Source organism: Tamandua tetradactyla, chromosome 17 (assembly GCF_023851605.1).
Source record: "Tamandua tetradactyla isolate mTamTet1 chromosome 17, mTamTet1.pri, whole genome shotgun sequence".
Taxonomy (NCBI): domain Eukaryota; kingdom Metazoa; phylum Chordata; class Mammalia; order Pilosa; family Myrmecophagidae; genus Tamandua; species Tamandua tetradactyla.
The window spans coordinates 43,205,688-43,307,094 of NC_135343.1; the positions used below are offsets into that span (position 1 = coordinate 43,205,688).

Sequence of the window (101,407 nt, forward strand, 5' to 3'; positions counted from 1 at the left end):
TTTAAATCTGTTGTGTGCCCCAGAAAAGCCATGTCATTTAATGCTCATTCAATATTTCTGGGTGGGATCTTTTTTATTGTCTCCATGGAGACATGACTTACCTGAATGTAGGTGGCAACTTTTGATTAGATGGTTTCCATGGAGATGTGTCTCCACCCATTCAAGGTGGGGTTGCTTACTGGAGCCCTTTAAGAGGGAACTGTTTTGGAAAGAGCAACCAGAACTGACAGAGCCGTGGAGATAAAGTTGAGGAAGCCTGGAGAGAAAGCTAGCAGACATCACCATGTGCCCTACCATCTGAGAGAGAAACCTTGAACTTCATTAGTCTTCTTGAACCAAGGTATCTTTTCCTGGATGCCTTAATTTGGACATTTTCACAGCCTTAGAACTGTAAACTTGAAACTTAATAAATTCCCCTTTTTAAAAGCTGTTCCATTTCTGGTATATCTCATTCCAATGGCTTACAAACTAGTACACCATGTATGGACCGTATGTGTGTGAAGACTTGTCAATAAAAACATATATATATATGTATATATAAAGAGTGGCACTAATCTCTGCAATCCCTCCAAGAATACGGTATTGCTTCTGATTCATTATTTTGCTAGGTAGGGGCAGTTCTAGGGACTTCTACTTCGCCATTCCTGCCATAATAGCCCTCACTCCATGAGTCAGAGAAACAATGTGGGGATTCTGCTGGTTGCTGAGTATGTGAATTCCAATTATGAATTCTGGAACTAGGGAAATGACCTCAGAATGGGACTGGGGACCCAGTGGACCCACTGTGAGATGAACCTGAGCTAAAACTCCATCAATCACATGACCTCCATAAACCCCTACTCTGACTGGTGAATGAGAGTGATTTTTTTTTTTTTCACATGGGTAGGCACTGGGAAGTGAATGTGGGTCTCCGGCATGGCAGGTGAGAACTCTGCCTGCTGAGCTACCAATGTCGTTCCAAGAGTGACGTTTTAAGTCTTCTGGAATTAGTGTCACTTCTGAGCCAATGTCTAATAATTCCTGAAATATCTGATCATGTCCTTTTCCCCAATGCACAGTCTCCCTGGTAAAAGGCCGTAGGTCTCCTTGGAAGGCTGGGGGGAAGGTTAACTATAAATTTTGGGGTGGGGTTAAAGGGTCCTTCTGCAAGGGTAACAAGCCCTTCCCTCATTCAAGGGGCTCTGGGTCTGTAGACTTTCCAAGTCTGGAAATTGATTAAGGGCCCATGACTCTCTGTTTTTTGTAACTCATGTTGGACTTCTATTTACTTGACCTAGAATTCTTCTGCTTATACAGCTCAAACAAGAATTTAGTAGAACCTATCTGTTTTACTTCTAGGTACCCCATGATCTACTAGTCAATGCCACAAGTCTCTGTGGGTCAGATTATTTTGACCCCTGTTTTGAGTCTGCTGTCCATTATGGTGGCCACCCCCACCTTGTATGTGGTGATTAACTGTCACCACATGGCTTCTGCTAACTTGGGATCCAATCATTCCCATTGTATTTAAGGATTCCAGCTCAGTGACAACAGTTCCCAGAGTAATATCTGATCTATAGAGAAAAGCGAGTACAAGAACTCTTCAGGGATGATGTAGCTGGTCTCATGAATTTATTTCTCAAGGTCCTGGTGAAAGATGTGTCCTCTGGACATTCCTGAGGTCTTCCATGATAAGCCCACTCTAGCATTCCAATCTTTCTAAGCCTCTGGATCGCCTCATCTACATTACACCAAAGCAGTTCTGGCATTTTGACCTCAGGTAATGTTGACCACCTTTGAATCCGTGTTTCAGCCAACCATCCAAACAAACTGTTAATGCCCTTTCTAACCCCTCAAGCTACAACACTGAATGCAGGGTTATCTTACTGATAGGAAACATGCCTTAGTTGATCATAGATGCAATCAACTGACTGATGATTTAATACATCAACCTTCTGGTTTATCAACCAGCCATGAAATATCCTTGCAGCAATGGTCGGGCCAGTGCTTGCCTGACCAGACAACTGGACATCATCACCTGGCCAAGCTAACACCAGAACCTAACAATTACAGTAGCAAAAGCACAAGAGTGACATATCAAAAGATTATTATATGCAGATATTTTGAAAACAGAAAATGATATCAATTTCCCAAGTCTATAGGATGTCTAAATGAGAAGGAACCTATAAAGATCTCAACACAAATTGAAATCTGTCATGTGTCTTCTTAGCTGCTTTGCAAGCCTTATTATTTTGCTAGTGAGTGAACCTACCTTCTGCCCAGCATTCATAACTACTAATGGTATTAGAGAATTGGGGAATTCTCAAAGAGCTATAAACTGTTCACTGATAGTATAAAGGATCTGCACAATTAATACTTTTTTTCATTGAGTTCTAAGAGGAGAGAAGGGGAGGGACGAGGATAGTAGATTTCATAATGACTCTGAGGTATCTACAGTCCTAGAGAAAATTGTGAATAGACTAGGGGTCTGTAAGAAGTTCCCTGACCCATGCCCTTCTCTTCTTTGGAATTTCTTGTTCCCCGTGACTTCTTCCCCAAAAGCCTTCTGTCAGCACTAGGTGCCCTGGGCCCCTTATTTTACTCTGGACTGGTATCTCATCCTCTCTGCAATGCCTACACTCTGGATCTGCCCAGATCCCTATAACACATGCCCTTGGAGCTTGACTTTCTACCAGGTGACAAGCACGCTGAGAAAATCACACAATCTTTGTCCCTCTCCCTGATCTGCGGGGTCAAGTCCTAAGCACATGAAACCGATTCTGAATGGGATGAAATCACCTTCTCAGGAAAGTGATCCAGCTAGGATGCTTTCAGAGAGGTCTTCTAGGGAAGAAGGCTGAATTTTAAAGTTTTGTTAATGGTGGGAAGTCTGGTCTTGTGTAGCTCAGCATGTTCTGCATTTCATTGCAGATGTTCGGTTTGGAAAGTCCCTGGGCTACTTCCTTTCCGGAGTTCTCTCTCACCATGGGGGTCCTCAGTGGGAGGACAGAACTCATCAATCACATTATCCAAATGTCAAGCTCCTGCTGTGTGACCCAAGGAGAACCTTGCTTGCATCTACATAACAGAAGCTAGGATCCCACATTTTCTGGATAAATTGGGCCAAGGTCATCCCTGCTCCTCAGAGTTCCAAAAGAAGGCTGCTGTTGAAGGTAAATTGCAATATAAATATCACTGCCAGCCCTCCATCTTCTGCATATTCATCATCTACCCTTCCTTCTTCTCTTCCCTGCACTCAGAGATTCTCGGGAGATGTAATTCACAGCCAGGAGCTAAATTATACTTAGCCTTCTCAGATGGTATTTCAGTTATGTCTGGGAAATACTAACCCAGAATTTGAGGTCACTAGGAAGGGTCATAGGATCAGTCAGGTCCGGACTGGCAGAATCATTTGCATGTCTCAGAATCTGCCATGCTTTTTAGCTTTGACTCCAAGGCTTTACACCTGCTGCTTCCCTTGTCTGGAACGCTAGGACACACAGACACGTGTGAATGTGTACATACACACAGCTAAGTGGCTTCTGCTTGTCCTTCAGGACTCAAGTTAGGTATCATCTCCTTTGTAAAGCTTTCCCTGATATTCCAAGTCTGAGCTAGCTCTCCTTCTCCCTGTGTTAGTTACAGACTGTCTTCTAATCATCGATTAATTTTCCAGTTTTTACCAATTGGCATAAGGCTCCTGATTGTTATTATAGTCCCAATGTATCAGGCATATAGTAGGTGATCCATACATATGGTGATTAGGAATCACCAAGGTGATTAGGAATTCATTCAAGGAATGGATGAATTGGCGGTGCTGTTATGGTGTGCTGACTCTCATTCTGCTTAGTAAATGGGCCCCCTCCCAAAATAACCAAGCAGATTGCAGAATATTTCCTGAGAAGGTGATTTCATCCCATTCAGAATTGGTTTCATGTGCTTAAGACTTGACCCTGCAAGTCAGGGAGAGGGACACAAGCAAGACAATTGCCATCCCTGCCTCCAAGGAACTTTCCATTGTTTTGAGGATGATGCTAGTATTGGTAACTTCCCTGGCTGCTTCCTTTCAGCTCCACCTCTCACTGCAGCACTGCCTGGGGGACTACTTTCAGGCAGGCTACTCCAACCTCATGGTTTCCAAGCCTCCTGGCTGAAAGAGGACAGTGCATCGTCCTTGGAACTTCAGGAAGTTCAGGGCAGCTGATGCAAGGTACATTCAGGGTGGAGAGGAGCAGAGGCAGCCAAAGAAAGAAATAAGGCTGGAAGGCTCAGCAGAGGCCAGATCATGAAGGCCCTCCCAGCAGGCAAAGTAACAGATCCTGACGGCAAGGAGGAGCCACAGAAGGAATTTAAACAGGGGAATGACTTGAACAGATGTAATGTTCTTAAAAGAGCCTCTTGCTGCAGTATGGGAAATTAACCAGAGAAGCAATAACATGATCACGTTTGTGAGACTGGAAGGTCACTGTGGTGGACTGAACAGTGTACCTGAGTTAGGACATGCTCTTGGTCTTAGCCTGTATTTAGGCTACACATCTTCATGATGTCACTTCAGCTAAGGCGTGGCCCAACTAAATCAGGTTGGGCTTTGATCTGGGTCACGGGCATCCTTTATAAGCAGGGTGAAAGTCACGTGGAAAGGGAAGCCAGGGGGAGCAGCCAAAGCCAGAAGTCAAAGGAACTGGAAAAGAAAGAAGACATTGCTACCTGCATTGTAATATGACACAAGAGCCAAGGAACCAAACGCTGTCGACCAGCTAGAATCAATTGACCCTGGGAGGAAGCAAGCCTTCTGAACTCTGAAACCCTGAGCCAGCTCCTCTTGTTAAGCCAACCCAGTGTCTGGCATCTGTTTTAGCGGCTAGGAGACTAAAGCAATCACTCTTCAGTGTTTAAATCCTAAATGCAGGAATGTTTCACTAGACAATGAGGACGGATCGAGATCCCTTGGCTTTTTCCAGCTCTTTTACAGAAAAGACCGTATCATATTCCTGTAATCAATTTTTGGTAAGAATGGATACTTTTCACCAGTGATTTGCCAGACATAGTAAGAGAAACAGCAAGATAGGATGGAAATAGAATAGAAATGAAAAAAATCTGAATTCAAATACTAAATGACTTTGGCACTGATCCCTTTGAGTTCTCTGTAAATGGAAATAATAACATTAGACTTTTCTACATGCCTCACAGAAAAAGATATTATAAAGATATATTTTGAAAAATTATATGATAAATGCTTTATAAACTAATTCATAGATGTAAAGTATCATGCTCAATATTCATTCATTTACCAAATTCACATCTTTTCCATCTAAATATGTGGCCTGGGGCAAGCTTGGGGATATAAATATGAAAGTGACAAGCCCCAGGGGTCTATGTTTTACTGGAAATACCAGTGTCGTCAAGAAGTAATTATAATAAAATGGGATAAGTGCCTAGAAAGACACTCAAAGTGCTATGAAGAAACTAGATGTAGATGGAAATAGGAGAAAGCTTCACCAAAGACAAGCTTTTTGAACTGCAAACTCGGGAGATGACAGTAAGGGTTTTCCGGGGCATGGAGGTGGTGGTGGGGATTGCCAGGCAGAGGGACTCTTGTTCTAGTCACCTTTGAACCTGCCGCTTAGCCCACTGTCTCAACCCAGGTGCTTAAGAAATGTTTGCTAAATGAATAAACATCCTCGCTGACTTTCTTCTATGTTCTTTCCTTTGTCCATGGATTTTAAAGTGTGACAAAGCACTGTAGTGTTATTTTCCTAAGGACACTACATTAGAAGCTCTCAACCTTTTCTCCATTTCATCTGAAATGACGCTGTCAACACCAAGCCTGAATAGAAAACTAAAATTGATAATGCCTGTTGAAAAGCACACTGAAATTCAGGCGCAACAGTGGCTGCCCAAGGATTTTAAGGATACATCTGGGGGTGGGATGTGCCCTTCTAGTGCCTCATCTCCCCCAACAAGTCACTTTTTAGGAATTGGTGTTTGCTATGGGCATTTGAAGGCCAGGAGAAGGCTCTGTTTCTGCATCAGGGTTGCAATATATGGTTGTCCAGGATAACCACTGCGTAAGTGCTCCTGGCTGGGGCGGGTAGGGGGTAGGGGTAGGAGGGGGTAGGGCTGAAATTCAGCCTGTTTCCACTCACCAAGCCATGCACCCAGCTGCAAGGTGCCTATCCTAATTGGCACTAATGCATCAGTGCATATGGGCTATGTCCTCAGCTGTCACTATCATTGCTGCACTGGGGATGGGGATGGGGAGGAGAGGTCAGAGCCTGAGAGGCACCCGACTGTCCTTTGGAAAGAGCTCTTCCCTTCTCTTCAACTTTAAAGCTTATTTTCAGAGCTCTTACAAGCCCTTAATTTTGATGGGTCACTAACCCACCCGTGGCAATCCATAGGTGGGGAATTGTCTTCCTCCAAGATCTGCATTCTCTTTGAACTTTCCTGCCACTAGATGGCAACCTCACCCAGCTACTGGAAAGAGACTTCCCTGGGGCCCCAACTGGGCGAAGGGGGAGAGCTGGGAGCTGCCTGTGTGGCACGGAGTTTCCTTTGATCCCAGCTTCTTTATTTTGCAACTTGAAATTATTGTCCTTGCACGCAATTTTACTAAATGGAATAATTAACAGTTTCACAACAGTTGTTAAGCTCACAAACAGCCTCTCTTTTGTTGTTGTTCAATCTCCAGATGTTTAAACCCAAGAGGCACAGGTTGAGTGACAAAATATTTAGCTCCCTGACACACCTCTGGGAAATACTAGGAGTCCTTATTTATAATAGAATAGATTCTGACTCCAGGTAGTCTAAAGCTATTAATAATTTTCGTGTTCTGTTTTTTTAACTGGTGCATAATTTACATACAACTAAAGACAGATTTTAAAGTGCCCAGTTCAGTGAGTATGACATCAGTGTAACTCCAACCTCAATTAGGACATAGAACATTTCCATTAAACTGATAAATTCTCTTGTTCATCTTCAAAGTCAGCTTCCCGTAACCCAAAGAAAATGAAAGACCCAAAGGAGTGCAAACAGTGGGAGAAGCAGGGAGTATGTGCCCTAGAAAAGGCTAAATTCGTCTCTTAATTAATCACAGCCCTCTGTTTTTGTACTTTTCTGGTAAAACCAAGCAATCATTTATTTTAAAGGAAGAAACAGTATTTGAAGTACCTGTTAATTTTACCTATCATTTTACTAATATAATTTTCTCTCAAGTGTTGTAAATGCATGAAATTCTTTAAAATATGTTTAGTCTTTGCTTCACAGCTTGGTTCTCCTGAAGTCCTTTCACTATGCAGTTGTTAGGCTGCAGCCGAGACAATTATCAAAACCCTTCAGTGACATGGATTATTTGTTTTGAAAATAATTTTTTCCAAAGAACCAATCAAATCATTCTTCGGCCCAGGAGTTCAATTGTTAGCCTGCACTGGCTGTGTCTTTATTACCACGTTAGAGAAATGCAATCATTTCTCCTGAGAGATGATTTGTTTAATGAAAACTTTTTAGGGAAGCATAACATACATACAACTCAGTGAATTTTCACAAAAGGAACACACCCATGATGCCAGCACTCAGATCAAGCAGCAGAGTATTACAAGAACCCCAGGAGCCCCCTTTCAAGGATAACTATTATCCTGACTTCTAAGAATATAGATAATTTTACTGCCTTTGAGCGTCACTTAAATAGCATCGTATAATAGATACTCTTTCGTGTCTGGCTTGTATTACTCAATGTTGTATTTAAGAAACAGCCACATTGTACATACTTGTGATTTGTTCTTTCTCTGGCTGCATAGTATTCCATCATATGAATATACCACAATTTAACGATCCATTCCACTATTGATGAACATCTAAATTGATTCAAGTTACCGGCTATTACATATAATGCTGCTATAAAATTGAAAATTGGAATTGAGTTGTACCAATTTATACTCCCACCAGCAGTGTATGGAGTGGCAATTGCTCCAAAATACCAACATTTGATAGAGCTTGTCTTTTCCATTTTAGACATTCTGCTGCATGCAGTGTTATCTCACCAGGGTTTTGATTTGCATTTCTCTGATGACTAATAAAGCTGGGCACTTTTCACATGCTCTGGTGGCCATTGGGATATGCTCTTTTGTAAAGTGTATGCTCAAGTTTTGTTTTTTGTTGTTGTTGTTGACAAGGTAGATAAAAGGAGCATCAGACACAAGGTTTTCACAATCACACAGTCACGTTGTGACAGCTAAATCATTATTCAATCATCCTCAAGAAACATGACTCTCGGAACACAGCTCTACATTTTCAGGCAGTTCCCTCCAGCCTCTCCATTACATCTTGAATAACAAGGTGATATCTACTTAACGCGTAAGAATAACCTCCGGGATTAACGCGTAAGAATAACCTCCGGGATAACCTCTCAACTCTGTTTGGACTGTTTCAGCCATTGCCACTTTGCCTCATTTCACTCTTCCCCCTTTTGGTCGAGAAGGTTTTCTCAATCCCTTGGTGCATAGTCTCAGCTCATTCTAGGGTTTTTCTCAATCCCTTGATGCTGAGTCTCAGCTCATTCTAGGATTTCTGTCCCACGTAGACAGGGGGAGGGTGGTGAGATTGCTTGTCATGTTGGCTGGAGAGAGAGGCCCCATCTGAGCAACAAAAGAGGCTCTCTTGGGGGTGACTCTTAGGCCTAAATTTTAAGTAGACTTGACCTATCCTTTGCGGGGTTAAGTTTCATATGAACAAACCCCAAGACTGGGGGCTCTGCCTATAGCTTTGGTTGTCCACACTGTTTGTGAGAATATCAAGAATTCAACTTGGGAAGTTGAATTTCTCCCCGTTCTCACCACTCCCCAAAGGGGGCTTTGCAGATACTTTTCCACTCACTGATCGAATCACTCTGGGATTCATCGGGGCATCACTCTGGACAAACCAACAAAATCTCATGTCCTACCTGAGATTCCAAGTACTTATGGTGTTCAATCAAACTATCTACATAAGTTATATTAGGAAATGCACTCGTCAAAATATAAATTTTGTACCACACAAACATTTTTTGCTTTAGTCTCATACATAAGGTGACATTTTAAAATATTAATTGCCAGCTATTTTCAGCACCCTGTAATAATGACAAATAAAGTTTTTGCTAATTTTTCTTTAAAAATCCTTGAAAAGGCACATCACAAAAATATTTCATTTTACTTTGTCTTTGCATATTTTCATTTTGAAATAATTTCAGATATTTGTAAAAATAGTACCAAAAAGTCCCATATTTCCTTCACCCAGTTGGATATCTTAATATCTTCCATAACTATAGTCAAATTATCAAAATCAAAAAGTTAACATGACTACTAATCCATAGACTTCATTATATTTTCATCAGTTGTCTCACTAATGTTTTTTTCTGGTCTAGGATTCAATGCAGGGTTTCCCATTGTACTTAGTTGAAATGTCTGTCACTACTCTAAGACAGTCCCTCAGTCTTTTTTTTAAGAATACTGGCTGGCAAAGGAGTAGAACATATGAAATAAAAATAAATAATAGGGAGAACAAATGCTAAAATAAATTTAGTTTGAAATGCTAGTGATCAATGAAAGCGAGGGGTAAGGGGTATGGTAGGTATAATCTTTTTTTTTTTCTTTCCTGTGTTCGTTTTATTTCTTTTTCTATTGCCTTTTTATTTCTTTTTCTGAATTAATGCAAAGTTCTAAGAAATGACGAATATGCAACTAAGTGATGATATTGTGAATTACTGATTATATATGTGGATGTTTTATTTGGCTTCTTCATTTTTTTAATTAATAAATAAATTTTTAAAAATTCCTGTTTTGTATTTTTGCAAGAAATGATGTTGCATTCTTCTAAGTGCATCCATCAGGAGACATTTGATGTCACTATCTTATTAGTACGCCTTCCAGGTGTCTCCCCTCAAAGTTACAATTTTCTCCTTTATTGTTGATAAATTTCTAGTAAGACAATACTTTGAGACCATGAAATATCTTTTTCTCATGATCTTTTGCTCTACAATTTTGCATGATTATAATTTGTTTTATAGGATGCTTTGTATATGATTGTTATTAATTCTTTCTTTGATCCATGTATTGTAAATATCCTACTCTAAGACTTGCTTTTTTTTCACTCTCTTAATGATGTGTTTTGTTGTCTAGAAGTTCTTAAGTTTAATATAATTTGATTTATCATTTTTTCACTCTCTTGTTAGTGCTTTTTGTGTTCTGTTTTAGAAATCTTTATTTAGCCCAAGGTCACAAAGCTGTGCACCTATGTTTTCTTCTAAAAACTTTGTTTTTCCTTTCACGTTTATATCTACAGTCCATCAATAATGATTATCATGCACTTATTATCAAGATTATTTTCTTTAATACATGGTTTCTTAGGTTCAATGTCCCTAAGCTTGACATAGCCTCTGTGTGCCCAGTATTTACCTGGCCCTCCTCTGCATAGCCCCCAGGAGACCTGGGCATAACGGGACCCATGCAAATGTGAAGCTTATGTTGCCTACCATGCAGTGAGCAAGAAACTGTCTAAATTCATTTGGGCTTGCTGTCTTCTTACTGGCAGACTTTATAGAAGTGTGGCCAGCCTAGCAGCTGCAGCAGTGCCCACTGCTTAGGGATTATTTGATGATGACCGTTAGCAATGCCTAAAACGCAGGAAAGGAAGCAGGCACCACTGTCGTAGGTTTTCTTTCCCTATCCTGTAGTGATAATGAGAAAGTGTAGTTGGGTGAGGCAAAATTGGAACCCATTAAGGGCTTCCAAGAGCTGCCTTTCAGGTAGATGGGCTTGAGATGGCATTCAGGGGAGCCAATACCACGATGTCACTGTCTATATTCAAATTCCTGACAGCTGTAGTCGTCAGTAGGCCTGCCTGTGTCCACCAGGATGCAGAGGTCAACTGCATGAGGCTGGGCTCGATGCCACTCTAGACTGTACATCTGTTTCCTGGAGACTGGGTTCTCGTCCTGTTTTGGAGTCTTGATCTCCCTGCAATGACTGCGTCTTTGTTAATTAAGTTCTTCATACCTGGCTCCTTCTATCTTGCATGAAGCTTCTCAGATCTCAGGTGAACTTTTCCCACCACCTTGCCAGACCTTTCCAGAAAGGCCTGAATCGAACAGTGGCCATGATCTCAGCTTAAATCTTCAAATTCTTCAAATATGGAGATATATATATATCCATATTAATATATATATTAAAAAGATGGGTTGTCATGCTGTGCTATTTGCAGCCACTATGTTTTTGTGATCGTTAACTGAACTGCAGTCCCATCAGGGCCCTTCCCACCCACCTGGAGCATTTGTGAATACAAATGAGGCCATGCTCACGCCTATGATCCGAGCTACTTTTCACAATGACGGTTTGATTTGATGAGTTTCGTATGTGAGCTGCAGCAGCAGGAAAGGTACAAGCTAGAGGAGCAGATGGTAAAAAGTAAAGTCAATAATATTGAAGGAAAATATAAAAATAAAGAAAATAATATTGAAGAGCACAGCTCTGACACTAGCTGCTGTGCTGCTAGGTGAGATGAGGGACGGAGGTGGGGCACATCCCTGGAAGTGATGATCTGCAAATGCATTGATATTTGATTATCAAATGATCCTGAGGTTTATACTGATATAATGCAAATGATTAACCTCCCCATGGTCAAATAAAGTTCGCAGCATCTCAAAGTAATTGAAACAGGTTTGGAGGAAGAAAAAAAGGTTGTTCCTCTTCTGGGGCATGGAAAAACAAAAATAGCAAATGTCACTGCTTTTTCTTAGCTGCATATGAGACTACATCCTGATGGGAAATGAGTGGGGGATTCATCTTCTTTGCTTACCATGCCTGTCTTTTAGGCAAACATGAAGTTCTGAGACCCTAATGTCTAGAAGTGAGAAAAACTGGAAATATCTAGAAGTGAGAAAAATTAGACAACTTCTTTCCAAACACCGGTGAAGTTCAGGGAATAAAGATTAGCACAGTACCAAAAGAGGACGCTAATCAAACGGTTGTACAAATCTCAGGCATTTTGCTTATGCTGTGGCTTAAATTCCCTCGGAGACCAGGCCAGGCGGGAAGCAAGCTGCGGTGTCGCCTCCCCCATGGAGGGGATTCGTTGGCCCATGTTTGCAGAGGACCAAGGTTGGGGGAAGAGGATGACGAATGCTGGTCATCGAAGGCAGTGCTGTCATCAACGCTGGCCTGGCTCCTTCTGGTCTAGCCTTTTCTCACCGCTCTTTCCCTAGGGCCTAAAGCAGTGTTAGTCACCTGGCAAAGAGAGAGGCAAACAGGGAAGATGGAAGGCTGCTTTTTCCTTTTTGCAATAAACCCTGTAGAAGGTTTTTAAGACTATGCCTTTTAAGATTATGTCCATGTGTCACTTTGATGAAAATAGAAGGTATATTTTTAAGAATTCGATAGATGGACTGAGCAGCATGGATACAACTGAAAATGAATTTAATGAGCTTCTAAGAGCAAACCTAAGAATTCTCTCCAAACTCAAAGCTAAAAGACAAAAGGAAGGAAGGAAGGAAGGTTAAGTGACATGATGGAGCCAAAAGATGCCAAAGCATCAAATAGAAATTCCAGAATGAAGGGATGGAGATAATGGAAGAGGAAATTAATCAGTAACATAATAGAAGTTTCTGAGTGCAGGAAAGTTTCAAGTCTTTAGACCGAACAGACCTAAGACTGTCAATAGGTATTAATGAAGTGTACTGACTCCTGTGAGGGGAAAGAGTGCCTCTTAAATTTTCTAATGAGAAAAGCTATATTACCTACAAAGGAACAAGAATCAGTTTGGCATCACGTTTTAAATTTTCATCAGTGGATTCTAGGAGACAATGGAAGAATATCTTGCAGGATGGTATCAAAGTTAACTTCCTTTCAAGCCCCCTGATATGGCATTTGTATTATTAGGTGGTAGCAAACGCTGTTGATTGGGGAAGGGAGTAGTTGGTTAAAAGTTTTATTATTGATTTTTCATTTTATTTAGCTGTGGTCAGAAAAAGAGTCAACATTAACATAGGAGCTACAATGGACCAAGCACTCTTCAAAAAGTCTTACTCGTATTAAATCACTTAATCCTCATACTATAGTACCTATGAAGTAGGTCCTATCATTATCCCCAATCTATAGACGAGGAAACTGAGGCACAAAGAAGGTAAGTGGCTTTCTTAAGATCACTGGACAATAAATGGTGGAGCTGGGATTCAAATCGCCATTCTTATTTTGAAAGTTAAGGAGGTTTCTTTGCAAATAAATATTTCATTAGTTTTAGTAAATATCCAGTGGATGACCAAAAAAAAGGTGCTTTCTCTGTTGGTATGAAGTTCAATCCATAACTATTCATTCTACCAACACATAATATTACTCAGATTACTTCTATATTTTTGGATCTGTTTCATCTATCAAAAACTAAGATAGTAGAGGCAATGCAAAATTTACTTCTGTCTCATATTATAAAACTCTAAAAAATTTCTTCCTTTGCCTCTTTGGTGCTATGTTTTCTCTTCTAACCTTCCAGAATTTTTTCATAGTTCTATATATTTTTAATGCTTATTCATCCTTGAAAGATTTGAAAGTTTTATCCATGCTTTGCATTTGTCCCCAAACAGGATGAGCTAATTCTTTTTGGCATCTGGGCTATTTGGATGTCGTTAGCATCCTTCTCTCATAACTTACGCTGGAAGGTTGGTTACCTTCCAAAGCCTAAAAGGATGGTGGAAAGAGCCGTCTGCCAAGGAATGTCACCCTTGCAAGAATCCTGCTTAATTCTTTATAGAGCCACTGTCCTAAGAGGCGGAAGGTGGTATTAAAAAAACTACCCCCCAAATTTGTGTTATTATCTGTCGTGATTCTGGTGATTGACTGGGCTCAGCGAGGTGGTTCTCCCTGGAGGGTCTCGCTGGTGGCTACAGTGACAGTGGATGAGGATGGAATCACCTCATTCACGATTCTGTCGCCTGGACCTGGGGCTGGAGTAACTGGGATTCCGTGGGATGCCTCTTTACCTTCCTGTAGTTTCTCCACGTGTCCTCTGGAGTATGGTGGCTTCAGGGTGGTGGTAGTTCTTACATGTCAGCTTAGGGCTCTAAAGGCCCTGAGAGAGGAAACTAGATGGAAGCTGTGTCACCTTGTATAACCAGACTTGAGGGTTACATAACATCCCTTTTGTTGTGTGGTTACAGAAGTCCACCTTGGTTCAGGGGTAGGGAATGTAAATGCCATTTCTTGATGGGGTAGTGGTAGGGTTTTGGGGAGAGCATGTGGGATGAGATACACTGTTGCAGCCATTTTTGGAAAAGACAATCATCTGCCACAGGAAATTGAATTGAATTAATAAATGATTATCAATGGTAACACTTACTGACATCTGCCATAACTCATAGAGCTGTTGTGAGAATTAATTGGTTCATGTTATTTATATAAAGCACTTAGAATAGTGACCGGCACAAAGCGTTTGTATAAATGTTTTCCATACTTTGCAATTAAGGAAAATTAAAAATCAATAATTATAGTGCTAATTAACCATCCCTCCTCACTATTAAATTTTCATTGTTCATTTTGCTATTGTTTTTTTAAAATTAAATTTGCTTGATTTCCTGCATTATTTTGGTGGAACACACCACCTGAAACCTTCTTGACAAAAGATACATGGGGAATAATTTTTTTTTATCTTTCATATCTGAAAATATCTTTATTTTACTCCCACACCTGACTGATAGGTCTTATGTTGGAAATCATTTTCCCTCAGAATTGTAAAGGCATGATTCCATTGCCTTCCAGTTACAACTGTTGCTGTTCAGAATTTAATGGCATTTTGATTTTTAATCGTTTGTATGGAACTTCATTTTTCTTTCTAGAGGCTTGCAGGGTCTCCTCTTTGTCTGCAGTTTTCTGAGATTGCATCATGATGTGCTTTGGTGTGGCTCTGCTTTTGTCCACAGTGCTAAGCTCAGTGAACACTTTCAACATGGAACTTAAGTGTCTTAGTGCTAAGAAATAAAAATGAATTCTACAATTGATTTCTTCCCCTTTGTTTCCCAGAACTCCTGGGTTGGCTTTCTAATTGTGTTTATCCTTTCTTACCTTGTTCACTTCTATTTGACTTTAATTTTTGGGGTGCTTCCTCAACTTTATCTTCCTACTACTCTGCTGAATTTTTCATTTTTGCTATCACATGTTGATTCTAAAAGACCTCTGTGGAGGGCGGGCCACAGTGGCTCAGCAGGCAAGAATGCTTGCCTGCCATGCCAGAGGACCCGGGTTTGATTCCCGGTGCCTGCCCATGTTAAAAAAAAAAAAAAAAAAGAAAGGATGCTAAAAGACCTCTGTGGGTTTTCTGAGTGTTCATTTTTTTCAAGTATCTTATTCCATTTTTAAGGCTGTAATAATTCATTTCTCAGTGGAGATAAATGACAGATTGTTTTGGGTTATTTGTTCATGCTGGATCCTCCCCTTAAATCCTGATGATTTTTAACTATTTGCTCTTAAGGGTGAGCAGGGTCAAAAGTTATAGTTCTGCAGCTCTGAAAGTCAGCATTGCTATATACAACTATAAAAGAAACCCAAACAAGAAATCAGCCTTCAACTAGAGAAAAGAGCAAAGCTGATCTGTTCAGGACTACAGTAAATCAGAATACAGGGGTAAAGATGACATTGTCATATTTTAGCACTTCACCTACTCTGTGAGACCAGAGGAAGAGAGGTATATTTTTCCTAAAACCTAGATTTTCTGTAGCACATAATCTAACTCAACCTGTTTGGATAGCTCATTGAAACCACCCAAACATATGAAGTCCAGAATGGGAAAGAGGGCTTGTAACACTGCACAGCTTAATGTCATACCTGGATACATCCCAGAGTACGCTGAGCAGACAATTTTTAAGTATTGACAAAGTCCTTTGAGGGACTGGAGAAAAAATATGGAACTATTAAACTTTAACACTGAGGAAATGCCTGATACTGTCTTGAACATTAGGGACTCCCAAGTCAATAGGCCAAGTCCTTGATCTTGAGGTTTGCTCTTGTGAAGCTTATGTATGTAGCGGAGAAGCTAAGCCTACCTATAGGTATGGATAAGAGTTACTTCCAGAGAACCTCTTCTGTTGCTCAGATGTGGCCTCTCTCTCTCTCTCTCAGCTCAACACTGCAAGTAAAATCATTACCTTCCCCCACTCCGTGGGACATGACATCCAGGGGTGAAAGTCTCCCTGGCAGCGTGGGAGATGACTCCCAGGGAGGAGTCTGGCCCTGGCACCAAGATATCAACAATTCCATCCTGACCAATAGGGAAAAAGAAGTATAACAAATAAGGTATCAGTGGCTAAGAGAGTTCAAATAGAGTCGAGAGGCTATTCTGGAGACTAGTTTTATGCAAGCTTCAGCTAGACATTGCTATTTACCATGGTTTGTCAAACTCCAACCAAAACCATTCCTGTTAACCCTAAAGAACACCTAGGGCTCTATCGGAAAGTCTACAAAAGTTCATACACTAAGATTACTTTTCAGAAACCTACATCCTTCAGATGGTTCTTAGGCCAGATAAGTCCCGAAACCCAGAGGGGCCAGCCTCTCCAAGTACATCAGCTAATTCTATTCCTCTATCCTGTTTCCAACATGAAAAAGTTAGAAAGGGTATAGCCGAAATACTAAAGATTAGGAGAAGGATCAAAGGAGAAGGAGAAATTATAACAGAGAAGTTAGGATTTAACAAAAGAGTATGACTGCTGAATAATTATATTGATATTTCTTTTAGTCTCCAGTGTCTTGGAGCATATAGGAGGAAAAATTTGAAATTGTGGAACTGTAATTCATACCAAAGTCTGAAATCTGTTCTATAACCACTTGCTACAATGTACTTTGAAATTCATTGTTTTTTTGTATTTATGTTATATTCCATTGTGCTGGTTGGAAAGGAAGTATGCCCCCTAAGAAAAGCCATGTTTTAATATAAATCCCATTTCATAAAGGTAGAATAATCTCTATTCAATACTGTATGTTTGAAACTGTAAAGAGATCATTTCCCTGGAGATGTGATTTAGTCAAGAATGGTTGTTAAACTGGATTAGGGGATGACATGTCTCCACCCATTTGAGTGGGTCTTGATTGGTTTACTGGAGTCCTATAAAAGAGGAAATATTTTGGAGAATGAGAGATTCAGAGAGAGCAGAGAATGCTGCAGCACCATGAAGCAGAGAGTCCACCAGCCAGCAACCTTTGGAGATGAAGAAGGAAAACGCCTCCCGGGGAGCTTCATGAAACCGGAAGCCAGGAGAGTAAGCTAGTACATGACGCCGTATTCACCATGTGCCCTTTCAGCTGAGAGAGAAGCCCTGACTGTGTTCCCATGTGCCTTCTCACTTGAGAAAGAGAGACCCTGAACTTCATCAGCCTTCTTGAACCAAGGTATCTTTCCCTGGATGCCTTTGATTGGACATTTCTATAGACTTGTTTTAATTGGGACATTTTCTTGGCCTTAGAACTGTAAACTAGCAACTCATTAAATTTCCCCTTTTAAAAGCCATTCCGTTTCTGGTATATTGCATTCCAGCCGCTGGCAAACTAGAACATCCATAATAAAAAATGCTTTTTTTAAAAAAAGTGAGTAGGGTTGACAAATAGAGCAAAGCAAATAAAACTAAACCTAAATATATCCAAATTTTACACAAATAACCATTTTTAATATAAACATGTCCTGTAAAATATTTAGGGCATACTTACAGTATGTAAGTACCTTAAAAATACTTTTCTTTTTCTGAAGTTCAAATTTAACCGAGTGTCGCGTGTTTTGCCTGGCAATCCAAATCTGAAATGCCTGCTGGGGCTCAACCACCGTGAGGTCGCTAAAGGGTGGGAGCTGGACTCTTTTGTCGAGTAACTGATGACAGTATAGTTAGGCTTTTTCTCTTAGATTCCTGAGCATTTAAAACTCTCTATCCTAGAGAATATAAACCTGCCAGAATATAAACTCTCTATCCTAGAGAATATAAACTTAGGGAGTAAAGAATACTGAGTAGCTCAAAATTCATCATATTAAGCTTCATATGGATCTTTGAATTCCTCCAGGCCTCATGTGGTAGATTAAATATGGATGCAAATTCCACACTACTTTCCCCATTCAGGGATGGAGACTAACGCCCCTTCCTTTAAACCTGGCCTAGCCTGAGTGACTTGGTACAGAATGCTGAAGGAGTAATATTCAGGGGCTTCCCAGCCCAGATCATAGGAAGCCTTGTAGCTTCTGCCTGGGCCCCTTGTAATATTTTATCTAGAATAAAATATTCCACATAGTTCCTGGGCCTGGAACTCTAACCACCCCGAGAGTGCCACGCTGGAGAAGGCATGTATTGGTGCTCTGGTTGATGGTGCCAGCTGAGACCAGCCTTCCAGCCATCCCAGCCAGGTGCCACACCTGTGAGTGCATCTCAGACCAGCCTGACTGCCAGCGCAACACCACCACGTGACCTTGCCAATGTCACATGGAACAGAAGAATTATCCAGCTTAACCCTGCCCAAATTCAGACCTACAAAATCATGAAATAAAATAAAACGGTGGTTAAGTCACTAAGTTTTGCGGTAGTTTTTCAGGTGGCCTTAGATACCCAGAATACCTTGACTATACCTGGAGTCCCCCATTTCCAGAGATCCTCTGGAACACTTATAAAAATGTTCTTTCATGAATTGTAACAAAATACCACATTACTGCAAGGTATTAATAATAAGGGAGTATATGGGAATTCTGTATGTTATGCACAACTTTCTGTACACCTACAACTTCTCTAATAAAGAAAATCTATTGTTTTAGTTGAATTTCATGAGGGAACTGAAGTAAATGCTTGTGCTGGTTCTGCTCTCTTTAATTTAAATGCTCCTTTGAGTCTTGAATGTAAACAATTATACTAATTTGTTATATTATATTAATTTCTCTCGAAGCAGAGCCTGAACCAATGCAAGTGCTTTTAGTTAGTTTTGTTTCATCAAGATTATTTCACAGCTGAAACTCAGAAAATTTTAAGTTATTTGCCCAAGATCAAGCAAATAAAGGAACAGAACCAGGTCTTGAATCCAAATAGGTGTGATCCTAAAACCCATGTTCTGAACCACGTTAGACCATCTTCTTCAGCTACATCTTAATGAAATAATTTAACGTTACCTCTCCAGCTATAAGGATGCTAACAGCGACATGGATTTTTGTTAGAGAGCAGATTTCCAAAAATTACTTATCCTCAGTTAAAATCCCATGGAGCGCCTATTATGTACCAGAAACTGTACACTGGGCAGGGTGCAAAGAGATTCGACCAAGTCTTTGGCTTCAAGGAACTTGTGTCATGTAGGGGAGCAGATAGGAACACAAAAATCTATTACAAGGGGGTGCAAAGGCAGTTCAGTGGTAGAATTCTCGTCTGCCATGTGGGAGACCCGGGTTTGATTCCCAGTCCATGCATGTCCCAAAAAACAAGCAAACAAACAAAAATTCAGCAAATGGTGCTGCAATACCGGGATACTCACATGGAAAAATAATGAAATGTGACCTGCCATACAGCGTGCAAAAAAAAAAAAAAAAAAAGAAAACTGTTGGAAAGTGGGAACCCACGAGCCAAAGTAAAAAGGTGGCTCTACTGACAAGAGTACTAAACAACAGTCATTTACATCTTGAAAAGAAAGAGATCTGGTGCTCCTAATTCCTATTCCCAACCAAAGGTTTTTCCCGGGCTGCTGGACACACAAGGAAAGGAAACTCAGTTTTCCTCAATGGAGAGGTGGAGCTGCAGGGAACTTTTTGGAATGCATAAGAGGGAAATGAAATGTGCTATTCTGACTTGACTATTTCCTTTTCCAGCGGAGAGAAACTGCAGTTTCCCAGCAAGGCAACTTTTGATTCGCGGCAAGACTCGGGAGGCCGGCGCGGAGCTCCACCCGCCCGAAAGGGAGCGCGAGGGGCCGCGAGGCCTCGGACCTCAGAGGGTGAGGGGACGCCCGGGGAACTAGAGTCTCGCAAAGACACTTTCGTCGTTGCGGGGGAGGAGCGGGGCCGGGCGGGGCCCGGCGGGCTGTGCGCTCGGGCAAGGAGAACCCGGCCAGGGAGCCCCCAGGGCGGCCTGGGACGGGGGCACCTGCCCCGCGCAGCCCTCGCGCCGAGAGGCGAGCCCAGGCCCTTCCCAGACCGCGCCAGAGCGCCAGGTGCGCTCCGGCCGGGAGAGGATTTTCCGGTCCCGTGGGCAGAGGGACAACCAGGAACTCAGGCTCTGTCTCCACCCCGCACAGGGGCGGGTCTAGCCCGGGATAAGACCCGCGGCCCGGCCCCGGCGAGGGTGTGACCTCGGCAGCCGCGGAGGACGAGCGCAGCCCCACCCAGGCTCCGAGCGGTAAGGGAGCCCCTGGCCCGCCTTGGGGTTCCTGGGCAGGGAGGAGGGGGCGCGGCGGCCCGAGAGCGCCCCGCGGGGCTGCCGGGGCCTGGGAAGGTGCCCGCGGCTGCCGGCTCGTCCTAGGGCCTGTGGGCGGGGCCGGGGCTCGCTCCGGGTGGCGAGAGGGAGGCACACACGGCCCTCACCCAGCGGCCCATCCAGAAGCACGTCCCGAGTGGTTTACCCGGCTCAGGATGCCAGGCAGAGACCGCGGCGCTTATTTCCTGAGAAACCGTGGGGCACACGCTGTGCTGGGCTCGGACATCAAAAAGGAAGGATTGAATTCGCGTTCTCTGGATCTAACTCGGTGTAACGCCGAAGTTTTACTTTTTTAATTCTTTCCTCCATCTTAAGATGCTTACTTACTCCTTTCTCTTGGTTCCTTTCCCCTTTCTCTCCTTGGGTGTCTAATGCCTTCAGCACACTGCCTGGCACATGGGAATCTGTTATCACTATGAGGTCCATGACTGTGTCTGCCAGTGACACACTCTCATTCTCTGGTCTGGAGACACTGGGCCCAAAGAAGCTATTGCTTTTCAACACCCTGCATTTTTTAATGGTCTCGAGTTTGAGGCAGACCTCCTGTGACCTGTTTTGAGCATCGTGGGTCCTGAGAACCTTTCATGGACAATGGAGAACCGGACAGGCACCTGCCCTCCTGAGCTGACAGTAGAAAGAATGCATAAGATCCCTCCAAATTATTCATACCGCTGCCCAACAACTCCAGGACCCCTCACATGTCCCTAATAGTGCAAGTAACTCTATTAATAATTATTAATAACTATTAATAATTAATCCGAACCAGGGAATTCTCAGACTATGGAGAGGTGGAAGAGCAAGCAGGAGGGAAAGGGGACAATAAGGAAAAAATGGGTAATTACAACCCACTCAAGACCTGCATCCTTCCCAGAGCCCTGTCCCTCCAAGGCCAGATCCCTTGCATTCAGCTCAGGTCAGATTTGTATTGATTCAGGGACAAGCACTAACACACACACACACACACACACACACACACACACACACACACACACACCACGACAGCTGAATCAAGAGCATCTATGGATTTTCCTCCTTTGCACTTGGTTAGGGATCAAGTTTCTCTGAAACAGTCAAGTTGAGTCACACCAGCCCTCAGCATTTTGAGGGTTGAGACTCTTGGGCGTCCCTAGACTCATGTGGCCTGTTTCTTTATTCATGTCTTGCCACTCATTTGGTTTCTGGTCTTTTTCATCTGCTTGTAGACTAACCCTTCTCTTCTCCAACAGAGACAGAGGTGGGTAGCAGGCTCTGAGGTTGGTAGGTGGTATGCCAAGCAGTGACTGAAGCCACAGAATAAACAAAGGGCATTTTCTTTGAGTGTTAATTTTACCCAAATATTTGAGAATGGAACAATTTAATATTAAAATAATCACAGATATATTTTGGAGTTGTATACAAAATTTGTATGCCTTTTTAATATAAAATGAAAAACTGCAGATAAATTTTGCTCGGACTTGGGGCTGCAATTGGTTCAAACCTAGCCCTTTAGGGTTGGCTTTTCTCGCATTTAGGGCTGCTTGTGGAGGTCATTTGGATAAGTACTGCCATGTCCTCCTTGGAATGATTTAATAACAGTCATCTCCAGCAATCTCATTTAATCTTGACCCTAAGGTGCAGTTATTAGCCTTGTTTGATTGTGGAGTTGTAGTCATTTGTCAGTCAGGCCACTTGTAAGTTGAGGTTTAAATCCAGCAGTGAAATTCTGATGCTTGCTCTCTTATCCTCTCTGCTCTACTGTAGCTCCGTCAGTGCTTTAGAATTGGGATCTGTGGTTTCCTAATTTATAAACTAAATCTTGATCAAATGTTTTTCTTATCTTCAACTTTTTTTTCTTGTCAAGCCTCAGTTGAAGCAGACAGATAAAAAACTGGCATGTGAGATATGGTTGAAGGAACTGGAGCTATTTAGACTGGAAAGGGAAGACTCTTGTGGGTGTGGGGGCACATGAAATTCCTGAGGGGCTTGACATGGCATGGTGACAAGGGAGTAATTTCCCTCTGTGTGACTTTGGCAGGCAAAGCCAGATACATTAGGTAGGAGCTTTATGGATGGTGGGCTCTGGTTAGATTTAAGGGTTTGTCTTTTAAAACCCATAGACTGCCGTGGAGACAGTGAGAGCTCTCTTATTAGAGGTACCCACCCAAAGACTGGCCAGCCTCTTTGTGATGGGGCTCATAAAGGATAGAAGATTAACTAAGTGGACTTCTAAGTCAGTAGTTCCTAAACTTCAGGGTGCATTAAAGTCACCTGGGAGCTTGTGCAATATGGAGATTCATGCCCCACCTCCCAAAATTCTGAGATTGTATGACTGGGGTGGGATCCAAGAATCTGCATATTTAAAAGATGATTGTAATGCAAATGCTTCTGGGGTCTCACTTTGGAAACTGCTTTAGAAACACATATGAGTAGGTGCGTGCTCGATCAGTTGAATAAAGCCTTAGTGAGAACATATGGGCCTTCCTAAGGGAATTTAGGCCTGTCCTTATGCTGCAGATTCAAGGTAAGGTGGTAAATGGAAAGCACCTTTCCATGGGAAGGTGCTTGTATCCATAGTATCACATCTCCTTTGTGACCTGAGTAACAACAGGGTTTCTTCTCGGTATGTGCCCTGTAGTCTTACAGTGCTTACTTAACACCTGGAGACCTATTTGAAGGCTGCCAAAGTTTTTGCTTTTTTCTTTTTTTAAACAAACTTTAGTTTATAAAGCAGATGTAGGTTTACAAAAAAATTCTGCAGAAAGCGCAGAGTTCCCATATCTTACCCCTCCACACACAGAGTTTTCCCTTTTAATAACATTTTCCACAAGTGTGGTACATTTGTTACAATTAACACTACTCTTGGTTTTTAATTTAACTGAAACTGAGATGGATTCCTACATGAAGATTCATTTCCGTAGGAGTTTAAACTTTCTATCTAAGTCCCGTTGTTGGTTTTATTTGGAGGAACTTGTTAGTGTTCCTTGTATTTGAAATGAACTGAGAGCTTTCGCAGTTGGAACCTGAACTGCCATTTTGAATGTGTTCAAGTTGTTTGAGGTCTATAAATTGCTGTACTCCTTCTTGGTCGGGACTGTTGCTGTAAAAACCTGTATATTCCATATTATTTTACAATGTGGCTACCAGCTGCAATTTATGCTGTATATTCACCATCAGTGGCAGCATAAATTGCAGCTGGTAGCCACATTGTAAAATAATGTGGAAAAAATTTCCATTTCTTCCCCAACATCATTAACCCATTAAGCCAAGAGAAAACACAGACCTTGAGCAGCCTAATTTAAAACAGAATAAAATAAACAAAAACAGACTAGGAGGCCCCTTGAGTAGGCTTTTCTCAAGCGTCAGGAAGAACTCCCTGCCTAGCCACTGTGGATTCATTTCTCTGGGTTAAGGCACTCACTTCCCTGAAGAGGTAACATATTAAATTAATACCAGAAGCTAGCTGCAGAGAACTGTGGTTTCAGGGAACAAGCTCTCCTGGTTTATGTGTAATTGAACCATCTACCCTGGAGGAGATTATATATGTAAGCCTGGTGGGCATCCTCCCTCTCACACATGTCCAGGGGACTCAGGAAAGCATTTTTGCGGTCCTGCTTTGCTTTAACTTCTGCTACAGCTGTTGTTTGATGCTGTAAAAGGACAGCATCAGTGCATCTCACCCTTGTTAGAGTAAAAGACCCCTTTGAGTGTCTGATTAAAGCCATGGATCCTTTCTTGAGAAAAAAACTCACGTTTTAACATTTCTCATACACCTTCAGGGGGTTCACAGACACCCCTCTAAATCCAATCATAAATACCTAGAAGGTACATAGACATCATGTTAAGATTTGCTCTGAAATTTGGCAATATTTATCACAGTTTAAAAATGCACTTGCCTTTGTTCCAGGAAATTCAATTCTAGGAATTATTTTATCAATATACCTGGACATTTTGTAGTAGCAAAAGATGAAAGCAGTCCATCTATCAGTAAGGGATTGGTTAAAAATGGTACATCTATGTTGTCCAGTACTAAGTAGCTATTAAAAAGCGATGCAAAATACAGTTGTAGAATTCTCGCTTGCAGTGCAGGAGACCTGGGTTTGATGTTTGGCTTGTGCACTCCAAAAATAAATAAATAATAAATAAAGTGATGCAGATAGATTTGTACTGATATAGGAATGATATCAAAGATGTACTGTCCAAGAAAAAAAGTAAAGTGCAGCTTTGCATAGTATGCTACCATTTCTGTATATAAATTGATGTAGACTATATATATTATTATATTCTTAGTTTATGCATTAAATATTCCTGGAAGGATACACAGAAAAATTACAGTAGTAATTGTCTCTGGGGAGGTGACGATCTTACGGATTTATCATTAGACACCTCTTTGTACTATTTGAATAGTTTTTATGTTCATGTATTATCATTATTTTTTAAAATAGGGAGTTACAGAAATCCACATACCCACTTAACATTGTTTGTAAAGAGAGAGAATGAGACAGCGATGAGGAATGTATAATTAGCAAATTTGCCTTCCTTAAAATTAACATATGAGCACATATTTTAAAAATTTATGCAGAAAGGTAACTGATGCAATTACGCTTCAGTTTCCAATGAGATGAAATAACAACCATTCATTCTTGTGCTCATTCTTGCCACGTGTATCCATTGGGTTATTTATGCGTTTGCGTATACCTGTTTGTTCCAAAAAGAATGTAAGGTGCCCTGAATTGGATGGTGAGGGGCATTCTGTTTTGAAATGATCTGATCCTGGGCAATGTGTCTTCAGCTTCAGAAGCAGAGAGAGGAGGTAGATGGGGTAAGTGAGGACCTGTGGAATAGATAGATCTGCTGCAGCAGGGCCAGTTGTCAGGAAAAGTCCTAGCAGTGATCTCAGGTCATGGGCACTGTGGGTAGTGACCTTGGGTTTAGAGCCTGGACCCCACTTTTCAGCCAGGCTGTGTCTTACTCTGTGTGGGTTCTGCCTCTCAACAGGCTGGAACTTCCATACCACAGGTATCAACTGCTAAACATTTACTGTATGTTTTCTCCTAGCCTGGTTGGTCCTGTACCAAACACCTGGCATGTTATTTTATTAAATTTTTACCTGTAAGAGGTGGGTGCTATTATTGTCAACCCATGGTACAGCTGAAGAAACAAAGGGGTTGAGTACTTTGCCCAAGGACGCATCCTAGCACGTGGTTTGATTTGAACCTGGCAGCTGATTCTATATTCCATACTCTGCCACTCTGTTTTACTGTAAAATGGGTTAAAAGTGAGGAATCAGCCGGGAACAGGCAGGTCTGGGAGGTTAGGCTGACTGTGAAACTATACTGTTTCATAGAGGAAGACGTAGAGTCTGTGTTAAAACCACTTGTCCATGCTGAACTTGATGTTGGTTGAACCTGGGTCATTCTAGGTGTCCAGCTGATAGGTGAGAGCGGAAACTGGTAGGTGCGATTGAACTGGAACTATGTGCTGCATCATGACTCCGGTAGCCCTGTGGCAGCAGCATTTAGGACAGCATCTGAAGGCAGCGTACCGCTGAGCACCTTGGAGAAGGGTCTTCAGGAGCTAGGCAGGTACTCAGTGGCCTCTGCCAAATGGACAAGTGTTCATTTCTTTAATATTCAGTGTGACAGGTACTAGGGATTCGTGGGTGAAACGTAACAGACCATATCCTTACAACGATTGAAAAATCATGGGGCCATGTAATAAATGATTTGAAACATTATGCATAGACTGCCATGGAATCACAGAGGAAGTTGTTATTACCGTATTATCACTCCATCATGGGAGGTTGGAGGCTTCTGGGCGGGGGAACTTTTGAATAGAGAATGAGATAGGAGAAGAAGGGCTTATATGTAGGTCCGGCGATGGGAAAGCAAGACCGTGGCACACTGGATCAGAGCAGGGCTAGTCCCAGAGGGCAGAGGAGGAGCTCCCTGAGGAACTAAGACCATTCCGTAGCCCTGTTGGAGGCAGGGCAGGATTGGGGGACAGGTCCAGGGATCCCATATTAAGACCTGCTGGGGTTGTAAATCCCTATTTTCTTTTGCGTGTACTCCAGGCCTTAGCACAGTTAATTTATATATATGTGTGTGTGTGTGTGTGTATGTGTATATATATATATATATACGTACACACACACACACACATACATATATATATATTTTAATAAATTGAAAGAGACCTGGGTCTCTTTGATTTTCGAAGGAAAATCAAATCAGAGATTCAGTCTTAGAGAAACAAGACTCCATGCTTCCCTGCCCTAAACCTGGCCAATGCATAAGTGTATCTTCAAGGTTTAGCTTGGACAGAGCTGACCCACTTTATTTTGGTTAGGTCCCCTCCTATGGACTTCTGTCTCTCTCTGTGATTTCCCCATCACTGGCATGCTCATACCTTATTATGTCTGATTACGCGTCTATCTCCTGTGCTCTGCTTTGTGCTCCTCTGATGACTGAGACCATTAGCCCCGTCTTAGCTCGGTGCTAAGTGCATGGTGGGTGCTCAGTAAAGGTTTGCTGAATGAATGTACAGTTTCCCAAATTTTAATCCAGTCTACAAGCCCGACCTGCCACAAAATAACCCATTTTGTGAAAAACTGCCTTTCTAGCTTTAAGGTATTTAAGGGTACCTTCAAGGTATCCTTAAGCTCCAGCCCAACTCCAAAAAAAAGACTCCTTTCCAAGTAACTCTTCCCATTGTAACCATGGCTGAAACTTCATTTTTAGTGTCCTGTCTAGGTTAACTCCCATCTGTCACTCGAAACCTAAGTCAGATGCGACTTTTTGAATCTTTTGGCTGTCTTTGTTCTCTCCTTCCACTCTGCAGCCCCAGTACTTACCAGATGCTGCTTTCTCACTGGATCAGTTATATGCCCGTTTTGTTTCCTTTCTAGGTTACATGCACCATGAGATTCTCATCATGTCTCCTCTACCTCTTTTTCCCCCACAATGCCTAGTACATGATAGGGCAAATAAATTTAAATATGATGAGTATATATACACACCCAGAGCAGCATTTGGACCTGTGGCCTGGAGACCACCTCTGCTAGAATCAAGGAGGTAGCTAGGGAGTGATGAGGATAACCAAGGATGTTTGTTGCAACCAGAGTCTCTGGGGCCTGCCCAAAGCCTGCTGAGTCCATTGGTCTCCAAATTTTTATTTCTTAAACTGACCAGGTGATTTGGTGCACACCAAGTTTGAGAACTTTTCCATAGACCATGGTAAGTGCTCTACAGTCTTTATTAAGATCAAGCCACAGATTCAGGCACATGTGCTAACAACCAGCAAGGCCAGAATTAAGGAGCTGTTGGCCAGATAACCCTCTCTTACCCCAGAGGTAGATTCTTTCCCAAAGCCACCTAGCAGGATTGCCTTTATTTCTCCTTGACCACTCTTAACCCAACCGGGGATTTCCTTGGATCTATCATTATTCCCCGCTGGGGCTAGCCCCACATTCCTAGTTTATGTGGCCCAATCCCTAAATGGAAAGGAGGTTCTCTTACACAAAGGACAGTGTAGTGGGGGTAGCTGTTAAAATCATTGCTATTCCTGCCAGAAATCCTGTAAAACAGCCTCTACCATCCATATTTTAAGCCAGAAGAAACCTGTACTCCTTGAGGGGGTTAAATAGGAAGGGTAGGGGATGACTCACCGTGTGTTCAGGATTTTTTTTTTACATGGGCAGTTCAGGGTTTCTTTTTTCACATGGGCATGCTCCTGGAATCGAACCTGGGTCTCTGGCAAAGCAGGTGAGAATTCTGCCAGAGCCACCAGTGCACCACCCTCGTGTTCAGGATTTTCAACCTGCTGCCTCCAGCATTGAAGGATCTCTGTGTACAGCCTACACAGCCATGTGTGGAAAGAGAATTTAATTTGGAGTTTCTCAGATATCATAAAATAACATAGATATTATATGTATAATATATAGTATAATAACTGCCAGGAGCAATGCATATTTGTAGTGCAAGTTTCTGCAAACTCATCCATTTTATAAATCTTTGGCAAATGCCTTTTTGTTTCTCCTTTTTTAAAAATTCTTTTATACTTGAAGTAAAACCATAAACAAAATCTACACTTATGAAATGTCCACAGTGTGGTTTTTGGGGACCTTCTCTCAACACACCATTTAAAAAATTTTAATGGTGATCGTATACTGTTCTAGTTTGCTGGCTGCTGGAATGCAATATACCAGAAACAGAACGGTTTTTAAAAAGGGGAATTTAATAAGTTGCTAGTTTACAGCCCTAAGGCTGAGAAAATGTCTCAATTAAACAAGTCTATAGAAATGTCCGACTTGGTTCAAGAAGGTCAGTGAAGTTCAGGGTCTCTCTCTCAAGTGAGAAGGCACATGGCAAACACAGTCAGGCTTCTCTCTCGGCTGGAAGGGCACATGGCGAACAGGGTGTCATCTGTTAGCTTTCTCTCCTGGCTTCCGGTTTCATGAAGCTCCTTGGGAGGCGTCTTCCTTCTTCATCTCCAAAGGTCTCTGGTTGGTGGACTTTCTGCTATGTGGTGCTGTAGCATTCTCTGCTCTCTCTGAATCTCTCATTCTCCAAAATATTTCCTCTTTTATAGGACTCCAATAAACCAATCAAGACCCACCCAAGTGGGTGGAGACATGCCATCCCTTAATCCAGTTTAACAACCATTCTTGACTAAATCACATCATCCAGGGAGATGATCTGATTACAGTTTCAAACATACAGTATTGAATAGAGATTATTATACCTTTACAAAATGATATTTTGATTAAAACATGGCTTTTCTAGGGGGCATACTTTCTTTCAAACCAGCACATATACATATGCCATAAAATTTGCCATTTTAATCGTTTTTAACTGTATGGTTCAGTGGCATTAATTATATTTACAGTGCTGTCTACCATCACCACTATCCATTATCAACACTTTTTCGTCACCCCAAACTCTGTATTCAGTAAGCAATAACTCCACCTTTCTCCCCTCTCCAGCACCTGACAACTTCTAATCTACTTTCTATCTCTATGAATTTGTATATTCTAACCATTTCATATAAGTGGAATTAGACAATATTTATCCTTTCATGTCTGACTTATTTCACTTACCATAATGTTTCAAGATTCATTTATGTTTTAGCATATATCAGAACTTCATTCCTTTTTACAGCTGAATAATATTCCATTGTATATTTATACCACAATGTGTTGATCCGTTCATCTGTTGAAGGACACTTGGGTTGCTTCCACCTTTAGGCTATTGTAAAATATGCTGCTATGAAAGTTGGTACACATATATATGCCAAGACCCTGTTTTCAATTCTTTTAGATGTATACCTAGGAATGGAGTTGCTGGGTCATATGGTAATTCTATGTTTAACTTTATGAGCAATTGCCAGACTGTTTTCCACAGTGGATGTACTATTTTATATTCTGAGCAGCAATGTGGGAGGGTTTCATTTTCTCCATACACCTGGCAATGCTTGTTTTTCTTTTTTTAAGAGCCACCCTAGTACATATGAAGAGGTATTTTATTGTGGTTTTGGGTTTGTATTTCCCTAATGGCTAATGATGTTGAACATCTTATCATGTGCTTATTGGTCACTTCTATATCTTCTTTGAAGAAATGCTTATTCAAGTCCTTTGCCCATTTTAAAATTGGGTTGTTTGTCATTTTGTGGTTGAGTTGTAGAAGTTCTTTATGTATTCTGGAAATTAAACCTCTACCAGATATGATTTCCAAATATTTTCTCCCATTCTGTAGGTCGTCTTTTCACTTTTTAAATAATGTCCTCTGACGCACAACAGTTTTAAATTTTGACAAAGTCCATTTTATTTTTTCTTGTATAACTCATGCTTTGGGTGTCATGTCTAAGAATCTATTGCCATATATATATAAAGTAATGAATATTTTCCCTTATGTTTTATGGTTTTAGCGCTAAATATATGAAATTTGAGTTAATTTTTGTATATGGTGTGAGGTGAAGGTCCGATATAATTTTTTTGCATGTGGTTATCTGGCTGTGCAACACCATTTGTTGAATAGACCATTCTTTCCCATTCTTTGCCAAGAGTGGATTTGGCACTCTTGTTGAAAATCAATTGGCCCTAAATATGTGGGCTTATTTCCAGACTCTCAATTCTATTCCATTGGTCTTTATGTTTATCCTTATGCCAGTACCACAGTGTTTTGATTTTTCTAGCTTTGAAGTAAGTTTTGAAATTGGGAAGTGCAAGCCTACTAATTTTTTTTTTTCTTTTTTTTTTCTTTTTCCCATCATTTACCTCTGCTGTTGCTGTGATAGTGCTGAAGCCTACTAATTTTGTTCTTTTTCAAGAGCACTTTGTCTTTGGGGGAGTTGGGGAACTTTTTAGGCCTTCAGATTTTCAAATTTACAATAAATGAGTTAGAACTTAAACATCTAGTTTTATAAATACAGTCTGATACAAAATAGAAAATGATCCTTTTATTAGAAAGATACTAGGCGTTCATGCATAACCAGAAGATTTCAAGAAGTCAAATTCATATAAAGCCAAAATATTTTTCACTTCCAATTGTGTGCTCTTTTTTTGTAAAAGAAGGAAATAAGCTGGCATGTATATTTATGAGTGCAAAAAGGAAAGCATTTTACTAGGAAATGTTTATTTTTTTGACAGTATCTATCTATATAGCAGACTGAAATTTGTTTAATTTGAAATTTAACCCATTAGTTAATAGATATTCAGAGTATTAGACTTCAAAACTACCATTTTACAGAGACCCGAAGTAGTCACTTACTGATAGTTACTGGGACATTCATACCTCTGGTCAAACCCCCCATGAACTTTGTCACCCTCAGGGAAAAGGAGAATCAAAAAGGAATAATAATTTTGGGAAATATTTCTGGGAGTTTGCAAAGAGCAGCCATTTCCCTAACCTGAGACATATCCATGCAGAGGGGAACTGCTAATAAGTCTTGCCCAACCCTTCCAGGGCCTTGCCAGCTGCCAGCCCTCAGGAACTGCTTAGGCCCACGGTAAACCTCAGGGTTCGGGGTGCAGCAGTGTTCCATTGCGCACTGTCCCCCTAAACCTAGTCCCATGTCTTCTTTCCACTAAGATTTATTTTTGGCTTCTGATTTTCCATCTATCAAATCTCCAAATCCCAGTTTTTCCAGTTGTTCTTGTGCCATTAGCTGCCTCTCCATTCCGCATTGTGTTATTTTGATTCATTTCTGCACAGAGCAATTTTGAAATTAATGTCACAGAGACATTTCATGAATTTCTGTTTGAAGTCTTTACATTCACTAAGTGATCCGGTGGGAAGCTGCCCTTGTCTAGGGGCTGCGGCTGGAAGCTCTTGTTCCCAAAGTTCATGGATAGCTGCAGCCGCGGAAATGACCCACAGTGACCGGTTTTCATCATGCACAAGGCAGGCACGTTCTACCCTTTGCAGGTTCTTTTATGCCTCCTATAAAAACCACGACCTTACCTGGGTCTGTGCACTGCTCTTTCCCAGGTTTCCAAGTCTGGGTGTGTCTGCTGTGGCGAATAGGATTCCCCAGGCCATCTGCACTGGGAGAAATCGGCCTGGGCTCGTTCCTTGGAAGTGAGAAGGGGAGTGATGGGCCCCCCATGGCCCACAAATCCTGCAGCCAGCCGTGGTTATCTGAGCACTAAAGTCAGCACTAAATATTGGTCTTTCAGTTCTGCTTTCATTGCTATTCATCTCCTAGTGTGTACTGGAGCCTGCTTGGATGGGCTTGTGAGAACTATTAAAGTTTTAGGGATTCAACCTGATTGTTAAATACAGCATTAGTTAAAGTTAACATATAAACTTACAGTTGAATAAATCATATTCAAATATAAATATTTATGATTATATTAAAAACAATTCCACTTCCTAATTATTTTACTATTATCTATGCTCTTGAGGTTATTTATGTTTATTATACATTTATGATGGAAATTCCACAAAATGGTGTGCTCCTGCCCATCTATTCTCAACTCCCAAGTTCAGGGATATCCGTTGGTAGCTTGAAATTACTCATGAAGGACGTATTTACACTGGAGAAATGGTTACAAAACAGGGCTTTCTTTCCTTGGGGCACTGGTTGATAAAGTTACCAGCACACCACTGCTCATACTGTCTTAGTGGGGATTGGTGTTTAATTTGTAGGAATAAAGTGTAGTCACTTGGAGTTTACAAGCCCCGCTTCTTCAATGGATTTCAGCCCTTTCCAGATAGCTCTGCTTTTAGATGTGTTGCCGTGCCCAAAAAAGTAGAGGTTCTGGCTAAGTTTAGTGTGGGGAAAACAAGTGAGTCACATCTTAAACAAGTCACTTCATCTTCGTGGGCAAGAGTTTCCTTGACTGTTAAATGACAGGGATGGGAGAAAAACTGGTCTAAATTAAATAAAGTAATTAATCTAGCAATGGGGAAGAGAAACTTTTTTTTTTTAAGTTTTTGTTATGACATGTTCCTATAGACAACAAAGAAACAGAATAGCAAAAATAACCACATACTCATCACCCAGCTCAACAATTTTCAACATTTCACCTAAAGACAGACTTTTCTAATTACTGAAATAATAAGAGGCATACAGAGGAAAAGATAGGTATGTTTTAAATTTTCCTTGCACATTTTGTCTATACAGAACTAAAAAAAGAATATTAAATTGGAAAAATGTTTTAGGTTTAAAATTTAGAATATATGCACCATTTATATAATTATGTGAATAAAGCACCAAAACCCCAATAATGGGCAAAGGATGCTATTAATTCTCAAAGAAGATGCAAGATAAAATTCCCACCACTAATTTAAAAAAGTCAAGTTAACTGGAGACCAGGGTTCAATTTCCAGTGCCTACTCAAGCCAAAAAAAAAAAAAAAAAGTCAAGTTAAACCAATAATAAGACTCAATTTTACACCTAAATATTAAATGACAAAGAAATAAAGGAAGGACAGAAGGAAAAAAGGAAGGGAGCCAGGAAACCTAAAGCTGGACTTTGAATATCCTTGTAAATTTGGAGGACAATTCAAGTATTCATAATTATCAGATATCACAGTAATAGGTCAAAATAAAAAGAGAAACCTCTACAAAGATAATTATAAAGACTTTAGTCATGATATAAAAAACCTGAACAACCAATACTAGGGAAATTGAATAAATTATAATATATGAATATGATAGAAGAGTATAAATTCATAAAAATGATAAATATAGTTATTGTGTTGAATTTAGAAAATTAAATGGAAAAAGTAGAACACAATTTTATATGTATATACATATCTTCTGATTACAACTGTGCTAAAGGACTAGAGCAAATTGAAAGTAGATGGTAGTTTACATTTTTTAAAATGTCCTTTTCAATGTTTAAATTTAATATATAAGATTAAATAGTGAAACGAGTAATTGCTAAAGGGTTTACAGTCTCTAAAATACTATGAAATTTAATCTTTTCCATTCGTAGGCAGTGGAAAGCTCTGTGATTTTGAGGATTGCAATGGAAAATTTTCCTTCACCCACTTTCTGCTGAGTTTGGGAAACAGGTTGATCAGATCAGGATGGCAACTTAGATAATAATAGTTGAAGGGAAGGAGGAAATTAATAGTGACAATGACTGTCTAGGATCTATACTTTATTGCTGCTACCATAAAATCCTAAGGTCCTAAAACAGAAATAAAAAACAAATGATAAATTTTCTGGCACATACATTTATCTTTCTTTTTTAGCAGTTTTATTCACATACCATACAATCCATCCTAAGTGTACAGCCAATGGCTCATGGTATAATCACATAGTTATTCATTTACCACTACAGTTAATATGAGAATATTCTCATTTTTTCTAAAGAAAAAAATCTCATACCTCTTTTATCTCCCTGTTATTGACATTTTGCTTTCGTCTAGTGCCTTTATTACAATGGATGCAATAATATTTTGTTACTGTTAATTATAGATTTTAGTTTACATTAATTGTATTTTTCCCAGATACCACCTTATTATTAAAACCTTGTAATAGTTACATAAGTTTGTTTCAGTTCATGTAAGAACTTTCTTATATTTACGGAATTAACCACCATCATCATCTACTCTAGATTTCACTTACATTTATCTTTAGAATAAAAAATAAATAAAAGTTATTTTAAAATAATAATTAGGCTTTTTTGATTTACCTTTTCTCTGGTTTCTTGGGAGTTAGTATTAAATTCTTAATGGTCTCTGCAAATAGATTCCTTTTAGAATCCTGCTGAAGGATTTTTTTTATGAAAATACAGTTTAGTTGAAATCAAACAGTATTGAAAGGAACGATGTTTGGGTATGAATTGGTAAGTCCTTTTAAATTTTTACATTTTAGAAATCTGAAATCTAGAAGTTTCTTATCTCTTGATTGAGTATAGAGAAGGGGGAAAGGATAATCATAGAAAATTAATCTTGGCCTTGATGAGCTGACTAGGGAATATATAGGCCAACACTTTTAGTCTCAGAGAACTTATTGATATTACTATAGTGGTCACTTTTCCAATCCTGTTTAAAATGTTGGGTTGTTGTATGAAATACTGAAGGATCCAGATAGTCTGCTGCATGTCACTTCTGAATAATTAAATGGATTATTTTTAGGGATAGGCACCTCCTTAGAGTATTCTGAACTTGTGTTCCATTTTCTTGTTCTCCAGCATTTTGTCATAGATCCACACTGTGCTTTTCTTTCTCTTTTTTATGACAAGTGGGTTAATGAAGGCCCTAAAGAAGATAAATGAAAGGGTTTTAAAATAAATAATCTGATCATTATAATTATTAAACAATGGGAGATATGTTTAGGGAATTAATATTTATTACAGATATAATGTGGGCCACATATATACATCTGCAATATCTAGTAGTCACGTTAAAAAAACAGATAAATGAAATTAATTGTAATAATATAGATTGTTTTACTCAGTACACCCAAAATATTATCATTTCAACATGTAATCAATATAAAAATTGTTAATGAGATATTTTACTATCTTCTTTTCATACCAAGTCTTAGAAATCTGGCGTGTATTTTAACTGACAGCACATTTAAATTTAAATACTAAATTTACATTGGAAATACTTGACCTGTATTTAGAGTTTGTAAAATTTACAGTTGAACAAGTAGATTCACATATCCAAATTATTCTGAACATTTTTCCAGTAGCTCAATTGAGTACTAAAAAAAATTCTTTTCCATTAATATTCACAACCACAGTGAATAAACTGAGTCATCTTTTTAGAATTGATTTGACTCTGAAACAAAAAGCCTGCCACTTTTAAGACTATGTCCGTCCAAGTTAAGGGAATGTGCTAACTCACGTCAGTTCAGCCTCTTTTTCTTTATTATTCCAGCCTTAGTGCTTCTGCCTTCCACTGGAGTCTATAGCAAGAGTGTCCCTGTGTTTTACATTTAAAAATTTGTCCATACCTGTTTTTTCGAAACTAGAAAAATTTAGCTATGTTAGCATTAAAATAATAACTATTTCAATTTAGTTACAAATCATAATTTATGAAGATATTATTGTAGCTTGTGCTGTCAGTAAAAATGATCCAAATAAACACATTAAGATGTTACATCAGTATGTAAAAGAAAAAACTTCTAAGTGAATAAATCTGTTGACACCAATGAGATGAGTGATGGGATTATGTGTGATATCAGAAAAGATGCAACATGCTTGATAGATGCATTACGCAATGCATTATGCAGTGGTTAAAGTGAAATGAAGCCTTACCAAAACAATAAAGTCGGTGTAATGGAAAAATATTTTACATGTCATTTTTTAATTTAAATTTTAATTAGATACAATTGAACAAAATTGGATATTAGTTCCTCGTTTGCACAGCCACATTTGTACCACATGGGTATTCTACTGCATGGGTACAGAGATTGTTTGTCAAAAGACAGGGCGAACAAAATGTACTGCGAGCTGACAAATGATTATAGTTTACTGCATCATTATATAGATGCTGTCCTCCTTTCCAGCATATTGTAGACTGGCCAAAAGTAAATCCCTGAAAGTACTGAAACTCACTGAACTGCAGTCCAGGTGCCTTGATCCTTGATGATGATGCTTGATTGTGTAACTATATAATCTTTACCTTGTAACTGTAAAGTCTCATGATAACTCATGACTGGTCCCACTTACACCCCCCTTATCTTATTTTACAACTTTGAAGTCTTATGATCACACAGCCTCTTTGTGTTTATTAATGAAAGACCTTGAGGCAGCTCAGAGCTGACCTCCCCAACTCCTAGGCTCCTTGCTGGACACTTGGATATGCCCGGAATGGGCCCACCTGACGTGCAGTAACATAAACCTTAACCTATAGGTGACCTAGACCTCCTTATAAAAAAATCACACCCATCATTGTATTACGTCCTGTGACTAAGCATATCATCAATCTGCGCATGCTCAATAATGAGACTATCTCTCATGTCACCATTTCAGGCCATTATATTCATTATCCTAAACTTGCCTGTCTTTGAACACTATAAAATCCCCAGAGTTACTGCAGTTTGGGAGACAGATCTGAAGCCCATGAGCCTCCTGTCCTCCTTGCTTTGTGCATTGCGATAAAACCTTTTTCTTTTTTTTTTTGAAACTCCAGTGTCATAGATTGGCTGTCATGCACATTGGCTTCGAGCCCCATCCAGAAACAGGAATGCCCCTCGTTCTACCTTCTGCACCTTTGTGTCTTGGAATCTGCTTTAAAGCCAGAGAGAGGGTCGTTTGCACTGTGCCTGTGCTAATTCCCAGTTTCTAGCTGATTTTCTGTTCATTCCCTGCTGCCTCTCTGAGGTTGCTTTTTTTTTTTCTACCCCCAATACCTGGGTCTCTAAACTAAAGTAGTATTTGCAAAAATATACTGGCCGGGGAGCATTTCTGCTGGAGGGCAGCGGCACCTTTCCATTATGGTTTTGACACGATCACCTGGCAGGCTTGGAGTTGAGCTGAGTCAGTAGTTGGCGCACCTCCCAGCCCCTCACCTCGTGGGGACTGCGGTGGGTGCACGTCGGCGCCTGGCAGCTGGCGGGAGCTATCTCCTTACTGTCTTTCCTCCCCCTGCGCCCACGCCCCATCCAGCCCCATCTGCTTTCAATTAATTTCAGTTCCTCTCAGTCTCCGATGTTATTTCATGTCAGCCCTAGTTTCCTCCTTTTCCTCCTCTTGCCTTCATGAGGTTTTTTTTTTTTTACATGGGCAGGCACCGGGAATCGAACCCAAGTCCTTGGGCATGGCAGGCAAGCACTCTTACCTGCTGAGCCACCGTGGCCTGCCCCCTTCATGAGGTTTTAAATGAGAAATTGGGAGAGGCTGCAACAGAAATAGCAAGCTTCTAATTTGAATCAGAAATCTGCTGTGGAAGAATTTCAACAGTTCGGCTTTTATGTCCTTCTGCCAGACTCTGCTTGAATTCTGGACAGACTTGGGAATGGAACCACGTCCCCACCCAGTGAGGGAGTGGCTGATCCGGGGTGGGAAGGAGTTGCCCACAAAGCTAGAACGAGTGTATTTGTAGGGCATGGGAGGCGTCAGAATGAAAGGAGACATTTAAGAGAGGAATGTATCTTCTCTGCTCACTTCCAGATGGCCTAGGTTGGACCAGTGTAAATCTGCAGAGAATTCCGCTGCTTTTCTGGTTCATCTGGAAGAAGCGTTTTCCCTCCTCGTGGGCAGGCGGAAGTGGTGGTGGTGTGCCTTTACAGCCGCGCGGGAAGGGCTGGGCTGACTGGTACCTGCATTCCGTCCTATAGGCACATAAAACAGGACAAATATTGCACGATTCCACTTACATAAAATGTCTAGAATAAGCAAATTCAGAGAGACAGGAAGCAGATTAGAGGTTACCAGGGGCACTGGGGTTGGAGGTGGAGATGGGGAGTTATTACTTAATGGGTCCAGAGTTTCTGTTTGGGTAATGAAGATGTTTTGGTAATAGGGTGATGGTAGCACAACACTGTAAATATAATTAATGCCACTGAATTGTACACTTAAAAATTGTTAAAATGGAAAATATTAGGTTAAAAAAAAACAAGTAAAAATTATCAGGAGGACAACAGAAAGCCTAGCTTCATGTCTGCTCTATCACTGACTCACTGCAAATCTCTTCCTTCCTATACTTGACTCTCTCGTGTGCGTTCAGTCTGAATCATTCCTTCATCACAGAGAATCTGGAAAGATAGATGGACTGAATTTTAAACTCTCTGGGAAAGATTATAAGAGGAAGACCAGATATTAAGCTGATGGCTCTCACTCTTTTCTAATAAGGAACTCCTTTTGTTTTACCCTTACAATTTTGGATTACTGAAACAAGAGAAGATACCAGGAGTCCTGGTCAACCTTGGAGGTTGGATCTTGGGTACTGAGGCCCTTGGCATGTGATCCACAAGGAGAGGCAAGGCATGGCCCCAGTACAGATGGGCAGAGAGTAAACTCTGTGGTAGAGCAGATAAGAACTGGACATCAGTGCCAGTATCTTGTCACCAACTTGTTGGGGTACCTGTGTTAGATTTTTGTTTTCTGATGGTGTTTCTCAAGAAGGAACATGAAGTTAAGTCCCTTTTCTCATTTCCTGGAGGGGCTTTGATTCTAAAATAACAGATCATGACCTTTTCATTCTGAGAATGGACCAGGAAACACAACGTAATCCTGTGACAAAGCCTAATGGTGCTAGACTTCTTTTCTCTTCAAACTGATGTGTGTGAGGAGATGTGGTTATATACACAATGCTGTGCAATAGGCATATTGATCTTTGGGTTCCACTGAGTTGGATTTTGCCTAGAGTGTGGGTAGAATGCTTCTTCTGAAAGGCTGCTGTTAGTCTGTATGTCTGGGACCTTGGCCTCTTAGACTGTCTATGTTTTTTTTTTTATTGAGGTGTAATTTACATACAATAAAAAGAGATCTTAGGTATTTTGTTCCGTGAGTTTTTTTTCCTTTTTTTTACATGGGCAGGCACCAGGAATAAAACCCAGGTCTCCGGCTTGGCCGGCGGGAATCCTGCCTGCGGAGCCACGCTGGCCGGCCCTTTTCCATGAGTTTTGGCACCACTATCCCCTTAAGTTCCCCTCTGCAGCCACAATTCCTGCAGTCAGTATCCCCTCCATCCCACAACACCACCTCCTTGGCCCCAAGCAACCACTTCTGTACTTTCTAGGACTACATATTTGCTTTACTTATTCTAAAACTTCTTATACATTTTTGTTTGGCTTTTTTCGCTCAGAACGTTTTTATGAATCATACTTGTTATCAGTGAATCAGTAGTTTGTTCCTTTGTATTGCCGAATAGTGTTCCGGTGTATGAATATACTAAAATTTGTTCACCCATTTATCTGTTGATGTGTTGTCCCACTTTATGACTGTTATTTTATTTTATTTTTTTTGCATTCTAATGGTCCTTTTATTTTATGAAAAAGCTAATTTAAATTGACATGAATCTGTGTTGCATACAAAGTCTGAGTGAAAATCTGGTGGTCCTGTTTACAAAAACATTGCCAGGTCTTTTGTGGCTTTAGAATTTCAGGAAGGGTACTTCAAAGGGCTTAGTGTTCGCATGTTTCAGTGCCAGCGCATAGGAGTAGACTCTGGCATCCACTGTGAGATGTCCATCAGCTACCAGAGCCTCAATTCTCTTCAGCAGGTCATTCTTTGGTAAAGAAATTACTTCCACAAATTCTCCGTCTCCTGGCTTTGGCTTGGGCCTGACATTCTCTGCATTGTTTCTATTAATGGTCACTGTCACAACATGGGTAGTGCAACTAGACAGACCAGGATCCATACACACAACTGGAGAGCATTCAGCAATGTCACCTGTATAGCCAGTTTCTTTCTCAAGCTCCCAAAGAACAGCTGCTTCTGGACTTTCATTATCATCAATGAGACCAGCAGGGAATTCTAGGCAGTAGCCTCCCATTGGGGGCCGGAACTGTTTGACCAGAATAACACACTCATAATGGAGCTGCTGTGAACATTCTTTTTGGGGGGGGGGGGGGGGGGCAGTGCATGTGAACATTCTTGACCAAGTCTTTTTGTGGACATTGGTTTTCATTTATCTTGGGTAAATACCTAGAACTAGAATTGCTGGGTCAAAGGGTAGATGGATGTTTAACTTTATTGGAAGCTGCCAAATAGTTTTCTAAAGTTGTTAGAATATTTTAAACTCCTAGAAGCAATGTTTGAAAGTTCCAGTTGTTCTCCATACTCCCCAGCATCTACTGGTGTCAGTTTTTATTTACATTTTTAACTATTTTAGGGGACATGATATGATATCTCATTATGTTCTAAATTTGCATGTCCTGGATAACCAATGTAGAACACCTTTTTATGTGCTTTTTGGCTATTCTTTTATCTTTTTTTCTGGAAGTGTCTGTCTTTTGCCCATTTAAGAATTTGTGTTTATCCTTTTATTGTGATTTTTAGTTCTTATATTCTAGATTCCAAGATACATTTTAGATTCAAGTCCTTTGTCAGATACATTTGCTGTGAATATTTTTTCCTGACATATGGCTATTCTGTTCATTTTCATTTTAAATTTTGTTGAAATTTAATTTATCCTTTTATGGTTAGTGCTTTTTTGTATCCTGTTTAAGAAATCCTCACTTATCTCATGGTAGAGAATACATTCTCTCACATTTTCTTCTAGGAACTTTATGGTTCTAGATTTTACTTTTAGGTCTATGAACCATTTCAAATCAGTGCTCTTGTCTACAGAATGGGGAAAGGGTATTTTTTGTTGATACGAATATTCAGTTATTTCAGCATTTTTGTTACAAATATTCAGCTATTCCAGCAACATTTAATAAAAAAAGAACTTTCTTATCTTCATTGGACTGACTTGGTTAAAAACAATTGACCACATATGTTTGGGTCTATTTCTGGACATTTTATTCTTTTCCATTGATCTGGTTGTCTATATTCACCCCAAATCCTCTAGATTATTTTACAGTCAGTCTAGAAATCAGATGATGTATATCTCCCAATGTTATTCTTTTCCCACATTGTTTTGGCTCTTCCAAAAATGGGCTGCCTCTTAAAGGAAAGGCTGCTCAGAGCAGTGCTGTGGGATTCCCTGAAGGAACCTATGTCCCCTGGAGGACGAAGCCCAGAGGGGGTCCTGGGCGTTTGTGCCCTGTCTGGCTTTGGCCCACTTTCCACCAGGCCTGTGTTGAGGCTGTGGGTGTCAGCTGTCCATAGTGCGCCTTTGCGCATGTGTCTGCTTGCGAGGCTGGTGATAAAAACAAAACTCTAGTCCAAAATCATATTTGGATGGAAAATAAAGCCCAGTGTGACTGGAGTAAATCAAAGCTATGCAAATGGCTGTTTAGAGAGAACCAAGGCTCAGAAATAAGGTGAAAAGAAGAGACCCACAGGGCGGGCTGCAGGGTACCCTGCCTGGAGACCAGGCCTGCAGGAAGTCCAAGGAGCCAAGGTGATTAATGTCTGCCCTGCAGCAGCTGCGGGAGCAGCAAGTTCAGTGAAAGTCAGCAGGCCCTTCTTGCAGTCCTACCATGTACGTATCACAGCCAAGAACGAGAAGCAGGAAAGTAGGACCCAGGATGGGAATTTGGTGAGCAGAGGTAGAGAAGGTGCTGCCTTAGAATTCAGACAATTGAGAGGACAATGATGATGCCAGAGGAGACACACGGAAGACGTCATTGACTTAGTGACCCAAAGAACCACAGAGGAAATTTGGTTTGGTGTACTGGTTAATGTGAGAGCCTGACCTCTGCACACCGCAGATGCTTTGAACATCGATGGAGCTGGTAACCCACACTTTAAACAGCTCACTAAGCAAGTAGCTAGTATATGCAGACGTGATAGATAAGGGTGACTTGGAAAGAATAGCTAACATTTCTTTAGTACTCTGTGCACCACATTAAGTGATGTAATAACTTGATTAATCTTTGCAACAACCCTATAAAGTAGCTACTATTATTAACTTCATGCTACCAGTGAGGAAACTGAGGCACAAGCAGATTATTAACTTGTCCCAAATTGCACAACTAAGAAATGGGGGTGGGGGGAGGTAGGGGGTTGTGGTCGAAATATAAACCCAAGTGGATGGGCTCCAAGTTTTTTAGCCACTTTGTTATGGTGGAAGAATGGGCTGGTCTTCAGAGGAGAATTTCTGCTTGTCTGAGTGGCTGTCATACGCATTTAGCCCCAAGGCCACGAAGTTGGCTGCACCACACTCAGAAATGTTCCTTCCCTTTGCTGTTTCTCATCAGAAAGGTTGCCTGGATTCTCCTATCTTGGTGAAACCTGTGTGGCCCTCGATGCCAGCACCTTCCAGGCTTTGGACTGGCAGAGAGAACCAGCCCATGGTTACCCTGCGCCTCCGCAGAAGTGGACCTGCTGGCCTATCGATAGGGCTTTTGACCCTCTGCCAAATGAAGGGGTGGGCTGGTGCCCTCAAAGTCTTCTCTGCCCTTGCATTCTAATGCTGGCAGAAATAAGCTCTTTTGGGGGCTCATGTGCCACTCCTGCTTTTTTTGTGTACTTCCATCTCCACTTTGCAATTGCTCTCTTTCCTGTGGTTTGCTTGAAATTTAGCCTGAGATAGGAGCATTGCCTCAAATAGCATAACTGCCATGTGGGGCTTGAAAAATGCATAGCCATGGCTGTGCTGAGCCCATTGTAGGTTTTGAATGGAAGCGTGTGATGTTTTCAGTTCTTAGTAAAAGCTAAAAGGGCTATTTTCTGGCATTCCTTCTTTTTCTATGTATTGGTATATACTGGATAATCTTAATATTGCTAGGGCCAGGAAAAACATAACCAAATGGGGTCATTGTTTATAATCCCCTTTGATTCTGGACTCTAACCACCCCAGAAGGCATGATGGTCAGTTTCTGAGAAGGTCAGACTCTGGAGCAGCCTGTATTTCCGGCGCTTTAAATTGAAGTTGGATGAGCCGGGACCTCCTCCACCTGCACCAGGTAAGCTCAGTGCAGGATGCTGGGCCCTCTTAAGGGGGAGGCACAGGGTGTGTCTGGGTGAAATCCTCATGTCCCTCTCAGCTGGAGACGGCATGACTCTGACCACGCATCTACTCAAAGACATTATTGCAGAGTCAGTTGTGTTGTTCTCTTGCCAGAAAAGCCATAGCCTGACGTTGGGCAGGGACATGTGGGTGTAGAAATGTGCTTCTCGCTTCACATAGCCACCAGCTTGGTATTACACACTTTTGACTGGGAGCTTTCTTGTCTGCAGGTCCAAGTGTGGTATAGCTCCTACCAGATAAATCTGGGAGAGGAGCAATTTTGTTTTGTTTTTCTTTCTTTTTTTTTGTACCCCAGTTTTTAGGGATATGAAGAACAAAGAAAGCATTTGGTTCAGCAAGAAATGTGACCATTTAAAGATTTCTTTCCATTATTATTCAAAAATCTTAGAATTGGCACTTGTCTATATCCATAATTATATACACGTGTTCATATGTGTATGTGCATTTGCTATGGCATAAAATAAAGGTCGCCAGAGACAGACAGACCTGAGAAAACAGCCTTCACCACCTGCTACATGTGTGCCCCTGGACACTGTGCTTAACTTCTCTGAAACTTAAATTATTATGCTCAATTCACTGGAAAGAGGGCACAATGATACAATACCGACAAAGCTCCTAGACACGTTTAAGTGTCAGAAAATATTTTTTAAAAAGATGTCTCTTGTTGCAGAGGCCAAAACTGGGACTATAAGGCCAGTTTTCCTGATGCTTAGAGCTGCTGTGCAGTGGCAAGGCCTGCCCCATGGAAGAGGGAGCCCACGGCCAGAAGAGGATGGCTAGGAGTTGGGGGTGGCCATTCAGAAAGGTTGTAGAGGCCTTCGAGGGGCAGGAAGTTCAACCGAGTTATCGCCACAGCCTCTCGGAATTTTTTTAATCATTGGCTACTCTTGAACAGACAATGTATAGGGATAATTTTCTGTATGAAAGGTATATAGAGAGAAATTAAAATGTGTAAACTGCTTGTTTTAAAATTATCTGTTGATTGAAATTAGTCTCCCACAATGCTATGAACAAATGGCTAAAACTTGGACAAGAGACTGTCAATTAATTATCACCAGGTGCTGAATTGGAATAGATTCTCACCTAAAGTTACATAACAGTTAGGTTTCTAAATTTATCTGCGTTCATTTAGCTTACACACTTTGCATTGACTAAATCTTTGAAAATGTTTATTTCTCCTGCCTCAGACCCTGCCACCGAAACAAAACTTCCTTTACCTTCAGAAAGATTTAAGTTCCAAAAAGAAAGAGTTGCTTTCCTTTTCCTATTTCATAGACTGTTTTGAAAGCCTTTATTGCTGGGGTGGGGCCCAGTGACACCCTCCACAAATCCACAGAGCGGTTTAAATTTGTCATCCTTGTGGGATGTAAAATGAAACCACGTACCAGAAAAAAATGGTGAGTGACTCACTCACATGTGATCCTCCAGGGAAGAGAGAGGCAGTGAGAATGGGCCACAAGGAGAGCAAGTCCCTACCTGTAATGATCATTCGGGACGCATGTCCTGGAGTGTGATCCAGACAGTGTTACAACTCTGAGTGGAGGTTGCCCAGTGAAGGCTCAAGGACAGCGGATGTTACCAGCTGAGCTCATTGTAGGGCAACTTCCAGCATTCCTGGAAAAGTCTTATCAGCACCCCAAGGAGGGGCTCACCTCTCATGGATAGGTTCACAGCTACCAAGCTCTCTCCACACACACACACACACACACACACACACACGTATGCACACACATACAGACACTGTGAATTTATTTATTTACGTTGAGAAATACAATTGTTACTTAGAAATGTTCCTCCTCCTAGGCTTTATAGAGAGGTTCATGGAGGAAGACAAATTCTAGTCCAAAGGTGCTTGGCAACCATGGAACCAGAATAAAGGGTATTAAATGGATAAAATTCATCTTCATAAAAGTGAGATTTATGGCCACTGGACCATTGGATCCTGGGACCAAGTGCCCCTTTCCTTAGGATAGGATTTCAATGAATATTTCAAGCTAAGCCTCTCTGACTGTTTTGCTAATGGACCCAATTTTTTTTCTAAAAATGCTAATACTTTCCAACAAGCCTGCTTTAGCCCAGAGGGGATTCCTGTTCTCCTTGAGGTGACTTTGCATATCTTTATTTTGATGGATATTTGCTGATTTTACCACTCAGGGAATAATTTCCCTGCTTCCTAAATTCTGGGTGAGTGGGGAGGGATGTACCACACATCGTAGCCTCCAGATCTGCCTGTTGAACTGTGTTACTTGAACTCAGGTCAATCTTTCGCCTACCTACAGTCTATCGTAAAGACATAAGAAGCTTTATATTTGATTCAGCGTCCGGCCCTGGTACTTCTAGTAGTGATATCATAAGGCAATTTGTGGGATAGTGTAATAATTATTCTTCTGGATGTCCAACCAGGAAATGTTAGGGACATGTTCTCAGCATTCCTAATGTTTCTTTATTAATCCCTTGTAAATTATTTCCACAATTTTATCTAATCTAATTTTATCTAATCAAATGAGTTAACCCTTATCTGCAACTTATTTTCCTCTTAAGAAATTGATTTTGGCATGAGTCTCATGCCTTTGGTTCCCAGCTGTTTTCCATTTGCTCTAAAACTCTGTTTTAAAAACTTCAAGGGCCCTAGTTGTAGAGTTCTGATATTAAAAAGTTGCAGTCTCCCATTCACATACCATATACCAATATGGTTTTATTTTTTTTTTACTTCCTAACGTATGATCCCTTCAACCTTCATCTTTCCATATTGATGAATGTGATGCTTTTGGATCATTTGAACCACCCCAAAGCTGAGTGCTTTTGCATTTTACAAATGTGAAAACTGAGGCACAGGTGCTAATTACTGTGCCCCACCGAAGAGCACCAAAGGAGCTTGTATAACCCCAAGGCAAAGTCTGAGTCATTGTGAACTTGGTCATAGTGGCTTGCAAGATAGTTTGTGGAATTGCAGGATGGCCTTCAGAGAAAAAGAACAAATGACTCTTGGAAGCTGAGGCAAGAAAAGGATTTGCAGAGGATCGGCAAAGAGACAGATAGAACATGTGGGAAGGCCCTACAGGCAGCACTTTGGGAGAAGGGCCTTCCATCCCTTTGACGTTGATCATTTTTGTGTGACCTGCCCTGCAGCAGTTCTGAAGGGGGTGGTGGGTTTCCCTCCTTTCTGCCCCTCACCCCTTGCTGAGTTACTGAGATCTTGCTAGGTGCCCTACTGTGCTACTAAGAATTTGAGTAGATTAACTTTACATGCATTGTCTGATATCTATTGAAAGAATCAAGGAATACCATTTTCTGCATTCATTTTTGTAATCGATCTAGAAACTCATTTGGTACTAGTAAAACCTTAATAAATATACAACAGCTGTCTCTGTAGTCATGGTCTAATGCTGTGACCTCCCCAAGTTTCAAAATAGTTTGCCTGGGTGAAAGAACCCAGTGTTGAGTATACTGCATTTTTTCCCATTGGTAAAATTTTCTAGCTTATTGAATCACGACTCTCAATATTTCCAGAAGGTTTTGCTTAAGCAGTCTTTCCACTTCTTGATGTGGTAAAAAGGGAGGGGAAATGTTCCTATTAAAAAGTTGGCTTTTTGGGTGGGCAACAGTGGCTCAGTGGCAGAGTTCTTGCCTGCGGTGCTGGAGACCCGCGTCCAATTCCCCGAGCCTGCACAATAGAAAAAAATAAAGTTGGCTATTTTTAGGGAGCTGTCCCCTTTCCCCACCTCCTGACTAGTCATTTATTCTAAAACCACATGGAAGCAAAGGAAAGACCCTTGCTCCTAAAAGGCCTATCTGCCAGGATTGTCACCTAGTTGACAACAACTCAATTCAATTCACTTATAAAGTATACCTCAAGGGAGATCTGGTGTATTTTTTTTTTCATGGACAGGCACCAGAAATCGAACCCAGGTCTCCAGCATGGCAGGCAAGAATTCTACCATTGAGCACCATCACATCGCCCCATCTGGTGTATTTTGATAATTCATGTGCTATGGAACAGGGCACCAGGTGAAAGAGTGCCTAAGGTCACCAAAAGTCTCAACAAGCCCTGCTGTCCGCCTCCCAGCACATTCTGGGCAAATGAGAATGCAGCACGCCTCCCACCTCCCCATCTCCTCAGAGGTTCCGAGCCCTACTTGAGCTTCTTCTCATGCTACCCTCACCCTTGTCATGATGCGTTTGTCCATCTCTCAGACACAGTAAGCTCGTTCCTGCCTCAGGGCCTTTGAACTAACTGTGCCCTTGTTCTGAAACAGTTCTCCACACCTGTGAATGGTTGGCCCCTTCTCATTCAGGTCTTAGCTCAGACATCACCTCCTTGGAGAGGCCTTCCATGACCACCCTGTCCAGACCTCCTCCTGCCTAGTAGCCCCATCACGTCACCCTCTGTACCAGGGGACAGCAAACTTTTCCTGTCAGGGGCCAAGCAGTAAATATTTTCAGCTTTGTGGTCCATATGATCTTTGTTGCAACTACTCAACTCTGCCATCATAGCATGAAAGCAACCCAAGACAATATCTTAACAAAATGGGTGCAGCTGTATGCCAATAAAACTTCATTTATGGGCTTTGACGTTTGAATTTCCTACAATTTTCATGTGTCATGAAATAGTCTTCTTTCAGTTATTTTATTAACCATTTGAAAATGAAAAACCATTCTTAGCTCACAGGCTGTACAAAAATAAGCTTTGGTCCATGTGCTATACTTTGTTGACCCCTGTCTCTACCATTATCCTGTTGTATTTTCATCTTTTCTCTGAAGTCTTCCTAACCCCTTGTCTAGTCTACCCTATAATATAGTACATTGCTAAAGCACTTCTTTTATTAAATCGTTTCTCTGCAAAAACAATGTTCCCACTGTTTTCCAATTACCTACAGGGTGCACTCAGACGCCTCTGGTGGGTATCCGAGGCCCTTACCAATTCCCCACTTGCCTTCACACCTTATCTCTGGCTCTTTTCTGGAATGAGCCCTGTGCTCCAGCAGCCTCATCTCATTGTCCTGGAACTTCTGCCCCTTTGCTAGGGCTGTGCCCCCGACCCACTGACATTCCCCTTAGGAAGGGACAAATCCCTCTGTAATAGGAGGTGATTCTGCTGTGAGTGATGGGAAGCAAAGGAAGGATGGAGCTAGGCCTCAGGAAAGCTGGACGATGAAAAGTGATTGCAACCAAACACAGCTTACATGTTAATGAAGTGAGTTAAAAAAGATTTTGTCATTTCAGAGGAATAGTTGAAAAGAGCTATGTAGTACACTTGTCTAGATCTGTGTTTTTCAGACTCGATGCAGACAGATCTTCTGAGAATCCTGTTCAAATTCAGATTCTGGCAATAGGTCTGGGATGGCGCCTGAGAGTCTGCATTACTGATGGGTTCCCAGGTGAAGCTCATGTTAGGAAAGGAACCTTGCCCAGACATATGGGAACAGGAAGGCGATTGCCATGCCCCTCAGGGCCTACCTACATATCACGGAATGCCCAAGAGTCCTGCATTCTGAGTGTCTGAATAAATAAGTGATGATTCAAGTCTTCTTGATGAAGAGAACTGAGGACAAAGTTGAGTGTGTGAGCTACAGCTTTAAGGGAAGATGCACTATTCAGTCCTGAGATGGTGGCAGTGAAAGTGGCCGTTGGAAAAGGAAGACTCTATGTTGGTTGGGTGCACACACACAGAGGCACATACACATGCTAACACACACTTGCTGAGAGTGTATGTGGGGTGCAGTACTTTTCCTTGATGTAAGTTGGACCATCCTTTCTCTCCAAGTAGGCACCTCTTCTGATCAACTGTCTTACATGATTTAGAATCTATGTTTGGCTTCAGTACAAGTAATGCTACTTCACCCTAATAAAACAATAGGATTCATTTCTGTATGGTGTGTTTCCAAGCAGAAGAACAGATAGGAAAGTATGGTACAATACTTGCTGGTACAATAAACTTGCCCACTCTGTAACAGTTTCTCTTTAATTATTAGCCTGGCTCTCTTTGACTCATTAATAGCTGAGCTTTTGATGAAATGGGGTGTCACTTCCCTATAGTTTAACTTCTTGCAAACTACTAGTTCTCCTGATTAATGATTTAAGTGGCATCATTCTCATCCTAGTCATTTCCCTCTGCTTTTATCACAGAAGAACTTCGGTTTGGGTGACTGAACTCTGACCTTGGCATAGAGTCCCGGCCATGGTAAGTTGGGGAGTGCCTCGCCCTACCTGGTGCCAGTCCCAGGCAGGTACAGGATGTGTACCAGGGGCCTGTGGCTTAAACAAAGAGTTGTTTGCTCAACTGGGTGGGGGGGGCGGAGGAAGAAATGAAAAGGCAGTGTTGATTGTTTGTTTGTTCTGAACACCGCTTTAATTTCTTTCAAAGGCTGTGAATAATTTGAATCTGAAAGTTAATTCAAAGAGAAAATGCTTTGACTCCTCCTAACATCCTGAACATGTTAGAATGACGTTTTAGGTTTTTTTCTCTGCAAAAACACTACATGTTTATCATAAAAGAATTAGGTAAAACTCAAAGAAAAGCTAAAATTCTTGCCGATTCTACCGCAAAGATGATGGCTGTGGAAATTCTGGTGTAGCCTCATCCTCTCGGACTCATCAAGAGAGTGTTCCTTAGCAAGGCGGGCTTGTCGCCTGCCTCCTGCCTTCTGCTGTGATCCGACTCCTTGAGATTGGTTATCTGATCTTTGGGACAGGCGAGGAACTGGATCCCTTTGAGAGTTCTGTAAAGATCAGTGCTGCGGTGGAAGCTGAGCCTCTAAACTGCAAACGTGGTTCTATGTGAGGCTCACCATCTGCTCTCCTCCCATCCTAGGACGGTTTCTGAACAGGCCAGTAATTCTGACTCCTGGTCTTCTGGGAAGGAACATTAGAAGTAGAATCTTATACCCGGAAAGGAACTGGACATCCCACCAGCTCCAGATGCCTTCTTTTACGAAGATGTGTGCAGAGTGGTAAAAAGTTAGTGAAACTAAAAAAAAAAAAAAAAGTAGTGAACCTGATCATCTGCAAATGAAGACTAAAAACATCAACAAGAAAAACAGGTTAGCAACCTGTAGGAACCCGGAGAGTTGGATTATGAGATCATTTACTGATTAAGATCAAGTTGCCCACATGTTTCTAACAAATTTACTGATTTATTAATATGTTACATGCAACAGTGTAGAGAAATACATATAACTCAATATAAAACATAAATAGATAGGGAAATTCAGTGACAGGGAACAAAAACACAGAATACCAAGGTAAATCCAGAGAATGGGAAGGAAACCAAATTGCAGTAACGATCTGCATATTAGTGGTGAGCCACAGATTTCTCTGCAAGTTCCTAGAGGCCACAACACGGAGGAATTGTATGAGACTGGCTGTGTCCACAAGCAAAAAAGAGACTGGCTGCTTGAGAGAGCACTACTTTTCTCTGCACTGAATTTAGAGGGTCTGTCTGCATCTGTGGACCTCTTCTGGGCAACCTGATCAAGCAGTAGAGTGTAGAATCAAATTAGATTTGGTTTTTAAATATATTTTCCCCTCTGTACTGGACAATAAACATTTTTATATCCCTTTAACAAACTGCATCTTGATATTCTGAATCCTGCTTTCTTGTCCTTAAAACCGGCCTAATTGGAAATAACCAGAACTCTCTTAAATTGTTCTGCCTTTCCCTTAATTTATTTGTCAAGTGTATGTCCTTAGGGTGTGCATTTGATCTACTAAGGCTGCACATTGGGGAGGATTTGATGCCAAGATGTCAGTAAAGTACATAAGCTGGTGTTCTTTCTTTTTATTTTTTTTAATTGCTTATTTTTTATTGATATATATTATATATTTACATATAATGTAATCATCCAAAGGGTGCAGTCAGTGGTTCACAATATCATCATATAGCTGTGCATTTATCATCACAATTGACTTTTTTTTTCTTTTTTGTGAAAAATAACATAGATACAAAAAAGCAATAAATTTCAAAGCACATCACAACTGGATGTAGAACAGATTTCTGAGTTTGGTATGGGTTACAATTCTGCAATTTTGGGTTTTTACTTCTAGCTGCTCTAAGATACCGGAGACTAAACATCAATATAATGATTGCATAGGCTGGTGTTTTAAGAGGCAAAGAACACACAAGCTGAGGTTAAGAAAAGACTGCCAAGGCTGATCTCAGGGCTGAGGTTGCATCGGCAGGCCTGTTTCTCCTGGATTTTCTGATAATACCTCTTTTAGTTGTCACAAGTAGAGGGATGTTACAGTGATGGGAAGGCTGAACAGGGAGAAGACTGCAACTTCTGCAGAGGGAGATGGTTTTACAGCTTACATAAGCCTTGACCGAAATGTGCCCCATAACCTGGAGCCCATGTCACCAGTAAAATCTCCTAAGACTCGTGGTGATATTCAGCTCAGTTTCCTTTGCGTTCCCGGGGGGACCATGAACACTACGAAGGGGATCCTGGCTCTTAGGGAAATTTCACCTATGGATAGTCATGCAAGAGACATGTTTAGCTATAGTGAGGTGGTCTAGCTTAGTGGAAGGAGCACAGGTATTGGAGTGGTCTAAGACCCGGGTTTGTCTCTTGGCTTCAAACTTTCTGGCTGTGTGGCCTAGGGAAAGTTTCATTTTTCTCACCTGTACACTGGAAATCGTATTAACCCATAGTGTTATAACAATGAAGTAGGATAATGTATGTAATACATTTAGCACAGAGCCTAACAAACAGTAAACAAACTTGGTTATCATCATCGTCATCATTTACTAAATGTGACTTCAACAACATCTCCACAATAAATATAATAGTGAGATTCTTATATCTCCGTCTCATAACAGCCTCAATGCAAGCCTATTGGGCGAGGACAAAACAAAATGCAGACTAGGGCATTTGTAACAAGTTTGCAAAAATGATGTAGTATCTAAAGCTTTCTGAGATTTAACATTACCCAAGGAGGTGATGTGGGTCATCGAAAGGAATGGAGGATTCTTATACTTTAAGGGCAGTTCTCTATTAAGCCATCTTTGAGCTTTGTGAGCCAGTCCGGCTAGGCCTGGACCTCTCATCATGCCCACCCAAAGGCCACAGCTACCAGAGGGCATGGGCTGTGTGCACTGAATGAACAGGTTTTCATGTCCTGGACACACTCAGCATCCAGCACCCACATCACACAGTCCCTTCACACACCTGACAGAGGAAGTACAAGTCTAGGAAGCAACTTTCTTAGGTACTTCTTTTCTTGTACAATCTGTTTCCCCAACCTAAGCATTGGGGATTTGCTGCTGAAATTCCGACATGACCTAACTCACCCCTTGGCTTTTCTACCCGAGACAGCTTTCTGAATCAAACAGCTCAGAAGGCTCTCCTGGAACGCAAGTATTGAAAAATTTTGGGGTGGTTCTCAAATGCTGAATTGGATTTTAAAAGCAAATTGCATTGCTGAGGGCACTACGCCAGGATTAAAATTAATATCTAACAAGATGAATCAATAGAGAGATTTACAAGAGTGATTTGGTTTATAGTTAACAATCTTAGTAATGCTTTTTCCAGGAGAAAGATAAGCTCAAGAAATTTGCCCCCTTTTAGCACTTAAGAATCTGTATCGATTGAATTTCAGGGCAAAATGTGCCATTATCTGTTCAGGGAAGGCAGCAGAGTCCATCTCAGGAAGAATGAGCACAGAATGGGCACAGAAAAAAGAGGGAAGATATGGGGAAGAATGATAAAAAAGAATAGCTGTAAATAGGGGCTACATCACAGTTGATAAATTATTATTCAGTCATTAAAATAAGATAAAAAAATTAGATGCAATACAATGGGATACTAATCAGCAATAAAAAGAAGGGACAGACTGCTGATATATATATATATAGCATCTTGGATGAATTATTAAAAATATAATACACAACAAAAGAAGCCACACACCAAAGAGTACATACTGTATGTCTTCATTCTAGGACTCTCCAGAACAGGTACAAATAACTATACTGATAATATATCAGAAGAGTGTTGTGTTTTTGGGGTGGGGAGGGGGGCAGGACAGAAATTGGCCAGGAAGGGGCATGATAGAACTTTCTAGTATAATAAAATGCTCTGTCTTGATAGGAGAGTATATGCATTCATCAAAACTCACCTAAAAGTAAATTTAAGAGCTATGTGTTTCACTATACTTCCTTAAAAATTTAAATACTCAGGTACAATGACTTTTAAAATAATTTTTCTTTAGAAATGTATCACTTATCAGATGCTCAATGTTGAGAATTTGAAACTTAGAAAAAAAAAGAATTAAGAAAGTTAAAACTCCCATAAGTCCTCCATCTAGAATAATTTAATGATATAAAATTTAATATAAACATATTGCATAGTTAAGATGAGAGCAAATATATACTTTTGTATCCTGCTTCTTTCATTTCTCATTCTATTCCAAGCATTTTCCTATATTAAATGAAAAAAAAGCAGAAAACAGAATTGTTACTTAAGCTGTTATTGCTACTATTTAAAAATCATCACACAAATGAGTAAAGCCTAAAATAAAATGATGGAAAACAGTTGGAAATTACAATATTGTGATAGTATTACGTGGTTTTCCTTCCCTTAAGATATGTCCTATATCTTTCCAATAAATAATCGACATGATGGAAAAACTGTTCTAAGAAGAAAGATGAAAGCAACTGAGGAATTTTCCTGGAGTAGAATGAACACTAAGGGTGATATGGTTAGAGCTTCTGGAAGACAAGAGGCATGTCCATTAATTTTTGAGTCCCCAGAGCTTAATACCTCATCTGTCACAATGTAAAGGCACCATAAATATTTCTGAATAAATGTTCTTCATGTTTGGGGAGAATCAGTCAAGAAGAAATGGATTTTAAATTAAAGCATAAGAGATTTGGGGCAAACATGAGTAATCTTTGACTGTTAAGAATCCTGAACTATTCTCAAACAAACTCTACAACTCCAAGTCTGATGTTTGGGCCTTGGGATGGTGTGTCTGTGAAAAGGCCACCCTGAAGCATGCTTTCAGTGCAAAAAGCATGAATTATTTAGTTACCGGGTCATTGAAGTGAAGATAAGCTGCAGCCCTCCGCAAAAGATTACAGCCCAGAGCTGGTAGAAGTACTCAGAGCCATGCTGAGCAAAAAGCCTGAAGAAAGACCCTCTTGAGGAGCGTATGGAAGCAGCCATACATAAAGCGCCAGATCTCCTTGTTTTCTGAAGATTGCAAAGGCAAAATAATATTTAAAGATTATTATTAAAATATAGTAGGTTGAAATGCTAGTGATCAATGAAAGGGAGGGGTAAGGGGTATGGTATGTATGAATTTTTTTCTCTTTTTCTTTTTCTGAATTGATGCAGATGTTCTAAGAAATGATCATGATGATGAATATGCAACTATGTGATGACATTGTGAATTACTGATTATATATGTAGAACGGAATGATCATATGTTAAGAATGTTTTTGTTTGTTGTTATATTTTTTTTTAATTAAAAAAAAGATTATTATTAAAAAAGAGTGATTGTCTCTCTAAGTCAACTCAGCAGGTGAACTCACTGCCCTCCCCCTCTACGTGGGACATGACTCCCAAGGGTGTAAATCTCCCTGGCAATGTGGGACCTGACTCTTAGGGATGAGCTGGGACCCAGCATCATGGAAATGAGAAAGACTTCTTGACCAAAAGGGGGAAGAGGGAAATGAGAAAAAATAAAGTCTCAGTGGCTGAGAGATTTCAAACAGAGTTGAGAGGTTATCCTGGAGGTTATTCTTATGCATTACGTAGATATCCCTTTTTAGTTTATGGTATATTGGAGTGGCTGGAGGGAAGTAGCTGATACTGTTGAGCACTGTTCCAGTAGCCTTGATTCTTGAAGACAGTTGTATAACTATATAGCTTTTACAATGTGGCTGTGTGATTGTGAAAAAAAATTTATATTGATTAAATGTTGGAATGACATTGGATTAAATTAGATATGTTATTAACATTTTAAAAAAGGGGGGAAGCAGGGGTGACTGTAAATCCAAGCCTGTTACTATAAGGGTTTCTGGGAAGACTCAATCAAATAATGATGTAATCCTGCGCCAACCACATTCCTTTGAGGGCTCCCAGACATACATACTGGCTGAAAGCAAACATTTGCCCCAGGAGAAACCTGTGGTCATCGGCCCCGTGAAGATATCTGCCAGTCAGGAAGGCCAGCCCTGCAAAGCGGGCAAGAGCTGTCCCATAGAGTAGCGAGCCACCCCCAACATCATATCTGCAGAAAGGAGCAATTCAATGAAATTTAGTTCAGGAGAATCAACCAAGACACTTCGATTCCTCTAATGAGCTAGAAGGTAAATGCACTATTTCTCCAGTGAAGGAGAAGAGAATACAGGATAACGCGAAGTCCAGCGCTCAGTCTGAACACCCGATTCCCACATGGTGCTCTGATGGTGCCGCCAGGGAGGGAAGGATGTGGTGAAGGCTCTGCAGCCTCTAAGCAAAGACCAACAGCCAAAGGACCAGGACCATTTGGATTCCATGGAGAAGCTCATTAAGCTCTTTGCTCCTATCAGTCTTGATTGAGTGGCTGGTGAACATATTATAGAAAACCAGGACAGAATCCACGCAGGCTTACAGCTGCACAGCCCTGGATCTGAACACTCCCTGATTTGGCAGTGCTGGCAGAAGAGATGGTTCCAGGACATTCTTTCTTGACTTTTGCCTTCTCTTTCCACTGTTGGAAAGCAAATTTGACATCAACGCCAAGGAATAAGGGCACATCATCGATGGTTCAACCTTTATCGGGAGAGAGAGGAGATGACTAAAGCAGTCCCAAGCAGAGATTTTTCCTGCAGTCTCTTCAGTGAGGAGAGCCTCTTGGAGTGTGGCAGGACCAGAAAAGTTACAGAACGAGGGTCAGCCCATCCCTGCCCAGTGGTTCTCTTCTGACTACAGTGCTGCTTAGGAAAAGGTGCGGAACCGTTGTCTAAGGTTGAGTTAAGTTCTTCTGCACGTTCAACAGATAAGTCCAATGGGGATTCCAGGAAGAAAAGGTCATACAAATGAAATGAGTAACTTGGTACAATTTATGACTCAGACCCCAAAACTGGACCCTAAAGAGAGCTGTGAAGATCTCCCAGTACCAAATCCAGTGTCAGAGTTCAGATTTTACTGGAAATATCGCAACACACTGATACCTCATGGAAAAGTTGCAAAAGAGACAGAAGAACTTCATTTTAAAGAGCCACATTTAGCTGTTGTGCTAGGTTCTGAAAAAATCAGAAGAGTAGTTGAAATCTTGGAAGCTGATGCAATCTGTGGTCTGGAGGTTCAACTTTTAATGCTGGTATATGGTCTTTTGGAAATGGAGAATGAATTGGAGAGAAATACGTTTGGGGAAATACATGGGTTTAAAGTATATGACTCACAATGTGGAAGCTCACCAGTTAAAATTTTTTGAAGAAAATGTGAATTTTTGAGACCTTATTTTTATCTGTTATCAGAACTAAAGACCTATTTTCAAATGTTTTTGCCTTAAAAATCAAACAAACCCATCACAATAGCTTGGAGGCCATTCAGGATACTTATACCTCTCTTTGGGTTTTTTTTTTACCTGAAAAAAAATTCGGACTGAACAGTATATTATGAAGCAAGCTTAGAAAAGAAAAAAAAAGAAAGAAAAAACCCTCTATCATATTTTTATTGTAAAATATAACATATATATAAAGCATTTCTTTATAAAAATTTTTTTAAAAAGCAATAATTTTCAAAGCACACTTCAACAAGTAGTTACCAAACAAATCCCAGAGTTTTCCATGTGCTACCATTCCACTATTTCAGATTTTTCCTTCTATCTGCTCCAAAACACGGAGGCTGGAAGGAATATTAATATTCAGCAGCCATACTCGTTTGTCAAATTCTATTTTCTCTGTTATACCTCCTCCTTCTCCTCTTATCCCTCTCCCAATCTGTATGGATCTTTAGGCGATAAAGGTAATGTCTGTTCTGACTTTTTTATGTTGAGAAGGGGTGTTGACACTAAAGGTTAGGGGGTTGTAATCAATCCATAATCTTGGAGAGGCTCATCCCTGTGGGCCCCAGGATTTATCTGACTGAGGAACCATTATACATTCCCACCAATGTGACTAAGTGTTCCAACTTCTCCACATCCCTTCCAACATTTGTAGTTTTCTATTTGTTTAATAGCAGCCATTCTTATAGGTGTGAGTTCGTATCTCATTGTAGTCTTGATCTGCATTTCCCTTATATCTAATGAAAATGAGCATCTCTTCATGTGCTTTTTAGCCATCTGTATTTGCTCTTCAGAAAAGTGTCTATTCATATCCTCTGCCCATTTTATAATTGGGTTGTTTGCTCTTTTGTTGTTGAGCTGTATAATTTCTTTATGTACACAGAATATCAAGCCTTTATCCAATATGTGGTTTCCTAATGTTTTCTCCCATTAATTTGACTGCCTCTTCATCTTTTTAACAATGTCCTTTGAGGCATAGAAGCTCTTGATCTTAAGGAGTTCCCATTTGACTATTTTTTCTTTTGTTGCTTATGCTGCATGTAGGTTTAAAGTTTAAGAAGCCAACTCCTATTGCTAGATCTTGAAGCTGTTTCTCTGCATTTTCTTCTAGGAGTTTTATGGTTTGGGTTCCTACATTTAGGTCTTTAATACATTTTGAATTAATTTTCATATAAGGTGTAAGGTAGGGGGTCCTCTTTCATTCTTTTGGTCATTGATACCCAATTCTCCCATGTCCCAGTTCAGTGGATTTGGGGGCCTTATCAAAGATCAATTGTCTGTAAATTTGGTGGTCTATCTCTGCACTCTTGGTTTGATTCCATTGGTCAATGCTTCTATCTTTGTGCCAATACCATGCTGTTTTGACCAATGTGGCTTTATAGTAAGCTTTAAAGTCAGGAAGTGGTAGTCTCCTACTTTGCTTTTCTTTTTTATGATATCTTTAGTTATTTGGGGTCTCTTTCTCTTCCAACTAAACTCGATAACTAGCTTTTCCAAGTCTTCAAAGTAGGTTGTTGGGATTTTGATTGGTACTTACAATTAGGGTAAAATCAATATCTTAATGACATTCAGCCTTCCTATCCATGAGCAAGGAATGTCTTTACATATATTTAGGTCATTTTAAATTTCTTTTAGCAGTGTTTTTTGTTTTGTATGTACAAATCCTTCACATCCCTGGTTAGGCTTATTCTTAGATATCTGATTCTCTTGGTCGCTATTTGAATGGAATTTTTCCTTAATTGCTCCTCAGATAGGTCATTGTTTGTGTATAGAAACATTACTGATTTTTATACATTAATCTTGCATCCCACCACTTTTCTAAATTTACTTATTGGCGCAAGAGCTTTGTGAAAGATTTCTCAGGGTTTTCTAAGTATAAGATCATGTCATCTTCAAATAATGAAATTTTACTTCTTCCTATCCTATTTGGATGACTTTTATTTCTTTCTCCTGTCTAATCACTCCAGCTAGGACTTCCAGTACAATGTTGAATAATAGTAGTGACAATGGGCATCCTTGTCTCATTTCCAATCTTAGGGGGAATGCTTATGGTCTCTCATCATTAAGTATGATGCTGGCTAAGGTTTTTTATATATGCCCTTTATGATATTGAAGAAATTCCCTTCGATTTCTACCTTTTGAAGTGTTTTTATCAGGAAAGGAGCTGAATTTTGTTGAATGCTTTTTCAGCATCAGTCGATATGATCTCCTAATTTTTCCTTCCTATGTGTTAATGTGCTGTATTACCTTGATTGATTTTCTTTTGTTGAACCACCCTTGCATTCCTGGTTTGGTCATGATGCATAATCCTTTTACTGTGTTGTTGGATTCAATTTGCTAGTATTTTGTTGAGCATTTTTTCATCTATGTTCATTAGGAAGATTAATCTGTAGTTTTCCTTTCTTGTAGCACCTTCATCCAGTTTTGGTATTAGAGTGATGTTAGCTTCATAAAATGTTAGGTAGCGGGTGGGCCACAGTGGGTCAGCAGGCAAGAATGCTCGCCTGCCATGCCAGAGGACCCAGGTTCTATTCCCGGTGCCTGCCCATGTTAAAAAAAAAAAAAAAGTTAGGTAGCATTCCTTTTCCCTCAATTTTTTTGAAGAGTTTGAGCAGGATTCTTGTTAGTCCTTTTTGGAATGTTTAATAAAATTCCCCTGTGAAGCCATCTGATCCTGGGCTTTTCTTTGTGGAAGATTTTTAGTGACTAATTGAATCTCTTTACTTGTAATTGGTTTGTTGAGATCTTCTATTTCTTCATGAATCAGTAGAGGTAGTCCATGTGCTTCTAGGAATTTGTGCATTTCATCTAAGTTGTCTAGTTTGTAAGTATATAGTTGTTGGTAGTATTCTGTTGTGATTTTTAAAAATTTTTTCAGGATCCTTGGTAACAACCACTCTCATTTACGATTTTGTTTACTTATGTCCTATCTCTTTTTTTCTTTGTTAGTCTAGCTAGGGCGCCATCAATTTTATTGATTTTCTCGAAGAACCAACTTTTGGTTTTGTTGATTCTTTCTGTTGTTTTCCAGTTTGTTTATTTCTGCTTCACTCTTTGTGATTTCTCAGCTTTTATTGGCTCTGGGGTTAGTTTGCTGTTCTTTCTCTAAATTCTCCAGGTGAGCAGGTAAGTCCTCAATTTTTGTTCATTCTTATATTTTAATATAGACGTTTAGGGCTATAAATTTCCATCTCACCGCTGTCCTTGCCACATCCCATAAGTTCTGATATGTTGTATTCTCATTATTATCCACCTCCAGATATTTACTGATTTCTCTAGCAATTTCTTCTTTGACCCACTGACTATTTAAGAGTGTGTTGTTTAATCTCCATGTATTTGTGAAAGCTCTGGTTCTTTGGTGATTATTAATTTCCAGCTTCATTCCATTGTGGCCAGAGAAAATGTTTTGGATAATTTCAATTTTATTAAATTCTCAAAGACTCATTTTGTATCCCAGTATATGATCTATCCTGGAGAATGTTCCATGTGCACTAGAGAACAACATATATGCTGGTGTTTTGGTAGGTAATAATTGATATATATCTATTAAGTCTAATTCGTTTATCCTATTGTTTAGATTCTCTGTTTCTTTGTTGATCCTCTGTCTGGTTGTTCTATGGTGGAGATTGGTGTATTGAAGCCTCCCATTATTATTACTGAAACATTTACAGCTCCCCCCAGTTTTGCCAGTGTTTGCCTCATGTACTTTGAGGCTCCATGATTGAGAGCATACACATTTATGATTGTTATTTCTTCATGGTGAATTGTCCATTTTATTTATATATAGTGTTCTTCTTTGTTTCTTATGATGTCTTTACATTTGAAGTCTGTTTTGTCTGCTATTAGTATAGCTGCTTTCTTTTGGCTACAGCTTGCATAGAAGATCTTTTTCCATTCTTTCACTTTCAATCTAATTGTGTCTTTGAGTCTAAGATGTGTCTCTTGTAAACAGCATATAGATGGATTATATGTTTTGATCCATTTTGCCAATTTGTATCTTTTATCTGCTGAGTTTAGTCCATTAATGTTCAAAGTTATTACTGTACAAGCAGTTCTTGAATCTACCATCTTATCTCTTAGTTTTTATTTGGTAGACTATTATTCTTTTCCCTCTCTCTCTTTTTATCTTTCAAATTACTGGTACTCATCAATTCTGTGCCCTCATCCAGATCTCCCTCTCCTGTCTTTTATTTTTTAGCTAAGAGGACTCCCTTTAGTATTTCTTGTAGGGCAGGTCTCTTGTTGATGAGTTCTCTCAGTCTTTTCTTGTCTTTGAGGATTTTAATTTCTCCCTCAGTTTTGAGGGACAACTTGACTGGATAAAGAATTCTTGGCTAGAAGTCTTTCTCATTCAGGATCTTAAATATATCATACAACTGCCTTCTGCTTCCATGGTGCCTGTTGAGTAGTCTGAAGTTAGTCTTAAGTGTTTTCCCTTGTGTGTAGCAGATCTCTTTTCTCATGCTGCTTTCAGGACTTTCTGTTTTTCTTCAACATTTGACAGTTTGATTAGTATGTGTCTTGGAGTAGGCCTATTTGGATTTACTCTATTTGGACTTCTTTGGGCCTCTTTGAGTTGTTTATTTATGTCTTCTATAAGGATTGGGAAGTTTTCCTCAATCATGTCTTCAACTAACTTTCCCAGTCCTTTTCTCTTCTCCTTCTGGGAAACCCATGATTCTTATATTTACATGCCTGTTGTATTCCATCATTTCCCATTTCCCTAAGATCAAGTCCCATTTTTTCCATCTTGCCTTTTATTCTTTTGTGCACGCTACTTCAATTTTTCTGTCTTCTAGCTCACTTATTCTTCCTTCTTCTTCTTCAAATCTGCTATCATCTGTCTCTAGTATTGTTCTAGTTTGCTATCTGCCAGGATGCAAAATACCAGAAACAGAATGGCTTTTAAATAGGGGAATTTAATAAGTTGCTTGTTTACAGTTCTAAGAGCGAGAAAATGTCCCAATTAAAGCAAGTCTTTAGAAATGTCCAATCTAAGGCATCCAGGGAAAGATACCTTGGTTCAAGAGGGCTGATGAAGTTCAGGGTTTCTCTCTCAAGTGAGAAGCCTCATGGCAAATACAGTCAGAGTTTCTCTCTCATCTGGAAAGGTCAGGGTTCCTCTCTCATTTGAAGGACATATGGCAAACACAACATCATCTGCTAGCTTCTTCTCCTGGCTTCCTGTTTCATGAAGCTCCCCAGGAGACATTTTCCTTCTTCATCTCTGAAGGTCATTGGCTTCTGAAGTCCTCTGAAGGACTCTGCTTCTCATGGCTATGTCGTTCTGCTCTGCTTTCTCTGAATCTCCTCCTTTCTCCAAAATGTTTCCTCTTTCGTAGGACTTCAGAAACTTATCAAGACCCACACAAATGAGTGGAGACATGTCATCACCTAATCCAGTTTAACAACCGCTCTTGATCAGCTCCAGGGAGATGATCTGATTACAGTTTCAAACATACAGTATTGGATAGGGATTATTCTGCCTTTACGAAATGGGATTTTGATTAAAACATGGCTTTTCTAGGGGACATACATCCTTTCAAACCAGCACAAGTATATTTTTAATTTGGTCTACTTTCATCTCTGTGAGATCTGTCATTTTTCTATTTAATCTTTTGAATTCTTCTTTATGCTCATTTAGTGTCTTTCCAATATCCTTTAATTTTTTATAAATATTCTTGAGTAGTTGTTCCATATTCTGTGTCCCCTCAGCATTATGATTTGGTCAATTGGCTGGGCCGGTTATGCTTGGATTTGCACGTGCTTTTTGATTTTCTATTGTGCTTGGGGCATTTGATTATCTTAGTAAGGTTATTTTGCAAGTTGGTTTCCTTCATTAATCTAAAGCTTTGTATTTACTTGGTTTTGTGTTGAAGGTTTCCTTTTGCACTTTGTCAGTATTTCCCTGCCACACCAAGGCCCAGACCTCATGTAGGGGTACAGTTCTACTGAAGGTCTATTAAAGGCTATGCAGGGGTACACGGGTGTTTCTGTAGTAGAATGGCTACCTGGCCACATGGAAGACACAGGCTCGATTCCTGACCCATGCACCCCTCCAAAATAAATAAATAGGATGAAATAAAAATATGAAAAAAAGCACACCTCAACAGTTGTAGGGCCCAAAGTCAGAAGCAGACAGCCCAAGATTTAATGGGAGTGAACTCAGACTGGTGACCAGAGAAGGGAGAGGAGAAGCAAGTAAAATAAAAAATGAATAAAGATATAAATAGATAAAAATACATATAAATAACAATAAAAATAAAAACCAACAATAATACTACTAATAAAAATATATCATGAAAAATATATTTTAAAAATAGAAAAAAGAAAAAACAAAACCTAGGCAGATAGGGCATTTGCCAGCCTGTGTATACCACTTCTCGCCAGCAGTTGGCGCTCCGGAGGTACTTCCTGCCATCAGGCCTGCCCCTTGCTGACGACAGCAGCCAGCTGGGAAGCCGGCCTGTGCAGTTCCAGGCGCAGCAGCTCCAGGCCTGTGTGCTCCAGGCCCACGGTGATGGGGTGGCTGGTCCTGGTGCAGAATTGGGGAGTGGACAGAAGCACCCAGGGGGAGCAGCTGGCCCTCGGTGCCTTGTTGAATCCACATACTGTGCCCAACCGGCCAGCTATTTTTAACACCTGGCTGGGTGACCACTCCCTGTGCCCAGAGGCCGGCTCTTCACCATGGATGGAAAGCCCTGCATTGGGGCTCCCCATGGGTGCAGCTGGCTGCAGAGCCACCCAGGGAGGTTTCCCCAGCCGGCAGCTGTGGCAGACTGGAGCAGAGGGAGGCCAGTTCCTCCCATCCTCACCTCCCTGCACGGCACCATCTGTCCCTGGTGATTTTGCCCGGATCCCCCTGCCTCTCTTCTCCCCAAGAATCACTGAAGACCCTCATGATCACTCACACGCATACACACCCGCCCCCCCCCCCCCGGGGCCATAGTCCGGGTCATTCTCTCCCCTTCCCCTATCTTGTACCACTATCATATTCTTTATAAGGAAAAATCTTCTTTAAGACCTTTATTTGGTCACTATTTAATGAGCCATAAACCACCAACTTCATAGCTAGAATTATTTTTTAAGTATTATTTAGATTGAAACCAGGGCCATAAAATATTGGATTTGAAGTTTTATATTGTACTGTAGTGATAAAAGCAATAGTAGAAAAAAATGGCATCATATGTCCAGTGATAACACTTATCATTTTAATGACATTTAGTAGTAGTTGATAATTTTTTTTTTAAAGTCAATTTATGATTCTGAGTGTAGATTTGAAGAATGTCAAGTTGTATTCTAGTACTTCAGCAATTGATTTCCTTTTTTATACATTGAGGGATGTTCAACATTTATTTTCATTTAATATGAACTTCATTTAGGGTATACAATAATTGAAACTAAAATATATTTTGGCTTTGTAAATCCAATGTGTTATTACATAAATTTTGCTTACACTTCTTTTTTTAGATTTATTTTTCCATCAGCTAAAACACTTAAGTACTAAGTCCTTTTGGAATTAAGCAATTTATAAGTAAATCTCAGATTCTTTTAGTTATGTTGGATATTTTTAATATTTGTCTACTGAAATTTGTCTTTATGTGCAGCAAGATATTGATTATCTTCCCATGTTTTAAATGTATCATGTGCATCTCATATATATTTTTTTCATTAATTTATTTATTAATTTAAAAAATAACAAATGAAATAAAAATTAACATAGATAATCAGTAATTCACAATATCATCACTTAGTTGCATATTCATAATTTCTTAGAACATTTGCATCCATTCAGAAAAAGAAATAAAAAAACATTAGAAAAAGAAATAAAATGAAAACAGAGAAAAAAAACTTTTACCTACCATACCCCTTACCCCTCACTTTCACTGATCACTAGCATTTCAAACCAAATTTATTTTAACATTTCTTCCCCCTATTATTCATTTTTATTCCATATATTCTACTCATCTGTTGACAAGGTAGATCAAAGGAGCATCAGACACAAGGTTTTCACAATCACACAGTCACATTGTGAAAGCTATATCATTATTCAGTCATCTTCAAGAAACATGGCTATTGGAACACAGCTCTACATTTTCAGGCAGTTCCCTCCAGCCTCTCCATTACATCTTTTTTTTTTTAATTAAAAAAAGAAACAAAACAACATACATAATCAGTAATTCACAATATCATCACCTAGTTGCATATTCATCATTTCTTAGAACATTTGCATTAATTCAGAAAAAGAAACAAAAAGACAATAGAAAAAGAAATAAAACGAACACAGGAAAGAAAAAAAAAAAAAGATTATCCCTATCATACCCCTTACCCCTTGCCTTCATTGATCGCCAGCATTTCAAACTAAATTTATTTTAACATTTGTTCCCCCTATTATTTATTTTTATTCCATATGTTCTACTCATCTGTTGACAAGGCAGATAAAAGGAGCATCAGACACAAGGTTTTCACAATCACACAGTCACACCGTTACAGCTGTATCATTATTCAGTCATCCTCAAGAAACATGGCTACTGGAACACAGCTCCACATTTTCAGGCAGTTCCCTCCAGCCTCTCCATTACATCTTGAATAACAAGATGATATCTACTTGATGCATAAGAATAACCTCCAGGATAACTTCTCGACTCTGTTTGGAATCTCTCAGCCATTGACACTTTGTCTCATTCCCCTCTTCCCCCTTTTGGTCGAGAAGGTTTTCTCAATCCCTTGATGCTAAGTCTCAGCTCATTCCAAGATCTCTGTCCCATGTTGCCAGGAAGGTCCACACCTCTGGGAGTCATGTTCCACATAGAGAGGGGTAGGGTGGTGAGACTGCTCACTGTGTTGGCTGGAGAGAGGGGCCACATCTGAGCAACAAAAGAGGCTCTCTTGGGGGTGACTCTTAGGCCTAAATTTTAAGTAGACTTGACCTACCCTTTGCGGGGTTAAGTTTCATATGAACAAACCCCAAGACTGGGGGCTCTGCCTATAGCTTTGGTTGTCCACACTGTTTGTGAGAATATCAAGAATTCAACTTGGGGAAGTTGAATTTCTCCCCGTTCTCACCACTCCCCAAAGGGGGCTTTGCAGATACTTTTCCACTCACTGATCGAATCACTCTGGGATTCATCAGGGCATCACTCTGGGCAAACCAACAAAATCTCATTTCCTACCTGAGATTCCAAGTACTTATGGCGTTCAATCAAACTATCTACATAAGTTATATTAGGAAATACACTAGTCAAAATATAAATTTTGTAACAAGCATTTTTTGCTTTAGTCTCACAAAGAAGGTGACATTTTAAAATATTAATTACCATCTATTTTCAGTACCCTGCAATAATGACATTCCTTTGTTATTCCTCATGCAAAAACATTTTTAAAATTGTACCTTGTACGTTTCACTATTATTATACACTCTAGAGATTCCTAGATTATACCATCTCAATCTTTAACATTGATCTTTCTTTCTGATTTCATTTATGTCCCCAGCCCTCCTCCCTCTATCATTCTCACATGCAGCTTCATTCAGTGTTTTAACATAATTATATTACAGTTAGATAGTATTGTGCTGTCCATTTCTGAGTTTTTGTATCCAGTCCTGTTGCACAGTCTGTATCCCTTCAGCTCTGCATCTCATATATTTTTTAGTTGTTTTATAAAGGGTAAGATACATCTAGGAATAGTTTTATATAATAAAAATTTAATTTAAAACTAATTTAAAATTGTCTCATAAATGTCATTAAAATTATTTTTTCACTGTTTGACTTGGGAATCAAATAAGGTTTACACAGTGATTATTGATATGCCTTTTTAATCTCTCTTAAACTGTAGTTCTCCTCATTCAATCTCTCTTTCTACCCCTTACAATTTATTGTTGAAGACAAAACAGAAAATGTGTCTGGTAGTATTTCTCAGTCTGAACCTTGCTGATTGCGACCCTGTGGTATGCTTGAACATTTTCCTCTATCCTCTGTTTCCATAGTATCTGGCTCTAAAGGCTTGATCCATGAGGATCAGTTTTTCTCTTTTTTCAGGGGACAAGAGTTTTCCTTATCCCTCTACGCCCTTCCTTGCCCACCAGACTTAAGCCACACTGGCCTTCCTACCCAGCCTCAGTAGCTGTTTCCTCTTCTTGAAGCGCTTTCCGGTGATCTTAGCATGGCCAGCTCTTTCGTCGCATTCAGAGCTCAGCCCCAACATCACTCTTCACAGCAGCCCCTCCAGGGCCCCGTCCTAGAATATTTATTTGTTGGCTTGTTGACTTTCCCCAAACAGAACACCAGCCCTCTGGGAGCAGGAGCCTCGTCTTTTATGTTCACTGCCGCATTCCCCTAGAACATGGCAGTAGGTGCTCAGAGGATGTTTGCTGAACAAATGAATGACACCTCCGAGTTACTCAGGTGCTGTTCTCAGTCCCGGCACCTCTGTGTTCTCAGGCAGCCAAGGGAGGCACCGTCAAGGCTGCGTCTGGATTCAGTGCCGCCCAAGATGCCCAGAGCCTGCGGAAGGCCATGAAAGGGCTTGGTAAGTGTCCCCCGGGCAGGGGGGGGGTCCTCCCTTGGGCCTCCTACAGCAGAGACTCACATGGGTTCATGATGGGGACGCTTCCCCGGACTCAGTGACTTACGACGGATTCTGTGTCCACCAGCAACTGTGAGTAGCTCTGACTTGAAGCAAATGCAGTGGGAAACAAGTTAGTTTTTCGAGACAGGTGGATGAGAGGGCATTAACTAGGCACTTTACTAAAGAATTTTATATTGAAAGCACTCATTCTGGGTTCCCCCATTGATTTCAATCTGTTTTGAATTTGAAAATATGAATTTAGAAAAAACTTCAGAGAGGTATTAGTTTTACAATTAGTGCTGTTATGTGTGTGGTGCCAGAGGATTTACAAAGCACTTTCACAGACATGATCTCATTGGTTATAGGCAACAGCCCTCAGTGATTTAGTGAAAGCAGCTATTGTTTAACCCCATTTTACAGATGTAGAGACTGAGACCAGAGAAGTTCAGTAACTCACACAAAGTCACACAGTAAATGAGATAGCGCCATTGGTCAAATGGCACAGGGTCTGGTCTCAAGGTCAGGCTTGCCAGCTCCAAGAGCACATTCTTTCCCTTATGTCCTTCTGCCTGCTGCTGTGATAGACACGGCTGCGATGGTATTGACATGCCATATGTGGGAGTTCATGTGAGAAGGCTGTGTGTACATGACCAGGAGGGCTTGTCTTCCATGCCCCGCCCTCCAGTGAGCTCCCAGAGGACCAAACGCCACACGCTGGTGGGCTCTGAAGGCCACCCACACCTAGATCCTGCATCTGAAAGAGCCTCTAAGACCTTCCCCAGGAGGAGTTTTGACCAAAGAAGTGCCTCCTGGTTTGGAGAATTTATTTAGAATCATCTTGAGATTTGGGTAAAAATACTTGACCATAAGACCTTATTTCCCTGTCTTTCTATCCAAAAAAGAGTTCATTTTATTTAGTACTGATGCTACCAATAGCCATGACATTAACAAGAACAGCAGCGATTCATTCAGCACTACTCCTTGTCAGACACAAGGCTAGAAGCTTTACATGGATTCTTTCTTTTAATGATTGCAACAGCCTCTTATTACTGATGAGAGAGTTGCAGGCTGGGGAGGTGAGAGTACTTGCCCAAGGGCACAGAACTAGTGTTAGATTCAGGATTCAATGCCAGGCAGGCTGACTCCAGAGCTGGTGTTTGAGTCCCCGTGCTCTCCTACTGCCCACCTCTTGAACTGAACAGAATATTGTCCTGAATCTCTATCTTTCCTTCATTTTTCCTTTCTCATAAGTAAAATGGAAACGGTGCTGGACCCATCTTTTTTTTTTTTTAGGTTTATCTTCATTCTCTGGGAAATAGCAAGAACGTCATAATTCAGAAAGTGGACCACGTGGCATTCAGAATTCTTAAAATAAGAGCCGAGTGGTATTCAGCTTTCAGTGCCTTTTCTGTGTGGACCCTTGCGAGACAGACTGTGGGAGGAGAAAAGGACTATCCAACACAGCCCTATAGTCAGTTACCCCATGGGCTGAAAGCATAGCCAGGGCGTGCCCAGAAATAACCTGATCTGTTCATAATATGATCGTGATGGATCCCACAAACAGGAACCCATTGGGGTTTAAAGAGAGGGGATCATATTTTATTTGGGGACATCAGGCAAGGATTCATGGAGGATGTTGAAGTTGAGGTGGGCCTTGGGACATGAATGGGTCGAGTTTGAATAGATGGACATAAGAGAGAATGTGTTTCAGGTGATTGGAATCGCTTTAACACAGGCCTGGGGTGAGTGTGGACATCATCCTGTTCTCGGGTGTAGCTGAAGCCTGGGGAAGCTGAAGGAAATACCTGAGAGGTGGCTGCAGCAGGAGTACCTGCATAGCAGTGGGCTGGGTGGCACTTATTTTTTCTTCTTTGTTAGAAAAGTTGTGGGTTTACAGAACAATCATGCATATGATACAGGATTCCCATATCCTGCCGTATTATTGACACCTTGCTTTGGTGTGGAGCAAAAGGACAGGCACCAAGGGGAGGTCTGGATGTGCTACTGAGAAGGCCACCTATTGAATATGAGGGGAGGGGGAACAGGAAGCAGGGAAAAAATGCCAGAATCATTTAGGGAGAGGTATAAGCCAACAGGCTGGTAATGGAGGAAGTCAGGAGAAAGGAGTGCAGCACAGTTGCTCGAGTATAATAATTCAATAGCCACACCTGTGAATTTGGCTGCCTAGTATATGGATACTTTATGTGGCCATATACAATATCATATTACAAGAGGGAATGAGATATTGTCAACAGCCTCAAACGTCAGACTGCAGCATCCATAGTAAGTCCCATGGATGGTGGGGAGCCATTGTTAGTGCCTCACTAGAGGAGGGACATTATGAGAGTTTTTCATTTTAGGAAAAATAATTTGGCAAGACTCTGGGAAGACTAATTAGGAGTTGAAAATACTGGCTAGCAGATTTTTGCATTCATCAAGGAAGAAATCCTGAACTCCTAAGATGGAGTGTTAGTGGTAGGAATTAAAAGAAGAGAAAGATGCAAAAAGAGGTTGTAGAGCCATATTTCGCATGACTTGGCAGAAAATTTGAATGTGGAGGAAGGGAGAGGGTAACAGAAAATCAAAGCTATTTTGAGAATTCAGACCTGATTGACTGGAAGAAGGGTGGTGCCTTTCACAGAAACAGGAGGTGAGCAAAAGGGACAGGTAGTAAACCTCCCTTCCCTTCACTCCCCACCAACTGAGAATACTAAAGGAGGAAAGGATGGTTGTGTCTGTGGGGTAAAAAGGAGACGCTATCGAACTTTATGTTAACATATTTAGGGACCTACTTTCTGTTCCCTTAAAAAACTGGTAGGATGGTGAGACGGTGGCTCAGTTTCAGAATTCTCGCTTGTCTTGCTGAAGACCTGGGTTCAATTCCTGGTGCCTGCCCAAGCCAACAGACAAAAAAACTGGGGTAATAGATAATCGGGATAATTTTTTCTTTTCCTCTTTTAATTCAATTCATTCTTCTCATCAGTTGAATCCATTCATTAGTGAATGGACTAAACTTGCTTATTAAAACATGAAGATTGTTGATGTAATAGAGATAAAAGAAAATATCTGTAAAATGAAAGTATATAGTTTAAACATAATGGGATAGACAGATATTACAGGCATGCTGAAACCAAAAGAAAATAAGGTAGCAGTGTAAATATTTGAACAAATAAAATTTAAGACAAACTGCATTTAGAAGAATAAAATGATATAATCTATTGTAAAGCTCAAATATAGACTTCTGTATACCAAGTAAGATAGCATTGAAATATATAGTAAAAATTACAATAAAGAAATTTGAAAAAACATAAACATAATCATACTGGGAGACTGACATATCTCTCTCAGTATTTGTTTTAGGCATCAAAAATAATAATAAAATTAATAAGGTTAATTTAGTAGATAGGGTTAATTTCACTGAGTCTTGGACTCTATTGTAAAATACCATTAGCTTATGTTCCATTAAGAAAGAAAAACAGTTGAAAATTAACGATAAGATGCTACCATTATAACATGTATCCTGTCTGTAGAGATTTTAATATGTGGAATAATATAGGCATCATGAAATTGATTAAATACAATATCTAACTTTTTCACCTATAAGCAGAGAACACGTCTTCTCTAATATATGTGACTATTTTACCAAAATTGATTACCTATTATACAGACCATGTTCTCAGAACAAAATCCAGTAATCACTGACAGAAATATGAAAATGATTGAAAAGAAAAGGAAAAAGGAGGGAAGGAGGGAGGGAGAGAGAAAGGAAAGGAAAGAAGGAAGGAAAGGGAAACTGAGGCACAGAGAAGTTAAGTGGAAGGAAGGGTGGGAGGGGAAACCGAGGCCCAGAGAAGTTGTTACTTGACCAAAGTCACCCAGCTAACAAAAAAGGGAGAATTTGAAAAGCAAAAACAGAACTTAAAAGACTTGGAAAACAAACACACAAAAGGTAAAGGCAAACCTGAATAAAATAGACAAACCCTCTGAACAGTGATGCTTTTTTCTCACAACGCTCTCCCTGCGTGTTTGTAAGTTGGATGACCGGGCGGCCCTGCGGCCCCGCTCACCGGCCTCTCCCTCCGCCCAGGCACGGACGAGGATGGCATCATCGCGGTCCTCGCGAACCGCAGCACCGCCCAGCGCCAGGAGATCAAGACCGCCTACAAGTCCACCATCGGCAGGGTAGGTCCCCGTCGCTCCTGCGACCTGTCCGTTCTCCTTACCCAGACGGGATAAGGACGCTCCTGTCCGCAGGCCTCACCACCTATTTAGGGTCACTTCCCACTCGCCCTCATAAGCCCATTTTCAGCACATATTCCTTTGATGACCATCAACTAAAGGCATCCCCTCTCATTCTAGAATGGGATTTTAGATGTGGGTATATTTTAGTGTTTGTGCATTCAGAGGTTGTTGGGACCCTTTTGGTTTAAATCCCACGTCTCCCAAGAGCCTCTCTTAGTCCCCACTGTAAACGACTCACTCACCAGTGTCGTTCCACCCAGTCCTTCCACATCACTGAAAGCCAACCCGTATGATCACAATCACCCTTGTACTGGGGAAACCCTACGAGTGGGCGTCTCGAGGTGGCAGAGCACAGTAAGTCCGTGTGTCTGTTCTGAGGCTGCTTCCCCCGCTGGGCACTGACTGCTGGGCAGGAGAGGAATGGTTGAGCCATCACCCAGCACACCTTGACTGGACTCCAGAGCAGAAGTGCTCTGTGTCTGCTGGGCGTTTTAACTCTTCTCCTTCCTCAAAGAAGTGGGATGAGCACCCGTGGGCAGGCACGTGCGTGTGCTGTGTGAACTAGAGACCAGGCTGGTATTGGCACACACGTTTGGGGTTGATATTTGGCTCCAGAACTAAGCTAATCTGATGGTAGTTTGTGAAAGGGCCCAGCATTAACTGAGCACTATTTTGTTTATTCATTCATTCAATATATACACGGATGTAACGTAAAAATATTACATTTGGGGGGTGCAAGGGTAAAACTCAGTGGTAGAATTCTCGCCTGCCATGCGGGAGACCTAGGTTCAATTCCCAGCCCATGCACTTCCCCAAAACAAGCAAAGAAAGAAAGAAAAAATTAACAAACAAAAAAATTCAACAAATGGTGCTGCAGTAATGGGATACTCACATGGAAAAAGAATGAAATGTGATCCCCACCATTCAGCATACAAAAAAAAAATTACATTTTTGATTGAAGTGCAGTATTGTGGAATCAAGTTCGTGAGAATCAGATATCTGGATTTGAAATATCAACTCTGTGTCTTATTAGTTGGTTGATCTTGAACAGGTCCTTAAAATTTCTGGCCTATAAAATAAAGATAATGTTAATAGGTTTATAATGCTGTTAGGAGGATTGGGAATAACTGCAAAGCAGTTGTCCCAGTGCCTGGGACATCGTAGGTGCTAAACAAAAGATGGCTATTAACATTGAAGTTATTTCATCCCATGGTTTGTAATAAACCTGGGACAGATATTAGAACTGGCTGTGAATGAGAAAGCTGGTCATACAGATATTACCGGCAGAGGCAATAATGAAATATAAAATGTTATAGAATATGTGGTGGTTTTACAGAATTACTTGCCTTCCTACAGCAGTCCAGTTATGTAGTTCTAGAAGGAAATATGAATTAATATCTTTAGAATTTGGTCCTTTTTCCAAGTAATCACATTTCTTTCTAGAAATTGAGGCTTAAGGAATAATCATGAATGATTATAAAGATACAACTAAATGCCTTGTGTATCTAATAGTAGGAAAATAGAAATATGGGACTGGTTAAAGAAAATATTGCATTTATCTAAAGAAATAATATGCAGCTGTTAATAATGAGTATTCAATTGGAAATATATTCTGGATATATTGTTAAGTGCAACAAAGTATTTACAAACTTTTTGATCCTGGAACCTGTTGCACTCTGAAATTATTGAAGACCCAAAACAGTTTTTGTTTTTGTGGCTTATATCTATTGATATTTTTCAGACGTCAAAACTGAGAACACTTAAAAATAAGTATTTTAAAAATTTATTTAAAGTAACAACAATGAGCTTTTCACATGCTAAGGTAAAAAAACATTTTTATGGAAAATAACTATATATTCAAAAACATTTAGTAAGAAGGGTGGTATTGTTTTTCATTTTTGCAACTCTCTTTAATGTCTGCCATAATAGAAAATAGCGGGATTCTCGTATCGGCTTCCACATTCACTTTGTTGTGATGTGTTGTCTTAGTCGAGGTAAATGAAGCGCATCTGGCCTTGCACAGACATGTAGTTGGAAAAGGGGAGCATTTCTTTCTTTTCTTTTTTTTTTTTTTTTGCATGGGCAGGCGCCAGGAAATGAACCCGGGTCTCTGGCATGGCAGGTGAGAACTCTGCCAGCTGAGGCACCGTGGCCCGCCCAAGAGGGAGCATTTTAACAATTTTTTCAGATAATTGTAGCTGTATCGAGTAGTTTTTGGAAAGCCCAACCATACACCCATGAGAGAATGACTGTGAAAAGGTAGATAAAGTTTTAGTATTTTTATAAAAGCAGTTTTGACCTCCTGGGTGCCCTGACAGTGTCTGGGAGAGCCCCGGTATCCCTGGGCCACACTTCAGGGTGGCTGATTTAAGTTCCCGTGTTAGGTAAGTGGAGTGGTGTCCTCCTCTGCATTGCAGGACCTGGTGGATGACCTGAAGTCGGAACTGAGCGGCAACTTAGAGCGGGTGATCGTGGGGCTGACGATGCCCACCGTGCTGTACGACGTGGAGGAGCTGCGGCGGGCCATGAAAGTCTGTGCCTCCCTCACCAGCTCAACCCCGGGGCGAGAGGGAGGAACGGGGCATCGGAAAGGGGGTTCCTTCATTTACAGCACTTGAGAACAGGACATTACATTATATAGCATTATAGTATAGCAACTGTACTTTAAAGTTGTTTTCCAAAAGTTATGAAATCATTTGCTCTTGTCTGAAGCTGAACAAGGAGTGAGTATAGTAGTGCTTTGGGTACATTCCAGAAACTTCTTATGTTAGCCAGTTTTGAGAAATGTAACTTTATAACTGATACCTAGTGAGCCTCCAGCTCTGCTGTCACCTTAGAAAAAGGCCCTTAGTCACCCCAGATGACCAATCCACTGCACCCTAACCCAAGGTCACCCAAAGCCTGCTGATTTTTAATGACCAAGAATGAAATTCAAACACATTGAACTTCCTCAAACATACCAATAAACACTCCAGCCTTCTGGAAGGTTCTGGGGTAGGCTCTGAGAAAGCGAGGAGGTACAAACTCTTCACCAGAAGATTCTGCCCTTCAAGCTAAGAGTACAAAGAAAGTCAAGGAACAATTAAGCCTGCAGAGAGCAGAAACTATACCTGACCTGACACAATAACCGGTATGTAGTAAACAGTCCATAAGTATAAGTGTTTGTTATGACTGATAATGATTATGATAAGCACACTGAATTTAGGGCAGGGCAGTAAAAGTTTAGCGGAACCTGTTGCTAGAACCCAGTGAGTTGGTTTATTCCCTGCAGACTCGTGGCTGTTTCCTTCTGTGTCTGGAGCCCTACTTCATGATGCGTTTTCTCTGGGTCTCTCATGTAGGGAGCCGGCACGGACGAGGGCTGCCTGATTGAGATTCTGGCCTCCCGGTCCCCAGAGGAGATCCGGCGCATAAACCAGGTCTACCAGCAGCGTATGTGACACCCCCAGCGGCCCGGCTGAGTCTTTCGTTGTGCTTTGAGAATGGGGATCAGCAGTGGGTGGTTTTCTGTTAGTTAGACTCTTCACAGAAATGGTGACCGTGAGTCGACTCTCCATTCCAGTCGCTGCTTGGAGGCAGCTCCTTGTCTGGGCAGTTGGCTGTCTGTTTGCTTCTCCAGACTTCTCGGGTGAAGAGGACACATGTTCTGCTCAGGCTACCAGTGCAGTGTTTCATTATCCTGAAAGTTGGGGAGTTGAGAACAAAAGTGCTTTCAGTCTTCGCCTGAGTTTTTGCCCAAGAGCACCCCACCAGGGAATCTTAGCCTCCGAGGAATGGTCTGAGGGAGGTTCCTGGTGCCTGCCCTCCAGCCATCTCAAAATGAGAGCCACTTACTAACTCTTGAAACTCTCCAGGGGACATATTATATAGAGATCTTATAAAATAGGTGTACTCTTTTACCATAAAAATATAATTAAGACTACACAAAGGTTTAGAAACCATGGCATTTATGCGGTATTGTGTATATTAGCTAAAACTGTCCAACAGCAGCAGACTGTTGAAGCAAAATAAGGTCGCCCACACAGTAGACTATACCGTGGTTACAGCGAAGTATGTTATTGAATTACATTAACATGTGGGGTATATGGATAGGTGAAAAAGGTAAATCATAAAATTAGGCTTCAATTCCATTACTTCAGGAAAAATGTATAATGTATGTACATACAGAAAACTGAGGAATAGTTCTCATCAAAATGTTGTCAGTGATTATTTCTGAGTGATTGGGTTATCATCCCTTCTTTTTATTTATCTGTTTTTTTTCTAAGTTGTCTGGAATAAGCCTGTACATTTATAGAAAGAAAACAAAACAATAAGAGTTTTGGTAAGTCTTCAGAGCAGGGGATTCTAAACTTTGGGAGTCTGGCTTAATATTTTAGCACCCAGATCCTCAGGTTTGCCAAATGCAGGTTTTCTCCCCTGAAAGCCACAAAGAAGTTAATGCCTCTCCTGGGGGAGCACTCAAAACCTCTCAAGGGAAGTGACAGGGCTGAGAAGGCACATGCCAGGATTTGTGCCCCAGTGCCCTCCCATGTCCTCCAGTGCCCCCCACCTTCCCCAAATGCAGCTGCCTCACAGATGCGCCAGCAGCTCCTGTTCTCAGCGCCCCTGAGAGCCACACTCCCCGCAGGACCCTGGGCAGGGAGAACTAGAGAGAGGATGACAGCTCCAGCCTTCTCTGCTCCCATTCTAAGGAGCAGGAACATCTCGCTTCCACAATAATAAGATAAACATATCTTGACCATTTTGCCAGAGTTTAGTTTTTGAAAAACTGTGTGCAGAGAGTAAAACTTCACAACAAGTGGCTTCGGTGAACAGGCTGATTTTGGAGCCGGCCGAGCACTCTGGAGGGGGATGTGCAGTGGGAAGGATCTTTTTGCTGCTTTAGCTAATTATGCTGTCTTGGTAGGATTCGGACGGAGCCTTGAAGATGACATTTGCTCTGACACGTCATTCATGTTCCAGCGAGTGCTTGTGTCTCTGGCAACTGTAAGTTGCTTCTGTTGGCTGCATCTCCTGGGCAGTGGGTTTTATTGAGTTGCCCACTCCTTCCTCTTGACCACCTTTTCATCTTTTCAGCTTCACATGTCAACATTCCCCAGATGTTGTTCTTGGGCCTCTCTGTTCCTTTCTCTAATCTCTCCCTCAGAGACTCTGGCCAGTTATGTCTGCCCATTTGTCCGAATTAAATTCAAGAAACATTTATAAGTACCTAATGCATGCCATTACTTAGTTCATTGGGAGTTATGAAGATAATTAAGAGACAGTTCCTGGGATTTAAGAGTTTATATTGTTCTTAGGGAATATATCAGGTGTACTAGCTGCTATAATAAAGGCCTGGAAAGATTAAGTGCCAAAGGAGAGGCACATAGGAAAGGCAAGGTTCAGGGAGAGATTTTGGTTGAAGAAACAAGGAAGGGCTGCATGGCAAAGATGCTGGTTCAGAGAGGAGTTGAAGGGTTGCTAGGATTTCAAGAGACAGAGATGTGGGTGGGTACATCACAGGCAAGAGGAGCAGCAGAGCAAAGCAAGGGGGCAGGAACAGGGCATGTGTTCAGGGAACAGTTGGCCGAGAGTTGGGCTGGTTACTCCAGGACTGAGGTGGAAGGAAGACCTGAGATTCCATGTCAGGAGAATCCTGCCAGGCTGAGCAGTTACAGTGTATTTGGAGAGCAGTAGGGAGCCACTGAAAGTTTGGGAGCAGTAGAGTGATGTGATTTGAACTGCATTATCAGAAAAGTAATAGAATGGTGCTCTGTAGGATGAACCAGAAGCTGGGAGACCAGGTAGGAAGTTGCCTCAGTATTCTAGATGACAAATTAAAGCAGGACGGGGCTAGGGTGGGAGCAGGGCTGCCAGAAAAGAGAAGATGGATGCTAGAGATATTTCGCATGACTTCCCGGTTTTATCTTTATCCCTTACCTCCTTCCTGAGTGAGAGACTCTCATTTCCCACTGCTTTTTAGATGCTTCTTTATGGGTATTCCATCATCGCCTCAAATCCGTCATTTCCCTCCAAACCAGTTCTTCTTGAGGTGCCTGTTTCTGTTAAGATAGTTGCTAGTCTTCCGATTTCCAAAACGGTACCCCAGGAACATCCCCCTCCCACTTCTCTCACATCTCTCCCATTTGCTTCACAGTGACTGCCTGTTCTCATTTCCTACCCGTTTTTCCTTTTTGTGCATATATGTACCACCCTGCCGAGCCATGCCTAGACCATAGAATATTGAGACATCAGATAATAAACAGAGTCTGACAAACCAGAGGAAAGTAATCCTTTTTGTCACTCTTTCACATTTGTCCGAGGTGTCAACCCTTTCTGCGGGCTGCCTTAGGGAGGGGCTAGGGCATTTTCCTGTGCTCCCAAGCTCTGCTGCTGGGTCCACATTCTCTTGATCATCACCCCCTTTTGGCAGAAGTACTGGGTGGTGATGTTCTCTGAGCACGGATGAGAGCACAAAGGAGAACTGGTGGGGACAGCAGCACAGAGGACAGCCATCCTCCGTCCCCAGGGCCGAAGGCATCCCCAGTGATCTTCTAATACCATGTCCTTGGGTTCCTGGACATTCTGTTTTCAGTGTCCACAAAGTTCTCATGGATACTAATTCACTTCCGTTTGTTTTCTTGTTCTCAGGGTGGCAGGGATGAGGGAAATTATCTGGATGACAGTCTCATGAGACAGGATGCCCAGGTGGGTAGAACTGTCCCTTCCTTCTTCCAGGTTTCTTCTCCTTTGCCAATAAATCAGGCCTTGGTTGGTGGGTACCCTCTTATAGTTCAGGGTCACTTGGAGGTGAAAAGACCTGGCTTTGCTTTGTTTACCTTGCATTTCTTCTTCCCTGAAGAGAACATTTTATGTGTAAAAAAGCTTGGGGGTTGCTTCCCTGATACACCGCCCGCAGGTGCCTTGGCACCAAGCCCTGGTCTAATCAGCAATGGCCAGATAACACTAATAATAGTAATAGCTAATTTAAAAGTTGGTGCTTACCAAGTACCAGGCACTGTTCTAAGCTCTTTCTATGAGTTATGTGATTGAATCCTTGCACTAGCCCTATGAGATAAATACTGCTATGTCCAGTAGGATCAGAAATGTTAAGTTCCTTGCTCAGGTTCATTTTGATAATAAATGGCAGAACTGGCAATATGGGTCTAGGTCCTGTATTCTTAACCAATACACAACCATAGAGAAGTCTTGGTCCCATTCAGCATGTGAGGTGTGAGCCCTTATGGATTGTGCAAGAAAGCACCTGTTGCTTTCATTAGACGGGGGAGGAGTGTGTGTGTGTGTGTGTGCGTGTGCACATGTGCGTGGTAAGAGTTCTGAAGATTCCAGAAGCCACATCCCTATAGGAAATATAGGAAACTGCCTTCTATCCGGCACCCTTAAAGAGGAATAAGAAGGTATTGACAACACTGGAACTCTCGGGTACTTAAGTGAATTTCACCTGCCTCAAGGAGAGCGTTTTGGGCCTTGCTAGGGGGAACCTCTGTATTCCAGGTAAATCCCACATTAAATGAAGTCAATGAGCAATTTATTTCTGAAACATATCCGCTATCTTTTTGTGTGTGTGGGTTTACTAGGTGCCAGGCCTTGTGATACATACTTACATAGATCATCTCATTTATTCCTTACAACAAATCTGTGATGTAGGTATGATTACTTCTGTTTTATAGATTAGGAAACTAGTGCACAGTTTTAAACAACTTGCCCAAGATCACAAAGCCAGAAGAACTGGAATCTTTGAATCCATGTCCGTCTGATTTTAGAAACCATGCAATTAGCAAACAAATATTTTGGGGTTCTTCAGCAAGCACAGTTCTCCTTGGAAGGAACCAGGTGAAAAGGGGCTTGCAAACACTTTTGTCCTGGTAGAAGGTGGTGTGAGGGAATAGAACTCAGAATGGGATTTCTCTGGATCCTCACAAGTGTCACCAAGGAAAGGCATTTAAGAACCACTCCATCCAAGATGTCCTCTCTTCCAGGGGTGGGCCAGCAGGCAAATCTTGTCTGTCAGTCTTTGCTCTTTCACTTGCATCAGCAGCAAGAGGAGAATTTCCAGCATTTGAGTACGATGGCTGGATTTTGGTTTAGGAAAGCAAGTTGGTTTGAGATGAGAGGATTGGTCAGGACAGATGAAATTATTTCATTTTTATGAAATTATATTTCATATGAAAGAGACATTTTAAAATAGAAACTATAATCTAAGAAATCCAGTTTTATCTATTCTTTGTATGAAACTTGCACTAAAAGAAGTCGTAAGTAGTGTACAGAATTCCTGTGTTAAGGAGAAATTCATCATATACTAAAACTACATTTAAATTGACCTTTAGAGCTTTTTGCTAGAAAATTAAAATCACTAAAAAGAATAATAACCAGGAAATACAAAAGTAGGGAAAAATATGCACAAACATGGAAACTGTGAAGGAGAGCCGCTGAAATGCCAGATGAGCAAACAACCTGGGTCAAGGACACAGGAAAATTCCTGAAATTGTTCCTGAAAGGAGGCTGACCCCCTCCTAGCTGGAAGCAGGCACAGATGCAGAGAAAGAGCACCCATTGGGGGATTTCCCGGGACTGGAACTGTGTCCCAGTGACTCCTGCTGTACCCGCAACAAACTGCTCCTGCTTGAAATTCACCCAGGTGAAAAGTGACGAGATCCAAGAAGAATCCACTCCCTTCATTATAGAGGAAAAAAAAAACCAGGTCTGGATATCTGGGTAGACTGCTCATCATTTAAGGATGAATGAAGCGGGAAGATCAACAAATCCTCAACTTGAACAAAGCCACACTGCAAGGAACAGAAACAGATTTCACATTGCTTTGGACCCTAAATAAAATAAAAACAAAAACTGATTTTAATGAAACAAGAGCTAAAAAAAAAAAAAAAAAGATTCAGTGAGAAAAACAAAGTGATGAAGGGCCAGTGGAGATAATAAAGGGAACAAGGTGAGTTAAGGACAAAAGTTGCTAAATGAAACAAGGAAAAACAGAATTTTAAAGTCTCTTAGAAGCAGGAATGATCAGAAATGACATTGCAGAAAACAGAATCATTGTTGTGGAAAGCAGTACTGTAAAACTCTGCAGAACTCAGAAGAAAAGGACAAACTGATAAAAGAAGAGGAATAACAGATGAAGAAATATGAGATTAGATGAAAGGAGATTAGAATTGCAACGAGAAGGATATGGATAAACTTGCTCTAATATATATTTAAATGTATAATAAAGGTAAAATAATTTAAAGTGTGTGACCCTGGTGTGAGAATAAAAGAAATTAGTGGAATGATTAGTAAATCTAAAAGCAGAACCAAACATATATGAGTATGTATAGGTTGCATTTCAGTGGAGAAAACACAAGAAACTGTGTTTTGTATTCAGGGAATTGGGACAATCAGTAACTATTTGGGAAAGAATAAAACTAAATGTTTACTTTCACTTCACATCATAATGAATTCCAAATACATTGGAAATGTAAATGTCAAGAAATGAAGCCATCAATATACTATAATAAATTGTAGTAAAATATTTTCAAATCTTGGATGGGGAAGGATTTTGTGTGCATGACACTAAAGGCAAAAACCATAAAGGAAAATGACTGATAGTTTGGCTATTTAAAAACACATAGAGTTTTAGGGTGCACGGGTGGTTCAGTAGTAGAATGCTTGCTTTCCATGCGGGAGACCTGGGTTCTATTCCCAGCCATGCACCCCCCCCAAAAAAAGTTACATACAGTTTTATCAAACAATGCCATAAGTAAAATTCAAGGTTCATGATAAAGATGGGAAAATTTTAGCCTTATGTATAATAAGCTTAATATATAAAGAGGTTTTATAAATGAAGAAGCAGTATACCCCAGTTTAAAAAAAAATGGACAATGAGCATTAACTAGGCAACTCAGAAAAGAAAAATTAGAAATGGCAAATAACTCACTAGTTATTAAAAAAAAAACAACCATTTTCACCTTTTAAGGTCCTTTTATGGTATTTTACAGAAAGCATCATCCTGAGATAGATTCAAAGTTGGACCTTTACCTACATTTACTTAACAAAAATTTCATTAAAATTTAAATAACCATGTCTATGGTATGGCTGCTGTATGGAAGAGGCCAAGTTGAAGATATTCCTTTTGGCTCTTAAGAGAGAACCACGGTGTCTGTATGTGGGACACTGGTGTTTGTCCTGACTCTCAGGGACATGTATAGGGTCCCATTAATTAATCCTGTGCTTGATGAAAACTCCTAAGTCATTTTCATTTTCTAGTCTGCTAGCTGCTGGAATGCAATATACCAGAAATGGAATGGCTTTTAAAAAGGGGAATTTAATCCCAGTTAAAACAAGTCTATAGGCATGTCCAATCTAAGGCATCCAGGGAAAGATACCTTGATTCAAGAAGGCCAGTGAAGCTCAGGGTTTCTCTCTCAAGTGAGAAGGCACATGGCAAACACAATCAGAGACTCTCTCTCATCTGGAAAGGCACATGGTGAATATAGTCAGGGTTTCTCTCTCATCTGGAAGGGCACATGGTGAACACAGTGTCATCTGTTAGCTTCTTCTCCTGGCTTCCTGTTTCATGAAGCTCCCCGGGACACATTTTCCTTCTTCATCTCTAAAGGTCGCTGACTAGTGGATTCTGCTTCTCGGGGCTATGTCATTCTGCTCTGCTGTTTCAGAAATCTCTCATTCTCCAAAATGTTTCCTCTTTTATAGGACTTCAGAAATAATCAATACCCACCCAAATGGGTGGAGACATGTCATCACCTAATCCAGTTTAACAACCACTCTCGGTTTCAAACAGACAATGCTGAATAGGGATTAGAAGAAACGGTTGCCTTTACAACATGGGATTGGGATTAGGATTAAAACATGGCTTTTCTAGGGTACATAAATCATTTCAAAACAGCACACCTACTCAGCACCTACACCACTTCTACTCTTAATACCAACAAAACAAAATCAAGTCAACTCAACTCTTTAAAGTTCTGGAAATAGATGCATAAGTCTTGGCACATCCTCTATGGTGTTTTAAACCTGTGCTTTATTTGGCTTCAGGTACTGTATGAAGCTGGAGAGAAGAAATGGGGGACAGATGAGGTGCAATTTCTAACCATTCTCTGTTCCCGGAATCGAAATCATCTGTTGCATGGTAAGGTGCTTGCCTCAGTGTCCTAAGAAACTGAAAGATAGGGAAAATGAAATTGCCCAATATTAATTGATAACCTTTCCTCTTCACTTAGCAGAGAGAGCAGAACTGTCTTAGTTGTCTTACCTTGGAAATGTGTGAGTGCAACGATATGCATGAGGACCAATTTCTGAAAGATTAATTATGAATAATGAGCAAATAAACAATGTATTCATAGAAATTTGACATTCCTGGTTCTAGGAAACCAACTTTCATAGTCAGTCCTTTTTCTGAAACAACCCCAAGATTTTCATTTTAATTTAGTTACATAAGAAAATAATCTGCAATACATCAGTAAGCAATAAAATAGAAATGTTGGCTGACATTTGTCCTATTTAACATCCAAGCCATGAAGTTAATAGAAGTGATTTCTTTAGGGGGTGTTCTAGTTTGCTAAAACTGTTGGAATGCAGTATACCAGAAACGGAATGGCTTTTTAAAAGGGGGAATTTATACAGTTCTAAGGCTGTGGAACTGTCCAAATTAAGGCATCCAGAGAAAGATACCTTAGTTCTAAAGAAAGGGCTGATGAAGTTCGGGGTTTCTTTCTCAGCTGGTTTCCTGTTTCATGAAGCTCCCCGGGACATGGATATCTGCTAGCTTTCTGCCCTCATTTCATAAGGCTTCTCTGGGGGCATTTTCCTTCTGCATTTCCAAAAATCCCTGGCTGTGTGGGCTCTGTTGGTTCTGTTGGCTCTTTCCAAAATGTTTCCCTCTTATAGGGCTCTAGTAAGCAACCCCACCTTGTATGGGTGGAGACACATCTCCGTGGAAACTACCTAATTAAAGGATGCCACTCACAATTGGGTGGGTCATAGCTCCATGGAAACAATCAAAGAGATCCCACCCAGCAATACTGAATAAGGATTAAAGAACTGAGCTTTTCTGGGTACACAACAAATACTAACGGGTACAGGGAATATGCTGCACAAGATGAATATTGAGTCCTTGGTATGTGTAATGTTTTTAATGTGCTCTGAAAATTCTAATATTTATAATGTGTTTTTAACTTTAGGGGAAAAATACTATAGTATTGTAGAATATTTGTTGTCAGTTTATTTTCACCTTGTAAACAGCAATAAGGGCTTAATATATTTAATCTTCTTTTTAAGATCTTTGGGTCTGTGTGGTACATCATAATTTGTAAACACAACATGTTCTTATAATCACACAAGTTTACAAAGCTTGTGGGAAATATTAGAATGAGTTTGCTAAATTGCAAACAAAGTAATTGAAGACTATATAGCATGTTTTGAAGTTACAATTATTTCATATATTCCACAGTGACAGAATATAGGTAATCATTCCATTAATAAATATCATAGGCTACTATCCGACACACCAACTTGTGATTCCCAGCTCATTTCATTTCCTTCCCTTGTCTAATCACTAATAACACAAATGTCTCCCCCTTGTGGTATCTGCCGAGAACTGTAGGTCCTCGTAAATGGATTTACTTTAGTAACATTTTCATTTCCTGGCATAAATCAATTTTGGGGCAGTTAAAAACTATCTGTAAATCATTGGCTCTGTTTGTCAGTCATGGGAAGCAAATATATTAAGAACTACTTGGATAAAGAAAACTTCATAGTTATCTTCCCAAGCAACAAAAATAGTGAGGATTCATAATAGCTAAGGTTTTGTTAATAATTCTCTGTCATCCAAGTGCAGTGCTAAGCATATTATAAGCATTGTTTCTTGCACCATCCCAGTGGTGTAGTCATTGTTTTCCCTGTTTTGCAGAGGAGAAAATTGAGGATTAGAAAATGTGTCAATTAGGGCTCTTTGAATCCAAGCAACCCACCTTGACTTCAATTTAAGAGGAAATAACATAGAGTGGGAACATGGCAAACACTGGTGGCTCATAGAATTAGTTGAAAGGGTAGCTGAACGACGTCGGGAAGAATAGAAATCAAGGCGTGGAAATCTCTGGGCATCTCTGTGGAAGGAATTCATGGATTTATTTCTAAGGCAGAGTTTTCTAAAGTCTGCTCTCCTTATTTAAACTGCTGACCCTTGACCCTGACTTCAGAACCCAGACTTCACATTCCATCTCTTAGGGGGACCCAGCAAAGTTAGCAGACTCCCTGGGTGATTTTTATGTTCACTGATGTTAAAGAACAGTGGCCATTCTCATAAGATGACTCAGTGCTTTGAGCCACCCCCGTGCTCCGCTCAATTAAAAAATTTCCCAGGAAGGAAAGTCAGATTGGTCTTGATTGTGTGAACCGCTCACCTGTTCAGTGAAGGTTATGGTATGTTTTGGAGAGTAGGGGTGTCATTTGCCTGACATCCTTTTGAGGATCACACTATTGTGGGGTAAGGCAGCACCTCAAAGAAAACGATGTTAGGAAGATAAACAAAGCAGATATTCACACTAAGAAGGCTCCAGAAGGAGGCAGCAAGACAGGAAAACATTCATCGCATCAAAAAAATACTTGAATAAATTTAGTAGATTGAAATGCTAGGGATCAGTGAAAGGGAGGGGTAAGGGGTATGGTATGTATGAATTTTTATTCTGTTTTCTTTTTATTTATTTTTCTGAATTGATGCAAATGTTCTAAGAAATGATCATAATGATGAATATGCAACTATGTGAAGAAAAAACAGAATGTTCATATTGTATGTTGATTGGTTTTATTAATAAAAATTTTTTTAAAATACTTGACAAGGAAGCGGAAAAAATTATGTTAAAGTCTATTAAAAGATGTGAACAGCTGTTATTACATGTGATTCAGGTTTAAAGAGGTTGAATTGCTCTAGTTTTGATGAGCAAAAAGGAAGATGAACATACAAGGGGTTGCCCAAGCCAAAATTGCAAAAAGATGCATTCTGCTTATTAAGGAAACAATGAAGAAAGCACATCTCTGCGGAGATCAACTCCATTTTACATGAGGAAAAAAAACAGCGTCCCAGATAAGGAAAGGGACTTGCCTCTTGTTTTCTTCCAAGATGAACAGTGCTCCTTCTTCCTCTCCTCCAGCCCTTTCCAGTGTGCCATAGCCCTCCTGGCTTCTTGCTTACATTGATAATTAGTCTTTTCTTGAACTATGCCAAAGAATAAAGAGCTAAATAAAGAGTTTAGCTAAAAGATGTGCATCCTCTCCATAAATTTTAGTTTCCTTTATTTTTAATAATGTCATTTTATTACTGTTTGCAGTATTTGATGAATACAAAAGGATATCTCAGAAGGATATTGAACAGAGTATTAAAGCTGAAATGTCTGGTAGCTTTGAAGATGCTTTGCTGGCTATAGGTAAGCTGGTAGGTGGTGAGATGGGGAAACAAATGTCTTTAAACTTTCTTCCTTGTTATCCATTTGTTTTTGTTTTTTTGTGGGGAGGTGGATAAAAGTGGTTTAAATCCCTCATGGTGTTTTCCAGAATTTTAAACAAGACGTATTATGTACAACGTGATCGCTGTTGTACTCCCTGGCTTTATATAGTTTATATCCCCTGTGCCTTTATATTTCAGGACATGGGAAAGACAATCCTATACTGGCTGCATTCTGCAAGTCTGGGAATAGCTGGAACAAATAACTGTATCAGATGATGGAGATAGTGGTCATTTTGAAACTAAATGCTGCCCTCTGCTTTGCTGGGCTTTATTAATTAGTCCTCCAGGAACTGGATGATAAATTGAGGGTACTTTCCATCTGTGACTATGTCCTCAGCAGAGCCCATGTTCATGAAACATTGCCTAAAATTTCTCAGGCAAAATAATTGAAAGATACTGCTTGATACCTTGTCAAAAAAGAAGGAACAGCTGTCATTTTCTTTTTTCTTATAGGTTTTAGATGTAATCTTTTTCATTTCTTTTTTCTCTTGACAGTAAAGTGCATGAGGAACAAATCTGCATATTTTGCTGAAAGGCTTTATAAATCTATGAAGGTAAATGACCTCGTTTTTAGCATCTGAATGACTTGGCATGGCTTCTGTGCTCTTTCCTGAGATTGCATATACCCTCCCGCCCCCAAATTTCAGCCTGAGATATTCAATTCAATTTACCAGTACCGATTGCTAATAATAATAATACTAGGTAATATTTATTGAGTACTCAGGATGTACAGGACAGACACTGTTTTTAATGCTTTATATGTATAGATTTATCTCCATAACAACCCCATGGGGCAGGGACTATTATTGCCCCACATTTTATGGATGATAACTGGAGGCATAGAGAGGATATGCAGTTGGCCTGAGGTCCTCAGTGAGGAAGTAATGGAACAGGGACTCACACCCTGGCAGTCTAGCTCCAGAGCCCATATTCTGTGCAAGCAACTGTGCTGGAACCATAACTGGTGCAGGAAAGAACAAAAGGTAGTCCTGCTGTCAAAGAAATCTAGGAACTTGTGGGAAAGGCAGGCATGTGCAAAGCACCAGTAATAACAAAATAGAATGTACCAGAGGGGTTGAGGATCCAAATATTATTGGAACAAAGGGGAAAGGTGTCGTCCCCCCCCCCAATATTTGTATTGGGAGGGTAGGGGAATATAAAATATTATATAAAGAAGTTGGTATCTTTGAGCAGGACTTTAATGGAATTTTTACATCAGAGGATTTTAAACGGTGAAGGAGGGGTGGTAAGGTGGGGGCTGGGGGATGACATTCCAGGGGCAGGCAGGATCATTGTGGATAAGACCAGGGATGGCCAGACAGCACAGGGCCGAGTGGCAGTGTAATCCCTCTGTTCAGAACACGGCGTGGGAAAAATAAGTTACGGAAAAGTAAGTGTTGAATGCTGTGGGAAGGAGCAAGGATCTTTGCAGGCCTCTGAGGGTGTGGAGCACACAAAGGACATGGTCCGAGAAGTCGCGCGTGGGCTTGCCTTGCTAGATGAAAGTGGCCGTCTGAAGATCGCGTAGACTCTGACTGTGGGGCTCTCCTTGTCGTCCTTAGGGCTTGGGCACCGATGATGACACTCTCATCAGAGTGATGGTTTCTCGAGCAGAGATTGATATGCTGGACATCCGGGCAAACTTCAAGAGGCTCTATGGGAAGTCCCTGTACTCTTTCATCAAGGTGAGCCACAAGAGCCTTGCCCAGGGAAAGCACTGATGAGAGAGCAGGCGGTGGACCTCTTGTCCCCTCCTACTTGGCATATATCATTCCCTTTAAAGTGGGTCATTTAATTCAAATATTTATAGTCTCTCTCCTTTCACACGGATATTTAATCTTTGCAAGGTTAGAAGCTGGAAGTGTTTGCCTTCTAACTACAGTAATTATTTCATGCTGACCCCAGACAAAGATTACATGTTAATGTATACTTTTAAGAGCATAATTTCCTCGTCTACCTGATTACCATGAAAGGTGAGCAACTGAACCACTCATCTAGACGCCTCTCCAGGGCCAGCTGAGGTCTGGAAATAGCGGAAAGCACTTTAGTTATCCTGAGGTGCTTCTCCTTACCTGGCACCATATTTCTAAGAGTTCTAAGAGGGAATGAGAGTGATGAGAAGGGATTCACATCATTCAAAACCCCTCAATACTAGGATTTCTGTTCTTGAGGAAACAAGTAGGTCCCATGAACATGAGGCCATGACCAGTTTTCCTAGAAGCTGGAGTGCCTGTACAACAAATTTCAAATCAGGATTTGATCTGTGAAGTTAAATAAATTTTCTGCGTATTACTGACAGCTGGGAGAGGTGTAAGTATGAGGTGATTTCAGCAGCATTTTTTATTCCTATGTCCACAAGGCATTCTTTTAGGAACTTGTTTCCATTTCTGTATTACCTATGAAGTCACTTTATTTTGCCAACCTGAATATAACCAGCGATAAGTGAAACACTTTTTAAGATTCAAGGAGGACCATAAATGAAGTTATGACACTATATTTGTAACATATATAATAGGGTTAATAGCCCTATTATGCCTATATTAAGAGCTTCCACAAATGATTAAGAAAAAAGAGAAAGATCCAAAAAGAAAATTGGAAAAAAAGATATTAAACATGATTCTTACAAAAGAGAACATAAAATGGCCAATAAATATATAGAAAATGTTTAATCTCGGTAGTAATCAAATAATTGCAAATGAAAACAAATCATAATTTTTCAACCAACACCTCAACAAAGTTTAAAGAGATCATAACCCACATTGGAAGGTGTTTGGTGAAAATTCACCACATCTTAGGGAGGACTATAAACTGGTATTACCTTTTTGGAAAGCAGTTTGGCAATGAGTTGTCCCCCAAACAACTGCACCTCCTTCTTAGCTATTATATATGGCTAGGAATTTCTTTAGGGAAAGTAATAAAATAAAAGTGCTCTAAAATAGTATATTTTCATCCTAGCATTATTTATATTATTTATAGAAAAAGAAATTTATTATTTATAGTATATAACATGTATAATTATATAACATGCAAATATATTATTCATATATCATTATATTATTTATATTAACCAATATGGCTTAAATTGTGGAAAATTCATCCAATGGAATACTATGCAGTCACTAAAATGATGGGGTACAAATAGATTGGCTTGGTAAAACATCACTATAAATATAATAAATTTGTGTTATGTTTGTATATACTTAAATATATATAAACCTGTAAATATTTGTGTGTATGTATATATACACATACACATAACCCTGGAAAAGACAAACATAAATAATACATTGCTCATTCAGTAAGAATTGGCCAAAGAAACAAAAGAAGCAGAATAGAAGCCTGAAATATATAAATCATAGGAAAAAATGACAGAAATAAGGCCAAAAAATGTATTTTATAATAATTAAAAAATAAACTCTCAAGTTAGGTTAAAACATAAAATCCAACTTTATGCTGCCTGTGAGGAACACCTAAAATACCATGACACATAAGAATGCAAAGAAAAAATACAAGAACATTCAATAAATACAAAAAGAAAGCAGAGTACACTATTAGTAAAAAGGACGAATTTAAGAAGAGCATTAATAGGAGAAATGATTTACAACAAAGACCATAAATTGTCATGCAATTTTAGGTACCAAATAGTATTGCATTCAAATACATAAATAAAAAGCTTGAGGGTCCAAAAGAAGACATTGGTAGAAATCCTATGCTAAAGAGAGACATTAATACTTAAGACTGATTTTAAGAGATATATATTAAATTTTGAGCCCTAAAGAAAGAGATCCCACTTTGAGCCCTAAAGAAAGAGATCAATTTTTTCTAACAACCTATGAAACATTGACAAAAATTGATCAATTTTTAATTAAACCACAAAAATTTATCTGTAGAAATTACAGAAACTTTGTGAAAGAGTATTTGGCAACCTAGGTCAAAAGACTTAAGAAAATGCATGATCGTTAACCCAGTAATTCCCATTTTATGAGAATTTGTCCTAAATAAATCATTAAAAATATGCACAAAAATTTTACTAAATATGTTTATTGCAGCAGCATTTTTAACAGTGAAAAATTGAAAACAACATAAATATCCAACAATGGGGTTTGATAAAATGTTTTACCTGTGTACAATGGAAAACTGTATAACCACTAAAGAATGATGTAAAAGAATACTTAGTAAAATAGGGAAATATTGAGCTATATTGTTAAGTGAAAATAGTAGAGCACCGAAGAATCCTACAGTTCCATCACATTGGTATCTCTATTTGTATATACATGGGAAAAAGACTTAAAGTTCATGCACATACCAAAATATGAATAGTCATCTCTAGATGGTAGATTATGGGTAATGTTTTTTTTGAATACTCTATTTTATTTTTGTGGGGGAAGTGCCTGAGCAGGGAATCAAACCTGGGTCTCCCACATGGCAGGTGAGAATTCTACCACTGAACTATCCTGGCACCCCCATATTATGGGTGGTTTTAATGATCTTTTATGACTTTATTACCTACTTTAAACAAGATTTACTTTTGTAATAGAAAAATCACAAATATTATGGAGATTTTTCTAAAAAAAGAGCTAACTATCTGAGAAGAATCCAGAGAGGCTTGAAGAAGGTAACTTAGACAACTTTGGGCTGTGCCTTCAATTTTAAGACCCATTTATCTGACTGTAACTTTGTTTTCCTCGCCTGTAGGGTGACACATCTGGAGACTACAGGAAGGTACTGCTCATTCTCTGTGGAGGAGATGATTAAATAAAATCCATGGAGGATAGGAGGATTCCCAACACTTTGGATTTTTTTAAAACTGCATTTTTCTACACTGCAATTAGCATTATCTCAGAATGCTTATTTCCAATTAAAACGCCTACAGTTGCCTCCTAGGATATGGACTGTCTGTATTATTATTCATCTATAATTAGTCATTATGATGCTTTAAAGCTGTACTTGCATTTCAAAGCTTATAAAATCTGAAAGGAAATTAAAAATAAAAATGTACTCCATGTTTTTAAACAGAATTCTTATGCTATTGTAGTTAAGAGAAGTTTTCTTTTTGGTGAAAAATGATCAAAGTTGGAAGACTGGAAGATTATTCTAAAATCACTTTTTTTCCCCAATCCTGTTTTGGGAGTAGCTAATTGTTTCTTAATTTGAAATCATGAGCATTCAGTTAGTAGGAATACGCATTCGGTTTACTATTTTAACATAGTAATATAGATCGAAAGCCCCCCCAAGTCTCCTTTGTTTTAAGTTTTGTCTGTAGGGTTCATCTATGAAGTTTGGCATGGGAGACTTTCCCCTCACATCTTATTTAAGATCACTTACTCTCTCCAGATATGCCCAAATCACCAACTTGTCTGAACAAATTAAATTCTACATGTGGTTGTGCCAGTCATGTATGTCTGGTTACCAAACATAAATCCTGAACATTCCATGATATTATGGTTGATGTCTTAATCCTGCTTGAAGATGAATGCGAAAAAGATTAAATGTCAAACTTAATATATGTGATAATAGTCAGTCATGCGCAGAATTGAATTTGGTGTAAAGGAAACTGTGCTAAAAATAACTTTTAAACTTTTTCTATTTCAGTGGTTTGTAGTAACTTGCTTTGCATTATGCCTTTCAAATCTAGAATCATTCTGAAGAAGTTACTTGGGTTTAATTCAAAATAAGTTTGTATACAACATGGAAAAATAATTGTAATAAAACCTTATGACATTAAAGTGAGGTGTATTCTTTTTCTGGCTTACTTTCACTTCTGAGTTTTTCATCCTGGACTCTGAAAGGAAATGTTTTTGAAAGACTTGTGTTACTCATTTTCTACCAGCAACTACAAAATGAGAAGATATAACATATTTAGACTTGTGTACATCTCCTGCTATAAAATTGATGTTCACATATGCCAAATGCTACTCCAGTGACATAATTTATTCTCTGGAAATGAGTGACACTCTCTGTTCTTCTAAGTAGAACTTTTATATTAAATAAGACTATTTGCCTTCTTTGTTCATTCCATGATACCTAGTATATATATTTTATTTTTTTATTTTTTTATTAATTAACGGAAAAAAGAAAAAAAAGAAATTAACCCAACATTTAGAAATCATACCATTCTACATATGCAATCAGTAATTCTTAACATCATCACATAGATGCATGATCATTGTTTCTTAGTACATTTGCATCGGTTTAGAAGAACTAGCAACACAACAGAAAAAGATATAGAATGTTAATATAGAGAAAAAACAATACAAGTAATAATAATAGTAAAAACAAATAAAAACAACCAGACAGACAAAAACAAACAAAAAACAACAACAACAAAAAAAACCTATAGCTCAGATGCAGCTTCATTCACTGTTTTAACATGATTACTTTACAATTAGGTATTATTGTGTTGTCCATTTTTGAGTTTTTGTATCTAGTCCTGCTGCACAGTCTGTATCCCTTCAGCTCCAATTACCCATTATCTTACCCTGTTTCTAACTCCTGCTGGACTCTGTTACCAATGACATATTCCAAGTTTATTCTCGAATGTCGGTTCACATCAGTGGGACCATACAGTATTTGTCTTTTAGTTTTTGGCTAGACTCACTCAACATAATGCTCTCTAGGTCCATCCATGTTATTACATGCTTCATAAGTTTATCCTGTCTTAAAGCTGCATAATATTCCATCGTATGTATATACCACAGTTTGTTTAGCCACTCGTCTGTTGATGGACATTTTGGCTGTTTCCATCTCTTTGCAATTGTAAATAACGCTGCTATAAACATTGGTGTGCAAATGTCCGTTTGTGTCTTTGCCCTTAAGTCCTTTGAGTAGATACCTAGCAATGGTATTGCTTGGTCGTATGGCAATTCTATATTCAGCTTTTTGAGGAACCGCCAAACTGCCTTCCACAGTGGTTGCACCATTTGACATTCCCACCAACAGTGGATAAGTGTGCCTCTTTCTCCGCATCCTCTCCAGCACTTGTCATTTTCTGTTTTGTTGATAATGGCCATTCTGGTGGGTGTGAGATGATATCTCATTGTGGTTTTGATTTGCATTTCTCTAATGGCCAGGGACATTGAGCATCTCTTCATGTGCCTTTTGGCCATTTGTATTTCCTCTTCTGAGAGGTGTCTGTTCAAGTCTTTTTCCCATTTTGTAATTGGGTTGGCTGTCTTTTTGTTGTTGAGTTGAACAATCTCTTTATAAATTCTGGATACTAGACCTTTATCTGGTATGTCATTTCCAAATATTGTCTCCCATTGTGTAGGCTGTCTTTCTACTTTCTTGATGAAGTTCTTTGATGCACAAAAGTGTTTAATTTTGAGGAGCTCCCATTTATTTATTTCCTTCTTCAGTGTTCTTGCTTTAGGTTTAAGGTCCATAAAACCACCTCCAGTAGTAAGATTCATAAGATATCTCCCAACATTTTCCTCTAACTGTTTTATGGTCTTAGACCTAATGTTTAGATCTTTAATCCATTTTGAGTTAACTTTTGTATAGGGTGTGAGACATGGATCTTCTTTCATTCTTTTGCATATGGATATCCAGTTCTCTAGGCACCATTTATTGAAGAGACTGTTCTGTCCCAGGTGAGTTGGCTTGACTGCCTTATCAAAGATCAAATGTCCATAGATGAGAGGGTCTATATCTGAGCACTCTATTCGATTCCATTGGTCGATATATCTATCTTTATGCCAATACCATGCTGTTTTGACCACTGTGGCTTCATAATATGCCTTAAAGTCTGGCATCGCGAGACCTCCAGCTTCGTTTTTTTCCCTCAAGATGTTTTTAGCAATTCGGGGCACCCTGCCCTTCCAGATAAATTTGCTTATTGGTTTTTCTATTTCTGAAAAATAAGTTGTTGGGATTTTGATTGGTATTGCATTGAATCTGTAAATCAATTTAGGTAGGATTGACATCTTAACTATATTTAGTCTTCCAATCCATGAACATGGTATGCCCTTCCATCTATTTAGGTCTTCTGTGATTTCTTTTAACAGTTTTTTGTAGTTTTCTTTATATAGGTTTTTTTGTCTCTTTAGTTAAATGTATTCCTAGGTATTTTATTCCTTTAGTTGCAATTGTAAATGGGATTTGTTTCTTGATTTCCCCCTCAGCTTGTTCATTACTAGTGTATAGAAATGCTACAGATTTTTGAATGTTGATCTTGTAACCTGCTACATTGCTGTACTCATTTATTAGCTCTAGTAGTTTTGTTGTGGATTTTTCTGGGTTTTCAACGTATAGTATCATATCGTCTGCAAACAGTGATAGTTTTACTTCTTCCTTTCCAATTTTGATGCCTTGTATTTCTTTTTCTTGTTTAATTGCTCTGGCTAGAACCTCCAACACAGTGTTGAATAATAGTGGTGATAGTGGACATCCTTGTCTTGTTCCTGATCTTAGGGGGAAAGTTTTCAATTTTTCCCCATTGAGGATGATATTAACTGTGGGTTTTTCATATATTCCCTCTATCATTTTAAGGAAGTTCCCTTGTATTCCTATCTTTTGAAGTGTTTTCAACAGGAAAGGATGTTGAATCTTGTCAAATGCCTTCTCTGCATCAATTGAGATGATCATGTGATTTTTCTGCTTTGATTTGTTGATATGGTGTATTACATTAATTGATTTTCTTATGTTGAACCATCCTTGCATACCTGGGATGAATCCTACTTGGTCATGATGTATAATTCTTTTAATGTGTTGTTGGATACGATTTGCTAGAATTTTATTTTGGATTTTTGCATCTATATTCATTAGAGAGATTGGTCTATAGTTTTCTTTTTTTGTAATATCTTTGCCTGGTTTTGGTATGAAGGTGATGTTGGCTTCATAGAATGAATTAGGTAGTTTTCCCTCCACTTCAATTTTTTTGAAGAGTTTGAGGAGAGTTGGTACTAATTCTTTCTGGAATGTTTGGTAGAATTCACATGTGAAGCCGTCTGGTCCTGGACTTTTCTTTTTAGGAAGCTTTTGAATGACTAATTCAATTTATTTACTTGTGATTGGTTTGTTGAGGTCATCTATTTCTTCTTCAGTCAAAGTTGGTTGTTCTTGTCTTTCCAGGAACCCATCCATTTCATCTAGATTGTTGTATTTATTAGCGTAAAGTTGTTCATATTATCCTGTTATTACCTCCTTTATTTCTGTGAGGTCAGTAGTTATGTCTCCTCTTCCATTTCTGATCTTATTTATTTGCATCCTCTCTCTTCTTCTTTTTGTCAATCTTGCTAAGGGCCCATCAATCTTATTGATTTTCTCATAGAACCAACTTCTGGTCTTATTGATTTTCTCTATTGTTTTCATGTTTTCAATTTCATTTATTTCTGCTCTGATCTTTGTTATTTCTTTCCTTTTGCTTGCTTTGGGATTAGTTTGCTGTTCTTTCTCCAGTTCTTCCAAGTGGACAGTTAATTCCTGCATTTTTGCCTTTTCTTCTTTTCCGATATAGGCATTTAGGGCAATAAATTTCCCTCTTAGCACTGCCTTTGCTGCGTCCCATAAGTTTTGATATGTTGTGTTTTCATTTTCATTCACCTCGAGGTATTTACTAATTTCTCTTGCAATTTCTTCTTTGACCCACTTGTTGTTTAAGAGTGTGTTGTTGAGCCTCCACGTATTTGTGAATTTTCTGGCACTCTGCCTATTATTGATTTCCAACTTCATTCCTTTATGATCCGAGAAAGTGTTGTGTATGATTTCAATCTTTTTAAATTTGTTAAGACTTGCTTTGTGACCCAGCATATGGTCTATCTTTGAGAATGATCCATGAGCACTTGAGAAAAAGGTGTATCCTGCTGTTGTGGGATGTAATGTCCTATAAATGTCTGTTAAGTCTAGCTCCTTTATAGTAATATTCAGATTCTCTATTTCTTTATTGATCCTCTGTCTAGATGTTCTGTCCATTGATGAGAGTGGGGAATTGAAGTCTCCAACTATTATGGTATATGTGTCTATTTCCCTTTTCAGTGTTTGCAGTGTATTCCTTACGTATTTTGGGGCATTCTGGTTCGGTGCATAAATATTTATGATTGTTATGTCTTCTTGTTGAATTGTTCCTTTTATTAGTAGATAGTGTCCTTCTTTGTCTCTTTTAACTGTTTTACATTTGAAGTCTAACTTGTTGGATATTAGTATAGCCACTCCTGCTATTTTCTGGTTGTTATTTGCATGAAATATCTTTTCCCAACCTTTCACTTTCAACCTATGTTTATCTTTGGGTCTAAGATGTGTTTCCTGTAGACAGCATATAGAAGGATCCTGTTTTTTAATCCATTCTGCCAGTCTATGTCTTTTGATTGGGGAATTCAGTCCATTAACATTTAGTGTTATTACTGTTTGGATAATATTTTCCTCTACCATTTTGCCTTTGTATTATATATATCATATCTGACTTTCCTTCTTTCTACACTCTTCTCCATACCTCTCTCTTCTGTCTTTTTGTATCTGACTCTAGTGCTCCCTGTAGTATTTCTTGCAGAGCTGGTCTCTTGGTCACAAATTCTCTCAGTGACTTTTTGTCTGAGAATGTTTTAATTTCTCCCTCATTTTTGAAGGACAATTTTGCTGGATATAGGAGTCTTGTTTGGCAGTTTTTCTCTTTTAGTAATTTAAATATATCATCCCACTGTCTTCTGGCCTCTATGGTTTCTGCTGAGAAACCTACACATAGTCTTATTGGGTTTCCCTTGTATGTGATGGATTGTTTTTCTCTTGCTGCTTTCAAGATCCTCTCTTTCTCTTTTGACCTCTGACATTCTGACTAGTAAGTGTCTTGGAGAACGCCTATTTGGGTCTAATCTCTTTGGGGTGCGCTGCACTTCTTGGATCTGTAATTTTAGGTCTTTCATAAGAGTTGGGAATTTTTCAGTGATAATTTCTTCCATTAGTTTTTCTCCTCCTTTTCCCTTCTCTTCTCCTTCTGGGACACCCACAACACATGTATTTTTGCGGTTCATATTGTCCTTGAGTTCCCTGATACCCTGTTCAAATTTTTCCATTCTTTTCCCGATAGTTTCTGTTTCTTTTTGGAATTCAGATGTTCCATCCTCCAAATCACTAATTCTATCTTCTGTCTCTTTAAATCTATCATTGTGGGTATCCATTGTTTTTTCTATCTTTTCTACTTTATCCTTCACTTCCATAAGTTCTGTGATTTGTTTTTTCAGTTTTTCTATTTCTTCTTTTTGTTCAGCCCATGTCTTCTTCATGTCCTCCCTCAATTTATCGATTTCATTTTTGAAGAGGTTTTCCATTTCTGTTCGTATATTCAGCATTAGTTGTCTCAGCTCCTGTATCTCATTTGAACTATTGGTTTGTTCCTTTGACTGGGCCATATTTTCAATTTTTTGAGCGTGATCCGTTATCTTCTGCTGGCATCTGGGCATTTAGTCAGATTTCCCTGCGTGCTGGACCCAACGATTTGGAAGATTTTTCTGTGAAATCTCTGGGATCTGTTTTTCTCATCCTGCCCAGTAGGTGGTGCTCGTGGCACATGTTTGTCTGCGGGTCCCACCAGTAAAAGGTGCTGTGGGTCCTTTAACTTTGGAAAACTCTCGCCGTCGGGAAGGTTCGCCAGCCGAAGCGGCTTGGAAGAGTGCCAGCCGGCCCAGGGTCCGAACACGGGGAGGGTCGCCGGCCGCCGCAGCCCGGGAGAGCGCCCGTCCGAATTTCCTAGTCGGCCCGGGGCGCCAAGCGTGGTGAGAGGGCACCAGCCGCCGCGGCCCGCCTGGGAGAGTGCACCGTTCCCGGGGAGTCACGTGTTTGGAAGGGCCCCCCGCCCTCCTGTCACTGTCTCCGCGGCCTGAGGTTTTCCGATCCAATTCTCTCAGTTGGTCCGGGGGGCCGCGCGTGGTGTGGGGGGCCAGCCGCCGCAGCTTGCGGGGACCGCCTGTCCAATTCTCCCAGCCGGCCCAGGAAGGGGGAAGGGAGGAACTCCGGCCGCTTGCCGCCCCACCCGGTTAAGCCCGCGCCCCTCGGCGATCTCACCAGAGCGGGTTCTCTCAGCCAGTCAGCCGTTCCAGGATGGGGTACGCTGTCTTTTTGATCTCTGTCATGGCTCTGGGAGCTGTTCTGTATCGTTTCTACTCCCCTAGTAGCTGTTCTGGAGGAGGAACTAAGATCCGCGCATCTTACTAAGCCGCCATCTTCTCCGGAAGTCTTGATGATGCTTTCATCAAATTGCACACTCAGAGGCTCTTTATCAGTCTAGAAAAGGTAATATTTTCATGGCGGACCCTCCTTTAATGCAGCTGAAAGTGTGATCAGTCTCAGTCTCAGACATGAACAAGAAGCAATTTATTCCCATGCACGTGGCCTAAGTACTCCACAAACTATGGGCGCCTCCTCCGGGGGTCCCCTATTATATTTTGATGGGTGAAATATAAATATTTTTTAATTTGGTGCTACCTGCCTATTATAATTTCTTGAGGTATTGGTGAAAGTTACTTATATGCTGTGTTAATTTGCAAGCTGCCAGAACGTGATATACGAGTTCTAGCATGGCTTTTAAAAGGGGGAATTTAATAAGTTGCAAGTTTACAGTTCTAGGCCTATAAAAATATCCAAACTAAGGCATCCAGAGAGAGATACCTTAATTGAAGGAAGGTCAATGGGTCAGGAACACCTCTGTCAGCTGGGAAGTCACATGCTGGCATCTGCTGGTCCTTTGCTCCTGGTCTCCATTGCTTTCAGCCTCTGTTCCTGTGGGGGTTCCTCCCTTTGCTTCTCTGGGACTGGCTTTCATCTCTTGGCTTCCCTTGGCTCTCTCCAGGTTCTGGCTCTGTTAACATCTCATGGTGATGTCTGCTGGGCTCCAAGCATCTCCAAACATCCGGGTCACTGTTCTCTGAAGTTTCTGTCATTTCTGACTCTCTCCAAAATGTTTCCTCTTTTAAAGGGTTCCAGTAAACTAATCAAGACCCACCTGGAATGAGTGGAGTCACTTCACCTAATCAAAAGGTCACACCCACAATTGGGTGTGCCACATCTCTGTGAAGATAATCTAAAGTTTCATGCTATAGTATTGAATTAGGATTAAAAGAAATGGTTGCTCCCACAAGATTGAATCAGGATTAAAACATGGCTTTTCTGGGGGACTTAATTACTTTCAAACTGGCACATAGGCCTATTTAAGAATTTCAGTCAATTATAGGAAATAGTACTTTCAAGTAGATACCTTCTTAGAAGAGCATGGAATCTCCAATTTTATTGGGCTTTGGAAACATAATTTTTTTAGTATTACTTTTATTTTATATATGACTTAGCCAAAATTTTTATGTTTTTTTTTTTTTTTTTTTTTACATGGGCAGGCACCGGGAATCGAACCCAGGTTCTTGGGCTTGGCAGGCAAGCATTCTTACCTGCTGAGCCACCGTGGCCCGCCCAGCCAAAATTTTTTAACAGATTGCAGTTTTGATTGGAAGCTTTTTAGAAGGCAGGATAAAGCTACCATGGAGGAATTTTCATTTTGTTTCTTGTTTTGAACAAGCATTACTTAATGGAATATAATTGTAAATTTATTTTGTTTTTCTTTCCAACCTCCCATTTTATATTTACTCTGTGGGCCTATTTCTTCTGTTTTTAGACGAAAGTTCAGGCAGACTCATGACTTTTCGAGTAACTCTTAGGTTTCAAAAAAGTCCTACTCTCCAGTCTCTTAAAAAAGTCGTAAAACAGTGTCATTGCAGTAATTAATATGTCCAAAGTTCCAAACCTGATTTTCAGTTGAAGCATCATCCCTCATTTAGCTCTGGCCTATTACCAGCAGACCTTTGAGGAAGAGGAAATGGTGGCTTCTCTTCTTTTCCCCACCTAGTCTTCCTTCCAAACTGTCCTCCCTCTTTATCTTGCTAGATTGTAGAGAGGCAGAAGGGAGAGTAAAGGGGGCAGGCAAGTTCTTCCCTGGCTTTTACTGCCACAGTGGCTGAGGATCACTGTGTGATTCATGTGTGCATTCTCATAGGTCCTTTGTCAACCCCATCACCAGGGAACCACTCACCTGTGGCTCCTTTGGCAGTTGTCTAGCTGGTCATTTATCCCTTCTGAGTCCCTAGAGATTCAGTGATGCTTTTCACTTCTCTCTGCTATATGTTTGCCCTTCCACCCAGGCCACTTGGGCAAGATCTAAGATAATTCCTTGCTGGCTCTCATGGTGATCCACATGTGCACCAAGGGAAACGTTTGCAAATCCTTTACACTCTCAGATTCCAGGCACAGGGTGATCCCAGTGCAGCCCCAACTGTGCCACCCCAGGCTGTCCCAGCCAGCCTCTCACTATTCACATTTCTCAGGTGTGAACCAGTCCACCAGATACCGAAAGCTACACATACCGCCGATGGGATTGTGAATTGGTACAGTCATTTCAGGGAGCAATTTGGTAATAGATAATTTGCTAGGAAAGTTCCTAGCAAATCCCCTTCTGGGGTTCTAATTGCTGAATCTTTTGCACATGGCTAAACAAATGGTGAGTTAGTCTTGCAATGAGCAATGAAAGCAAACTAGAAATTTATCAACTAGATAAATCTCAAAAGTATAATTTTGAAAGGAGAAAGGTGTAGGGTGATAGGCGTGGTATGATTCCATTTAATTACAGGTTTAGACATACAGAATTTAGTTTATGGGTATGCATTTGGGTAGTAAAAGTATAAAAAGGTGGGATAATGGAAGGGTGGCAGAATGAGATGGAGAGGAGATAACAGGGGGCTTCTGTATACATATATTCTACTTAAAAAGAACACAAACATAACTTAAAATTTCAAGCTGATGGTGGGTACGTAAGTGTCTTATTCTATTTTAAATATTCCATTATAAATATATTTTAAAAGTAGGAAGGAGTCAGGAGTGAAAACTGGCTATCCAAAGTTCATAACAAGGAATGTATACTCCAAGTACACAACTGTAAATTTTGCTTCGGCCTTATGAAGGCATTTTAAGTCCTGACAGTCCCGGTAGCAAACTACTCAGACGTCCCACTAACGCTGGAATGGAAGGAGAGCAGCACAGGTTCCTGCCTTAACCCACTGACTTTATTTTCTCTCTAAGGCAGCGGACGGTTGTTGTCGAGGACATCTAGGGGCTCGGCACAGACTTCATTCAGGGATCTACAGTCTTCCTCCCCACACGAAGCCATGACCTGGAGAGCTCATTCAAGGAGTAGCTCTGATAGCACCGTCTTTTCGCCTCTCGCCTAGCACAGAGGCCAGTGAGCATCTGGAGCTCA

The 101,407-nt window shown here is 40.2% G+C and overlaps 1 protein-coding gene and 3 pseudogenes across 3 annotated transcripts; 2 read left to right on the forward strand and 2 right to left on the reverse strand.

The window, feature by feature from the left end:
• Nucleotides 1–2,993: 2,993 nt before the first annotated feature.
• ANXA4 (annexin A4) lies at nt 2,994–91,910 on the forward strand. Of its 3 annotated transcripts, none has more exons than XM_077134463.1 (14): nt 2,994–3,152; nt 19,810–19,934; nt 49,506–49,560; nt 67,307–67,394; nt 71,521–71,615; nt 74,093–74,206; nt 75,017–75,107; nt 76,582–76,661; nt 78,306–78,362; nt 82,719–82,812; nt 86,009–86,104; nt 86,680–86,738; nt 87,747–87,869; nt 90,880–91,910. In XM_077134463.1, exons 3-14 carry the CDS (start codon nt 49,558–49,560, stop codon nt 90,937–90,939), a joined length of 960 nt encoding a protein of 319 aa, XP_076990578.1. In that variant the 5' UTR covers nt 2,994–3,152; nt 19,810–19,934; nt 49,506–49,557; the 3' UTR covers nt 90,940–91,910. The 3 variants fall into 3 exon arrangements, with proteins under 3 accessions (XP_076990578.1, XP_076990576.1, XP_076990577.1); XM_077134462.1 differs by lacking the exons at nt 2,994–3,152; nt 19,810–19,934 and adding exons at nt 40,367–40,436; nt 43,209–43,314; XM_077134461.1 differs by lacking the exons at nt 2,994–3,152; nt 19,810–19,934 and adding an exon at nt 20,235–20,335.
• LOC143661142 (cytochrome c oxidase assembly protein COX19 pseudogene) lies at nt 31,464–31,778 on the reverse strand (annotated as a pseudogene).
• Nucleotides 39,596–40,312, reverse strand: LOC143660956 (ADP-sugar pyrophosphatase pseudogene; annotated as a pseudogene).
• On the forward strand, nt 52,037–61,578 carry LOC143661682 (serine/threonine-protein kinase Nek4-like; annotated as a pseudogene).
• Nucleotides 91,911–101,407: the final 9,497 nt, after the last annotated feature.

Bases quoted from the DNA above. Each gene is read 5' to 3' on its own strand.
- ANXA4 (XM_077134463.1), top strand. The intron at 71,616-74,092 runs GTAGGTCCCCGT...TCTGCATTGCAG, and splicing joins ACAAGTCCACCATCGGCAGG to GACCTGGTGGATGACCTGAA. The intron at 75,108-76,581 runs GTATGTGACACC...CTGTCTTGGTAG, and splicing joins AAACCAGGTCTACCAGCAGC to GATTCGGACGGAGCCTTGAA.